This window comes from Mercenaria mercenaria, chromosome 13 (assembly GCF_021730395.1).
Source record: "Mercenaria mercenaria strain notata chromosome 13, MADL_Memer_1, whole genome shotgun sequence".
NCBI classification, from domain to species: domain Eukaryota; kingdom Metazoa; phylum Mollusca; class Bivalvia; order Venerida; family Veneridae; genus Mercenaria; species Mercenaria mercenaria.
In genome coordinates this window covers 80,832,308-80,976,486 of record NC_069373.1, presented here as the reverse complement: position 1 = coordinate 80,976,486, position 144,179 = coordinate 80,832,308, and the positions used below count along the sequence as shown (strand labels likewise).

The 144,179-nt window shown below is 34.5% G+C and overlaps 1 protein-coding gene across 2 annotated transcripts; it reads left to right on the top strand.

Moving 5' to 3' along the window:
• The first annotated feature begins 29,623 nt into the window (after positions 1-29,623).
• Positions 29,624-98,002, top strand: LOC123528572 (serine/threonine-protein kinase TBK1-like). Of its 2 annotated transcripts, none has more exons than XM_053522462.1 (19): positions 29,624-29,791; positions 76,667-76,795; positions 77,084-77,224; positions 77,541-77,670; positions 77,917-78,007; positions 80,430-80,520; positions 81,089-81,246; positions 81,631-81,741; positions 82,047-82,226; positions 83,014-83,219; positions 83,419-83,569; positions 84,966-85,200; positions 85,589-85,704; positions 87,291-87,407; positions 93,548-93,649; positions 93,816-93,912; positions 94,293-94,474; positions 94,772-94,852; positions 95,328-98,002. In XM_053522462.1, exons 1-19 carry the CDS (start codon positions 29,645-29,647, stop codon positions 95,434-95,436), a joined length of 2,574 nt encoding a protein of 857 aa, XP_053378437.1. In that variant the 5' UTR covers positions 29,624-29,644; the 3' UTR covers positions 95,437-98,002. The 2 variants fall into 2 exon arrangements, with proteins under 2 accessions (XP_053378437.1, XP_053378438.1); XM_053522463.1 differs by lacking the exon at positions 29,624-29,791 and adding an exon at positions 71,870-72,018.
• The last annotated feature ends 46,177 nt before the right edge of the window (positions 98,003-144,179 follow it).

Sequence of the window (144,179 nt, the reverse complement as noted above, 5' to 3'; positions counted from 1 at the left end):
ACAGCTATAATGCTTCTTACAAATGCACAGTCTCCTATGTTATGGAAATCAGATGACATAGACCACATTCTTGAAGTTGGTGATATGTACAGTAAAATAGTCCTAGACAAATATCTACTAATATCTGACTCGCCAAATGTATTGATAGAAAGTTGGAAACTCTATCAAAGTAGTCAATTCATTATATTATATATATGTTTAATATTTTTTAAGATGTTTGCAACACAATTTAAGAACTTTATGTGAATTTTTCACTTAGTGAAGGGCCAAAACTCTGGCCTAGCTAAGTAAAATCCCAAAGAGAACACCTGATGCAAAATTTCATAGGCTATAAAACAATCCTCTAATGTTTTATGACTCTAGGTAAAGTACATTTTGACAAACATGTAGAACAAACTTTTATTTTTTGACTTAGTCAATGACCATAATTCTGGCCAAACAAAGCGAAAAAAAAAAAAAAAAAAAACTCAGGTGCACAAATCGTGGGCTGAGCGCGAAACTATTGTATCTTGTTCTTTATTCATATACAGTTACAATAGTTTCGCGCTCAGCCCTCGAAATTCACATATCAGATAATATTCCTGCATGATTTCATGAATCTAGGAGATTTTTTTTAAGATAAAAATATACGCAACACATTTAGCACTTTATTTGTATTTTTCACCAAGTCAAGGACCATAAATCCAGTCTGGCTGAGTGAAATCCCAAACAGAACACCAGGTGCGCAACTTCAGATGCTATTTAACAATCCCCTAATGTTTTATGACTCTTAAGTCAAATACTTTTGAGATTCAAGTGACACAAACTTGTATCCCACTTATGCATATTTTTTACAATCAAGGGCCATAACACTAGTCTGACTGACAAAAATCCAGAACAAAATCCCATGTGCACAACTTCACATGCCGAACAATATTCCGATGATGTTTCATGACCCTATGATATATACATATACTTTTTTAGATATATGCAACACAACTTTGCATATCTTTTTACTAAGTCAAGGGCCATAACTGTAGTCTGACTGAGTGATATCTCTAACAAAATCCCAAATGTACAACTTCTTATGCTAATTAATATTCCTGTTATGTTTCATAATACTGTGTCAGATACTTTCTGAGATGCATGCGACACATACTTAGGCCCTTTTTATGCCTGTTTTAGACTAGAAGTCAAGGGCCATAAATCTTGTCTGTGTGAGATCCAAATTAAAACCCCTGGTGCTCTGCTTCCCCTTGCTGAATAACAATCTTGTGAGGTTTGATGACTTTGGCTGAAATACCTTTTTAGATAATTTATGAATGATACACATTGGGACGGACAGACGGAGGGACAATGGTATCTCTAAGACCAGAGCAATACCCACTTGTTATTTAAAAAGAATGTGAAATGCTTTTATGGGTTTTCATGTTTTGACTTTGAGTGCAATTAGCACTGGGAGCTTGATTTATTTTTTGCTGATATGGAATTAACTTTTTTTAATTGTTTTCATATTTAAAGGGTTTTCTTGGTTTGGGCAATCATTAGGCAAGAGTGAAAAAAAACACACTTTAATTTGCAATTTAATCACATTAGATTCACAAATATAAGAGGTTGGATTTACATGGATAAGAAAACAGAATCACTGATATTTTCAGTGAATTTGTTATTTACTTTACAAACACAGGAAATCATATACAAACAGATATAAGTATATTTAGTTCCTTTTTCAAATTGCATGTCATGGCGCTAAAATGTTTCCATGTTTCCCTAAAATCTCTTCACTCTCCTTAATCCTAGCCGAGGGAGAAGTGACTTCTCCCTAAAGTCTTAGTCTAGCTTAAGCCCTGCTAAAAACCCAATGAACATAGCTTCAGGCAGGTTGAATGCAGATCAGCCAAATATTTCTTAGCAGAAATTCCATGATTTGCTATCCCTTTGCTGGAGCGGTATTATATCAAAAGTCCATCACTTGTTTTATCTGCTTCTTCCTCATGACAAAACTGTTTAAACTGTTTCTAGAAAGTGTTTTTGATCTCTGCAATGAATGTTGCTTTTCAGTGCACTTAACATTTCAGAGGGTCTTTTCTCTTAACAGTTATTGTTACAGTTTTAAAGTTTCAAATGAAAAGGTCAATACATGATATGTGTATTAAAAGACACCCAGTTTGCTGTGTCTTAGATGTCTTTGTGGAATCTCTTTATCATGCATGATTTTACCAATTGTTGTATGAAATGCAATGTAAGTCTAAATTATGTTAAAATTGTAAGAAAATACACATTTTGCTAGTAACGTTGTACAACTTTTACTGTAACAGCTTGGTACTTAAATTTCTATTGTAAGTGGGGATATATTTGCAAGAATTTCATTTTAATGATTTCAGTTACTTGTGAAATCTTAACACTTGTGAATAACATTCTGTTATATTTATTGCTAGAATGCTCTAAGAGAAACAACTTGATCAGAAGTAAGAACTAAGCAGAATTTGTTACTAAAGTCATTTAATTATAAAGATTCTTTATTTTTTTGAAAAAATATTGGGGGTGGAGCTCCAGGTTCCATTTTTCATATGGGACTACTCATATACATCATTTTTCGTCTGCATGACTTAAGATATATTGCAGAAGTATTCAAACTGGAGTTAGAATTATTCTGCACCAAAAAATAATTTGGATTCAACATTTTTTTAATGCAAAACTATTCCAACTTGAGATAGAATAGTCTTGCATAAAAAATTAGTTTTAAGTAGTGTGTGTTTCTGGTGCAAAACTATGCTAAGTTTAAAGATGTGTATAAAATCAAAATAAATGGTTTATTGAAAACCTGAAAAGTGTTTGGTATCAATTTAGCCTTTTAAGATGTACTGATGATGAGAAACAATTTATAAGGCCAAATCCAAAACTACAACGCAATTTTTTTCACTTCCTGACTAATTTCTGAAAATCAAGTTAGAATAGTCTTGCACTGAGCCCTCGATTTGGAAAACTACCCAATAGTTATCTAGCGGCCATGTGTATGGCATCGATATGCACAATGTGAACGCACAATGTTCGTTCAAAACATTACAAATTTTGAATACTCCGACCACCGAGCTTGTAAGTCATCGATATTTCACGAATACACATACTAGAAGAATAAAATAATGACCAAAGACAGTGCCTCTTCGTAATCCATGAAAAAAAGATGAATAGTGTAATTACATCAGTTAGTTTTATATATTTTTACATATACTTTTTTATATTGAAGAATTTGTATCTTTTTTTTCAAGTACACATTAGCGATGTGAATGAAATTTAATGAAAATTAGGGCAAAATTGAAAAAGAATAATTGTACGTCTTGTTAATATTGAACATGATGATTATGGGGATGAAGCAGGTGGGGGGAAGATACAGATGAAATCCCCTCCGGACACCTTTCTCTTCAGTTATATCAACATTTTTACTTCTTTCTTTAAAATGATAATTGTTATCCTAAAAATCACTTATTAATTTCTGTGTGCTGACGAGTGTATATAAAATCCCCTTGATCAAAATCCCCTCCACTGAAAAATGACAGGGTGTTACAAAATCCCCTTCATACTTTTGCAGGGGGTATCATAATCCCCTCTGTGATTTTCATTATACATATACAGATATCAGTGCTCCAAATTATATTATGTTTGCTAAAGGCATTGTATTTACGTGCTTTATGCAATAGATTTTTAAATTGTATACAGTTGTATTTGAACTTGATAAACAATATTTTTCGATTTGGAAATTGATTTTCATATATTCATGTTATCAACATTATTTGAAATTAAAGTTATTTTGTTCCATCTATACTCAATTTTCATTTTCAGTATGGTTGCCAAAAGGGATTTTTTTCATGCTTTGCTTTGTAACTTTGAAATTCACATTCTGTTTTCAATTTAGACAAATGTTATTTACAGTATTCTGCAAGCTTTAGTTGAGTGAAAGTCAAATTTTTCAGAAATATCACAATTCTCCAGACAGAATTTGAAAAAAATAAAAACTTGCATGTTTCTTTAAGTAAGTTTCTCATTATCTCATTATTGTGAAAATAAGTTTCTGATTATTTTATTATTGTGTTTGATCAACAAAATTTAATATTTTTCTTTACATAGAAATGTCAATTTTTTTTAATAACTTTAAAAGTTATCAATTATTACAGAATTACTTTGTTTCCCCTACTCACTAATAGATACACTTGTCAGATAGACTGACTCTCCAATAAACAATGACCCTTGTTTATTGGAGCCATACTGTGATGGTCATTAGCCCCAAACTGTGCTGGTGAAGATAAAAATCCCTTGGCCCACTGCCAAAATCTAGGCCTTTAATGCAGATCCAGTCTACAAACACACCTCCAGAATACACAACTGTATTGGAGTGGTATTTTTTCTAACTCTTTCCAAACGTGTCACCCAGTGACATTGTTTTCGTAACAATTTGCATTTGCCCCTAAATGTCACTTGAAGGTGAGGAAATTAATGCAAATCCAGTCGATACAATACCCCAGAAAAAAAAATGCCAAAAATAGGTGTGAATTGTGATTTCAAGGGGCGGTGTTTTTGAAATTAGGTCGTGACAGGAAGAAATAAAACCGACATTTGCTTTAAAATTTTACTTTATTACAAAATTTCATCCACGATGATCATCACGCGTTCAAGAGCTAGGCTTCTGCAGACAAATTCGAGGTCCGTGCAGACGGTTTCTGCTGAATTTGGTGAAGGACATTTGACGTTTACAGAGAAATGTTTTCGCCTACGTGAAACTGAAAAGAAGCTGACTCGGTCCTGCAGGCAGGTCATTCTACTCAATGACGTCATACGTCATCTTACCAGACGACACAAACGGGCAATAGAAACTGGCAACCGTTCGTTCAGATATCTGACCCATCTTCGTCTAGCAGTGTTTAAGGTGTGCGGAACCACTACTACGAATATGCACGGGATCGAGCTGATGAATCAGCAGAACTTAGAAGAGAACTGTTTGATCAGGATGTGCTCATTGTTGAAGGCTTGGACACGGACGATGATGACAGCGAAGAACTAGCGTAGAACGACACACATATATTTATAAACAAACGGCCCTTTTCAGGGCCAACAATGTATTCCGAAAGGAGTACTTCTCAGGTTGTCACTGTACGATTATGAAATAATAAGATATTAAATTAATGATGTACTTCCTATTTGAACAGCATCTTTTAAAGGCTCAGAATTGCAAATTACTATATTTTCTATAGATGTCTATCAAATAACAACAGACAAAAATAAAGGTTGCGGCGAATGTTTCATTTGTAGAAACTGGAAAAATGTTTAACTTTTTCGTACAAAAAAAATTAAATCAATCCAGGCCCTAAAAGAGAGACCATGTGCAAGTTATAAAAAGATGCAAAACATCATTGAATTCAGTAGAATAAAAGGTTTTTGGTTGAAATAAAAAAAAATGAACGAAAAACTTTTTTTATGAGAGCTTCATCCATAAACATACAATTTTGAATAAAACAAAATTACACATTTTTCTTAATTCTTAATTTCGTTTTTACTTTCTTTTAAATCAGCGTACTTTAAACTGCCCAACGTTCTTATAGGTCTAAGTCACCTTTCATATATGTTCAAAAATAATTGATGGATATATAATACAATACAATACAAATCTTTATTGTGATTTAGGCCTCCGGCCCATACACCATCAATCATATACATTATATACATATATACAAACATAACATTTACATACAACAACTCTTATAAGGAATAATGAAGTAAATATTAACTATTTATATCACTCATGTCATAAAAAGCATTTGTTTTGAGAAAGAGGTTTGTACATAATTTCTAACTTTTTAAAGCTTCAATACATGCCTGTCCATGTATCTTGCCGAAACGAAATAAAGAAAAGACATGGACAGAATAGATTAATATCTGTACCTTTGTTACTATGCCCAACTATCAGCCTTGTCAAGGCAAGACCAATATCTTGGCTATAATGAAAATAAAAATGCTTTTCCATAAAATAAAACTTATACAAAATATAAATACAATAGTTAGGCCATACCAAATTGATTAATAGTTCTTCGGAAAATTTTCAAAAAAAAAATGGAGCGGGCGAGCGAAATTTTTATTATTTTTTTTTTTTTTTCTCAATTTTGATTTTTTCAGAGGCGGGTAGATTTTACATGGAGCGAGCGGGCTTTTTTTTATTTTTTTTCCCAGCTTGGACCCTTGAGGAGGCGGTTATGATTATACATGAAGTTAACATTTCTTTAGAAATAACACAGAAATCAAACATTTACAGTGTGGGTAACACAGTATATAGCTTTTCTATTATGTTTTAAAGACTATATGAATGATTTTGCAAATAAATTCTTGCCAAACCTCACTGAATCACTTTGTTTTTTTTAGTTATAATTTCTAAGGGATGAGTGTCTTATCTTTAATTTTGATTTTTCTACATTAATCTGAAGGCCTGCCTATTTAAGACAAATCAGGCACATGTGTGGAATAACATTTCTTCTGAAGCACAGTTAGATGGCTTCGGCACATGAACAACTTTGTGCCCTAGTGGAACTCCAACCCATAGAGGTGAAGGGAAGTAACAAACCACTTGACAGTGAGACCAAACAGAGTTGGTCATACAGATGCTTCGACATTGCTCGAATCCCTTTGGAATAATTTCTTAACAGATCCGGCTAGCTTATGTTTTTGTGGTGGAGATTCATTTCAGGCAAAAATGATAACAAGACTGACAAAGAATGATCCCAATATGGTCACCCTTAAAGTGTTATATGGCCACCCTTAAAGTGTTGTTTGTTTTGCTTTGACTGAACTAGAAATTTAGAGTTGGGGAGGTCTGTTTTTTCCAGTTTTTTTTTTTCGTTCTATCAATTCACAGCCAAGTAATAGACAAACAGGCAAAATTGGGGTTACAAAAAGGACATATTTTATATCTACACTACTTATTTGAAAAGCTAAACAATTTTTAAATTGACTAAATGCGTTTCGATAGAATATCTGACTGCTGTACTAAAGAAGTTACGTTCAAAAAGATTTGGCCTAGACAATGTGATAGGTCGGTCAGGATCTGTGAACAAACATTTTTTTAAGATAGTAGTCGGCCTCAGCTTTGGGCTCTAGATATAACATACTGAACTAAACAACTGATAACAAATGGTTTGAAAACTATATCTGAACAATATTTCCAAATATTTTTAACTGCATCCCCGTGCACGTCTTACAAGTCGTGATTCGTTCCTTTCACTGTATTGAACAAAAGTAGAACGTGCCTACTTCATTACCTACCGACACATCGAAGGCCATGTGTGGCACTAGCACAGACACTCCAGATTTAAAACAAATGATGAACAACAGCATAATTTCTGACTTTTTGAGTTTTGGTCATCAGTAACATGTATTACGGATGCATGAAATCCGATCAATATCACTTTGACGCATTAAAACAGCGATAAAACCTGCTTTGCCGTTATTATTCCGGACCGCGTAATCGGGAAAAAAAAATTTTTTTCGGAGATTTTTATGTACGTGCGGGCGGGTGATTTTTAATTTTTTTTTCTCGGGAATGAAATTATTGATGCGGTAGTTCCGACGAACGACATATCAATTTGGTATGGCCTTATGGCATATGTAAAACATACAACACAAAATTTAAACTATCTCTATCTCAGACAGCCGTAACTTTAAAGCATTATATATATAAACTGCAGTATTTTTAATAATATTTTCATTTTTGGAAGCCAACAAAATATTAAATTTATGAACATTTGGATTTTCATAGAATTTTTTTGGTATGTATTTTTCTCGAAGTGTTTTATACAAAGGACACACTAATATAAAATGACATTCATTTTCAACAACATTTTTGCAATAAAAACAAAATCTCCTGTCTCTGTCTATACCAAAATAACGACCTTGTTCAATCATTAGCGGATGTGAGGATATTCTCAAAGTACTGAAAGCATATCTATATTTCTTAATATCTAATATATCAAGATAAGGTTCATACATAAAGGTTGTTTTAAAGTGCCTATAAGAGATCAACTTGGCATTATTATTACATTCTTCCGACCATTCTTGTAAATATTGATCTTTTAATCGCTGCACATACTGGCATACAAATAATTCAGGGTTCTGACAATTCTGATTTTCCCAAATATACCCAAATCCATTTCTGTATAAATTTAATCTTACAAGAATACAAAAATGAACACATACGTACTTAAATACTTGTTAAGTGATTTTGTAACTCATATAAAAATAATTAATTAATGTAATAAAATTACAAAGCTTAGAATCTCCTTATTATTTTCTATTGAAAATTATAGTGAACAGGAAGCTGATTTTAATGTTAAAATGCAACAAATTGTGTGCAGTTTATAATAAAACCTTATTTAAAAATGAAAAGGAAATATAATGTAAATGAAACAAATGATTTTTTTTCGGAGTTCATGCAAATTGATCGACATAATTATGATTGGAAATTAAACAAGGATTTGCCGATCCTATCCTGTCATTCATTTCGCATGAACTCCGAAATAAATATCTTATGTCTTAAAGACGCTCGCTACAGTTTCGTAATTTTTTTCTCAATAATAGATTTTGATGAAATGTTTTGTATTAAAAGATCAAGTTATGATGTATTGAAAAATGAAATAAAAATATTAGGTCACCAGCTTTGTTTCAATTTAATTTGCCCCTAGATATGGTGCTATTTTAAATATTTTTCAAAATTTTTGTAATCCTAAAATATTTTTCAGAAAAGTACAATAATCAGCAAAAATTTTGTTTCTAAGCTTTTTATAAGGAAAACAATATATCTATTTAAAACATCTCAGAGAATCAAAAGAACATGATTTTGAAAAGAAAGGAAAATACTTGTTAAGCGGCCCCAAGGGCTATTTTTGCATATTTTTGTCGTTTTAAGTTGGACTTTGCTTTTTATCTGGTTTCACATTATAAAATTTAATAAAACTCTGACATACATTTGGTTATGTTACTAATCTAAACAAAAAGAAAATTATAGGCACCATTTAGTTTCGCTTAAATCAAATTCAACGAGGGGGGTGTGGCGGCATTTAAAAGCGGGTGGCACAAAATACTCTTTCGTGTTTGAGAAAATGACTAGAAAGTATTATTAAAATTCAAACGGGGGTTTTCTTAAAATGGGATTTTAAGGGGTGTTTCTGGGCATTTTGATGGCATAGAACGTGAAGTTTCCCCCTTTTTTTTCAACAAAACCTATGTTTACGAATGTCGGTCGGGATTAGAAACAGCTGTGTTCAAGCAGGTTGGAGCGTTGGTAAAAAAGGGAAAAAAGGTCAGAAATTAAAATCCTCTTTGTTTCTATAAAAAACGACAACTTAGGTCGTCTTTAGTATCTTTAGAAAAACATCACTTTTTCCTACCCCTATGTTTCATAAAAGTTCATCAAAAATTTAAACGAAAAAATGAAAAAAAATAGGGGGGTCAGTAGTTCCAGTAATCCCGGTCAGTTGTGGTCTGCTCCCATAAAAGGCGCATATTTGCTCCGCCCGCGCAAAAAACCCCACTTCCGGTTTTTCGATCTGCAAAACTTGCCATTGGGGTGTATGAACATGAAACCGTCTCATTTCAGCAAAATTTTTCTAGTAGTAAAAAAGGGTGATTAAAGCATCTTTCTCAAAAAATTTGCGAAAAAAAATGGGAAAATTAGGATCTATTTTTAGGGCCCAAACCCACCAGGAAAGACTTTTTGAAAATTTACTGCCCCTTATTCAAGAGCTATAAAAATTCATACTTCTTTGCCTTTTTCCCAAAAACAGACTCCAGTATATGTCGGATTGAAGAAATTGAACTAAAAGTACTTTAAATGTTTATTTTGAAAACCATGGTGATATTCCCCAAACCTTTAGTCAAAATTTATACATTTTGAAAATTTAAAATGCTGCGAAATACAATAATTGCAAATTTTTTCCCGTACGCAATCAGATAACACTTTGGGGCAGCGCAGAAGACCGCCCAACACTTTTTGGGCAAATCGAAACCAAATTGGCCGGTTTTGGGGGGTAAATATCGACCCCCCGGAAAACGTAGGAGTCCCTTTTTCCGGTTATAAACACAAAATAGCCACCATATATTTCTATATAAAAGACAAGTTTTCACAATGCGCAATACACACCTAGCCCCATTTAAATTTTTTACTTACATTTTTTTGTGGGAAAAACATTTATACTGAAAAAATACCCAAAAGAAAATGGGGGTCATTTTTGATGCAAGAAAAATATTTTGGGTCAAAGGGACACACCGAAATTTTTTCCTAAATGACAACACAATTTGGGTAGGGTGTATAATAAATTTACTGTTAAATCGTTTGGGTCTTTTTTCAACATCAAATGTACCGTATATCAAGTATAGGCGCAATATGATTTAAACCAAATATTGCAATGATTTCAAGGAAAAACCCCTTCTACGCAAAAAAAAACTGAAAACTTTTTTGAACCCGCCATTATGCGGCTCCCATTTTTCAAAGGTGCTCAGGCTATTTATGTCGTATCCCCTAAAGGAAATATGAAATTTTTTGTTCAGTTTTTTTTGTCTCTATTGAAGTTTCTCTTATTCGTTATAAAACAAGTTTCCCCAAAAAAACCAAGTTTTCCAAATCACTTTTTTTGTACAGCCTCTTTTTGTCCAAAGACTGCGGTTTAAGCGTTAATTTTGGCTGAATACATATAGTCTTTAAAACGCTTTTTTTTTTTAAAAAAAACCCGAAAGATTTACATCAAATATCCCCCCCGCAATGCGGAATAGCAACTACACTGAAAAAAACTTAAAATTAGCAACTGTGATAAAATTAAAGAAAAAAATTAGTGTTTATGAATTTTTTTTGGGTTAAAAAAAAGCTTATTTTTCAGTAAAAAATGGGAAAATTGTCTTTCTTTTCATAAATGCAAAAATTACTGCATATTTTTTGCATTCATAGCAAAAGTCATATCTCGGCCATGGATTCAAGTTTCTAAAAATTCTGTCAAAAATGTAACAAAAAGGGTGTTGATACTGCACCCGGTCTCTGCTCAAAATGTGAAATTTCCTCAGGTTCAGTCCCGTCAGACACAGGAACCTCCTGAAATTTTAGTTAAGTTTCTGATGCCTTGTTCTAACACATATAATTTAGAAAAAAAAATGGGAAAAAAAAGGGTTTTAGTGAAAAATCTTTTTTTAAGAAAAAACCCCTTTAAAGTGGATCCACGGAAATTTTTCCCCGAAAAAAGTCAAAAACAGATTTGTGGTTTAAAAAAGGGGGTAAATCATAAAGGTAAAACTAAATTTTTTTACTTAGTGAAAAGTTTTTCTGCAAAAAATATGTTAGCTTCAAAAGGACTTTTGAGTCAAGGGTTTAGTAAAAAGGTTTATTTCCTAAAATGAGTAAAAGGCTCGAAAAGGGTGTTTCACCCTGCGATCCTAAAAATGTTAAAGGGCGGAGGTACAGTACCAGGAAAAAATGGGCTCACCCCGTCTTTAATACAAACGTCGTCCTAAGCTGCTTCCGGGGAAAGTTTAAACCGAAAAAAAAAGGCATTTCACTGGGAAAACTTTGATGGCATCTGAATTTTGTGCGAAACTTTTGTAATGGGGGTTAGTTGGGAAGGCGGCTTAAAAGCCAAAAAAAGTAGTAATTAAATTTTATAAGCTTTTTTGATGAGGTTGAAAAAAAAGGAAAGGGAGAAAAGCCAAAATCAATGTTGGTTCCGTTGGGGTTTAAAGCAACCCCAATAGGTAATACGTGCAGCTGATTCTGGCCCCCGCTGAGTAAATTTCCCCCCTGGTTTCTGGTTGCAAAGATTGTCAAAAAAAGTTTGGGGAAAAAATTGAAACCTTAAACAGATATCATGAAGAAAGACAGTCACTTAAAAAGGAAATGAAAATTGGAAAATTTAAAAAGTCAAGTCTTAAACCCAAAGGGGGGTCCGCTCAATAAAACCCTTGTTTTAAATCCGAAAGTACGCCCCTTTTTAAACTGGCACCATTGTCGCTATTTGTGAAAATAAACCATGAAGTCAATTATTGTGATTTGTTTGGTTTAAAGCTGTACCCCAAGCTGCTTTTCTAAATTAAGAAATCAAGGGTATAAAAAGGGAAAGTGCCCCAATCATCCCCCCACGTACAGCAAAATTTAATGGGCCCAAAACCCTTGGTGTGAAACCAAAAGGGAAAGAAAAGGTTCTAAGGGTATTCTAAAGTCTTCAGATTCACACCCCACAGGGGATGGGGATTTAAAGGTCTTTGGGGTGACAAAAACAAGGAAATAAAACGTTCACTTGAAGATGGAGGGACCCAGCAAATTCCTAAAAAAGGGAATTTTAACGGGCCCATTTAGTGACAAATGTTCCGTGGTAAAAAAAGTCTAATCTAAAAAAAAAATTTGCCTACTATTTTAAAACTGGTGTGTTTCAGAGCTATCAAGTGCACTAAGAAGTACAAAAGCAATTTTAAAATAATAAACAAAAAAGCCTAATAATTTCCGCAATAGTACTTTTTTTTCAAAGGTTCTGTGGTCCTCATGTTTAAATACAGCTTTGGGTTTTTTCTGGGAAATACAGAAAGCAAAAACTATAGCCAACAATGTCGGCTTAAAAAGACTGTGATGATGAACTTTACTCAGGAAATGTATTGAATTTTCCTTGGTCCAGAAAGGGAAGAAAAACAAAAATTTTTAAAATCTACACAGAAATTGAAGCAGTGAACAAACCATAATGCATGCTTGCCCAAAAGTTACTTTTCCGCATGCCATGGCCATCATGGCAGTTCTAAAATAAATATGGGGGTTTCTGACACTTTATCCCAAAGCGGTAAAGGGTAAAACTGTACATGCCTTCTGTTATCAGACACCTTTTAAGAACAGAGTCTACGACAAGTTTCGTAAAACTACTAGGAATATCGCGGCAAGACGCAGTCGTTTTGATCCCCCTATAGGTACAAAAATTTCATACAGATTTTCACTATTCAAAGGGGGTTTTTCTGACCCAAGCCTGACTTTTTCTAGCACCCCCCACCTAAAAGTCATGCTTTTGCATGGTGTGATTTTGGGGAATAAAGATGGTTATAAGTAAAAATTTTTGTGCGCCTTGTGGGCCCGCTGGCCCCGGGACGACAAAAAACAATTTATTACCGCACAAATGTAAATAAGCCCTTTTATGTTGTTTTAAGTTTGCTAAGATTTTATTTAAAAAATATTATACAAAAAAGAAAAAACTGTAACCATAGAATACAGCCTGAAAAAAAACTCCCCAAATTATGGCCAGCATGGTCCCCAATTTTTTTTCCTTTCTTATTTAGAACTGGGGGTTTAATGTAAATGTTCCCGGGGGGACACAAAAGGGAAAAATGCATATATGCGACACGTGAGGCCTTTTGGGAATTTTTTAAATATTTCTGTGGCCCGACACAAAATCTGTGACATAAAATGTTTTTTGAATTTCTCCAGGCATTTTGTGGTTTTTTTTTCCATACAGGTTTTTTTTTTCACTGTCGACAACAAAGCCATTTCCCCACACCCCTTTTTCCCCCCCCGGTATAGAATTTCATTTATTTTTGCTTAATTCTTTCAAAAATCAATTGTCGGGGTTGATGTGCCATGTTTACAAATTTTTTTTATTTGCAGACGACAGAAAATTTTAGTAATTCTCCCGGGTGACAATTCTTATAGGTTATAACACACAAAAATAGCCACCACTAATATTTCTATATAAAATGACAAGTTTTCACAATGCTGCAATACACACCTAGACCCATTTTAAATTTCTTTAACTTACATTTTCTGTAGAATAACATTTATACTGTAAAAATATCCAAAGAAAAGTAGGGGTCATGTTTGATGCAAGAAAAATATTTCTGGTCAAACGGACACACCGTAATTTTTACACTGAAATGATAATCACAATTTAGGCATACAGACACTAAATAGCCTGAGCACCTATGAAAAAATGGTAGTCGCATAATGGCGGATTCAAATAGTTCTCAGTTTTTTTTTGCTGTAAGAAGGATTTTTCCTTGAAATCATTGCTATATATTGGTTGAAATCATATTGCATGCCTATACTTGATATACTGGTAGCATTTGCATGTTGAAAAAAGACTCCAAACTGATTTAACATGTGAAATTTATTCATACACCCCTACCCTAAAATGTGATTGTCATTTCAGTGTAAAATTACGGTGTGGTCCGTTTGACCAGAAATATTTTTCTTGCATCAAACATGACCCCTACTTTTCTTTAGATATTTTTATAGTATAAATGTTGCTCTACAAGAAAATGTAAGTTAAAGAAATTTAAAATGGGTCTAGGTGTTGTATTGCAGCATTGTGAAAACTTGTCATTTTTATATAGAATATATAGTGGTGCCTATTTAGTGTGTTATAACCTATAAGAATTGTAACCCGGTAGAATTACTAAAATTTTCTGTCGTCTGCAAATAAATTTTTTTTGTAAACATGGCACATCAACCAAGACAATTGATTTTTGAAAGAATTAAGCAAAAAATACATGATAATTCTATACTGGTGGGGGAAAAGGGGTGTCTAAAATGGCTCGGTTGTACGACAGTAAATAAAAATCCTACCTATGGAAAAATAACCACAAAACTGCCTGGAGAAACTGTCAGAAAACAATAATTATGTGCACAGACTTATGTGTCAGGCCACTAGAAATATTTTAAAAATACCCGAAGGCCTACACGTGTCGCATATATGCCACTTTTCTCTGTGTGTGAACCCGGAACATTTGAGCATTGAACCCCAGTTCATAAATAATGAAAGGCAAAAATGTGGGGACCAATGCTCAGGCCATAAGTTAAGGGAGTTTTCTTTCAAGGACTGTATTCTATGGTATACAGTAGTTTATTTATTTTTGTATAATATTTTGGATAGATATAGCACTATTAAATAATACAACTTATACAAGGCTTTATTTACATTTGTGCGGTTAATAAAAACTTGTTATATGTGTGCAGTGCCGGCTCAGCTGGCCACAAGGCAGCACAATAATTTTACTTATAACCATCTTTATTTCATCCTAATATCACACTCTATGATAAGCATGATCTTTAGGTGTGGGGTGCTAGAAAAAGTCAGGCTTGGGGTCAGTGAGACCCTTTGAATAGTGTAAATCTGTATGTAATTTACCTATACTGGCGTGATGAAAAACGACTGCGTCTTGCTCGCGATATGTACCTAGTAGTTTTACGCAACTTGTCGTAGTACTCTGTTCTTAAAAGGTGTCTGATAACGGAAGAGCCATGTGACAGTTTTACCATTTACCCTAGCTTTAAGGATAACAGTGTCAGCAAACCCATGATTTAGTCTTAGAATCTGGCCATGGATACGGCTATGGCAGTTGCGGAGAAATGTAACATTTTTGGGCAAGAAATGCATTATAGGATCTGTTCACTGCTTCACATTTCTGTGTAGATGTTAAAAGTTTAGTTTTTTCTATGCTTTCTGGCCCAAGGAGAATTTCAATACATTTCCTGAGTAAAGTCTCATCATCATCAGTCTTTTTAAGCCTGACATTGTCTGGCATATAGTTTTTTGCTTTTCTGTAGTTGCCAGAACAAACCAAGCTGTATTTAGGACATGAGGTACCACAGTAACCTTTGAAACATAGTATTATTGCTGAAATTATATTAGGCATTTTGTGTTTTATTACTTTCAAATTGCTTTTGTACTTCTTATGTGCACTTGATAGCTCTGAAACACACCTAGATTTAATAGATAGAGCAAATCTGTTTTTTAGATTAGACTTCTGTTTACCACGGAACATTTTGTCACTAAATGGTGCCCGGTTAATTTGCATTTTTAGAGAATTTGCTAGGTGCCTCACATCTTTCAAGTGCACAGTTTTAGTTCCTTGACCTTTGTCTACACCAGAATGACCTTTAGAACCTCCATCACCTGTGTGGTGTGAAATCTGAAGATCTTTAGTAATATCCTTAGATACCATTTCATTCCATTTGAGCAGAGACCAGGTGTGCAGTATCAACACCTTTTTAGTTACATTTTGACATGAATTGTTGGAGAGAACTTGAATACCATGGCCAGGAATATGACATTAGCTATAGAAAGCAAAATATGCAGTATTGTTGCATTTGAGATGAAAAAAAAAAGACAATTTTCCCATTTTTTACTGAAAAATAAGCTTTTTTTTAACAAAAAAAAATTCACTAAACACTAATTTTGTTCTATATTTTATCACAGTTGCATAATTATGTTTTTTTCAGTGTGGTTGTCTATTCCGCACTTGCTGGTGGTATATTTAATGTAATATCTTACGGTTTTTTTGAAAAAGCAGCATTTAATGACTATATGTGATTCAGCCAAATTTAACGGCTTAAACCGCAGTCTTTGGACAAAATGATGGCTGTACAAAAATAGTGATTTTGAGAAAACTACTGGTTTGTTTGGGCTGAAACTTGTTTTATAAGCTGAATATAGATGAAACTTCACATAGAGAGCAAAAAAGCTGAAAAAGAAAATTCATATTTCCTTATAGGCATACAGACACTAAATAGCCTGAGCACCTATGAAAAAATGGTAGTCGCATAATGGCGGATTCAAATAGTTCTCAGTTTTTTTGCTGTAAGAAGGATTTTTCCTTGAAATCATTGCTATATATTGGTTGAAATCATACTGGTAGCATTTGCATGTTGAAAAAAGACTCCAAACTGATTTAACATGTGGAATTTATTCATACACCCCTACCCTAAATTGTGATTGTCATTTCAGTGTAAAAATTACGGTGTGTCCGTTTGACCAGAAATATTTTTTCTTGCATCAAACATGACCCCTACTTTTCTTTAGATATTTTTATAGTATAAATGTTGCTCTACAAGAAAATGTAAGTTAAAGAAATTTAAAATGGGTCTAGGTGTGTATTGCAGCATTGTGAAAACTTGTCATTTTATATAGAATATATAGTGGTGGCTATTTAGTGTGTTATAACCTTAAAAGAAAACGGCATATCCATGTTGTTAGTTTTTGCATGTCTTATATCGAAGAATTTATATTTATTTCAAGTACACAATCAGCAATTTTTAACGAAATGAATTGACTATTAAGGTATAATTAAATAGTAATCCCTACAGAAATGAAAATCCGTATTGCATCGATTCCGTATTTCGTATGAGGCGTGACTGCTACTGTTAGTTCTTCGTTTCAGAGGTTAAGTATGCTTGCGTAATCGAGTCGCCGAATACAGCAATCTATATCGAGTCATGGTAAACTCTGAACCGAATATAGCAAAAAAGATAAAAGGTAAGGGTAGATTTCCCGGAAGCCATATCGAGTCATGATATACCGAGCCGAACACAGCAAGTCATATCGAATCCTTGTGAACTCTGAACCGAATACAGCAAGCCATATCAAACGTTATTGACGTAACGAAGTTATAATTTATCAATGAACATGTAAGTATGTTTATATCGATAAAAATACGAAGCGTATGCCAGCGCTGACTAAATATAAACAATTAGTGTTATACAAAATATATATAAACATAAAATAGATGTTTCTTTGATGACTGAGCCTCGACTGTCTTGGTAGAAACGGCGTATAAAACGTAAGAAATAGAGAGAACAAATGGCTTGACGTTCGTATTTTACGACGTGTATGATATTACACTTCAACTGAAGGAGTTAAATCATTTTATTCCATGAGCAAAGATGAATATTTACACATGAAGTTCATAAACGTTGCTATCTGCTAAAATGATAGTTATACACACATTTCAAAAGCAAAGATAAGATTTTTTCTAGACTGAAAACAATATACATGCAGCACAATTTCGCATTTCGAAGACAGAGTAACTGAAGATTTTCAAAAACATGCGAAAAACTCTCATTTGATTCGAGCATGCCCATCCAATTTATAAAATGAATCCACCCGTTTTTCTCTATTATGGTTTTGCATAGCGCCCGATGAAAAGAATATGTCCGGACTGGTTTTCTATCATCATGAAGAGAAACGGGCGATCACAAATGAACTGTATTTCTCCCATCGGGATCGCCACATGCGAGAATCATCGCCGTGGGGCCCCCGCCAGCAGACAGAGTATCGTCGGGCGACGGGGCTTGTTGGGAAAAAAAAACAAAGTGGCCCTGGCGGTTGGAAAAGGGTAGATGGCCCAGTGGTTGTCTGACGTTTCTGGGTTTCTGTTCCCGGGGAGGATTTGGATGGGCGCCCCAAAAAGGCTGGTTTTAAAAGGGCCATGTAGGAGGGGGATCCCCCGGTTTGGGCCCCGCCACTTTTCTCCCCCCGGCCAAGACCTGGGCATAAAGCAAAGAGCTGCTGGGGGGGCTTGGGGTTACTTCCCGTAGTCCCCCCTTTTCCAGTGTGGGACCCGGGGGGCCCAAAGGGGGGGGTCTCCTAGTTCTTTGGGAAAAGGGGTTTGGGAGTAGTGGACCCAAACCCGCCCCCCGGAAAATTTTTTTCTCCATTCAAGGGGGAGGAGAGGGATAAAGTATGGTTCGGGTTGCGGGGAAGTGCGGGGAGTGGGGGATTATAAAAAGGTTTTTGCTGCAATTTTGGGCCTTTTTGAATTTTGTGCCAGGGCGGGGTTTTTCAGAACGAGAGTCCCCAAAAAAGGCAAAGGATATGAAAAAAGCAAGCTAGAAGACCCCCCGGGCGGGAAAAAATTCATATGAGGTTGGGCCGAGTTTTTCGGTTTAGTGGAGGCCACAGGTACTCTTTGTGGTCGCCCAACGGGGAAAGAGGGGAAAAGGCGGAGCGAACCCCCAAAAACGGTTTCCGGGCCCCCTTGTAAGGGTGTGGGGGGCCCCAAAACAGAAAGCAACAGCGTGCTAAGGGGGCTCCCAAGAAACTTCTTGTAGCCAGGATAAGAAAAATTTCAAAAAAAGGCCCCAAAAATTTCAAGAAGGGTCCTGTCCCCGGGGGTGAAAGTCTAATTTCTCCCAAAAGAAGGGCCCACCCCTTTGGATTCACTCCCCACAGGGTTAGCAAAGGAGGAAGTCAGGACACCAAAAGGGAAAATGCGTGTAAAAGGCGTTAAGATATGGTTTGGGAATTAGTTGGCCAACGGCGGATGTGGGATCTATTTCGGGTCTTGAAAAAAATCCGGTCATCTGAGGGGACGGGAGAACAACGAGTTCGCCCGTTGGACCACCCGTGTGGGGCCCGGGCGTTGCAGTTGCGTTGGGTTGCCTATTCCGGGAACCCCAGGGACATGCCCCCCACTCAATTCTCCCGGGTTGTGTTTTTCACTACGGGGGAGTTGCAAGTGGTCCTTGTTGGGGGAGGGGGGGACATTATAAATTCATGGTCGCTTTGGTTTCCCGGGAGAAGCGTGAAGAGCTGGAAGCCAGGTGTCCAAGGGGCCCCAGGGGAGTGAGGAGTTAGAAATTGAGTGCCCCAAAAACCTTTTCTACAAGGGGGTTTGCCCCGTGAGGAAAATTTTTGGGGGGAGCGAGATGTTTTAGGGTGGGAAAAGAGGTGTTTTCCCAGAGTTTAGCTGGGGGAGAGTCCTGCCCGTTACTTTTGCAGTGGTGGGAAAACCCGTACCAGCAGTACTTCTGTTGTTGCTCTTCCGGAGGGTTTTGATCGACGTGGCCCGAGGGGGACCTCATCACTAGCCAGGAGGTACACAGCCCGAGTGATTCTTCAGTTTCAATATCTCCCAGAAAATCTGGCGACCCGCACCTAGTCCTGAGCTCCAGTTAAGTTTTTATGGAGGTAGTAGATGAGGGGGGAGAAGAGAGGTGGTGGAGGTGGGATGAGGCCATAGGGTGCGGGAAAACGGAAGGAAGGGCCCGGGCTTGGGTGTGTAGACTTCACTTCCATTTTGGACAGGCTCGCCAGAAGATTTAGGTTACACCGTGGAGTTACCAGAAAGGCCTTGCGATGGTGGAAAACCTTTTTAGGTCAAGCCAAAAAGGGCGAAAATGGAAAGGAGCGGTTGCTGTTGGTGTGATCCGGGAAAAACCTATCCTACCAGGCAGCAAGCCAGGACGGGGGCAGGACAGTAGCAGCTCGTACTTCGAGTTGTTCTACCGTTGTAAGGCAGCCCTTCGACCAGAGCAGAAGTCCACCTGCTTTGTTTCAATGGCACCATGGAAGATGTTGATTTGTGGTTGGGGTACTTCCCTAACACACATTTTGGTTATAGCCTGATGGTGCAGAGGGCTGATTCAAGGCGGATAGCCGCTCAACTTTACAGCGGATAGATTCTTCCCGTCTCCTTCTGGAAAGTGATGCGCCATATTTCAAGTACGACAATCAGCAGGAATGGTCATCACCATCATTTATTGGTTTAACAGCACAGGAGGTGGCTCGGGTGAGAGGATGTACCAGGGATGAGCTGCTAAAGATTACAGCACAGAATGCCCAGCAACTTTATTGGTGGTAGTGGCCATCCTTGGGAGTGTAATTTTGAGACAGAGAGGTCGGCGTTACATGTATTGCACGTACTTCGTGTAATACATGACGTAAGATATGTGGAAAAATACGTATTTCGTGTAGTGTGGATATGTAACCCTAATAATATGTGTAATGTGAAAATCCAAGGATAAAATAAAATGTGGTGGAAATGCACGTATTTCGTGTAAATCCAGTGTGGAAAGACAACCATAAAAAGGAAATAAAAACGTGAAGTGGGAGAATAGCACGTACTTCGTGTGTCAAGGACATTATTGACTATAATTTGTATACACACCAGTAGTCAGAAAAGTCAGCGAAATGAGGCAGTGAGAAACTCTGACTGAGTCAAAATGTCAAAAGGTTATTAGGTGTGTATTTTATGTACATAGTTTTAGTTGATACTTGTATATTGGTGGGTGGGATGAAAATCACACCATTCTTTTTTAATGTCCATGGGGTCCCAATTCTAAAATTTGAGTGGGAGGTCACAAATTCAAAATTTGGGGTGGTCACCCACCTAACAAGATAAGGTTGGGGGGAGTGTTGCATTCGCAATTTAGTTGACCTTTTCGGTATTTTCCGCCCTTTGATTTTTTAGTGACCTGTTTCTTCCGGCGCGCATGCGTAGTGTAGTTAGCTGAGGTAAGCCATGGCGGTAGATTCAGATATCGAACCTTAGACCATTTTTCCCTGTATTGTCCACTGCTCAAGGCCCTTTACAGTGGTAAGATTGTGACCATTATACAAAACAATAATATACACGAACACAACAGTATAATAATAATGTAAACAAACACCCAACCCATAAAAAGCATAGAAATTCCTTATTTTTTACATTTTTATTTATTCATCAATTTGAAATGGGCCTTTTAGATTATTATTTCTTAAGGCTCACTGCATGTATACACAGTAATTAAGTTGAGCTTATGATTCTGCCGATAAGCTGTGCTCGGCCTAAATATAGCATTATAATTTATAGGGAATCGGATCGGCTTATAAATAGAAAAAAATAGAGATTTTAAACAGGCTGGTAACATTGCCCGATCGGGCTTTGGACATAAAAACTAACATTTTTTTAAAAATAGTAAAGATATTTCTTTCAAACTTGGTTCATCTGTTCATATGACACAAATTAAAATAAAAATAACTTGGTTGCCTTCAGTTTTGGTAGAATTATTTCCCCTTTTCAGATTTTTATGACGCATAATTTTTGAAGTCCAAAAAATTATGTGTTAATGCATTACATTATGCTGTTGGTGTTTGTTTCGTATATTCCACACTCATTTGACACCGTGCAAATTGTCAACAGTCGAGGTAGCGTTGATAAGCGCAACTTGGCGCAGACATGCAATTCGGCTCGATCTTTCTTTGGATATATGTAATACTGTTTACATGTCGTACTGACACAACCACATTTTAAAATAAATTCGTATTGATACATCCACATTTTAAAATAAAGTCATATCTGATCTCTAACAAGTTCGTAATTACAAAAATACAGCCCTTATCTGGAGTTCTGAAGCATGCTCGATTAGTTGGTCAGAATTATGAAGGAATTGAATTCAAACTGTTCCATAAATGCAAGAGTTTAAGAGTTAGTCAGAACCATAATCATGCAGAAGATGTTATTACTTTCACAAATCACAGGGCTCAAATTTTGGACTCACTAAATGCAAGTCAATTTCATGGAATGCAAGTTAAGATAAAATTTCACACAATTTATTTGTAAATACAAATAATAGTCAAAATTGTTGCGGTTTTTGTTATGTTTGTAGATTCGCTTTCATTTGAGGATAACAGAAAACACAACATCTTTTTTGGTTAGCCATTTTTTGTTGAATGGATTACTGATTATAAAGAAATGTAGAGGTCTATCTTATAATTAAATCTAGAACGCAGGCTATCTTACTAATTCGTACATGTATACAGTTGAATCGGTATTTATAATATTAAGTACGAAAATTTGCCTTGCCGTAGTTTCAGCCAGCAGTTAAGTTACGCCATCAATGATGCGTTCCGAATTACTTTGAAGGTCATTTTGAGTTATAACGCATAAAATTGTACACCAAGGAAAACCGTGCAAACAATATTGATGTTCTAGCATGATTTTTTAGGATATTCTAACATTCTTAATTGAAAAACTAAATTTGCAAGTAGATTTCAGATTAAGCAACAAGAAAACAAGCTACATGCTAAAATTTGCAGTACGTTGGTCAAAAAAGTTAAATTTGAGCTCTGCAAATGCAAACTGAAGCCGCTCACATTACTTTTTGGTCCGATGCATTCAGTTCCTGTTCTCCTAGGGAATCCCCAGTCGAGCATGTCCCAAACAATATGATGAAGTATTTTTGAGGGTATGAGCTAGACCAGTTGTTTTATGGTTCAAAATTCAGCTTTTAGTTCGGGCATGTGAAATTGGTGTCAGGCTTGGAAAATTTTCTATCTGGTTGCCAGCATGGTTAGTTGAAATCTGAATTTTGTACACTGCACACATACTCAAATACATTTAAAGTTATACGTTTATGAATCATGACCGTCAGATACCAATAAACAATTGTAGCATTTTGTCGGCTCCTGTGTTCATACTAAACTGAGGAAGGCAGAACAGATTCTTCTAGCTGCTTTACCAGTCTGTTTTTGCCTTTTCATGATACAGAGCAAAGTGAAGGTCATAGACCACCAAGTCAAAAAGGTACCTGGAATTCACTGGGTTAAAGTAATGTTCATACCTGTCAAGACACACGCATTGCGTGTGTGCCACACGCATTTCAGCCTTAGATCACGCTCACACGCCTACTATTCAAGGTCACACGCATGTTAAAGAAATAAAGCAATCAGTTGTTTTTTTCGTAGAAAATTATTGAATCAAACATGCAAGGTGACGTTGACACAGTGTTTTTATACCGTATAATACAGCTTTTACATTCACCGGTGCAACCTGTTATTTCTACCGCATGAATAAACATCACAAAAAGTAAACATGGAGGGAGACTATTCAAAACCAGATCTATTGTGTGTTAAAAGTCTAAATTTTCTATGTGAGGGCGTTTCCGGCATTTAAGGATCATCGCCCTCCAGACCCTCACGAGGGAAACCTTCCCTTCGAACTCCGATCACACTCGTGGCCTTTGTGGAGCCTTGACAGCTATGAATGTTTGGCTGTTCTGGCTGGTCAGTCGTGTAAACAAACCTACTCATACAGTGACTTTTCTTTTTTCAAAACTGAAATTTTTAACCGCATTTACTTCGTTTCATTATACATTTTGACAAAATTTGCTACTGTTTTATTTTCATTAAAAAAAGTTTTATTTAACAAATTTATCCCGCCATGCCAATGATATAATTGGGGTCATCTTATTGGCATGAAAATTGATAAACTGCAAAAAGGATGTTAGCTCTTAGACCTTTGAAATTTCAAAACAGCTGGTTGTCCATGTTTTCTTAATTTGCTCACCTTTCACTATTTTCAGGCATCTTGGTCTATTATACAGAGTATTGTTGTACTGCTCCAAAGTGCTTGTTGACAGACTGAAACCACTTGCTTGCGGCTCATAAGGTTATTTCTATCTTTCTGTTTCTTTATTATATAGTTGCAGCTGTGCACCATGGGAAGCAGTTTCAATCATTCAAAGGCATGATATACTGTATACAATTAGTATTTGTGTGAACAGATTTTTGCGATTTGAGTTGGTGCATAGAAATCAAATACCAAGGAACATTAGGCGTAAAAAAATTGTCTGTTTCCTGTATCCTGACCTACCATAAATTTTTGGCCCGACCCTAAATGGATGGTCCGTCCGCCTTTGTCTTTGAGAACATTTTTTCAACTTTTTGCAAAAGTTGCAAAACTGCACTTTTTATGCTTTTAAACTTTGGACAGTGATGTTATAAATCAACTTTCTGATGCTCTAGAGGCAAACCCCCTATTTGTATTCATTTTTTGACACAAAAATAATTTCCAAAAAGTCTCCCTAAAAATAATTTTAAAAATTCCAAGGAAAAAGTTTTTCTGACCTACCTACCCTAATTTTTTTTAGCATGTTACCGGAAACAAATTTTTTTTTAGTCCTTAGTAAAGACTCCATTTCATTTTCTTGATGATAAAGCATTTCTGGACAAAACCATAAAATTTAATACATGTATGCAAATTTAAACAATTATTAGCTCGATCACCTGTCACAGGGTGACAAACATGGTTGATGTCGTCATGTGCCAACAATTTGTAAAAAATCTTCTTCAGAACCACTGGGCAGATGTTACACCAAACTTCACAGAATGATCATGGGGTGGTCCTCTTTCAAAATTACCCAAAGAATTTAATTCCATATAGAACTCCGAAAAGAAAAACTTTGAAAATGGTTTGTCAGAAATTGTTAGCGGCAGGGCTTTTCACCATTATATGGACAGAGGCCTATATTCGGCCACTTCCCAATCCAAAATATTGCATTTTTTCCCCAACATCCCAAAATGCAAGGTAACATTTCCCAAAAATCACATCAACAAATGGTTTAATTTTATTTACATTTTAGTGTTATCGCAGGAAGCGGTTCTCAGATATTGATTTTTTAGCTCACCTGTCACAAAGTGACAAGGTGAGCTTTTGTGATAGCGCGGCATCCGTCGTCCGTCCGTGCGTCGGTAAACTTTTGCTTGTGACCACTCTATAGGTCACATTTTTCATGGGATCTTTATGAAAGTTGGTTGGGGTCTCTTTTTATCAATTTACAATATTTGATTTCTGTTTTACAGGTTCACTTCTTGAGAGCAGGCAGCTACAAAATGGAAGGTCAACAAATCCAGTATACTTGAAAAGCAAGAAAGAAACACCAGAAAATATAAAAAGACAGAAGAACAAGGGAACTTTAATAAAAAAAAAACTTTTAAGGATAGGAATTCAGGATTTATTTAGAAACTAAATATATTTTGAGAACAGCAGTGTTTGACTAAGCTCTGTTACTTTAAGAGATAATGTGATTATCACATTGGTTTTGTTATTGTCGAGCCTGCTTGCGGAAGCGAAGACATAGTTGTTTAAATGTCTATTCGGTGTATGTGTGTGCGTGCGTCCGTCCGGATTTGTTTGTCCGGACCATAATTTGGACATGCATGGAGCAATCTTGTTTATATATGGTATGAATGTTAACCTCAGTGAGACGGAGTGTCATGCGCAAGCCCCAGGTTCCTATTTCAAAGGTCAAGATCACACTTACAGGTCAAAGGTCAAATTCAAAAATGACTTTGTCCGGAGCATTTCTTCTTCATGCATGGAGGGATTTTGATGTAACTTGGCACAATTGTTCACCATCATGAGATGGAGTGTCCTGCGCAAGAACCAGGTCCCTAGGTCAAGGTCATACTTAGAGGTCAAAGGATACAAGAATGACAACTTTGTCTGGAGCATTTATTCTTCACGCATGGAGGGACTTTGATGTAACTTAGCACAAATGTTCACCACCATGAGACGGAGTGTCATGCGGAAGAACCAGGTCTAAGGTCAATGTCAAAAGTCAGATACAAGAATGACTTTGTCTGGAGCATTTCTTTTTGATGCATAGAGGGATTTTGATGTAACTTGGCACAATTGTTCATCATCATGCGACGGAGTGTTATACATAAGATCCTAGAATTACTTCCCTTTGTTGTTACTATAAATAGCTTACATTTGTAACTTAATTATTACTGGTCGTAGGGAAAAATCAAGACCACTTTTCTGTAGTACAACATGCATGTTACATCCAATTTTTAGGTGTATTTTGTGTGAATTTTTTTTTAAATATCTTTTTAAATTTTTTTTTTAATTTTTTTTCTTTTTAATTTTACGTTCCTTTGTTGTTACTGTAATTAACTAATATTGTAACTTTTTGCAATCTCTTTTATTTGGCATAAATGTTTGCCTCAATGAGACAAGGAGTGTCATGCACAACTCCCAGTCCTTTTGACAGCTGGCGGGCTTGACATATTGCCCGTGGGCATCTAGTTCTCATATTTTTCATGAGATTTTAAAGAGGATGTTCTGTTATACCCCCATGTAGTAAGCTTGTCTGTCTTTCAGTCAGTAGGTTTTCATGGCTTCCAGATGATAACTCATGAAAAGCTTGACCGATTTAAATATTTTTTGGTACATAGTTACAGGTCAAGTTCGACTTTGGGGTCAGTAGGTCAAAGGTCAGATAACTTGCAAACGCTTTGGCCTGGGATCATAGCTTTTGTAACACAGGTTGTGTAACATGATAAAAATACAGGTTGTTTGAATTTGAGGTCAATAGATCAAAGGTCAAGGTCCAGTGATTTTGAACAGTTGAACCATTTCCGAATGATAACTTGAGACCTTGAGCTAGGATGATAAAGTTTGGTACACAGGTGTCACATCATGAAATACAGGTCAAGTTTTACTTTGAGGTCCGTAGGTCAAGGTCACAATAAGGCAAAACAATGAAATGTTTTTCAGATTATAACTTGAGAATGCTTGAGCCTAGGATCATGAAAATTGTTAGGGAGGTTGATTATGACCAGCAGGTGACCCCTAATGATGTTTAGGTCACAGGTCAAGGTCACACTGACCCGGTTCTTTAAAATGATGCACGGAGGGGCACCTGGGGTATTCCTCCACATTAAAACTGGAAGTCGCCATATGACCTATCCTGTGTCGGTGTGATGTTAACTTCAAACAAAATAAATAACAGTTCTTTTAAAACGATTTTTGGACAATAACTTCAGGATGCTTGGGATGAGAAACACAAAATTTAGTACAAGGTTGGTCTTGACCAGCAGATTACCTGTATTGATTTAGAGTTCCAAAGGTCAGGATGATCCGGAACATTTAAACCTTTTCCATACAACAACTTGAGAACACTTGGGCCGAGGATCATGAAACTATGGAGATTGAATTTGAGGTCATTAGGTAATAGCTCAAGAAAATGCTGCTTTATTATTGGCTTAGTTCTTTGATAAGGCCATATTGTGGGGGTATAATTCGTCACTCCTGTGACAACTCTAGCATTTAGCTCACTGAGCACAAAGTGCTCAAGGTGAGCTTTTGAGATCGCCCTGTGTCCGTCCGTCGTCAACAATTTGACTGTTAACACTCTAGAGGTCACAATTTTGACTTAATCTTTATGAAACTTGGTCAGAATGTTACCCTCAATAACATCTTGGACACATTTGATGTTGGGTCATCTTGAAACTAGGTCACGAAGTCAATCAAAGGAAAAAGCTTGTTAACACTGTAGAGGTCACATTTAAGACTATATCTTCATGAAACTTGGTCAGAATGTTAATATTAATGATCCATAGATCAGATTCAAATCTGGGTCAAGTGGGGTCAAAAACTAGGTCACCAGGTCAAATCAAGGGAAAAGCTTGTTAACACTCAAGAGGTCACAATTTTGGCCCAGTCTTAATGAAAACTTGGTCAAAATGTTACCTCAATAAAATATTGGACAAGTTTGATATGGGTCGTCTAGGGTCAAAAAACTAGGTACATGTAACCAGGTCAAATCAAAGGAAAAGCTTGTTAACACTGTAGTGGCCACATTTATGACCATATCTTAATGAAACTTTGTCAGAATTTTACTCTTGATGATCTATAGGCCAAGTTAAATCTAGGTCAGGTGGGATTTAAAGACTAGGTCGCTAGGTCAAATCAAAAGGAACAGCTTGTTAACACTCCAGAGGCCACATTTATGACTGCATCTTCTTGAAACTTAATCAGAATGTTAATCTTGATGATCTTTCAGTCAAGTTTGAATCTGGGTCATGTGGGGTCAAAACTAGGTCACCAAGTCAAATCAAAGGAAAAGCTAGTTAACTCTTTAGAGGCTACATTTATGATCATATCTTAATGTAACTTGGTCAGAATGTTGATCTTGATGATCTTTATGTCAATATGCCAGGTGAGCGATTACAGGGCCATCATGGTCCTCTTGTTTATTTGTTCTTGTTGTAAGAGAAATTGTACATTTTAGAATACAGATACAGCAAGTCACATTTTCTTTATTTTGACAATACTTATTTCAAAGCCTGACAAAAGCATCCAGTACTGTTATTAAAAGTTGTTATTCACAGTTCAGCTATATTTCATGTATGGATAAAACAATTATGTGATCTGTGATCATTTATAAATGTGTATACAGATAAAACTTAAACATGTGAAACAGTTTATTCAATAAATAAAGTGTAATGCAAGTCTTTGTGATGTGTATATAAAAGCAAAATTAGGATTTGTTTTACGAGTAATTTCAGAATTACAATTAACACAAATAGAAAAACCAAGCCTGCACAAGAAAGCTAATATGTTCTCCCTACACTGAGCTCTTAACCTGCCGTGGTGCAAATAGATTGTTTATGTGTGTCTGTTAAGTCTTGTTAACAGTGAGTTGCAATCTAGTAACTTTTAAGTTTGTATGATTTTTAGCTCACCTGAGCACAGTGTGAGCTGTTGTGATCACCTTAAGTCTGTCATTGTGCTTCTCAACAATTTGCCTGTTATTAAACACCCTAGTAGACAGTTTTTTTTAAATGTTAAAGGGATGAGTTGAAGTCTGATCGATTCCCGATTGAGGCAGTGCCTTATTTCATATTATATCTAGGTCAAAGTAGAAACTAGGTCATCTGGGGTCATAAACTAGTTCACCGGATCAAATCATGGAAAATCCTTGGCCATCCTTTCTAGTATATGTATATTAAACCTGGTCAGAATATTTGTCTTTATGAATTCTATGCCTGATGTTATAGCAGAAAACAAACATGCGTTAACGCTGTTCTTGCATAAGACATTTAAACAAACGTTCATTTCCTTGCGATATAGGGCCATTACACCTTTACGTGTCACCGTGGAACACGCATATATAAAAAAGGCATATCAACGACATTTGACTTAATAAACAGCACACTGAAAATTTTCAGGCCAATATTTCCTAAACATTTACATGTGCATGAACATTTTGTTTACCTTTGCAATTCAACAACATTATTGTACTTCAGAGAAATGTTGGTGCTGGATATTATTAAAACAATGTTATACTTTTCGATTGGAACTGAATTGTCATTTTTTGTATAACAATGTCCTTGCGCTTATAATTTTCCTGTTGAAATAAATGTGAAAATTCACCCCTTTAAATTACGAGATATTGTAAGTTGTTACCAAGAGAAAACGGAATTTTGTCAGTATTCTGCTTGAACAGACAAATAAAGAGAGCCTCATGCGTTGTCCTGGTTATTCTATTTTTAATGCTGTTCACTCAGGAATGAAAATGAAAGTATATCGTTGTCTGGGCCAAGCCTATGTCATATTGTGTTTACTTCTGCGTTGCGAAAATATTAACCTTATCAAAGGGAAACAGATAGCCTTTAAACAATTTTGTGGATTTAAAAATCAAACGCGAAAACGCCAGGTTTGTAGACATGAAATTCCTTATATTTTCTTACACTTTTTGAGATTTTTTTTTCGTCTGAAGATAACATCACAGATCAGTCTGAAATGCTTTTGTTCTTCCTTTTGATTATTAACTATTATATTGACTGATGTAAGTTCAATAGGAGAATTTAACATCGTCAATAGTTTGACTATTTCATACTATGAGTTAGCAAGATGGGGTTTTTACATAACATAACAGAAGTTTTATTCGTCTTAAGCATGAAAAGCTCATCGACACAACAAAAACGTATAAACATAATATATGGCATGCGTAAAATACATGATTATTGATATAGTCAATGTAATATTAATAATTAATAAATGAATAAATAGAAACAAATAAGCTTGTTCATTTAAAGATGCGAGAAATTCAAAAGAAACATACGCATAACACAATGTCTGAATGTTAAAATGCGGGAGTATATTCAAAACACGAATGTACATAAATAGACTAATATCTAAGTGACATCTGGTCTAACATTAGACTGTCTAAACTTAAAGGCCTTAGTGAAGTATAATGCAAGTTTCGTTAGTGTATTCTTATTTGTAGACTTTAATAATTCTATGAATTTAAAAACACTTAGATTTTCATAGAAACATTTACTGATATATTTTTTTACGTAATTCAGCATAGTAGCTACACTTTAGAATGAAGTGGAACTCGTCTTCCAAATCATTTAGATCACAAAAAAACAACATTTTTCCCTGTCTCGGTAATGGGTTTGCAGAATGTCCAGCTTTCTCAATCAGTAAGTCATGAGAACTCAGTCTATTTTAATCCATACGTCACCAATTCCTATTTCGTTCAACAAATTTCCCACTATCAATATCTCGTACAATAGTTCCCATTTTCAGTTTGGAAATCAAATCATTCATTAGAAATAGAACATATACCTGATATAGACAACTGATAGAATAAGCTATATATATAACTTTTTGAATAAGAGAGAAAAATTATTTGGGTCCAACTCACAATAAATCATGTTCATTTTTAAATATCAAGACAGTTCTTATATTCGTTTTCGTTAAGATCCGTCTGGGCTACTATTATTACGTTTTATCTAGAAGCTTACGTTTACAAATTATTAGTAATTCATGCTGAAGATATACTTCTAAAAACTACTACTTGTCAAGGTAATATCAACATTGAATGTCCATTCTCCTGTTGTCATTGTTACAATGTGAATATTCTGTAACTGTTTGTCATGTTCATTGTATATGTTTATATGTAATTGCCTCATGGACCATATGGTCCATTGGTTCTTTCTGAAATAAAATTTCAAAAATTTCAATATGACCTGTTAATTAAATTTAAATTCAAAGACAAGGCAATTATAGGAGAGATCGCGTGACGTCACGCATTTACACCTGTTTATCTGGTGGTGGGCAAAACAAATGTTTTTACATCGTTTATGTATGGGATCGAAATTTTTATTTTTTAATAACTTTTTCGCTCATTTATGGATTTTAAAAATTCAAAAAAATTTGAAATGCTTACGATTTTCATGAAGCTTTATAATTTTCTGAAGAATATAAAGATAGCAGACCAGATACGTTTTCTAATGTTGTGAGATAACAAAAGAATTGAAAACTGGTATTAAATATTTAGGTAGAATGTTCATAATTTCTCATAATTTCAAGTTGGTTTTAGATGCTTTATGCATTATTTAACATTAATACATATGTTACTATATATAGTAACAAAAATGAATGTGTTTTAAGCAGGTTATTGCTTTCACGCACTGATTATCACTTACCTCGGGCCATTATTCATTTTCCGGGTCGATTATCACCTCCCGGCCCGGCTCTGTCGTGTATTAACCTCTAACTCTTTGGGAACGTTAATGGCATACACTTTTCTTTTTTTCTTTTTCAGATTATTTAAAAAAAAAAACATTATTCATTGAATGTATATGCAGCATGCGTATACAGACATGCCGATAAAGCCACTAAGTGTAAAAATGTTCCAATTTCCGGGTCTAATATGTTATAACATTATCGGGTTATTTTACAGTGAAATCTTTAAAAAGAAGTAATCATTATAAGCACTCTTTTAACCTTTAAGACGGACTAAATTTATTCTGTTTATTAATTCTTTAAATTTTGATACATTGATTTCTCAATAACAAATTAATAATACAATAGATTGTTGGTAAACCTTTATCCATTTAAAACTGATTGGTGAAACAAATCAAACAAGCGACTATCAACATCCTATTGGTATTGCGGGAAACCACTTGGTTTATATATTATTCATTTTTTCATTGGGTAAGACTCATATTCCCTCTCTTTACTTGTATATATATTTTTGTATGTCAAATATTTAACATATATAATATTGACAGTGCGAAATGACCAACAAGGTTTGAAAAATTACTTTACGGTTCTTCTTTGTCTTCTATTTTTCAATATTATTAAAAATTTATATTTATTTATTGATATATAATTTACATAATGTTCATTTATAATTTTGATGTATAGTACAAACAACAGCAATGGGAACACAGTATCAGTTTAAAAGGGAAAAACATTTTAAACCTTTTTTTGTTAAAAAATAAATGCAAGAAAAATATCATCATGTACAAAGTATTTAGCAATTTAGTTGTATATAATTTTATTTCTTAACAGACCATGTGAAATATCTTGATATTAATTGAACTTCAACGTTTTATGTTTTATATTTAAATCCAAATACATGATGCTGAGTGACTTACTCACCGCTGTAACTGTTGAAGAACTCTTTTTGTGAGGAAGCCATCCAACTGACTTAAAGAAAGTTAGTGTTTTTACCCTGGTGCCCACCCATGAAAAAGTAATGTCCGGAGGGCACCTGTGATTTTCCTTCACCATCAAAAGTTGGAAAGTCGCCATTTCACCGATTTTTTCGGTATAATGTTAAACCCATGTAAAGTAGCTTTCGTAAGTTACAAAGAATGTACATTTATGTAAACACTTCGAAATAATAAACAACCTGGTTATTTGTCTGACTTTTCCGATCGTTTTTGTAATATCAGTCGTGCTGAGGATCAGCTAAATTTAGATTGTTTTGTCATGTCCATCAGTTCTTCCATTCGTCTGTGTTTTCGCCAAATTTGCCGATCAAAAATAAAATCTATATCATACAGTTTTATATCAAGAGTGAAAAATAAACTTCTGTTTCAGAAATGTTTGAAAGTGCCTATTATTAGTAAGAACTATTGTAGATGGCTACTTTTTTTAATCAGTAGGTCAATGGTTAAGGTCACAATGACCTTGACATTAGAAAAACGGTTTCCGCTCAAGATGTAAAGAATACATTTAGTATTTTTGTACCCGAAAAAGGGAATAAATATCCAACCGAACTAGAACACACATACTGCGCCATCATATAAATAGCGAAGGTTTTATTACAAACCATCTTCACAGTCATGAAGGATGTTCGATTAAAAGTAAGAAGCAAATTGTATTCAGTTAAGGTTGTGCATCCAAGCAACTTTGAATCCACTCCTTCAAAAAGTTATGAGGAGTTGAACATACCAAATTTCTTCCCTGTTTTCCATTTTGTAAAGTTCAGAAAGGGCCATAATTCTAGAAAAAAATAGGAATAGCAAAAAGTCCATTATTTATATAGAGGATATTACATGAGTGTCTTTTCATATTGAATTTATTAAACGAGTTGAATAAAATGATAAAATGCGAGGCTCTGTCGAGCATTTTATTAATTTTATTCAACGAGTTTAATAAATTCAATATGGAAAGTCACAAATGTAATATTCTTTTTATCACATGTTAGTCTTTCCTGTCGAAACATCGAACAATCTACTTTCTTTTCCTATATAAACAAGTCAATTTGACCAACGTTACCAATACAATAAACGACGCCGACGTCAAAGCCTTATTACAGTAGTGTATTATCGTTTTTATTTAATGACTTTATTACACTCCCGCGACGTCAAACATGTGATAAATAGAGAATATTAGGTTACTGTCTGATAAATTTAAATTTATTAGGCGAGTTGAAGAAAATATATTAGGCGAGGCTGTGCCGAGCCTTATATGTTTTCGTAGACGAGCCTAATAAATTTAAATTTTTCAGACAGTAATCTAATATTCTATTTATCCTACCTGTTCAGAAAATAGTGAAAAAGTCGTTGGAAAGAGCAACAGCGTGTAGACTTGAGGTCATATACGACGTTTGCAAGTGCAATTCTATTTGTGGATAAAATTGAAAAATTGCAATAACTTTTTTGTTTCTCGATAAAAACTTTTGATATTACCACTTATTTTCTTAGTTAGAACATTTCCAATACAATGATAACGGTTTCTATGAAAAAATCGGAAAAAAGGTGTTTTAAAAATTTCCGGCTGAAGTGCTGTAAAAGTGAAAAATAGCAATAAAATTTTTGTTTCTGGATAAAAACCTATAATTTGACCACTCATTTTCTAAGTTCAAGCATTTTCAATACAGTGGTGACGGTTTCAATGCAAAATTTTGATAAAATATGTGATTTCAAAAATTCCCGTAAAAGTGATATCGTGACACTGACTAGATAAAGCAAAGTTTATTAGGCAGGCCGATTTTATGCTATATCTTATATGAGGGTAGGGTAAAGTCATTTATCAAATGTAATAAAAAGAATGTTATATTTGTGTCTTTCAGCATTGAATTTATTAAACTCGTTGAATAAAATTGATTAAATGCTCGACAGAGCCTCGCATATTACAAATGTATTATTTTATTCAACTCGTTTAATAAATTAAGTATGAAAAGACACTCATGTAATATCCTCTATTTTCACATCAAGGGCCATCATCTGTAAAACTTTCAAGCATATCCTTTCAATAGTGTTTGAGGAGTTAGACACACAAGATTTTACTCTATATTCTAAATAGTAAAACTAACTAAAGGTCATAACTGCGGTAAAAATAGTCACAGCAAAAGTTCCTTTATGGTCATCTGCACATCACGCTTGTTCATCTGTCAACGCTATATGCCCCCCCCCCCATATTAATGTGAAGGCATAAAAACCAACGTTCCAGGACCGTAGCCTCCTCAAAAAGCACGGGGTGCATTTTCAGTTTTTGTTCTCACAACGATGAAACATGAAGTACACCCCAGTAAAATTTGCATAGGCAGACGTGATTTACAGCTACTAGGCGCAAAAAAATACACCCTATCCAAAACGGCAAAACTTATAAAAATGTGCTTAATGAACGTTTGCAGATCTAACTGCTTCTTAAATTAATTATTTCATATCTTTTCAATAATGGTCTTTATAATTTCATTTCGTTTTCGTGTATGGTTAATGTATTGTCAGATATGTGTACAATATACTATACTGAACAGCAAAAGAAACTATCCAGTTTTATAACTGGGGTATTTTTTATTAAAAAACTTTTATTTATAAATCACTTGTTTTTTTCATATAAAGAAGAACTTCGCGTGTATTTTTTTTTTAATCAATCAACCTTGAAGTCAGTAGTCCCACAATAGCCGTTTTGCACGAAATTCATGTGCGCCTGTGATTAACAATTGTCTTTGTGAAATTTTATTGCCATTGGAAATACTGATAATTGACTAACTCGAAAAACATCAAAAAGTTTTAAAAATATTGTCGGTTGCACAGCACGTCTGAATCAAATTCAGCGCGAGCTCCCATTGGGGTGTTACAATGCAACTGACGCGCAGAAGATATAGAACAGAACAGAACAGAAATTTTATTTTTGACTTAAGCATACAGCTCATCGTCATATAGCATAACATTACATGGCAGTCACAGTTTTACAATACATCTGTTACACATCATATATACATATAGCATTCACATACATTTGGTAAAGATTTGAGAGTGATCACCTTTTACAGTCGTTACATATGTAGAAAAACATACACATAGAATGAAATATAATGTACAATACAATGATTAGTTATTTAAATATTCATTTCTTATTCTGAAACACTTTAGGCAAAAAACGGCTAATTTATGCAGAACAGACTTCTTATCTGAATTAAGCAATGCACAGAATTTATACATACTTGGACGAATTCTAAAATATCTTGGAATATACATATTTCTATATTGATTGTAAAATGGACAGACTAAAACAAAATGAAATTCGTCTTCTATATCATTTGTGTTACATAAGGTACAAAAACGACGATTCCTTTCAATGTTTCTATGTCTACCAGTTTCAATGTTTAAGTTGTGCGAGTTTAACCTTAATTTAGCAATAACATTTCTATATTTCGGAATATCACAAATGGTAAGGTATTCTGCACGACTAAAGCAAGTTTTTATTTGTCTGTATAGGGACAAAGATGTACAAGATAACATACTAGTGCGCCATTCTGTCATATATATATCCCTTAAACGAGTATTAAACAATGGTATGAACAAGTCAATATTTACAGATTCGGGAAATTCCCACACATTAGCAAAACCTGCATTCTGCAATATACCTCGTACTTTTGACGACCAATTAACTGTTCTATTATTATAAACTATCTCTAATCTTTGTGCCTTTACAATAGTACTTATAATACAATTATCCGATTTACAATCATACAATTTCAACCAGTATTTAACAATACGTACATATCTGTTTATATACAAAGGAAATCTGCCAAGCTCTGAATATAGAGATAGACTATTAGTTGATCTTTTAACATTTAACATCCATTTACAAAACTTTCTATGTACACGTTCTACATTATCTGCTTTTACGAATCCCCAAACTTCACAGCTATAGTTTAATACTGACAAAACATATGCGTCAAATAAATTAAACATCATATTTATTGGGACATTCATTCCCCTTGTTACATTGAATAGTGCATTCATTGCTTTAATACCTTTCCCAGCTAATGTCTTAGTTGCATGGCTAAAAGAACCTCCGCTCGAAAATACAACACCTAAATAATTAAATGTATTGACAATTTCTATTTCTTTTCCTTCAAAAGTCCACTTATATGTACCATCTAATCTTCCCCCTTTTCTAAAAACAACAATCTTTGTTTTCTCAACATTAACAGTAAGATTCCATCTTTTACAATATGACTCTAAATTATGCAATGATTCTTGTAAACCTTCTTTTGATTGAGCAAACAATACAGCATCATCTGCAAACAATAACAGATATATTGACAATTGGTCAAGTGTAATACCAGCATTTATGTTCTGTTGCAAATGCATCTCAATGCCATTCAAAAACAACGAAAACAGTATCGGGGAGGTTATCTCCCCTTGCAACAACCCTAAATTGCAGTCAAAAAAATCTGATAAAGTATTCATATGTCTCACACATAATTTAATATTTTCATACATCGATTGTAGAACAGCAAACAGCTTGCCGTCTATCCCTGATTTTATTATTTTATACCATAAGCAACTTCTGTCAATTAGATCATATGCCTTTTTGTAGTCTATAAAACAACATATTAAAGATGACTTATTCTTCAGTTGTTTCTCAACCAGAGAGTTTAGAATAAATATAGCGTCTGCTGTGCTAAAATTTGGTCTAAATCCGAATTGAGCATCGGTCATGATATCGTTTTGCTCTACCCACTTTTTAAGTCTATTATTCAAAATAACAGTGAACAGTTTTGCAAAGCAACTTATGAGGGTTATACCTCTCTAATTATCTGGGTCACTCGAATCACCTTTTTTATATAACGGGATAATCACACCCCTTGACCAGCTAGGCGGAAACCTTCCCTGCTCTAATATATAATTGAATAATAGCTGAATAGGTCGCACTGTTACATCAATACTAGCTTTAAAATACTCATATAGAATATTGTCTATTGAACATGCTTTATTTGAAGCCAGCGATTTTGTAGCAGATAAAATTTCCGTCGTAGTTATTGGTGAATCAAGTTCAGGAAAAGTACTTTCGGCATTATTATCAGAAAAATGCGATAAAAACTCCAAACATTCTTTGTTTTCATTTGGTACAGAGGTCTGTGCTAAGTTCTGAAAGTGATTGAAAAATTCTTCTATATTAATACCTTCTCCGGATGGATTACTATTTTTCTTTTAAACATTTTCCAAAATGTACGTGGATTACTACGTCTCATGTCATTCATTTTCTTGCTCAATTTTTTGTTATATTCATTTTTACATTTTCTGCAAAAGTATTTATATTCTCTTTTCTTGTTTAACAATGATTGTCTTGTTTCAAATGTTTTATTGACATTGTAATCAAAGATTGCCTTTTTATATATTTGACATTTATTTTTACATTCATCATTATACCATTTCTGCTTATTTTTATCTACAGATGTAAAGTATACATTTTTAACAGAAACATTTTTCTCAAAATATTTACAACCTTTGCTGTTAAAAAAGTTTGTAAACAACGCTACTAAATCGTCTATATCACAGTTATTTTCAATTCTTTCGTTCAAAGACTGTTGCAATTGCTCAACATCACTTTTAAGTTCATTTAAGAAGGATTCCCTGTATTCTGGGTTCCATTTATAAAATGTTCTCTTTTGGCTTTGATTATCAATTTTATGTGATCTGGTTTTAACCAAAAAGATATTGGTGCGTGATTCGAGAACTCATTAAAATCGTCAACTGCAAAATGTGCTAGTTTGTCAAAATTAGCCGATGATGTTAATAAATAGTCCACAATGCTTTCGCCGTTATGGGTCATGCACGTAAAATTTCCGCATAATTTGTCATTGTACAGTCTACCATTAACAACTCGAATATTTGTTGCTTTACATAAGTCTAACAGATAATCTCCAAAGCGATTTGTTGTAAAATCCCGTGTTGATCGAGGTAACGGTAAATCGATGTCTTGGTTTACGTCACCTTGAATGTTATAGTCATGATCTATGTAATCTGTTTTACGGCCTATTCTCGCATTAAAATCTCCAGCGACGAACACGTTTCCCCTCTCTTGAAATATATTTATATCAGTTTCTAATATCTGAAACAGATCCATATCGTAAACATTGTGAAATGGTGAATTTTCTGGTGGGATATAAGTCACGGCTAGATATATATCTTTTATTATACAAAAGAAATTCTTATCAGGCTTCAGCCAAACAATGCAGTCTATATTATTTTTTATTAGTTTAACACCATTTCTTACACTATCTTTGATGTAAATGATTAACCCCCCACTGTTACGTTTCGCTCGTCTATGATGAAATTGTCTATATGAATGGATAGGATTACTAAATCCCTTAAGTTCAATGTCCGACTTTTTGCTTGTCCAAGATTCGGTGATACAAATTAAGTCATATTCACTTATGAGATTTACGAACTCATCGCATGATCGTTTTGCTAATGATAAACCTTCAATGTTCCATGAACAACATTTCAGAACACTCTCGGGGTTATCCTACACACTTTCCTTATATAACTGCTTATTTATGTATAATTTGTCAACACTAAGGTAAGCTTCTTTGCCCTCTGATCGTGCTTTCTTCATAACAGGAATCAGTTTCCTCCGCCTATCAACCACTTCAGCCGGAAATTGCTCTCCTATGCCATACCGTGCACCTTTAAGGAGCTTCGCAGATGTGCGCACTTTCTCTCGGTCCGGAAAATTGCTGAACTTAGCGACGATGGGTCGAATCTTTGATTCCTTAAATACGCCAACCCTGTGCGTTCTTTGTAGTCTGATATTGGTTTTGGCATCATCAATCTGCAACTTAGATTCTATTAAATCTAGCACTTTTCTCTCGCAGTTTTCATCCTTTTCTTCGGGAATGTTAAAAAACAATAAATTGTCCCTCATACTCCTGCATTTTAGGTCGGTAATTTCTCGTTGGAGTTCTTCTTCTCGTGAACGCTGTTCCGCCTCAATATTTCGTAATTTGATAAGCGATGAGTCGATTTCATTCTGTTTTCTGTTTAGTTGCTCCAATGTATCGCTTTCAAACTGGTGGCTAGTCTCAATGTCCTTGATTTTGGCCTCTAAATTGGTGACCTTCTGATCAATAGTGTCAATACGGACCGTTATACTTTTCACACTGGATTGTATGGAGTCTAATTGGTTTAGCCTTTTATCCATCGAGTCTAGACGTTGCATAATCATAGAAAACATGTCCGCCTGCTGAGTGCTATTAACTGGTGTTGAAGGCGTATTATTTGGTGAAAAAATTGGCGATGCTGAGTTCATTTGCATAAATTGACCATTTGTATTACTGTAATACATAGGATTCGGCAAGATAAAATTCTGACCTGACTGTAATTGACTAAACTGTCCAATATGATTTTCATTTTGAATAGAGTTCGCGCCTTTCTCAGCCATTGTTGTATTTCTCTTCTGAGGGTTTTCTTGTGTTTCTGGTGACTGTTTTGACTTTTTCCGTTTTCTACGCATTGATTCAGTCTTTTCCTATGATATATCCAAATGCATGCACATTACACCATCATAATACACTTAAAATCCATTTAAAATCGAGATTTTTTCTCCTGCAAAAATTTTGTGACCACCATTTTTCACGCATGCGCACGATATAGCCTTTCAAAAGGCTATTGTGGGACTACTGACTTCATGGTTGACTTACTATCACGCGAAGTTCTTCAAGTGTAATTTTGGTATGAAGAAACGATTCAAATTTGAATAATTAATTTTTTATATCAAAATATACCAGTTATACATCTGGATAGTTTCTTTTGCTGTTCGGTATAGTATATCTTGGACAGTATATATAGAAGTGGCCAAAGTATCGTAAGTAGTCAAAGACTATTTGTCAGTAAAATGAAAGGAATTTAATTCCACATTTTTTCTTCCGTCTCATGACAGAATGAGACAGTTTGTCAGTAATAAAAATAGCTTTTTGCGTTTGATATGGTAGTATCTGTAAGACATCAATTCACTCATGAAACTGAGAGATATTCTAACGCAATATTTATTTGTGTACTTATTCCTGTTTTAACATTTTTTCCCCACAGTTTGGCTCACAAAATATCCCTTTACTGATCCTTAGTACCTTTTAGATAAAAAGTTCTCTTTATTTTTTCCAAACTGTTTATATTCGAAATTCTTTTCAAAAAGTTTTAGCTATTTTCAGAACTTTTCTCAAACATTCCATGTGTTTTACCATGCCGTGTAATTCCGTCTGATTACTTCACATTTAAAACGGGAATAATTTTCAAAAGTTTGAATGTCAATAAAGTTACTCCAATGAATATTTTTAAAATTTACATTTTAGGTCGTAGTTTTTTGTTTTTTTTTAATTAACGATTGGCAACAACATCTTGGTTTTATCACTGTAATATTTATATTATGTGAGTGATAGACATAGTGTAGTATGCAATAACAAAAGTCTCTTATAAATTGAATTGAATTTGTTAATTATTTTATGTACCTGTATTGTATGTACACAGATGAGCCTATAATAAAGACTAAATACTAAGACAGGTTCTCCGGAACCTTGAGCAAAAATATTTTTTCGAAACACATTTTCACAGTATTTGAAATAGATTAAAGGACAATTTAGTTTTCTGTAATTGTTCATTATTTTTCGGCTTGAGACACGATATAAAGAAGTCGGGCAGTATTATAGAAGGAATAACCTATGGTCAAATATAAAATGAATTACATGTCAAGCCCGAATGTTTTAAAAAATATATGTTTATTAGAACGCAAATACAAAGATATTAGGTGGTATCTAAGAACCAGTATAGAGTCTTCAGCTAAAATATATTAAACTTATTTTTTGAAAGTAAATTAACTTTTTTACAGACACAGTAAGTCTTTAAAAGTGGCCGTAATGAAGACATCATATATTTGCATTATAAAAGATGACATTCTAGTTTTGTCAACTTCGATTCGGTCAACAAACATGTGCGATTTACACCCCCTTCCCTGTTAGGCGAAATGATAAAATATTTCAAAGAATTAGAGACTTCCTTTCGTAGTAAAACGTGAACTATAACTTCCGCCGTTTGCTGTAATCAAATAAAAACGGATAATTTTATATCTTCACCTACGAATTATATTTGATTTTTGGTTGCGGGTTTATCCCGTAACCAAAGTTAAGTGTATTTCTGACAATCATGTAGCATCTTTATTTGATTCCAAATCACATCCAAAGGATATGTTCATGTGCTACACAAAGTAGTTCCATTCATGAACAATGCGGATGAATTATCAATGATCAAGTAGTTCTTATTCATTCTCTATATCCATTCACACTGGCCATTTAGATTAAATAAGACCTGTCAATGATTAGGTATTCCAGCCTATGGTTACATCACTGACTTCCAGCTGTTCATGTAAGGTCAGGCAGAGTTTATCTTAGATGTGAGGCACATTAGTATTTGTTTCTTATACATGTATATTTAAAGATTGGCATTTAAAATGAAAATAAATCTAGCAAAACCCGCAACCACCAGACATCTCAAGGCTTTGATTTAAAGTGTTTTTATCAATCAGTTTATGACTTACGTTCAAAGAATTATTTTAACTACACTTTCTTTTCGCGTATATATAAATACATGAAACACGTTTCTGAGTTACATTTTTTCTGGAAAATATCAGAAAGTAGTAATGATTGTAATGATATATTTACTAATTATCACGCCAAAACATTAAAAGCTTCTTTCGTAATTAAAAATAGATAACAATACCTTGTTGGGAAAGTCATCTAAAGTCCTCGTGAATTAAACTGATAGGATAAAAATACTACCGGTTTTTGATATGCAGGAAACCAGGAGATGAAGTTACTGATTAATACACTAGGATATAATAACACCATATTTTTACACTCATCGCGTTTACAATTACAAGGAATTTATCGTTTTACTTCTAATTGGTTAGGACGGACATCCCCCTCCCCAATCATGTACAAGCACATATTTTCCACAAAAATCGAACATATGTTTAAACATTTTAAACTGACAGTACAAATCACCGGCAAGGTTTGACATTTCCTCATAAATATAAACTAGTATTCATTTTTTATTTTTCTAAATTTTAGATGTTAAAACATAATTTATTTATATCTGTTTACATATAATAAAAATATTCAATTTCCATTGAATAAATTTACGGAAAAAATGTATAATGAGGCATACATTTACACAAGCTTATAATACAAAAACGTAGAATCATCATTATAACAAAGAAAACATTATTTGAAAAGATGCTGGCTACTTGGTTATTGCACTCAAATGTAAATATTTAGCAAATAATCAAGGCTTTCGAGTTGTTTATCGTCTGATTTACCACGGTTCAGAGTTCAGATGCGTAGGAATTGAACCACGAGGGCGTTAGCCCGAGTGGTTAAATACTGAAGCATCTGAACGATGAACCGTGGTAAATTAGACGATAAATAACAAGAAAACCTTGATTGTTTTCATTCTGACATGCTCATTGATATATTTTAATAGATAGTATACTGGACTTCCTTTACGCGAGGAGTAATGTATCGAACGTCATGCGGCAATATGACGTCAATTATGACGTCATAATGCTCTCTTACCGGTCCGCGCGTCAACCGTTGTTTATCGCAGAATATATCGAGCTTGGTTTTCTTCTTTGTTTAACTGGAAATCAAATCGAGCCATGTTAGAATATGGTTTAAAATGTTGCGAAGAAGATGTATACTGTATTTAGGAAGGCCATTTCAAACACTGAACCAACATGTAGACCAATATGTAGAACTGAAAAATTAACCATTTGGTTTGGGTAGATAGAATTGATTTAAGGGGGACGTTTTAGAATAAAAAACAGAAACATGTAAATGAATGGAGCTCTGTCATACATTGCTATGTACATGAGAAGTCTTTTTTATTTAATGCGTTCAGGAAAGGTCACCAAATGTAGTTCTAAAAACAATGTAACAGATGCAGTTTCAAAATCTGTATCAAAAACAGCAGCTGTCTTTCGAAAACGAATTTATTTATCTTCTAAGGCAACTCCACAATTTACCCAAATTATACAACTGTGGTCAAAGTGGTAAAATGTAAACATTATACAAACGTTTTAAAAAGAGAAAGCGTTTAAAAGTACAAAATGGAATTGCATTCTTACAAGTAAGCGTGCTGTCAGCAAAATACTTTTCGTAAACTTCTCGCCAGTAAAATAAACAGCAATAGGGTCTGATGGCCCTTTCACGCTTCCTTAGAATCAACATTTGGATATATGCATATGGGTTAGGCAACAGTGATAGACATTTAAGTTACTAACATTGATAATATTATTGTTCAGTGACATGGCGACGGAAAATATATCTGCAATTGTGATTGCTGTAAATAAGGGGTTAATTAGAAACAATATAGCTTGTCTTTTCCACACCTGTAACGTTATAAAACGTATTAGCGTCTGATGGCCCTTTCACGCTTCCGTAGAATCAACATTTATTACACGAAATTCATTTTGAAAATATTTCTGAAATGTCTGCAGCTCTCAAATACGGAAATATCTTACATCCGAGGCATATATTGACACTTTCAGACAACATCAAAAAGGACCTTTTGAGCGATTTGACGAAGTTCCAAAAATCTCTATATATCCTTGCTCCGTTACGGACCCCTGTGGAATTGCCTCCCTGGGACGAGGTAAAATGAGTAAATAAGGTGTTCCTCCTCCCAAGAAAATGAGCAGAAATGAGTGAATGAGGGGTTCCTCCTCATTGGGAGGAGGTAAAATGAGGGAATGAGGGATTCCTCCTCCCTAGAAAATGAGTAAAAATGAGTGAATTAGGGGGTTCCTCCTCTTTGAAAATTGAGTTAGAAGTATTTATCCTCCATACAAATGAGTTAAAACCGGTACAAGAGTGGTTTCCCTTCTTATGAAACGGAATAGAGTTAAATCGAATTTGAATAAAAATCCTCCAAAATAAGTCAATCTTATGAACGTAAGTTGGCAATGTGAAATACAAACAGACTGATGGGAAATACAAACACATTGATCATAGGGTTTACAAATCAAATAACCTTCAGAGGAACTCTGTATTCGTAAATTAGTAAAGAATGGGAATAACAGTAGTATGTTGAAATATTATGACTAGCATAGTGGCTAAGACTTTAAACAAATATTATAGTCCATTGTTACGACTAAAGGTAGCGTATAAAATCATTGGACTTAATGATGGCGAAATATAATATAATTAAATTGAATGAATGGTCATGGCCCTAAGACAACCTGTATCATGCCTTATATTACACATTACAGGAGTACACTTTACAAAACTAACATGTTTAATTATACCAGACGTATTTCAATTAGAGTTCACAGTTTATTAAAGTTTCATCCATTTGTACATACAGGTAAAATACATATGCAACAAAATAATAATAGGCCAATCTCAAAGATTTATAAGAATCTAATTATAAATAAAATTCCAATTTAATGAGACATTATTTTTATTCCCTAGATAAAGATGGTACAGTGATATTGTTTTAAGAGATACTGTTTATTTTAATTGATAGCAAAACATTGTTTATGATTTAGCTATGAGTGATACCTGACTTTTGTGGGGAACAAATCTTTCACACACCTTGGTTGTTGAAAGATTTTATTTCCAGTTAAGCTAAGTTTCTGGATAACAATGCTGCAGCAGTGTCTGGACATACTCAATAGTACAGCCTTGTTGACAGATGTATTACAATCCTAAATTGTATCCAAAGAAATAAACAATTAGTATCTAAGTCTATTAAGTTTGTTTCTTTATTAACCATTTAGCTTCATTTTTGTTTCAAGTAGACGATTTCATTCTTTATAATATTTGTAAAACTTTAATTCCTTTTAGATTTCATATAAATTTAAAGCCTTCAAATTTATTCTCGATGTAATACATAAACACGATTTGTCTATGACCAAGCCAGCCTCTAGCACTCATTGGCTATTAAAAATAAGCGTGTACTGAACGTGTTTCAAACCGCAGTTACAAAATTGTAAATGTGTTTAGAAATATACCTATTGAATATAAGAACAAAGTCATATTGTTTGTTATTACCATAAATGTGACGAATAAATATTGTTTAATGTTTTAATAGAATGTGGTACTTAAGATTTGGAGAGTAAAGATGTTTGAACACCAAGATTTAAAAATGATTATATTTCATATTATGTAATCCAAGGCATCATTTGAATGTACATGCTGTGCACATAGAAACTTCAAGAAACAAAGGAATAGGTTTGAAAACATTTATTTTCTGTATAACATACATTTACTACAGGTGTGACAGTGTTTGCATATGTGCTACAAATACAGTGCGAGTAAGCAAGGTAGCGCACTAAACATAATAATATTATTTTAACCTTGAAACATCCATAGCATGAACTGTTTGCAAAGTAATATGTTTATGTTCTATTAATCAGTAATATGACAGTTATCAGTCTAGTCAGTAATTATTGTATGTATAAATGTTATCCACGTTTTCCTCTGAGCTGTTTGTACTCTCTTCTTCTTCACTAGTTTCATCCATATCCTCAAGCTCAGGCAATGGGTATTGATCCATAACACTCTCCATTAGATATTTCCTCTTTAATACAGCATACTGTATCGCTTCATCTTTTGAGAATTCGTCTTCGCTTCGCACTTCTCATAATTTTTTGATGTACCGGATTTTTACGAAGTGCATTCATTTTTCGGATGAAGTCAATATAATTTTGTCTGAACTTATATACAATGATTTCAGCTCATTAAATGTTAAGTCTTGAATTTCTACCGGTGTGCTCTCGGGGTATTTTTTATGATTCTTCTTGGCCTTTTCATTTAGCATGTCATCACCTGCATCGTAGGCAAGATCTAGGAAGTATTTCCATATATCAATATGTTTCCTGTGTTTATAATTGCTAGAATAGTCTTTCTGATGTTTCGTATCAGTATCTGTATCATAGCCAGAATCTTCATCATCATCATCATCATCATCATCATCAGCAGCAGCAGCAGCATTTAAGCTTTGCCTGTATCTGTCGAAAATAGTTTCGGACTTACTATAGTCTGTTTCCTTATCTGAAGAGTTTCCATTATTTGAAAGATTTTCAGACATATTGCCGTTATGAGTGTGTTGTAAGTGTCTTTTTAGATTATCTTTTCTCCCAAACTTTCTGTTGCAATAAGTGCATGTGTAAACCATGGTGTCAAGTTTTAAAATGACAAAGAAAGTAGGTTTTAGCCAATTTTATACACTTCCTCCTCCTCCTCCTCCTCTACTACTACAACAACGAGTTGCAAAGAATCCAAATCAGTATGAAGTAATCATAACAGAATGTTCATTGTCAATTATATTTCGTTTCATAAGAAGGGAAACCACTCTTGTACCGGTTTTAACTCATTTCTATGGAGGATAAATACTTCTAACTCAATTTTCAAAGAGGAGGAACCCCCTTATTCATTCATTTTTACTCATTTTAGAGGGAGGAGGAATCCCTCATTCCCTCATTTTACCTCCTCCCAATGAGGAGGAACCCCTCATTCACTCATTTCTGCTCATTTTCTAGGGAGGAGGAACACCTTATTTACTCATTTTACCTGGTCCCAGGGAGGAGGAACCCCTCATTCATTCATTTCTTCTCATTTTCTAGGGAGGAGGAACCCCTTATTTACTCATTTTACCTCCTCCCAGGGAGGAGGAGGAGGAGGAGTCCCTCATTCACTCATTTTTAATCATTTTCTAGGGAGGAGGAATCCCTCATTCCCTCATTTTACCTCCTCCCAGTGAGGAGGAACCCCTCATTCACTCACTTTTACTTATTTTCAAGGGAGGAGGAATCTCTGATTCAGTTACTTTAAACTAGTTTTGACCACATTGGTTATTATTTCAGAAGACTGGATGTAAAAATGTAAGAAGGAAATGCAGTTAATCCACTATACAAACAAAAACACGCGCTTAAAAATCTTCAACAGGGCTATCATTCAATACTGTTAAACCGCGACTTTGGTTTTATATAGGAATTATGGACTGGACAAAGTGTTTAGGTTTCCATTCATAAAACTTACAATTTTTGTTTTGACCATTTTTCTTTTTGACTAAACAAATGCTCACTTTCCTATTCGTAAACTTAACATGTCCTAATTTCTATTCATAAAGTTAACATGTCCTCATTTCTATTCATAAAGTTAACATGTCCTCATTTCTATTCATAAACTCGACATATTACGTCATCACTATGTAAACAAATTGCCTCTGGATCCCCCCCCCCCCCCCCCCCTCTTTCATCATCACCCAGGATGTAGACAGGGGGTCATCTCATTCACACGAAAATTACTTAAATAAAGTAACACTATTCATATGTTTTTGTCCGATATTTTGGTGGAACTAAGATAGTTCTTGAATACAATGTGATTGGATATACATGTTTCGATTTATGGAAGGCCGTACACGCCATAAAGTTATAATGGACGCCTATGGGAAAACAATTGGTGTTCTCTAACCTTAAGTAGTGGTCGGATTTTAAAGTGATTTTTGGATGACCGTTTGTATAAATGACTGACGGGCGGGGCTAGTTTTCCCTACATAGCTGGTTGGAAACTTTAATCATCTTCTCGTCTGAATCTTTGGCCCAGTTCTTAGTGTCATTTAGCATGACTGTCTCTTGAATGACACTATAATGCCGAAATTTTACCTATTTGTGATGATGATTTAGGATATTATGACTCTTTTGTGTATCTTTTCTTCCTATTATTTTAAGACATACTAACTATTTAGGAAAATGTGACGGTTTAGCACATAAATATAAACAAGATATTGATAAAAATGTCCATGATTCCTCCAATGATCTGTGAGTACGTATAATGCTAATATTTTCTTAATAAGTAATTGGTTCAATGTTTTCCTGAATGATTCGTACAGAACAGAACAGAACATACCAACTCATTACAGTTATACGAGCATAATTTATGTGATAATAAATATAAATAATAAATGATAAATATATAATATATGTGATAAATTTGTAGAAATTCACATGACAAGGTGATTTTAGCGTTAAATAAATGAGTAAATATTCACACACACACGCGCGCATGGACGCACGCATTGTCGTTCATGTAAGTGTATATAGTAATCTAAAAAAAGCAGTTACTAAAATATAACAAAATACAATTGGCTATTCCTTTCTTTAAACAGATATAGATATATAATGGATAAAAATAAGTGGACATTGCACAACCGTATATGCCGACTGCACACGGGTGTTTCTTTTAACAGAAACTTGCTCAAAATTAATAAAATCATTAAACAATTAGATAATATTTTCATTTGTGGAACAGATTTCATATAAACAACTGGAATACCGCATACACAGGTATCTAATAACACAGGTATCTAATATCTAATAACATGGGTAGAACGTTTTAAGTAAGTAAAAATGCCAAATCAGCATACAATTTTATCTGTGTATGTAATTTGTGTTACATCAGTAAATGTGGTTCATATACGTGCTTCATTTTGTCAGAAACGTTATAGATATCTGTAAACCTGAACAACTGGTCTGAGAAATCGATCGAATGCCATTTTAAATATATCAACATTTGTAGGGTTGAATTTAAATGTAAATAGAATCAATATAGGTTAGATTATTACGTTTAGTTAGAAGTTTATTTTGAGACTTAAGAGAAATTAGGACTATCTGTTATAAATAATTTTCATGATATAATTAGTGCATACTTTACTTCAATAGAATTTTAATTTTGATTTTGAATGAAAATCCTCATCTAATTATTTAACTTGGCTTATTATAAAAATAAAATAAATGTCTCGAGTTCGAGTCCCCAACCCCTCCCCACGCTTCTTCAACTAAAATACTAACATTGGGATCAGATGTATGGTGTATGGGTGTTCTACACCTGACACGCTAATGAAGCAGGGAAGCGGCTGGAATTTGGCGTCTTCTTTATCTTGCACTATCATGCTATTAACATTACTAATAGTCTTCTGGAGGAGTCGCCCGTATGATTTACCTGTGGCGACTATAATAAATAAGCTCTCTCTCACACACACACACGCACGCACACACACACACATGCAATGCCGTAATAAATAGTTTATTCTCTTGACCGGCAAGTGATTTTATAAGTATTTAATAGGTAGAGACCGTCAAATAAGTCAGTAAGTATTTAGCATATGGATTCAGAGGATAATTTTTCAAGGCAGTTGTATTATTATTTAGATCACACTATATGGTACCGCCGACAGATCAGTAACTGTTTCATGGACCAGTTTAATCGGCTGTTTAAATAACTGTGGAATAAATTTATATGTTATAATAGATTTTCTTCATAATAAGCCTGAAGTCACATTGACCAGCTTTTTTAAGTGCCTATTTAAAGTAACTGCGATATTAAAAATCTTTTCATAGGGTTTCTAATACCGAAAGCACACGTCAGTACAATGTTGTATTACGTGGCTTCTGACCAATTAGATTTCAGTTATTTACAGTTCATAAGCTTAGCGATCTTTCTGCTGATAAGCCAAGTTAGATGGAACAAACATAATGTATCTATTTTAGAACATAAATAGCGAATTTTAGAAAATAAATATCAATGTTCGAATAATCTGTAAATATTATTTCATTTGTATGAACATTGAACTTCATTTCAATTTCTAGACTCTGGTCACTGACCTAAAGACAAGCCACTGGCACCAGACCAGAAAGAAAATGCCTCTGTACATGTTATACCAACCCCTTAGGTATTCTATAAGAACCATGGTCATGAAGGGGAAAATATACTAACCCGTTTCAATCGCGCATTTCATACCTAAAACACGCAGTTCGGTAAATGTGTACTATAGATATCAAACAAGTGGTAATTTATCTTCCACTGTGTACCGGTCACATTTCTTCTATACATCTTATCTTAGAAAAACAACGCGTAGTTTATAGTTATTTCAACGTTACACACAAAAACCTGCTTGAAACTTCCCTGGTGAAGTTCCGTTCTAGATTACAAAACCATTCTGATTGGCTAATGTGAAAATGTATATCAATCGTCATTTTACTACACGTGTTCGCTAAAATGTGAAAATGCAGCACAAATGTGCAAAATGAATAAAATAAACAGAACAGATGCAGACCAATGTACGATTTCAAATAAAAGGTCATATACAAGATGAATTTCATTCATCATTTCGAGTTTTATCGTAAAAATGTGATTTTTAAATTATGTTTTTGTTTGTTCACATTTCGCCAAACATGTGCACACTGCCGTGACCTCTAGACCGGTTGTTCATTAGGGAAGGTCAAGCAAGTTTTTTCTGTAACGTTGACGAAAGCATTAAATATGTTGATAATCTCTGCAATATGGAATATTGAGACAATGTGACTGGTGCACGATGGAAGATAAATTATCGCTTGTTCAATATACTAGGTACCCATTCACCGAACTGAGAAATTTACGATTGAAACGGGTTAGTATAATTTCCCGTTCATGACCATGGTTCTTATAGAATACCTAGGGGTAGGATATAACATGTACAGAGGCATTTTCTTTCTGGTCTGGCGCCAGTGAGACAAGCGCGGGCGTTCCGCTTGAATAAGATAACGGGGAGTGGTCAATCATTTTCTGTAAATCTGAAAAGAAACAAGAAAAATCCAGAGTCATTTTACTTTTGTTTAGTTGTGTTCACATTAGTTTAACATGCAGGTACTTGCGATAACCCATTCTTGGACTTAGAACGGTTAATGTAAGTTTGTACATACACTTTCGTTACTTGATATTATACTTTTTTATTTGATAAACTGACGAAAACCTGTTAGTACATGCAAAAATAGGAGGGCAAATATTATTATAAAGTCATCTCAGTTCAAAACAAATTCGAAACAAAATAAAGTATATTTCTAAAGACGTTATTTGCAGTGATAGCTGAAATATACACCGACAAAGTCTTCCTTATTCTCTTAAACCCCTAATTACCTCAAATCAGACTGTGATTATATATGAGTTGGCCTTTAGGTTAACAGCCATTTCTTGGCGTTTTCTACGATGTTCCGTTTGGACAATCTTGACTTTTTATTTGATACTAAACCGCGATGCACGACGGTACGATGACGAAAACGCGATGGCGCGATTGCACGATGATGAAACAACGATGGTACGATGGTGAAAACGCGATGGCACAATGATGAAATCGCGATAGTGCGATGGTACGATGGTGAAATGTCGATGTAATAACGCGTTTTCATCATCGTACCATCGCGTTTTCACCATCGTATCATCGTACCATCGCGTTTTCATCATCGTGTCATCGCGTTTTCATCATCGTACCATCGCATTTTCACCATCGTACCATCGCGTTATCACCATCGTACCATCGCGTTTTCACCATCGTACCATCGCCTTCCGGTGGTCATGCGCAGTGTTACAGTATATGTGTCAGTAAAATACAGGCTTGATACAATCTCATTTTCACATTGCACTATGTACCTTCTACATCCTAACAAGAATAAGCTGAGTTTGAATAATACCATATGACTATTGCACCAAGCTTTTTATTTACTTTCATGCATACATAAAATACAAAGAACGTTGCCTTGAAGATTTTACAGTTTTAATGAACTGTGCACTGAACATTTTGTAAAACATTTTGCAAAACAGCAGAATCTAAATGGTAAATTTCTTCTCACAAAAAACATTGAGATACATTCATCTATTGTTGACAAAAATACATACAAGTGTACGGGACTACGCATTTCTAACCGGAAGGCGATGGTACGATGGTGAAAACGCGATGGTACGATGGTGAAACCACGATGGTACGATGATGATAACGCGATGGCACGATGGTGAAAACGCGATGGTACGATGGTGAAACCACGATGGTACGATGATGATAACGCGATGGCACGATGGTGAAAACGCGATGGTACGATGGTGAAACCACGATGGTACGATGATGATAACGCGATGGCACGATGATGAAAACGCGGTGGTACGATGGTGAAAACGCGATCGTACGATGGTGAAACCACGATGGTACGATGATGATAACGCGATGGCACGATGGTGAAAACGCGATGGTACAGCAGCTGTCTTTCGAAAACGAATTCATTTGTCTTCTAAGGCAACTCAACAATTTATCCAAATTATTCAAAATGGTAAACTGTATTTATTATACATTTTTTTAAAAGAAAGCATTTGAAAAAAAAATGGAATTTCATTTTTTTTTCAGAACAAAATCAATATGAATATTCTATGTAAGCTTACAACACAGTCAATAAATGATTTTCGTAAATTTTTCGCCTGTAAAATATACAGCAGTTAAGGATTCTGCAATGCGATTTATTTGTGCTTTTTGGATATACGAATATTGATTTGGCAACATTGATAGATATTTTAAGTTATCAACATTGATATTATCATCGTTCAGTGACACGGCGACAGTATCATCAACAACAACAACAACAACATTACCTTTATCAAACTCAAATCACAAAGTGACACAAGAGTATACAGTAAGATATTACATATATCTGAAAAATGTATCCAGTAGATAGAAAAATCTGCAGTTGTATTTGCTGTAAATAAGGTTAAATTAAGTGTAAAAGTTTATCATTGCATTGTTCTCTGTCTAGATATCAAGTTCATGAAAAAACACGATCAGTAAGTCAGATTAAAGAAAACACTAATGATAAGATTTATACCTAAACAGTGGTCATAGACATAGAAGATCGCATGAACTTTTAAAAATCTAGTCAGAAATTGCTCTCTCGGATTAAAAATAAACATGTTTCGTGGATGATCTTTTACTAAGTGTGCACGTATTATTTCCATTTGTCAAACTCGTAGCTTATAGAACAACATTTTATCCTAAACTGTTTGCTCCGATTCAAAATAATTTCCCACAAATGTTTCTTGAACAACTTTCGTTCCAGATTATTCAAATTATTCCAATGATATTATTTATCAACAAAAAAGAAAGCAACCGGTGAACATGGTTACCTGACCCTCTATGCATTTATTGGAAACTATAAAACATGTCTGAAACTACTGATGATCATCATTGACATTAGGCCCTCCAAGCTGAATGTAGAAAATCGTCAAATTTTTTAAACCATTGGTACATTCCTGACATTAATAAAACAAACATGTTCCTTTGATCGATTTTAGGATGACCGTGTGTATAAATGACTGGTGGACGGGGATAATTTAACTTTATGGAAACTTTAAACATCCTCTCGTCTGAATCATAGGACCAGTACTTAGTCATTTGAAAGAAGTGTCTCTTGGATGACACTAGTGTCAAAAGTTTTACCTATTTGAGATGGCGATGAACAATCATTATGACTCTCTTGTGTACCTATTTTTTCCTCTATGCAGTAGACATACTAACATACTAAGTGTGTGTGTGCTTTTCCTTTTATTTGCGTGGTGACCTAGTTTTAGACTCCACATGACCCAATTTCGAATTTGGCCTAGGAATCATCAAGAGTCTGACCAAGTTTCACGAAGATAGGGTCATATATGCCATCTAGAGTGTTAACAAGCTTATCCTTTTATTTGACCGGGTGACCTAGTTTTTGACTCCACATAACCTAGTCTTGAACTTGGCCTAGAGATCATCAAGATAAATATTCTATGCAAGTTTGGATCAAAGCATAAATGAAACCTCTATATGGCTGAAAGGGCCAAAATAGAAACTTTTACCACTTTTAGGGGCAGTAAGTCTAGAACCCTTGATGAAATCTAGCCAGTTTTCGAAAAGAACCGAGATCTTTTTGTGACTAAAGTTGCTTGTAAGTGTGGTTAAGATCAAATGTAAAATGTCACTTCTATCATGTTCACAAGGCAAAAATTAACAAATTCTGGCTCTTTCATGGGTCAATCAGGGGCCATAACTCCAGAACCTATGATTAAATAGATCTGACGAATTCATCATGGAATCCATGATCTATTTTTGTTAAAGATAGTTTGCAAGTTTGTATCAACTCAAACTATAAACCGTTTTCGAAAGGAACCGACATATTCTGCCAGTACAAGTTTTATGCAAGTTTAAAATCAATTGCAAAATGTGTTCTCACGACGGACGGACCACAAAAGCTCACTTTGTCACTACGGTGAGCTACAAATAAATGTGTATGCAGAGCTTAAGTTGAGGTTATTTTTATAAATAGTTTTGACTCTTGACTGGCAAGCAATTTAATTAGTATTTAATAGATGGAGACCGTCAAGCAAGTCAATAAGTATTTATCATATGAATTCAGAGGATACTTTTTTCAAGGCAGTGGTAATATCATTTTTAGAGTGTGTAGTAAAATATTATTAAAAGTTTTTTCTTCATTTGAAGTCCAGCGTCATCTGTGAAGTCACATTCGCCAGTTTTAAGTGTCTTTTTAAAGTAACTGTACGATATCAAAAATCTATTTAAAGGGTTTTTGTTACAAAAGCACACGTCAGTACCTAGTTTTATTACTTACAATGCGGACCAACAAGGTTTCAGTTATTTATAATTCTTAAGTTTTTTATTTCTATTTTAGCAGTATCTCTGCTGATAAGCCGAGTTAGATGGAACAAACATAATGAATGTATCTTTATTACACCAATAGCGAATACTGTTAGAAAAATAAATATAAATGTAATGTTTTCTTTGAAATCTTGTATTTATCTCATGTTTTGTATGTATACAAACTGAGAGCTTATTGAATAAACTTGTAAACTTTCAAATAATCTGTACATATTCTATCTGTATCAAATTTGAACTTCATTTTAATTACTAAAGAAATAGTTAAAGACAAGCGTGGACGTTCCGCTTGAATAAGATAACGGGGAGTGGTCAATCATTTTCTGTAAATATGAAAAGAAACAAGAAAAATCCAGAGTTATTTTACTTTTGTTTTAGATATTTGCCATAACCCAGTATTGGACTTAGAACTGTGTTCAAAAAGTTTGATGTAAGTTTGTACATACACATAATACTTTTTTTATTTAATAAACATCAGTATGGCAGGTTTCGTGAAAACAAAGACAATACAGTTATGCGTTTTATGTGTACTTTCACTCGATCGTATTAGTAGTGTAAATGTGAAAACGGATCCCTCTCTGTTCGCGCACAGGACACTCTGTGCTAAACAATGAACTCCAACGTAAGTCCGCTCGGAAAATCAAATATTTTGTCCCAAACACAATTTTGTGCATAAACACATATGGCCCACGGAATGACGTAGCTATATACCATTGCTTTTTATCGTTACATTTGTTTTATCAGTTCACACAAGTCCAAACGAAGATGTAATGTAGACGGAGGATACTGGCTTGGATGAACATCGTGCGATGTTTATGAAACTTAAAAACGACTTTCTTAAATATAGCAAATATCTGGTACCTTAGATGTGAAGTCATTATTCCCATCTTACTTGTAAACACACTTTATGTGGATATTTTCATCATGTTTCCTTACAAACGCCCTACTGTGCCGATAGAAAAATAATTGTGTCCGAGAGGGTTCCCGTGCCGTGCATGTGTTGAGAGTCAAGAGGGATCCTGTGAGGCAAAATTGAGCCGACTGAGAGGGATCCCGTGCATTAACGAAATCGAAAGTAGAGCGTTTTTAAGGAAATGTGATGAAAATATCCACATATTGTGTATTTCCAAATAAGATAGAATCAACGGCTTCACATCTAAGGTGCTAGATATTTGCTATATTCAAGGTAAGTTGTACATAAGTTTCATAAACATCGCACGAGGTTCATCCAAGCCAGTACCTCCGGCTATATTCCATCTTCGTTTGGACTTGTGTCAACTAATAAAACAAAGGTAACAATAAAAAAGCAATGGTATATAGCTACGCCATTCCGTGGGCCATATGTTTTCATGCACAAAAATGTGTTTAGGACGAAATATTTGATTTTCCGAGCTGATTGACGTTGGAGTTCATTGTTTAGCACAGAGAGTGACCTGTGCGCGAACAGAGAGGGATCCGTTTTCTCATTTTCTACAGAGAGGGATCCGATATGGGTATACACCGTGTATTTGGAGTAGATAACTTTCAGTGCAACAGTTTTACTAGTAACGGATTGATACTCGTTTCTCAACGATCTATGTTTTAATATTTGTGTTTTTCTTTATTGCATGCTTGCTTACAATGGCACACAGCAAAACAGTGGAAAATTCCCTATATTTTTTCTTTGAAATTAAACCCTTTAGACAAAAGGTAAGAGATCTCGTTTAAAACGATTAGAAAAAAGGGGGCAATTTAAAATGCTAAATTACATAGTTTGTATGTGGGTTCACTTATAAACGAAAGTGAAAGTAGAAAAGTATGTCAGTTCAGATGCATGTTGTAACTATTCGAAAGTTTGGGGGACAGTATCGTCAAAACTATATTGTTTTTGGTTAGTTTCTTTAACGAGCGCGAAACTATTGTATCTTGTTCTTTAATTATATACAGTAATAATAGTTCTGTGCTAAGCTCTCGATGCCACAGACACTTGGGCTTTGACAAACTTATATTAGTATTGGTCAGCGGTTTTCTGCATATTTCCATCACACAGACATATCTGACGAACATGAACAAGTTTCATAAGTATCTGGTGACATTTGAAAAATACAGAAATATACTATCAGACCTAAATCATTCCAAACTTCTCCTCATTGTCTTGTTCTGTACTTTTTTGTACACAGTGACTCTACAGTGAACCAACTGGTCTATCTTCATAACGATATCTGCAATGCTCTCGATAACGGCAAAGAAGTTCGAGCAGTGTTTTGTGACGTTTCGAAGGCCTTCGATAGCGTGTGACATCGCGGACTTCTTCATAAGCTATCTTCTCTCGGTATTAAGGGCTTACTGCTGAATTGGCTATCCTGGTACCTTTCCTCGCGTAATCAGCGAGTTGTGTACGCAAATCTTCCTCTTGGTCGACCATTAACCCTGGTGTCCCGCAAGGATCTATTCTAGGACCTTTGATATTCTTTACTCACTTAAACGACATTGTTTCAAATATCGGTTCTAAAATCCGCCTTTTTGCAGATGAAACCAGTCTTTATATCACCATAGATGATCCAGCTTTAGCTAGTTCCATTCTGAACTCTGATCTTGAAACTATCCACTCTTGGTCCAAAGCATGGCTTGTTACATTCAACCAATTAGAAACAGAATCCATGCTCTTTTCAAGAAAACTCTCCAAACCGAATCATTCCCAAATATGTATGAAGAATATACCAATCACTGAAGTGACTGAACACAAACATCTTGGTCTCACCTTCTCCTCGGATCTAAAATGGTCCTCACATATATCTATCACTTTGAAAAATGCTTGGCAACGAATTGGAATTATGAGATCCCTTCAATTTCTACTGAATCAACATAGTCTCGAACGAATGTACTTTTATTTATTCGTCCAATCTTGGAATATTCTGATGTTTGGGACAACTGTACAGAAGCCCTAAAGAATGAAATCGAGGCTGTCCAGAACGAGGCTGCTCGTATAGTAACCGGTGCCACAAAACTCTGTAACATCCAGAAACTCTTACTCGATCTTGGTTGGGAACCTCTGACGGCACGACGAAAATTCTAATTCCTGAAAACCAACACAATATCAATACTAGATATAACCAAAGAAATATCAGAAATATCTTTTGCCAATCACATTTATACAGCTCTTCCTTTCTTCCAAACACAATACACGACTGGAACTTACTTCCTCAACATTTCAAATTACCAAAATCAAATCCATTATTTAAAATCGTATCCAGAAAAGGCCAAATTCTTCATGCTCGGCTACGTCTGGGATGTAGCTCCCTTAACCATGACCTCAACAGCCGAGGACTCGCAAACACTGCTAGATGTGATTGTGGTGAGATAGAAACGGTCGACCATTATCTGCTACATTGTCGAAAATACCAAAATCTTCGAACCGACATATTTTCCAATATCCAATGCCCTCCAACTCTTAACAATCTACTGTATGGCGATGAATATCTATCATATCAACATAATATGTCCCTATTTGCTGAAGTACAACGATTCATCATTTCATCAAATAGATTCAATGCATGAGCTGCGCAATCCATATCCCTCCATCTCTCTTCCCCCCCCCCCCCCCCACACACACACCTTCCCTCTCCCACCCCCAAACGACAACGAGAGACAAACATGCTCGTTAATTCTTTCATTCCTCATTCTAAGAAAAAACTTCGTATTATACATATATTTTTTACATTCATATTTCGATTCATACAACACGACACACATACTTACACAGTCTAGTTATCATTCTTCATTTAACCTCTGTTTTATTATGGAGCGGAATTCATATAAATTTTAAGTAACTTGTTTTCCAATCCATTCGATTAATATTTTCTTTGTTTGTTTGTACTATTTTGATTGATGTATGTTTTTTATCAAACTTTGTTAACTTAAATGCACTACTCGTGTTTACAAATATAATTATAATTGTGGAAATGAATACAGTTTAAACCAGTTCCGACACATATACTATTGGTGGCATCCATATACATATTATTACCTGTTACATTTTCATCTCATCCCAGTTACTGGTTTTGGGAAGATATCATTTACCACTTTATTCTGTGATAAGTACGCAATAATCATAAATGTAATGAATATATTATTATAAACATTTAGAAATGTAATTACTGCTACGGTAACTTTCCTGTTTAAAAACAGCACCCTGCCCCTTTTTGGCAACACCCTGTCCCTTTTAGGCAGCACCCTGCACTTTTTGAGCTCTAGAAATAACACTATATCATTTTATAATAGGCATAGCCCGGAAGTCAAAATGGCAGCCTACTGAAAAGAATTGAGTGAATCGGTTCGGAATTTGCAAATATATCGTTGTTTAGGTTTAATGTACTTATGTAGTCAAAATGTACCGTGTTTAGGACTTTAAAGAATTGCCGTCAAGTCATAACATCAAATTATTGTGTTTTGTTTAAACCATCTAATCATCGGGTAGTAACCGTTCCCATTGATCTTTGAATGCACTGTATCTCCTGTTGTTGACTGAAATCTTTTTTAAGTGTCAAGGTTACCACGTTGACCTCCTGAACCCCCAAAAGATAAGAGGTCTTTAATTAGCAGCATCGAAGTTTGACGACTTCTCCGGTTATTGATCAGAAAAATATGCAGAGTGAATCGGGTCGATAGGGCATAGGTTGATGTCACAAACTGAGCTATTATATGAAATAAGGTCCATAGCATAATTTCATAACAACTTAAGATATTGACTTGAAACTTGGAATTCAAATAGTTGATGATGCAACGATGTGCCGGATACAGCAATCAACATTACTCCCACCAAATTACCACCACATTAACCCCCATCCCACACAGCTACAGAAGTTCTTTTCTCGTTTTTAGTTTCTTTTGCCTTAGTATCCAATTACCGCCGCCGCACAAGTCCTTCCCGTCCCCAAACTGAACCCATAGCTACATTGACCTCCTACACACATCAATTTTCTTTTTAAAGTTACTTCCTTGTGCACATATGACACTGAATACAAGATGTGCTGGCTGGTAATTAGGTGAGGTAAAATGCACTGGGAATACTAATTTGATGAGTGGTATTATTTGCCAAATAAAATATTAACTTATCTTGGATAAATGGCACCACCTTCGTCGTGGCGCAGTACCTCCTTTGATCTAAAAGGCTCAAATTGTCCCGCTTTGCGGAGCTCTTGTACAAACCTTTAGGTTACTGTTACATTTGACCTTCAGCCTACTTACCCCCGAAACTTTAGAGCACATTATAGCCTATGGCGTTTGGCAGTCCCATTCTAAAGGATAGTCCAGTTATTGTTGGGAAGCTGTTTTTTCTGCCAAAAGCTCTACCTCTTCCGCCGACGGACAGAGTAAAAATAGTATACCGTCGTCATGGTTGGACCTATATTTTGATTTTGCATCATAAAAATCAAACAAATAATCTTTTAAATTATTCTAATCAAACTAGCAACTAGCGAAATAAAATTATTTATCTTTTATTGCCATGAAATTACCATACATTTCCGTGTTAAGTTTTTCAATAATTCACTGATACTGATAAAGTAATTTAATATACGCAATCTTGTATAATCGCCGGTTCATATTTCATGCTATTGACCGATTTATTGCTACACACTTAATTTGGTTGGGCTAGGCAATACTTTGTGAAAAAAAAATGAAAATTTATTTCTGATGTCATGTATCGAAACTAGTTTTGACTTGACCGGCAAGCCACTCAATAAATTCATAATTTGTACTTGAGAATAAATTTCACGGCTTGCAGATACTAGTTTGCTTTATAACTTCCAGGAACCACAGATCGTATATTCTCTCGGTTTCCCACCTAAATGTTTACCGGCGCGGAATGCGGATGTACTTATTTCATTTCCTGTTTCTTGTTGTGATTCGTGCGCATTTCGTGGAACGACACACCCCGTTTCTGTTGAAAAATAAATTTTATGAAGATATTTAACAGTACTTATCAGCCATGACATTGTGTATTCATACGGTCACCCAAGTGCTATATTTACAAATTACAAATTGAATTTGAAATGCAAGTTGTGTTGTGTTTTAATTTGATAAAGTTAGATGAAGAAGTTAAATTAAGGGAAATATTTGGACTGTAACACATCAATGCAATGTTTAGTCTTAAACTTGACCGCTTCAAGTATTGTCAAGTACTGTGATGAATATTTTTATTACATGACACCTTATACAAATCGCCGGTCCATAGTCTGTGCTACTGACCGGTCTATAGTTCAACACTTTACTTTGCTGGGCTAAAGTTAAAACTTTATGAAAAAAATAGTATATTTCTGATAACATGTTAAAAACAATAGTTGTGTAGCCATATTTACCCCGACTGAGATGTGGCCTTTAATATTCAATAGTAAAAGAAATTTCGAAGAGGGCCTTTTTTCATTTGGGAATGAAAAAAGGTCCTCTTTTAAACCACGGTTCCACCATAATCAAACTTTAACAGCCTTCCAGCTGCTGTAAAAAGTTTGATGGATCCGTGATTACTTAGATTCATTTGAAATAAATAAATAACCGAAACAAACACATGTCGTCATAAGTTATAGTGAAATAGACAGAATGAAACCGAGTTCGCTCACAAATTTAAGTTTGTTCGCATTCACAAAGTTGAGCGGAACGGACTGCATGCTCCCTTGGTTCTCACAGCTGTATTATGAGCCTTCTATAACGTTTCAGTGTTTATGGAGACCGAAAACTAACATAGATTTTACAGTGTTGTGAGTAAGATAACCTTTTCATCAGATAAAAAGGAAAATGTGAAACTGGGCCAGTTTTAACAACCAGATTAAACAATCAGTAAGAAAAGGAAATATTTTTGTATTGTTTTCTATTTTCATATATAAGAAACATGACCGTTTTCCCGAAAACAAAAATTGCGTGACCTGATGAACTAATTTTGTCCGCTCCAGAATTTGGTCCAAACAAATATATGAGAAACTGAAAGTACAAAAAGTATAGTAATCACTCTTTGTACCATTTTCTTTATAGTTCACAGAACAATGATATTTGAGCAATTTTTATTCTTCTATTTTTCAGTAAAATATTTCAGCTTCAAAGGTTTTTATGAAAATTGGCAACATATGTTACGGAAACATACAACAGTGTACGTATAATAAAAAAATACATTACATTTTACAAAAACGAAAATGTAAGTTTTGTATAGCATTTGATTTCAAGGATAATTTATAATGTTCCCAGATAGCTTTCATTTATAGACTGCTCCTTGAATATCTGGCTGTACTTACATTCGGCAGCAGAAGTTAACCGTATTGTAACTATGAAGGGAAGTAATTTAACATAAAATATAAGAGGAGACCATGACTGGCAAATGTAAGGACTGTGACCAGTCTAGAACAAATACTGATACCGAGATTTATTATGCTGGACAACAAAAAGATTCATTTATATTTGTAACATGTTACAGAAGTATACGTCCATGTCATAGATCTGCAGAAAACATTACAAATTAGTTTCTACATTACGAGAACGCATTCAAAAATATGTAAAACATTTTCTAAATTTATCAGCTATATATGGCCCATAAGCTCAACAAGAAAAATTAAAAATTCACATTTGTATTAATTGATTGTCATAAAAATATGTAATTAAAGTATTTCAAAATAAACCAAATAGGCTTTATTCTAAATGTTAAAATTAATCAAAATGAATTGATATACACCTTATAACTACAGTATAAGATACAGTTAATAATCTGAACGTAACCGTGTAGTTAATTCCCCCAAATCTGGTCATTTACATTTTTATTTTTGTTTACGTTATGATTATTAGGAAGAGGTCACATGACAGGAAATTTTTAACTACTTCCTGTTTCCTAAAATTGCTCTATTTATAACTGTCATTCGCAGAACTCGTTAAATGTTGTTTTTTGTGTGTGTGTTTTTTTTTTTTTTTTTTGGTAAGACATATATAGAAATCTTCCGCAAATACGGATGGGCCTATTGAACAAAAGAAAATAACAGACACACACCCTGTACAGTCTCTAGTGTATTTATAATGTACTAGGTGAAATTTCTCGTTGTAACTGTTTTAAAGAAAAAAGGAAGCGCATACATAAAGTGCATGTAAATATACGTTTTAAACTACAATTTAGCTTTAAATTAACGTAACGTAGTTACAGGATATGTGTACTTTATCTTCTTAACGTTGTGCATATTTGACCGTTTAAAAACACTCTAACAAACAGACATTCTAAAATCACTTGAAATATAATAGTTAAAATGGAAAATTATGTAAAAATTCTTGTGGATTACCGGTGAAAGTGGTGTTACCTTGTTAATGGTCCGAAATAAAAATGACTTATTTACGAAATGGACTAACAACCCGCTGTACTTTTCAGCCAACATTAAATGATTGATTGCGTGTTTAAAAGTATACCACTTTGACCGATAATATTATCAGTTAGTACGAAAAGTAATCTTATTGGGCCACATTTAGAAAACCCTTTTGTAACATTTGAAATAAACACGTTACTATTATGGGTCATCTTTCGAATACCACAATACACGAAACGACAAGACTTCATTCATTATATCAGAAAATACTGAAATTCGTGTATTTTTTTTTTTTTTTTTTTTTAAGAAAATATGCTTAAGTAAGTATATAAAGTGTTTTTTTTTTATTGTTTCAAATGCAGTTGAGGTATCAATTATGATCAAACAGGTTTGAAAGAAATTCTTTCATTTCTATCAGTAGTAGTAAAATGTCAGTAAGATTATAGTTCTTACTATTATATACATAATGCATTCAAAATCTAGTTGCAAAGATGCACGAATACTCATTTTAGATGCTTGTAGACTTATCAAAAATCAATTTTACAGATTTTACAGTCTCTAAATTGAAATATTGTCAATATTGTAGACGTATAACAAAAAGAACTCGGTCGTTTTTGTTAAATGCGACTAGAATTTATAATTAAAGTTTAATAATTGAAAACATAACCGCGCATTTAATCTTAAATTTAAAAATTGTACATGCTCTTTCTATGTCTACCTAAAGTAGTTGTTCAACATAATGTTGGGAGTTGTTTCAATGTTATTAGCCTCGCAGTACCAGATAAAAAAAACAACAACAAAAAACATGAAATCAGAGCCGTTCAGGTTGTTTTTGTTTTTTTGTGATTTGGTTTGAAGTTCGTAACACGAATCTTCTCTTTTGCAAACATTTTTGTTTCTCAGATTGCATAGCCAGTGATTTAAATTTTGTGTTGAAACTTGTTTAGATTGAGATAGTTTTGTGTAGCGTTTAGGCTGATTAAATAAGATTAAGGACAATAATTATGCCGAAATTCTATATTTGAAAATACGAACAATTACTACAGTCCATAAAACAAACAAACGTGTTTGTAAACATGGACGGATCCAAACGGAAGGGGAAGAAGTATTTTATAGAAATATTTGATGGCAAAATACAATACATATCGTAGCCCTGACCAACCTATAAATTTATAAATACAACAACACGGTTGACCCATTTAAACGAGTTGTACACAGGCGATTGAAATGTCCGTCTGTCCGTACGAGCCAGATTTTACCTTTTCGCCTACAGCCAGCATTAATGACCGATTTAGTTCATACCTACAAACTTATCTTATATAGATGACTTCGACCTTCATATGATGTTCACCTTTTAATTTAAAACTTAAAAAAAAAACCCCAGCATACTTGCACATACACCAGGAGCATGATTTTGCGTTTTGAAAACGCAGCTCCTTGTTAAAAATCTAACAATGCTACTAAGGTATTTTATCAAATATACAAAACAAAACAAATACAAAATATAAACGATCTGGCCTAATTTTACGTCGAATGCAGTTATTGTTTACATTGGCCAAGGGAAACAATCCTAGGAGGCGTTGCATATGCTTAAGAAACACATTACCTTTCTTTGTCGACCTACTTATTCGCACATTATTGATTAAGCGCTGTTTGTCCGTCCTTCTGTTACATAAATAGATATGCTGTACGAATAATAAAGTACCGGGGTAAAATTGTTTCATCTTCAAATATTTTATTAGTCAAATTGTATGAATGTTTTCTTGTTAGGTTCTAAATATTAGTGATCCTGAAACAATGCTCAAAATTGACAGGGCACATCGTATTGGAGTGTATGATTCAAAGAAAACCCGCCCAATTGTGATCAAATTTGACTCTCAGTCCAAACTGAAAATTAAAAACTCTTTGAAAAATGTCAACCTATATCATACACCCTATAACGTGAGTGACCAGTTCCCACCGGAAGTCCAAGAGCGCAGGCGCGAACTGGTACCGAAGATGTTGCAGGCCCGACGAGAAGGTACTAATCCCCAATGATAACGTGATTCCCGCCGAAACGCGAGGACGAGTCTAATTCATGATAACTGATGAAATAACCATTCATAATGCTTGCACATTACTTGACAAGCAAATATTAGTATTTGTTTCATTTCAAATATCCAGTAAAAGTATATGGCAACATAGCTCAGTGGGATAAAATGCAGACAATGATTGGGTGTAAGCGGATCGTTTTGTGGGTTCGAATCCTCACGAGGGTTTGTTTTGTTGTTTTTTTTTTCAGATTTTTGTTTTTGTTTTTCCTATTCGTTTTCATTTTTGCTTCCGTATTTTTGTTTCTTTCTTTGATGGTTTATTGTCGATCACGCTTGCGGTGAGCTCGATATAGTCGCCACTTTCTGTGTATGTGCGTGCGTGCGTCTGTCCGATTTTGTCCGGACCATAACTTTGACATGCATGGACCAATCTTGTTTAGAGTTCGCAATAATATTTAACTCAATGAGAAGGCGTGTCATGCGCAAACTCCATGTTCCTATCTCAAAGGTCAAATTGAAGTTTGTCCGGAGCATTTCTCCTTCAGGCATGGTAGGATTTTGATGAAACTTGGCATGAATGTTCACCATTATAAGACGGAGTGTCATGCGTAAGAAGCAGGTCCTTAGGTCAAAGGTCCAGGTCGCACTTAGAGGTCAAATGTGCTGGTGGGCTCGACATTCTGCCCGTGGGCATATTTGTATTTGTATATATGTCTTTATATAACACACTAGTATGTTCATTATTTGCATGGCTACGTGCATGCATTTAATCAATATCATCTTTGTTGTGTAATAAACTCAAAAACTATTCTCATCTGCAATATCGCCTTTCGATACCTCTCTGTCGTGTTGTCACAGAGCTCATGAAGGAATCTTAATTTTTATGCAAAAGTGAAATAAAATTTAAAAAGAAATAAATGTTGATGCTGAGTTTCGAACCCACACGCAAAAGATCTGTTGAATATGGACTGTATGCTTTACCACTGAGCTAATTCGTAACTGGTACAAAACCTGGAAATATTTAGATTGTAACATTTTAGATAAATGTTGAATTCCCTATGTTCCATTTTAATCTATTTATAGTCATGTTTGTAAATATCAAGTTATCGTTGGGGCATAGTAAGAGGGCAGTACTGGTCAGAGATAAACTGTATATTAATAACGCATTGTACAAGTCTGACTCCACCATGCCTGATGGCAGATAGGATGTTTCAGAAAAGTGTGAAATTGGCATATTATCGTGGAACATTGAAGGTCTTTCGACTTGCTTTGATGATGAGGACTTTTTGAATTTTGTATATGATTTTGATATTATCTTTTTAAGTGAAACCTGGGAACGTAATAAGGATAGTTTTGTTTTAGACGGGTATGAGTGTGTTTCAGCACCTAGAACCGAATCTTTATCCATTAAAAACAAAAGAGGCCATGGTGGAGTGTGCCTATTCTATAAAACTGAGTTAAAGCATGGTATTAAGATCATTGAAACAGACAATAACGGTCTAATTTGGATTAAATTGTGCAAAGATTATTTCCAAAATGAACATGATATTTTTGCTTGTTTTGTTTATATACCCCCGAGCAATTCAATTTACTATAATATGAATGAAATAGGTTTCTTTGAGACATTAGAAAGAGGTGTGCGAGATTATTCGCAGTATGGTAAAGTGTCGATATTTGGCGACCTTAATGCAAGATGCGGCAAGAAGTGTGACATTTAAGAAAAACCAGAGTGTTTTGAACGGTACATTTCATCTATTGAGCAAGATGAAACCGTTATTGATCATGTTGATTTACCTGATCGAAAATCAATGGATAATACTGTTAATTCCTCGGGCAACAGATTGATAGATTTATGTCTCAGCACTAATTTAAAAATCGTAAATGGCCGGCTAGGAAATGACGCCGGTATTGGTGATTTTACCTTTTTATCAAATACAGGTAATAGTCTGATCGACTATGTGCTATTATCACATGAGTGGTTTCCCTTTGTACGTAGTTTCATTATACATGATCTGTATACCTTTTCGCATCATAAGCCGATTGAGTTAAATTTATATATGAAGTGTGTGCCAGTATCATATAAAGATGAAAGCATTCATGTTGATGTATTAAAATGGGATGATGATAAAGTAAACATATACAAAGAAATTATGTCAGGTGAAATTTGTAACATTGAAAGCATAGTTAACAGCATAATTATGGCTGAGACAGAGTTAGATTCTGGAATACAAGAAATATCCGACATTTTGTATAGTAAAACGTTTAATATTTTTGGGGAAACTAAAGTAATAAATAGTTCTAAGGGTTATTGTAGCAGAAAGTTTAAAAGTACATGGTTTAATGAAGAGTGTGAAAATGCAAGGCGCGATTTAAAATAAGCTAATAAAATATATTCTAAATGCAATTCACAGCAAAATAGGGAAATACTAGTTACCAAAAGGCGTCTCTACAGAATAGCTAAAAGACGGGCTCGCACCAAATTTCATATTAATCAGAAAAAGAAAATGCATTTGTTAGCTAGTGAAAATCCGCAGAAATTTTGGAAAGAAATTAAGAAACTGAGAAAACAAAATGTTAAAAACGAATTATCACTAGACCAATTTTATAATCATTTTAAAGATATTTATTCAAAAGATGATGTATTCACAAATATAAATGTTGAAGAGAATTTGAGTAGTGATGAGATAAATGTTATAAATGTAGAACAGTTAGATTGTGATTTTTGTGTTGATGATGTTATAAAGGCCATTTCTTCCTTAAAGAGAGGGAAAAGTGCTGGTGTTGACAAGCTCATCCCTGAAATATTCATAGAAAACAAGACTGTCATAGCGCCTGTTTTGTGTAAGTTGTTCAATCATATATTTAATACATGCACCTATCCTGAATCTTGGTGTAAAGGTATTGTAGTGCCAGTACCTAAAAAGGGCAATTTAAACGATGTAAATAATTATAGGGGCATTACTCTAACAAGTATATTTTCTAAGAGTTTTTCTATAATGTTAGATATGCGACTGCGCAAATGGGCTGAAGACAATGAATTACTGAACGAATTTCAATACGGCTTTAGAAAAGATAGAAGTACTGTAGACTGTATTTTTGCTCTTTGTTCTATTATTGATAAAATAATTAAACATGAAAAGAAAAAGGTTTATGCATCGTTCATAGATTTCCAAATATGTTTTGATATGATATACAGGAATGGTATTTGGTTTAAATTGCTAAAAGATGGCGTGTCTTCCAAAGTGGTATCTATGTTGCGAAGTATGTACAATTGTGTTAAATCCTGTGTGAAAGCAAATGGGTCTCTTTCTGATTATTTTGACAGTTATATGGGCGTAAAACAAGGGGAACCACTCTCACGTCTTTTGTTTATTTTTTTCGTAAATGACATGTATGAAAATTTGCAAAATGATAATAATGAGGTCTTCACCTTGGATGAATTACAAATATACCTCTTATTGTTTGCAGACGATACTGCTTTATTTTCATATTCTAAGGAAGGCCTACAATTGTTACTTAACCAACTGCATACTTATTGTAACAAATGGGGCATAACTGTAAATGTTGATAAAACAGTCGTTATGGTGTTTAAGTCTGGTAACAGATTAGAGAATGTAGAATTGTATTATAATAATGAACAATTGAAAGTTGTTAAGATATTTACATATTTAGGTGTTACGTTGTCGTCGAATGGAAACTATTTTCAAGCTCAAAAATCATTGTCTAACCAAGCATTGAAGGCGTTATATTCTTTGAATACACTGTTTGATAAAGTTTCTTTGAATGTTGAAGAAAAGGTAAAACTTTTTGATTGCATGATTTTACCAATTCTGTCTTACGGATCAGAGATTTGGGGATTTCATAAAGCACCTGATATAGAAAAAATTCATCTCAAATTTTTGAAACAGATTCTCGGTGTACGACAACAGACAACGACTTCAGCAGTTTTTGGTGAATTTGGCAGATTTCCTTTGTCAGTCCTGCGTAAAGTTAGAATTATTAAGTATTGGTACAGGATTACGAAATCTCCAAACTCTTTATTACATAAATTGATGTTTTTAACCGATGCTAATGGAATATTAGTGAATAGTTGGTCAAAAAATGTGAAAAGTTTGCTGTCTGATCTAGGATTTTCCTACTTATGGAATAATAATAATATTAGTATTGTTCAAATAAATGCAGTAATACAAAGAATATTTGATCATTATTTACAGCAGTGGCATTCAGAACTTAGTACATTTTCAAAATTAGAAAGTTATAATGTCTTTAAAAATGATTTTTGTCAAGAAAAATACTTATCATATATTGATAACATAAAATATAGAACAGCTTTATCTAGATTCAGATGCTCTGCGCATAAGTTGGCAATTGAAGAAGGAAGATTCAGAAATATTGAGAGGAGTCAGCGATTATGTACAAAATGTAATATGCAGCAAATTGAAAATGAATATCATTTCTTATTGGTTTGTCCTTTTTATTATGATTTAAGGAAACAGTATTTGCCAAAATATTACTGTGTATGGCCTAGTGTTCATAAATTCAAATCTATTATGAGCTTAACTCAAAGAAGTAAGCTTCTAAATTTAGGAAAATACATTTACTTCGCAACGCTTAAAAGAAATGAAGCAGTTGGGTAGCTACTTTTATGCTAATAGTATTGTAATGAATGAAATGTTCTTGCTTGTTTGTATATTTATTCATAATGCTTAATATGTTTATAATTGATTGTACATTCCACTCATACCATATATGACTCATACTTTTCTGTAATATGTGTATGTACCGCCACATTGTAACTGGCGATGAACATGTATATGTTTTTGCCGAATAAACTTTGACTTGACTTGAGTAAAACTAACAGAAATAATTGGGCTTTCCAAGTGAAATGTCTTTTAGACAATTTTGGCTTTTCCTATGTATGGAATAATCCAACGTTGGTAGACTTAGATAAATTCCACCTAAAGAACGTGTATTAGATACTTTTAAGCAGAATTGATGCCAACGTATGAACGATTGTGGACCATTAGATATGTACAAATAATTTTAAAACTAGTTTTCTATTTGAAAAATATTTAGATTTATTACTGTTTAAATACAGGAGTGCTTTAGCTAGGTTAAGACTATCCTCGCATACATTAGCAACTGAAACATGTCGTTACTCTAGAGATAGAACAGATAGAAATCTGCGATACTGCATATTTCGTCAGAACAGAGATATAGAAGACGAATACCATTTTATCATAGTGTGCCCATTGTATGAGAATATAAGAAAAACATATTTAAAATCATATTATTACAGAAGGCCAAATGTAGTGAAATTTATTGAACTTCTCAATAGTGATAAACAAGTTATTATTAAAAATTTGTCTAAATTAATTTATCATGCATTTATACTGAGAACATCTTTATTGTAAATAGTGGTAAACTTTTAGCTCTACGTATCCAGATGATACTTCCATGTATAGTTGTTAAATGTATAAGACTCATCCTCCATAACAATCTATGTTACATGTAAATTCAATTATTTCATTCAAAAATGCTTACGCTTTTTGTTATTTGTATAAAATCACATGACAATATTTTGATGTATGTGTACATATTATATTTATGACAAAAAAAACTGTACAGTTTACGTCAGTAAAATACTCTGTCTGTCTGTCTGTCTGTCTGTTACAAGGTTTGTCTCGGCATTTGCCCCGGTTTGCTCTAGCATTTTCCGGTTTGATAATTTTCAGCGGTGTCATGACCTTTGATTTGTCTCTCTTTTTTTATCTGTACTTCTCAGATACCACATTTCCAGGAGTTACCACTGCCAAGCCTAGTTGTATAATGTATAGTTGGAATGCTACGATTCAGTAGTGTCATGGCCCTTAATTTGTGGCATTTTACTATTTCTGCGTGGTAAGATATGGAAGACATACGTTTTTTCGTGAAAATAATCTCTAGTATCAAAACGTATTCGTACAGACTTATAGGATTATAACGCGTTGTTACAGAAATCTCAAAAATGACACGGGGTCCATCCCTCACCAAACACAAAACCCAAGCTCTTGAGTTCCATATCAGTGAAAATATATGAATTTCGTTAAAAACATTTCAATAACCCGTTGAAACCCGTTGAAAGATGCAATAGATGGAGGATATATTTGTTTGTCTAAATTAAATGTCCTTCACACCAAGTAAACATCAGACGTAAAATTTTCCGTGATATGTTTTCACGAATTATAGACATGTAAAACAAACCAATATTATGAAATACACAGAATTAAAAATATGAAAAGTATCCTTAACGCAAAACATAGATCCAATTTGGTACGGCCTGACAAATAATTAGACCGTTACACTCATGACTTTGTGTAGCGTTATAAATAGATAGCATATCACGTGATCTACTTCATTTATTATTCGGCATATATACAATGTTTCTTCACAATAACAATTTTAGTGTAATGTGTGATAAATGTGTATGAAACACATCATTGTAATAGTTGGATTACCTTACTATAGGTATGGAACGTTACATACATTTATACTGTTTCTTATACTATTACAAATGATAAAATTATCGGAGTACAATATAAATAAAACCGAAAGTAAATACGTGTAGAAAAGCATGGTATAGCTCAAGCGGCCATCAATGTGAAATGGGGTAATGGATGAGTTTCAATAAAAGGATACGTAATTACTAGATTGATTGTCTAAATCTACTACATCGTATTAATTACTATTCTAATATTAATAAACAAGTTCAGTCATGATACACGCGTACAGTAGGTCAGTGTCTGTTATATCATCCACATAGGCGTAGGAGCAGGGGGGGGGGGGGGCCAGCGGGGGCCAGGCCCCCCCCCCCCAAAGCTAGGAGAGGGGGGGCCAAAGTATAGTTTGGCCCCCCGAATATTTTGGACAAGAGATATAAATTGCAGTCTAATATAACTTTTACTTAGCATCATATAATTCTTTTCAACCTGATTTCTGATTTGCATTTGGCCTTCCCTTGTATTCTGACTAAAAATGTCTCTTTCCGTAGTGTGAGTACTGAATATGTACACGCCACCCAAGAATGTTTACATTTATAAGAATATATATCATTGAGCGCAATCACTACAGTCTCCGGTTTTTGAGCGTCTGCAAAATCAGTGTAGCCTTACTTAACCTGTTTACGCATGTAACGTTATGTATTTTTTTGTTTTTTCATGTCCATTCAAGGGAAATGATAATTTCCACAACTTTATACACAATTAGACAAATACTATGATGTATGTCCAGGGCTTCAACAGAGAATGTAAAAAATGGCACACTTAATTAGAACAATCATATATGACTGATTAGAGTTTCTTGCTATCGTATGTATCATCAGAATAACTCAATGATTGCTAAAACATAAAGTTTAGGCTAGGCCACAAGTATTATGATTAATCCATGAAAAGCTGAGTCTTGCACGAATAATCACGAGGATACTTTGCCCTACCCTCCCCCCCCCCTCCCTCCCCCCCACCCCCAACAACCGCCGATCGAAAATGTTTGCCCCCCAGTTAAATCGTCCTCCATGATAAAGTTGCATTTCAAGCTTGAAGTTAATGGAAGACAATTTTATTTAAGAATTAGTGACGTTCCGTTCTTCAGACAAATATAAGATCTATTGACATTTTTTTCTATATATTTATGATAGTGGTTTTGAACCCTGTACTGTGTACAAGCTAATGCCAACGATACGCAGTTGATATTTTTTTGCGTTTTTAGCTCACCTGTCACATAGTGACAAGGTGAGCTTTTGTGATCACCCTTCGTCCGTCGTCCGTCGTGTGTGCGTCCGTCCGTGCGTCCGTCAACAATTTCTTGTCTGCACGATAGTGGTTTCATTTATGATATTATTTTAACCAAACTTACACACAACTTGTATCACCATAAGATCTCGGTTCCTTTCTTGAACTGGCCAGATCCCATTATGGGTTCCAGAGTTATGGCCCCTGAAAGGGCCAGAATCAGCTATTTTGACCTTGTCTGCAAAATAGCAGCTTTATTTATGATTTGATTTTTACCAAACTGGCACACAACTTGTATCACCATAAGATCTTGGTTCCTTTCTTGAACTGGCCAGATTCCGTTATGGGTTCCAGAGTTATGGCCCCTGAAAGGACCAGAATTAGCTATTTTGCCCTTGTCTGCACAATAGCAGCTTCATTTATGATTTCAGTTTAATCAAACTTGCACAAAACTTGTGTTGCCATAAGATCTCAGTTCCTTTATTGAACCGGCCAGATCCCCTAATGGGTTCCAGAGTTATGGGCCCTGAAGGGGCCAAAATTAGCTATTTTGACCTTGTCTGCACAATAGCAACTTCATTTATGATTTGATTTTAACCAAACTTGCACACAACTTGTATCACCACAAGATCTTGGTTCCTTTCTTAAACTGGACAGATTCCATCATGGATTCCAGAGTTATGGTCCCTTAAATGTCCAAAATTGGCTATTTTGGCTTTTGCAGCCAAAAAGAGACTTCATTTATGGTTTTATTTGATACAAACTTCCAAAATATCTTCAACAACAATAAATCTTGGATTCCATGACAAATCAGATCCATTCGTAGTTTCCAGAGTTATTTTATATCTGATTACCTCCCCTGATTGTAGTCAAAATGGATTTATATCAGTAAGTACTTACAGGACTTATTTGAAATTTCATTATTGTCATTAGTTGGACCGAGGCAATCAGGGTATATAACTATGGACTGATTTTATGTCAAATTACCTCCCTTTATTTTTGAATTTAAAATGGGTATATCTCCGTAACTAATGAAGATACTGATCTGAAATTTCATTTATGTTAACAGATTTATTTGGCAGATCCTTCTTTTGTTATCTTACAATAATTTTCTTTTGAATTACTTCCCTTTTACGTTACTATAAATAGCCTATTTTAGTAACTTTTTTATTATTGGCCGTAGGGAAAAACTGAGACCACTTTTCTGTGGTACAACATGGATGGTACCTCCAATTTTTAGGTGTATTTTGACATATCTGTACCTTGTAAGAATTTTGTTTTTCTTTTTGGTTAAATTTCTTTCCTTTGTTGTTCCTGTCCTTTGGACTTAGATATTTTTTCTGAGGACCTTCTTGTCCTCAAGTGCAATGATAACAGGTGAGCGATATAGGGCCATCATGGCCCTCTTGTTCAGAAATATTAACATATACGCAGTTGCTCTAGATCTTTTTGCGTTCTAGAAATATTAACATAAGGCAACTATAATTAGATATTAGATCAACTATGATTAGAGTGTACAGATTCTTTGAGGGTATGGCAACGCATTTCGTCCGTCCGTACGTAATCAGAGGGACAGTCTAGATGATACATGACAGTTAAGAGATACTGATAGACTGAAGAACTATGTCTGCGTCTTGTATACAGTATTGTTATTGTCTCTCTCATTTTGTACCTTTTTATGGAAAGTACTATTAAGATTACTCAATTGAAGACATTCAAAGTACTGAAAGAGCATATTTTATTTAAAAACTGTTGATGTATCTGTCGCCCAGTTTATTTCAGACAACAGCTTTGTAACTATTAGTATAACTTTTACAGGAACTTGACATAACTATAGTTGGCAGGGGCGCGGGGAGGCGTGGGGTGGGGGAATAATTATATCTGTCCTGAATAATTGTTTATTTATATCTACATTGAGAGCTATTTATGTATATCCATTTTGTAGTTAATTTTACATTTTTTAATAATCTGTGATCCAGGTATTGATGGATAAGGTTGAAAAGAAGTGCAGAGCGCAGAAACCTGTCTACAATGTCTACAATGGCAATCATACATAAAGTTTTCAAAGTCACATGATTATGATAAGCAGTTTGAACCACGTGTTAATGACATCTCAAAATAAATAACAACCTCTCTACAACGCCAACCTCTCTACAATGACCACCTCACTACAATGAAAATGATACGCATTCCAAAGTCATAATTTTACGGCACCAAGTATGAACCTGTTGTTACGGACTTCTCAAAATAAACGACAGCCTGTCTAAAGTGACAGTCACATATACTTGCCAGTCATATAAAGTCATATATATGTGATAAGCAGTATAAATCTCTTATTAATGGCATCTCGAAATAAATAGCAACCTCTCTACAACGAAAACATCTCTGCAATGACAATTATACACTTTCTTAAAATCCACCAGTTCGACAATCACATAACCTCTCCATAACAACAGCCAGTATACAAGAAACACTTTTACTTGTATAATGTCTCATTAGCTGAGTAGCTGCAAGATTAAAAAAAATGTCTGAACGATCCCATTACACCTGTACAGTAGCTTCAGGCATGGTATACTGGTCACAGACCTTACATTTGTTAACCATAGTATCTTCCTGTATTTTATGTTAAATTACTTCCGTTCGTAGTTATAACATGGTTAACTTCTCCTGCTGTCGAATCTTCCGGGCAATTTAGGTTACTTAAACTGGAAAATAGTATATTTTGTAGGTTTTGTACATTTATCATTTTCTTTCTATATTCCTTTGACAGGAGCAAGTTACATAAAGTTATATAGGATCTAAAATTGTCTCGAAAGACTTTCTTTCCGAGGTTTGAATGTGTTGAAAACATGCTTTAAGTAGACCATGAGGCCAAACTTGAAAAACTTGAACATCTTTACATTCATTTCCCTACATTCACTTCCCTAGTAAGAAGTTTGTTTGCTTTGTACAGTTAGACTTAAGATAGTGGATTCATAATCACACTCGGCAATTTCCGGATGATTACGTATTCTTATTTCTAGGCAGTTCAGCTTTCTTCAGACGTGAACACGTGACCGTCCGTAAAAATCGGAGAATGTCGGACGAATACGTAATTTGCCGCCTATCATTTCGGGTCCGTTACCTTAAATATGCTTTTGGTACTGCACTAAATTTTAGCCGTGTGATAGCGTATATTATATGTAGCCTTTTACGATGCGCCAGTTGGACTTCGAAAGACAGCTTGATTCAGACTTAAATAGTTCGTAAATACTTGAGAACACGTTTGCAGGGTTTGTTTGGACCCTTGTCTTATAAATTGTTGCCATCAACTAGCATCTAATGAAAGACGCCGTCTTTGTATCTTTGAAATTTACTTTACTTGCTTAAAACATACTCTCTGTTTCCAGATGCCCTTTAACAGCCCTGGTAGGGGTGACAAGGCAGGACCTTTACGTTATACAGACAATTACGTTTACAATATTGCTGATTGTCTGGGTAAAGGAGCCACTGCTTCTGTATACCTTGGGAGAGAACGGGTAAGTAACTTCGGCTGATGTTGAAGTGTTCATTCAATTTTAATAAATTTCTCAGACTTTTCTTAGAAAAAATGTTGAGCAACTACTTTTCTGTTTCAAAAATTTCAGTAAATATATTGTTTTGATTTTTATGCACATTGATATTACAATTCTAACTGCTGAAAGCATTATAGTTGAGGACAACACCTAATTTTTGCTGCATCTATTTAAATGTGTTTTAAAAGAATATACACTTTTCACAGCCTAACTTATGATGTTTGAAATATCAATATATCTTTCCTTATTCAGAATAATGGAAAACAAGTGGCGATCAAAGTTTTCTCGGAGCTGGAATCCCGGCAGATCACTCAGGCGAGAATTCGCGAGACCGATCTCCTGAAAACAGTCGACCATAAAAATGTGATGCGACAACTGGCATATGAAAGAGAGGTAATGTCTTGAAAAGGATAAGGCTTATAGAAATTGAAAACTAAATTTGGGGGAGAACACAAAAATTCAGTCAAAATAACGATTGCCGTCTTGAAGTGGCGAAATTGTAATGTTTCTCTATAAGATGTGTATTTTTATGTCCTCACGGGCAGTTTGTACTATTCGGTTGTGTTCTTACCAAAGATACATTTATTTTAAGTGGGTATTGGTTAAGATAAATTTGATCTAATTAACGTTAAAGAATTGCCAGAATAGACATACAATTTTAAGTAACACAATGATGATAAATTCACAAATTGAAACATGTATTTTTCAGACGGAATCGAGTCAGTGGGTGATCGTCATGCCATACTGTCAGTGTGGGAGTGTATATAACCTATTAGAGCAACCACAAAATGGATTTGGTTTCCAGGAGACAGAGTTCCTGATATTTCTTAAGGACATAAGTATGTTTGTTGTTTAGTTTGCTACGTTTTTGTTTTGAGAACATATTTTATTAAGCCTTTATTTTTTTTAAAAATATTTGCCGGTCCTAAACTGTCTGACCTTGGCAATACTGATCATGTTTGTGGTAAAACACAAAATCAAGGAGCGGGCCAGTTTTAAGGTCGTTCAAGTGCACATACAAATATTTGTTAGAAATTGCTGATGGACAAAATATATTATGCTCTATTTTTCATCTTTATTTACAGCAAGCGGTTTGAAATACCTTAATCAAAGAGGAATAATTCACAGAGATATCAAACCTGGAAATATTATGAAGATGGTTGATGAAGATGGAAGGTCAGTATCTCTGAAAATGATGAGACATGGGAATAATTGTGTGTTTTATATGACATTTTTCAAGTCATTTAAGTTATATTTGAAAGTAAGCTAGCGTACAATGTTTCCCTATTGTCTCTTCCAGTCTTCCTTACTTGTCCTTCTTCAGTAACGGACAAGTTCCCAACGTCAGTGAGTGTCTAATTTTTACGGAATTTAAATTTACAGGCTCCAAATTCGGCTAAAATAACCTTTCTTTAGATCAGGGACTGGTATCTTTGGGCCATTCCTGCAGATCTAAATTGGTACCCTTTCAAAACTGGGCGATAATATTCCTTTACAAACTTTTACCCTTTAGTCATGAATGGTTCAGTATTTAGAAATGACAAGAAAGGGGGATATTGAAGAACATTAAGAAAAATGCACCGTCCTGAATCTTTAAAGTGTACTATTTAAAAAATAGGACAGTTACACCCACACTTTTATTTGTAATAATGAGAATTTTGCAATATTGCTTTTTTTCAAAATGTTTACCAGTTGATCTATTTTATAACCTGACCTAGATTTCAGTCATTCGTAAAAATAGGTCGCCTCTTGTATACCGCTTATAAAACAATTCGATTTAAAATCTGGTATATTTTGACTTAAACTTTTATAACCAACACTATTTCTTTCATCAAAACAACAACTTTACAAACACACAAGTAGATACAATTTTATTCAGTATTAAACCGTAGAAGTGAGTTGATACTATATAACACAAAGTGTATAAAACCTGCATTCAATAGTATGATTATGATATTTGTTGTAGTAACATGAAACATATAAATATTCATTTATTTGTTCATTTATAACTATTAACAACTAACTGATTATATCTGCATTTTATATTACCTAGTAATAAATACAAACAACCAAATGTTGTATGCATTTTTCTCGTGATTCACACTGTGTATACGCCTAGATGAATAATTTAACAGGGGCGTAGGAGCTCTTCTAAAGGGAAAGGGGGCGGATAAGAGAAGTGTAATTGTCAATAATTTGTTCAAACAATCCCACACAAATATAAAGGAAACAAAGATTTACCTTTCATTAAAGTACTGTTTACAAGGTTTTCGTTTTAAACTGGGCTAGCGTATACCTTTTAACCTTTTTAAATCACTGCTTTTCTTTTAAAACCGAGTTTAGGAAGAAACGTTGTTGTTTCTCTTTTGTGTGGGTGGGGAATATTTTATAAACCCAAGCCCATAAATGATTAGTTTTAGTAAAAATCGCTAATAAGACAGCTATTTGTACTATCTTGAACCCAAGTATACATTTTTTGAAACCATAACAGATTAAATCATTTCCATGTGAAAAAAGAACCTATTATAGTACATATTTCATGTAATTTCCGGCCTAGAGAAAGAGAAACCGCTAAGAAATAGTATAGGTTGAGATATAGTGCTTTGCTAAAAGAGATTAGTTCCCATGGTTGTCGGAGTGCATGTTTTCTTTGTTTCAAGTAATACCAGTTTTAGTGCGTTTCTTTGTTCATTCATAGTAAAGAATAGAAACCATGTTACCCAAGTGTCATTTACAAAACTGCACTTAAAAAGAACAAAATAGTCTAAAATTGAATGTTCATTGTTTTGTTACTAACAATAAATGAAGTCAAAATTCATTCCATGTTACAATCACTAAGAACATCATGTTTATTCCTATTCATAACCTGCCAAGAATACCACACTTGTGTTTTCCCTTCTTTGTCATAACTTAGTAAAAATAAAAATATATTTAGCTTGAATAGGAATAATAGTTTGATTGTTCTCTTACTAAAACATTGTTGCTAAAACGTACCATAATAAAAACTAAAACAAAAGATTTTGAAACAGTCGATGAACCATCTTTGTTTTGCACATGACTGATGTGAAATAATTCACTGAAATGGTTTTAAATTGTTAGAATCTAACAGTTCTTACCATATGTATCATTATTTAGTCCGCCATGATATCCGTATACAACTGTATAGTCCGTTTAAACCGAAAGATAGGACTATATCATCATTTTTAAAATTAGCTTGTCTGGTTTCCTCGAAGGACTGATGGGAAACAGGAGTGGTTTCTTTTCGTCCATGCGCGGATCCGGAGGGGGAGGGGGAGGGGGTGGTGGTGGTGGGGTGGGGGCGGGGTCAGTGTCCGCGCATGTCTGTGATAATTAGAGATGAATTTAATATTTCTGCTGGATCTATATTACATGTATGGTCGAAATGGGTCCCATTTTAAATTCCGAAAAATGGTTTCATTTCATATTTAGCTCAGCTAACCGATGAGCTGTTGTGATCACGTCATGTCCGTCCGTCCGTCCGTCAATGATTTCTTTAAATAACCTCTACTCCAATTACATATTTGAGATTATAATGAAAAGTTTCAATCAATAATTGTATATGTTTTCCCTTTTTTAGTCCGGTTTACATATTGACAGATTTTGGAGCCGCAAGAGAGTTAGGCGATGAAGAAACTTTTATGTCCATATATGGGACAGAGGAATATATTGTAAGTACTTGTTCACGATAAACTGACTTTAGCAGGAGTCCACCTGACGAACATTTATACGTCCGTCTTCCATACGCACAATTTGCCGATTCGGACTGGTTCTAAATACATTCACATTTTTTATAAATACATGATAGATCTATATGTTAATCATGAAAGAAATTTTATGAAAGTTGATTGCAGTGATTAACATATTCTTTGATTTACAAGCCGGTATTTATCTTGAGGCTGATAAATATATCTTTAGACTCAAGTCTCTGTATTTTCTATCGTTTTCATACAAGAGGGTTTTTTTGTATTTCGAGTATGGACTGTCTGTGTGTATGCTTTGATGTGAAACGTTGTACTTTTAAAATGTATTACACTTAAAAATGACTGAAATAAATAGAGAAATTAACCAGACATTTGATATGTTACTCTTTATGAATAAGTCTTTTTATATTTTTATATATATATACATTTTTGAAGATGCTGATCTATATATACATCACACGTAAGTGACTTTTAACACTACTTAGTGTGTATGTTGATATATGCATCATCACTGAAGACTTAATGATTTTTTTAGCATCCAGACATGTTTCAAAGAGCAGTATTACGTCAACCAGGTCAAAGTCAGTTTACATCATCAGTTGACCTTTGGAGCCTCGCTGTGACAATTTATCATGTTGCAACAGGAAAACTCCCGTTCCAAGCGTTCGGAGGCAGAAACGATTCCCATATGATGTAAGAAACAAGTTATATTGAAGTTCTTTTATACAGAAAGATATAAGACAGAAGATACATGTGAAGTAGAATAACAGAAAATAAACATTATGGCTATTCTGTTTCAAGATCTTTAAAGAGCGTAGGCTAGCTTTTCTGTTCTTGATTTTTTAAACATTTTTTATAAAGTCTTGATTTGAAGTGAACTAAAAAAACTAAATTCATCGAAACCTTCAAAAGTGACGATTTTATCCGTTTTTGTTAAGGTACATTTATGATATTTCATGTGTTTATTTTGATAAGGTGTGAATTCGAATTCCTTAAATGTTTCGATATTTATTAAATATCGTTATGTTTTTAAGGTATTTTGATATATCAATATTACTTTGAAAGTTAATCTTTAAGGTTTCAAATAATGTCTGGAAGAAGATCAGGAGATATATCCGGTATACAGAGAGAACCTGGGGGACCGGTTGATAGATCGAAACATTTACCGGAAACGTGCTACTTATCTAGGTAAGTACTGCCTATGTACTGGTCTATGAAGATTGAAGAAGATCTCACTGAAGACAACTTTTACTTGTTTAGAAAAATAAGTTTAAGAACGAACAATGGCACTATGAACGAAGGTCCGATTACGCCAACTCATTGAAAATTACATATTCTACGCTACGTTTATCTTATAATTAAAGTAATGATTTTCTTGATTGAATTATTTTCTATGAAAATATATCATTCTCTTTTTCATTGCATGTGCATGAATTCTTGATTTTTTGAAACTGAATTTCCAATGTTTAAAAATACAAATTTTATTGTTTCAGGGGTTTAAGACGGTTGATAGAACCTATTTTATCTGGTTTATTCGAGATTGATCCAACTCGTGCGACAACGTTCGATCAGTACTTTCACGCCGTGAGTGACGTCATAGAAATGAAAACGCTTAAAGTTTTCTTTGCTCAGACTGCCACACAGATAGTCCTTTACCTTCATAAAACGGACTGGTAACACATTTTATTTCTTCTAGGACTGGTATAAATCGCTTATCCTTAGTTTGTGCTACGTAACTGGTCTATATTAAACACATGTTAACTGGTCTGACAGTTGAATTCTTCATGTGAGGAAGCCATCCAGCTGGCTTACGGAAGGTCGGTGTTTCTGCCCAGGTTCCCGCTGGTGATGAAATAATGCACGAAGGGGCACCTGGGGTCTTGCTCCACCATTAAAGCTGGAAAGTTGCCATATGTGTCGATGCGACGTTAAATCCAACAAAAATAAAACAAAAACTGGTCTAACAAGTCAAAAACATATAAATGAAACCGGGAAAATAGATTTCTTATGTCATGTAATGTAACACTGATGGCATCGGGCAATAGTTTTGACTGTTGACAAGCAAAGCGTTCAATAGGTGTATAATATAAACATGTTGGATTATTTTCTGTAGATCTAGGATTGATTAAGTTCGAATTACAAAATGTATTGACATTATCATTGAATGTTTTTACTTCTTATACTCTGGTCTGAAACTTCTGCTTTATTGATACCTGAATTTTTCATTTGAAAATACTACAATGTAGAATCTATATGTGTTATGTTTACCTTTCAATTCGAACAAATGCAAGTAATTACAAAGTATTCGATCCAATAGGTTTATGAACAGACATAGATCAGATAAAAAAGTGCATGTTGTGTTGAAATGATATTATGATATACCATCTTACGGGTCTTTCATGCTTTCCTTTCAGTTTGTTTACCTCATATATCTGATGCATTTTCCCTCAATTATTTCAGTTACCGTCATATTCAAGAGAAGATCGCGGCTGTAACAGAAATCCCCGCTGAACGACAGTTAATTCTGTTAGCTCACACAGAGCTTAAAGACATTGTAGAAATGCACGAACAAATACAAACATTTCCAAAATCCGTCCAAAATGCTCAATTATTCTTGTTTGAAAGAGATAACTATGATTCTCAACGTATATCTGTTTCAAACCTCCGTAAGTTTGTTATTTTATTTATATGAAATATTACTGACATTTAAAAAAAATAATAAGGTAGATATATTTAACAAAAATTGAATTAGACACTTCTTTCCTGCATTTAAAAGAAACAACGGTTTGATTTCAACTCTTCCGTAGATGTTAAACTGCTTACATTTTTCAAATGCATGTAAAGAAAGTTTTGTTTTCTTTTCAGCTCCATTTCCGTCCTTTTCTGTCAATTCGTCGCTTAGCAACGATTCTTCTGTTGCTAAGAAATGCGCCGCTATTGCATGTTTTATTGAATGGAAGACCAAAGAGGTCAAAACCTTGCAGAATTATCTTCTAGATGCAAAACTTTATCTTAGGTGAGTAAGTTAACTTTGCCGGAAAATATATAAAATATATATAAAAATACAAGAACAATAATGACACAGTGAATATACTGTGTAGGAAACATTGAACAGAACAGAGATGTAGGTACTTGAACTGACCATTGACAAGTTACAGTTTAGATAAAGAAGGTCCAAATGCAAGCATCACAATCTTACAGAAACACGTGTATACCATTGTGACACTTGTAATAAGTAGTATTCACTGTATTTGAACGACAGTTACAGAGGAATGATACCAGCAGATTTATGACAAGCCAACATCACACTTGACATACATTCAGATCAGTTTAGGCTCTTTCCATTAGGGTTGTAGTTATTGTATATACGAACTATAAGTATATATATATGGAGTTAACAGATTGAAGGCTTAAAAAGACTTTAGTATATATCTAACAGTAGTAAAATGATAAAATGGTTGTTTGGTGGTTATTGTGTCAGATTTTGGAGTATTTGTTCGAACGACTGACGGGTAGAATTAAGCTGACCATACTCGAGGCCTTGCGCATTATAGAAAATATTGCTTTATGCTGTGGGATACAGGAAGTGTAATGTGATTGCCTTTTACCTAGTGGATACCTCTCGAGACAAGTTCATGTATATTTGCTTACACTTTATTCACTATTGGGATGTTAAGTGCGTGATCAATCATTTGTACACAATTCAATACAGTGACCAAAAAATACTTCCGTAACGGGTCATTCGGTTTGTTTAAAACTAAATCGGTCAGTACTTTTGTTTGTAAACATTGTGGGAAAGCAATAAATGACGTACTGTTATGGTTAAGGCTATCAAGTTGTTTGTTTGTTTTGAGAAATACTAAAGTGCAAATTCTGTACATAGAAGTTCAAAATATCCGGATCCAGGTGCAAACGGACGTGTTAAGCGTAGCGCCCATAGAAAATAGTTCTTTGACCTTGACTTTAGTTTTTGTCTTACTTCTTAGGGATGATACAACATTAAAATTGCCCCGAATAAACAAATTTCTCTTTCATTGAGCTTACACTTTACTGTATCGTCCATAAGAATATAATGACAGGCACACATGTACCGAATTTCTGACGACCTTTTTTCCAGCAGACTTTCAGTATGGCATCATTTAAAGTGTCAGTAATTGGTTTTAAAATATATAAAGCCCCTATCTCATAAAAGAAAGTTTGATTTATGGAAGTTTTTTTTCTATTTAAATTCAAGCTTAAACTTTTAATTAAAGGATATGTATTTTTGTAGATCTGTTGTAAGAAGATCCTGCGCAAAAAAGTTTTAATTGTTCTTTCTGATTAATTGCTTTAGAATCCCCAAATATAGTTTTAGTATGAAACATTCTATATAAACCAGTTTTTAAAACGTCAGAATACGATTTCGTTTTCAGGTTGTATGTGCAACAGACATTAAGTCCTATTGAGAAAGTAGTACCGGAGTTAGATAAAGAACTTGGCATTACAAAAAAGAGATCCGACTGTATTTGTATATCACAGACAAATGTAGACAATTTTCTAAAACTTCTAGAAGTGTTGAAACCAGACAGTGACAGTATTAAACAACTGCAGAAGGTTGTGAAATCGTTTTGTTCAGGAGATAGTTATATAATTGAAATTACGACAAAGGTAAATGGTACTGTATTTAAATCATTCATTAATGAAATACAAACTATTATGAGATGTATGTACCTACAGTTAAATATAGAAATAACTAAAGCCTTAAAAAGTGATTAATAGAATATATTGACTTTTACATTTTAGTTGTCTTAGATATTGTAATAATTTGAGGTAGGTAAGAAGAAAACAAATACAGTAGTATTGATCAGTTAAAATAGATTAGTAAAGTCAACAAATGCATATATCTCTGACAAAACCGCCCTTCTAGAAGCTTTTACAAACTTGACTCTCCCGTGTTCCTAACTAGAATGATGGCCCTTTAAACGGTGTAGTTTATTACATCCCCCACCCCACTGAATAAAAACAATCCAAAATATTTCATTTGGTTGTTTTCTAGACAAACACACGTTGTGAGGAAATTAAGTTGTATTTGAGTGTGCTAGGACAGAGAATGCAAGAGGGATCAACACCAAGTCCAACAGATCACATGGGTTGCCATGAGGAAGACCACTGGTAGGTATAACAGGGACCATTATGTGTTCAAAATACGCCTTTTTGCGATTTCCTATCTCAAGATAAAAGATAAAAAATGAAAAAGATAACAGTATCCACAATGTGAAAGTCTAAGATATAACTTAGAAACAATGTTATGACTCAGTTATTATATATATATATTGATGATTTTTTTGTGAAAACCGCGTAAAACCTTGATTTACTAAACATGTATTCTATTATGTTAACTTCCTGGTTAATTCGTAGGTCTTTCGTGAAAAAGAACACCCTGGTTTACCCACGTTTACAACAAGCAGCAAATCTGCAAAATGCGCGTTCCACAGTAGCAAGTACATTTTATACGAGTACAAAGTTTAAATAACCAACTTCAGTAAAGTAAGAAGGAGAAAATATTAGATGCTTTAATTGATTCCCTTTACTGATCATAGAAATGCTAATACTGTATATCCCCCAAACTTGACGTTACTAATATAAACGTTATGGCATAAAAAATTAAAATGACATTAAACTATTATTGTCTTTTTTAATGTCGGCTTATGGTTAATATTTTAAGTAAAGTGAAATACAATGATTGGGAGAATGGGGGAAGTTCTCAAGATAGTTTTTTTCACATTTAGTAGCCTATCCCTAAGCAAACACAGATGAGCTTAACTAAAAGACTGAAAAAAAGAATTATAATTCTCTCACTTCCCTGTTGATAATAGAACGTTTCTAATTGGGTATATAGATATAGTTAATACTTATTGTATACTTTATCGGATTAATTTAAAGGACAGTTCCGCATACTTTATTGTTGTCGTCTTGTTTATTGGTGACTTTTTTTAGTGCCACGTTTGCTGACCGTGAATGATAATTCTTTCTATGATGATGAAATATCACCTGATTAACTTGTTGTTTGTGCCTTAACAATTTCTTCATTATGTGTTTATTTGAAATGCAATTGTTGCCTTTAAGAACGCATTATGACGACCTAGATTTGTTTAGGTATCTTGTTTTCCCTGATTTTAAATATAACTATGGTCTCATTTAGTTATCATGTGCTCAAAATCCGGATTTTGCTTGTTTTTATGTTTACCAAAATTTACAAAAAAGAAAAATAACATGAACATCGGAGATTGACCGAATTATGGAAAAGCCGGACTTCACCGCGTTAAAACGTAAATAAAATTTAATGCTTCAGTATTATTTTAAGTAAGTACGTGTTGACTTAAGTATCACACAGATGTAGCGCAGTAAACAGATAATTGTACAGACCTTAATATATACTGCCGTTCATGTATTATTATAGAATAATGAAGGAATACTCATAATTACATGACTGTTTATTAAGGACCGGTCCATAGGTTTTTGCTGTTAACCTGTCTGTAGTTCACCACGGGTTCTCCGGGTTAAATTTTAAAAAATGAGTAAAAAAACAACATTGAATTTCCTGTTAGTCATCAGTCATTTGATAAGTGTATTATAAAATGGCTCTACTCAAATTACTTATTTTTAAATAAAATTAGTTTTTGAAGAAAATAAATACATTGAATACAAAATCTGTTTACAACCATTTTCAAGACTTTTAGATATTTTTTATTTTTCAGTTTATCTAGGGTTGAACATATTCGACAGGGCATTCAGACTGTGTCGAGTACATTTTCAAAACACAAGAAATATGGAGAACTACACCCACATGAAAAGTTTATACACAAAGTGGAAAGGTAATATCTACATATAAAATATATCCCGTAACCTTTACCCTGCTTAGTTTCTAAAATGGACTGGTCCATCATTCAATTTGGGCAGTACCACTTATTAATCAAAGGGGTGTTCACTAAAAATTTACCGACTGAATAGCGAACAGTGCAGACCATGATCAGCGTGCACGGAGGTGCAGGCTGATTTTGGTCTGTACTGGTCGCAAAGGCAGACTCACTTGCCGCTAACAGGCTAAAGGTTTAATTGACAATATTTTATCCCAGATAATAAGACCTAAATATATTTTTGATGGGACATGGAAATTTTTTCACAAAACAGTAATATGAATTTGTTTACAGTAAAACTTAACAATTTTTTTTAATGGTTGACTGTTTACGAACACACATATACCAGTATATGTTTATTGATCGTTATGACATAAAAGTCAGGAAATCAACTGTGATTAAGACCGTTAAACATTGTATCCCAGTTTATTTGTTTTTAATTATAAAAACACATTGCTTAGTTACAAAATGATTGTCAAAGAATATGTATTCTGCATTGTTTAATGTTAGATGATTTGGTAGTATGTGTCATGAATGAAATATATATTTTTAAATTATCTAATTCAATACAAAAAATCGATCTGTATTTGTAACGATGTGACGTTCTACCTAAAAAAGCAAAACAAAACCTTTCAAACAACTAATTAAAAAGAACTTTGTAATGATTGAGATTGAAGTGTTGGGGATTTCTTAATGTATTCGTCAAGAATTTCAAAATCTGAAATATCACGGGAATTGGTTCGTGCAGAGGTTTTATATTGACTCAGCGTTGCTTGTGTTGTTTGTTAAAAAAAGTTGATCATATTTTCAAATATCTTCGTTGTTTCTATCGCCGCCGACGTTTCCATTGGCCTATATGTATAACTACCGCGTTCATTCATAAAACGTAAACAATCGTGACGGTTTTATCTTCGGGTCATAATCAGGTCACACAACATTATACTACCTCCATTCATACATTCATACAAGTTGTATGAATGGTGAAATTGTGAAATACGTCAGAGCAGCTGTGGATGACGTATATTTTATTTGTTTTGCTGTTAGTGATTCATACAGAATAGCAAATATGTTTGTCATTATTGTCAATAGTTCGTAGCAAAAATTAAAACCCTGTTTACACTTAATTTGTCAATTCCTGTGATACAGCATAATCATGCTGGACTTCATAGCTTAACACGTATTGTATGTGCCATATTTATCGTAATGAATCTGTGTCTTTTGAACAAGGCGGACGTAATAAATCTTTACTTTTTTAATGTTTCCTGTTTTTCACCGACTTTTCACAGTTTAGATCTATCAATATCACGGTGGGGAAACCAAGAATGCAACGTCATCAAAACCCAGCGCAAATGAGCTGACCACACACAAATTTACGTCGATTCAGGTCAGAAAAGTCTTGTAACTTTTTTATTACTGCAGCTTTCGACTCGAGATAAAGAGCACCGTACCCGGCCTGGAGTATACTATTCTGCGGTAGTGTTCCATATTGTACGTATAGCTTGGTTTTTGCTCGAAAACGCGAACAGTTGGCAAAGAAGGTATGAGCTGTACCACACTTTTGTCTAAGAAAGTGAGTTTTGACCGCATTTTCGTGAAATGAGGACAGATTTGAAGCTCATTTAATATCAGTGACTAGCATAATAGTCAACCAGTGCTTTATTTTGCTCTTTTTAAGGATATCTGACGATATTTTATTCAAAACAAACACCGTTATTAAAATGAGAACATCCACACTGACGACTTTGTTGGAGAACATCCACACTCTTAATTACCATTATTGCAGTAATGCTTCCTAAAAGCTGTGTCTTAGGCAGTCAAGCTACGTTGTTCAACAACAAATGTCGTCTATACATACAATCAGCAGTTCATACCATTTACCGCACGTCTGTAGACCAGTTAAAATAGATCTGCCAAATTATATAGCAATGGCTGAGCACGTGTTAGGCTAACATTAATATTGTTGTCATGGGATTGCCGTTCAATAAATGAATTTCGGTTCCGTATGCAGAACCCAGGCTTTAGTCTACGTAATGATAATACATTGTATGCCTTTCTACCGGTTTTTATGTATAAGGTTGGATTGTATTTGATATTTGAAAGAGACTTCCATTTGCTTAAATAAGATTTAAAATATCTAACAGTTATAATATTTAGTTAAAGTACTAACTATCCGTGTTTTATGCACTTTGGGATGGATATAGTTCTAAACAAAATAACAATACAATAACTATTCCAATCCTCTATTTGCTTTTAAACTTTGTGTGCAGGACTTTTATGCGACTTTGTCTTGTTATCTTAAAATAATGTTTTTCCTAAGATGCAATCAATCTGAACACCGTGTCCTTATGCCACACTTTACACAGAGATTATATTTCTAAAGATAAAACATGATATTAGAATTGTTTGAACATTAAATAGTTCTAAATAGTGTCTTTAAATCAGCTTGATCTCTTAAAATAAAGGCAAGGTCTATAGCCAAGTGTTAGGGCGTCCGCTTTGAGTGCGTGAGGTCGTGGATTCGATTCCCGGCCGCGTCATACCAAAGACGTGAAAAATGGTACCAGTAGCTCCCTTGCTTGGCGTTCAGCATTAAAGGGAAACTGGCCTCTTCTCTCATACCCTCGTGGCGATAGATCCCATCAGGAATGAGGGGTCGAGAGTGATTAATATAAGTTATAAGAACTTCCTTCAAAATCGACCTAAAATGAATTCTGTATAAACTAAAATAAAGGCAAACATAAAAACACGGTTTTATACATTTGATTTAATCACATGTAAGACCGTAGCTTATATTTTTGACTGAGAAGATTCATTAAAAGCTTCATTGGGGACAATTTACTTTTGAAAAGATGATTTCCTATAGGCACATATTACAAAAAGTTACTTAAGATCAAAACATTTTGTTCAGCAGAAAAAGCACATGACACTATCAATTTACATTTGCCAAAAGTTGCAAGTTTATTCTATAATTTGGAAAAATCGGGAGTTTAATCAAATTTCAAATCAGTGAAGAAAACAAAAATGGATCCGAACTACCTTAAGCATCGTACGGGAAAGATTTTCATGTAACCCCTTAAACTTTCGTCAGTATTTATACACCTTTCCATACTCTCTCCGCTGTGACTGTCTTAAGTGTTCCCGCAGAGCAGGTTTTCCGGCTGAAGCTTAGCCCCTAATATCGCACTTCAATCAAATGCTGATTTATTAAAATGAATTGCCCATAATTTGAAATGTTCTGCAATACCATTGGACAAAATAATTTCAATCACTAAATACTGTTACAACTGTATTAATAATTTACTAGTTGCGGACACCTATTCAGATTAGCAGATCTTAATAATTTCAAACTGTTTTATAGAGCTTGAGCCGTATTGTTCGTTAATAATAGTTCAGCCAGGAAAATTGTAAGGGTGTTTAAGTATAGGTTTGTGGTTTGGTAAAAGAAATTTACATAGACTTTGTTATCTCGCATATGTAATTGGTGCTAAAATAATTTAAATGGGATGAGAAGTTTTATTTTTCTAATTATTGGCTAACCTGTTTAGTGTTTAAAATTATTTTTTGTTTACAAATTTAAGCTCTGCGTACAGTATATGTGACTTACCGGGTTAATAAACGAATGAAAGTAAATCTTGATTTACCAAAATTAATTTCCCCATAATTCCAAAAATACTGCAATGACATTGGAGAAAAGTAATTTCAAACACTAAAAAGGTGGAAAAAAGATTTATGTTTCTTTTCCATTTTTGAGTCGGCTAAACGATGAAATCGTTTTGACGAGTCCTTGCTATCCAGCGATTCTCTAAGTCTAAATGGACCAAATAACACAGTGAAGGGATGTAGTTCCATTAGATTTCTCAAACTTCAAACAGTTCACTGCATGAATGAAGTTAAGTTGTGTGAATTCCCTTTGCTATGACCAATATACGATGTAATCTGTCATATTTATGACTTGTAATTGTGCAATACTCGAATGTAACTCATTAAGCATAAATGTGCATTTTATGAATTGCGCAGGCTTACAAAGCTTGCGTAACATCCAGCGAAAGACAAAAAATAGTTCCACAGGGCTCCAGATAAGATGCGTATAAGCGTAAATTACGTATAGAAATAATGCAATTACGCATGTCTAATAATTTCTAAGCGTATAAAAACGTATATAAAATTACAGAAATGCACACAATGCTTTCTTAAAAACAAAATCTGAATCGTCTGGATGCGTTAGGTAACATAGCCGATCCCGATCAGCCTTAATTCTCCCACATTGAACGTATACACGCATCGTATGATTTCTATAAACTTTGCGTGGGTTTCTACACACACACATGAATTTTGCAGTCAGTAAACGGACAAATTATCGGAAGAAGAAGCTCTTACTGGTTTGTTTAGTTACTACAGATATTAAAAATGATTTTAATTCTTATTTTTCGAGAAATAAACAAATCGGCGAAACATTAAATTGTATTTTCTTGTAGTTTTTGAAATCGAAAGTAGATCGTCTATGTTTGGCGAAACGAAACAACTTTTTTATGAAAAGATTTAATAAGAGGTAATTTAACCGTAAACTTCAATGTCAAATACTGCCAACTGCTGCTAAATGTCTTCGTATCATCACAATTTGTAAAATATATTGTTCAAACTGGAGAAAAGTGTAATTGTATCCGGATATAATATTTTGGGTAAATATCGAGCTGTGTTATGAAATTTTAAGAAAAAAACTAAAAACAATCTGAAACTGGTAGACTATACTGTCAGTACATCAATCATTAGCCGACTCAGGCCATTCAGGCCTTTGATTATATTTTATATTATAATTATTATATATAACACGATCTTATTCATGTAGAATCTACTCTACTAAATATTTATATAGATCAAATGCCCTACGGATTGCAACAATATTTTCAAATTGACATTATTAAATTTGCAGTATGTCATAAAAAGAAACAAATACTGCCATCTGAAACAAAATAACGAATGACGCGCAGATTGAATGCAGTGAAACTTATCACTTTTACTTTACTTTTTCACATGTCAGATTTTAAAACAAAAACGGTTTTGTCTTGATTTTTCTAAATAGTGCATGATATTAGTGTGGATGTTCTCCAACAAAGTCGTCAGTGTGGATGTTCTCATTTTAATAACGTTGTTTGTTTTGAATAAAATATCGTCAAATATCCTTGAAAATAGCAAAATAAAACAATGATTGACTATTATGCTAGTCACTGATATTAAATGAGCTTCAAATTTGTCCTCATTTCACGAAAATGCGGTCAAAACTCACTTTCTTAGACAAAAGTGTGGTACAGCTCATACCTTCTTTGCCAACTGTTCGCGTTTTCGAGCAAAAACCAAGCTATACGTACAATATGGAACACTACCGCAGAATAGTATACTCCAGGCCGGGTACGGTGCTCTTTATCTCGAGTCGAAAGCTGCAGTAATAAAAAAGTTACAAGACTTTTCTGACCTGAATCAACGTAAATTTGTGTGTGGTCAGCTCATTTGCGCTGGGTTTTGATGACGTTGCATTCTTGGTTTCCCCACCGTGAATATGATCTTTACTCTCTTTAAATTAAGTTATAGTTGAAAAGTATTATTAGCTTGTGTGTATAAGTTTATAGCTCTTTCCTCTTATCATTTTCTGAACTTTTCTCAGTTTGAAACGAGTAACAAGTTTTGAACTTCTTATGTTCCCATTGTTCAATCTCTCACGTAACACTTGTAGATTACTAGATATATTAGATACAGAGTAATGTACAAAGTTCCGACGCACACCTACATAAGGCTCTACAATGTCATTCTCTATCCTATATATAACATGATTGTAGTATACATCAACCTGAGATCAAACGGCAGTGTTTCATTTTGTTATTCCGAAAATTCAAATCATGATGCTTGACAACAGAGCTTCGTATACACTGCTCTCAGCTGTGTAAATCATTCCCCCAATCAAAATTTAATTTAGAGATGCCAATAAACGATTAATTTTAAATGCCTGTTTAAAACCCATTTCTTGTTACTAAGATTCAGATTTGTGTCAGCTGATGACAGCTCTCGATTTCATAACTTATTTAATCCCTTTTGAATGTTTTCAGAGAGAAGCTTGAAGACCTCTGTGTGAAGATTGTGTCTCTGTTTCAAGGTCACTGTCTTGACAACTTAAAACGTGTCCACAATGCTGTTAACAAGCAGTTAAGGTAAAACTTTTATATCGTACTAAAGAAAACAGTGTTCAAATTATATTATTACAGAAAGTTAACACACTTGCTTGTTCGTTTCCACGTTTTTACAACAATTTACGAGTATATAAACGGTATCTTTCAGTTTTTACACACACTGAAACGCACCTTTATTTCTTTTCAGTGTTTTGCTTAAGCATCTGACGCGAGCTGGAAAAGTTGAAACAAACATCAAATGTGTGGTTGAGTGTCAGACCCAGATCAATGAAAAACTTGACAAAGTAAGTGGTAGTTATGTACATTATTGTTCGGCAACATAATAGCAGCATCGTTTTCAATGAGAGGAATGAATTGTGCAACACCCCTCACGCCCCATAGCACCGGCCTCAACGGAATTCTATTATTGCAAAAAGTGTTTCTCCATGATCCTAAAGGACCAGAAAATATAACAACAATACGTCCAAATACTGGGAGACTTTTACAGTTTCCACATATCACTCAAAACTTGTGAATATCATTATATTAAGCAGTATATTGCTTCTTTACAATGTCTATAAAACTTAGAGAAAGATTTTTTATTATTTGAATTGAAAGCAATTAAGTGTCACAAGAGACATGTTTGTGACTTATGAAAAGATATTTACCTATAATATTTGAATAGATGGACGAACGTTATAATTCTGTGTCGGAGTTATTGAAGACCAATGCCAAGGACATTTTGGAAAACCCCAGTGTTGTTTCTAAGATGGCACGACGGGAACCGAGTGAGTTCACAGAGACTTCATGTGCTTCTACATCAGAACAAGGAGAAAAGGCAGCGCTAATGAGATGTCTTTTATCAGAGTAAGTTTTTTTGAAGATCAAGATAGGGATTTAAAATTCGCGTGTAATATGTTCCAAATAAATGTTTTGTATTACATTACTTTCCACCTCTTGTGACTATTTTATTTGCATTTGTGTAGACATTTTAGTTTTTTACAGATGTTCTGTTACGATTACATGAAACTGTTTTTAAGTCAAGATTGATTTGTAATGCGGTTTTCGGACAAAGGATGATGAACGAAAACTGTTACAGTTGCCAAAGAAGACTGGTTCTGATTATATCTATGTTTCAGAATAATATTTGTTTGTATTTTTCAGGGTTACAAAACTAGGAACAGAAAGGAATGAACTGGACTCCTTAATGGATACAAACACACAGTCACTTCTTGAAATAAAGAAGTAAGAAAATGTTTTGTTTTTATTTATATATTTATTTGTTTGTTGGGTTTAACGTCGCACTGACACAATTATAGGTCAAATGGCGTGTTTCTGGCTTTGATGGTGGAGGAAGACCCAAGGTGTCCCTCCGTGCGTTATTTCATCATGAGCGGGCACCTGGGTAGAACCGCCGACCTTCCGTAAGCCAGCTGGATGGCTTCCTCACATGAAGAATTTAACGCCCCGAGAGGCTTGAACCCACATCGGTGAGGGGCAAGTCAAACCACTCGGCCACGAAGTCCCCTTGTTTTTTTTTATTATTTTTAGTGAAAAGAAGAAAATACAGAAAACACAAAAAAAGAGAGTAAACTGGAGATATTGTTGCATCTTTTTATAATATGATATAGAATAAACATGGATTATCAAATATATATGGAAGAATTTATTTTGAATTCACTGGCTTGACATTAAGAACATTTATTTCATTTCTTTACAGAATGCTGCAAGAAACAAGTCGTTTAAGCTTAACTTCTTTCCAAAATGACAAGAAGTCTGTTGATTGCACAGAACTGTCCGATTCAAATGGAGCCTGCGGATTTTCTTAACCGAGGTTCGAGACAAACACATACATTACAAGACGCAAACGTCAGTGACATATGGAAAGTTAGGATTGTGTATAGACAGAGTGGAAATAAAAGCGTGTGCATCATATCATTTATGACGGAATTGTTTGTCTTTTGGTCTATTCTTATCTATTCTTTCTTCTTGTCTGAATTTCATTGTCTTATATCTCGCTAACAACAGGAACACGTCTGCCGACTTCTAGTGAGATAAATCTTATATCTCGCTATTCTAGTGAGATAAATCTTATATCTCGCTAACAACAGGAACACGTCTGCCGGCTACTAGTGAGATAAATTTTATATCTCGCTAACAACAGGAACACGTCTGCCGACTTCTAGTGAGATAAATTTTATATCTCGCTAACAACGGGAACACGTCTGCCGACTACTAATGAGATAAAATGATTACATTTGTCATGCGGAATGCTCCTGGAGTAGAAGGAAAATATACGTTTCATACTAAATATGACATGTTCTCAAGATTGAAGGATGAAAACATGAGCTGTTACTGTTATGACGTCACCGGTGTGCAGAATTTAATAACAGCATGAACAACTAAGTTGGAGTGAATTGTAGTTTTAATTGTAATTTGGGATTTTGTTACATGAGTGGGGTTGAAAATATGGAAAAGGTATCTTCATCAGGCGAAATTTGATATGACTTCTTGTATTTTCAGTAAGGAACAACAATGTGCCATGTTGTCAAATTCAGGAACTTGTTATTATGAATAATTATTGTTATAAAGATATTTTGTTTAGATGAAACTAGGTAGTATCACTTTCAAGTAATCTCACTGATGATTATTAAGATAGAAAAAATGTATACTAGATAGTAGAATATCATACTTTTATCGCACTTACCAAAGTGGACTCGTGATGACATCCGGCAATTCCCGTTTGATTACGTATTCTGTTACTTGTTTCAGTATTCTTATGTAGTTCATACGCGCAACCAGTCGGAGAATAGAATATTACGTAATCCAACGGAAATGGCCGAGTGTCATTTCGGACCCACTTGTGACATCACTTAAAGGGTTAAGAATCAGAACAGTTATTGTAATCAATAAATACCCGTTTAAGAAACATACTACGTGACTCGACAACACGCCTTTACAGTAATTTGTATAAATCCTTATGAACAGACTGTAAAATATAGAATGAAACGGCTATGTTATAAATGTACGATTGTAAAATGGAACAATAATAGAAGAGCCCCGAAAAACTATACAAACTGAGGAGTATATTACGTTTGTACGTGTCATGACGAAATAACTGTAGCCTGGGAGGACTACCTGTTGTGTTGTTTTATTAACTAATATTTCATTTCTCTTTTTTAGTAGTAGATTCTAGATTATAGTTTTCTCACACTTTTCTTGTCATGTACTGTATGCCATAGAAAATGTAAAACTCAGCACAGTAGACGTTGAAAAATTCTTAGTTCTGTTTAATTCACAAAATAAGAACTAGTTTTGCATTTCTAGGGCAGATAGAACAATTCTTTAGAGACTTAAACAGAGGTTAAAACAGGGTCTCCATGGTGATGACAGTAGAATATTATTGTTTATTTTTTATTCATATGGTCACACATTTAACTCTCACTATGGTATGGATTTGTCACAGAGCCTGACAAAACACTTACTCGTTTATTTTAAAAGATGGTTTTAGTTAGTATCATTTATCTGATCTTATTTATCTAACTTAGAACTACAAATGTAAATTGCGACCATGCATACTCGAAAACCTTGCCCAACTGTCCCAACTCGGGCGGCACCATGCAACATGAATTATCAGACCACTGTTAGGAAGGCTTCACTGAGTGTTGATTGATCCCGTTGCCGCCTTACATCCTAAGTTCTTAACATTCTCCATTAAAAAATCTCTTAATGTTAAAAGGGGTGCTTACCAAAACGATACTGACAGAGCAGTGCAGATCATTATCAGACTGCACGGCTTATCATGATCTACACTGGTCGCAAAGGTAGAATCAATCGTGTCCAGCATGATAAGGGTTAAAGTAACATTAAAAAGGCCTGGTCAGTTGATTAAATCGGAAGGTATAGTCAGAATATTTTGTCTCTTTCTCCTGCTCTCTTCTTACTAATCCTGTCTTTGACTTGAACATTTTAAGATTTTTTATGAAAAAAAGGAAAACAGTTTTGTTTATTTTAGTTATGTTTGTGTGGTAACAACGTGCAGTTGTGTATGTGTTTGTCTCAACCTTAATAATACTATAGGATTTTCAAATTAACAATATACCCGTCTGATTTAAGCTTTGGATTGTGTTATATCGTTTGTATTTGTCTAACTATTAAGCAGCACAGAAACCGAGAATCTGTATTTGTCACTATATGTCATTCATTTTGAAATTTCATAAGTGAACGTGCAAAAAGTGCTTAAATTCAAAATTAGTTGTAAGATTAAGATTTATTTAAGTATGTTTAAACAGACACTTGTAAACGGAAAGGCATGAATCCAGTTAGAATGAAACTATAGATATATATGTGTTATTATTGTGACTTACATTTTGAAATAAAAGATATTAGTTTGAATATTTCATTTTTAGTTTTTCAAACCACAGGGATCTCAAACAAGTAAGAGGACGAGTGAACAGTCACATGTACCTGAGGTACATTTACTATTAAAATTTACTAGTCCTATATATTACACCATGCGATAACTTTATAAATGAAAGATATTCAATATCAATATAAATGTGTACTTGCATGACACAGAATCGTGATCGTACGATAATTGAAAAAAAAACATATTTTATGACAATGTTACTGTTGGGACCTTAATATAATCAAACAAAGTACATAGTCATATGAAGGTTCTAGTTTTTAAAGTCGAAACGGGTACACTTCGAATTTTTGTTATAATTAGAACTTCGTGATTTTGGATGTCTGAAAATTAAGGTGAGTGATAATGATTGTTAATTCTTTAGAAAATTTATACAGCCGACACATTCTGATGTCAGTTGTAAAACTATCTGCTGGTAGCTTTGTATGAATCAATGAGGCACCTTTCGCGGAAAATTCAAATCACGGAAGGGTTCTGTGCTTGTTGATTGACACTCGGGAACGTTTTCGCTATTTTGTGAAAAAAAAACGAGCTGGATGGGCTGGCTCCCACTCCGTTTATATCCTGAAGTTCAGTAAGGACTATTAAATTTAGAAATGCAATAAAATTGGGCATTGTTCTTGCAGCGGGATCATTGTAGGCTGTTCAAAAAGTGCAAAATTGATGATTTTGGCATGCTATTTTTCATGGATGGTGTAAAACTTCCGCTTTGATAACTTTCTTTATTCTTGTATGAGAATCCTGATCTTGCCATTAATTAAAAGCACGAAACATGCACGCAATTTATAAAATGGCCACCCTGATGCTGCTCATAAGGAAGCCCGCCCGCTTAGCTCAGTAGGTAGAGCGTTGGTCTACGGATCGCGGGGTCGTGAGTTCGATCCTCGGGCGGGGCGTGTGTTCTTCGTGACTATTTGATAAACAACATTGTGTCTGAAATCATTAGTCCTACACCTCTGATTCATGTGTGGAAGTTGGCAGTTACTTGCGAAGAACAGGTTTGTACTGGTACAGAATCCAGGAACACTGGTTAGGTTAACTGCCCGCCGTTATATGACTGAAATACTGTTAAAAAACGGCGTTAAACTCAAAACAAACAAAACAAATCTGCTCATAAGGGAAGTGCAATATTGCGACTCGCTACATGTAAGACTGTCTGTATGCGAGTTCGGAATTCTTCGGTTTTTACGGAGAGCCACGAGCGCGTTGAGCAATATGTATATCCGGGGAGTGCCGATAAGCCTAACGATAATATGTAATTAGACGGAAATTGTCGAATGCCATTACGGATCCACAAATGAGCAAAGGAAATGCACTGTGTAACTTTGAATGAAAGATGCAGTTTCATTTAATGCATGTGTATGAAAAATAATATTCTCAGCTTCTTGGTAAAGTTTCTTTAAATATGAAACGGGTAAAGATGTTAAACAGGACAGAAAAACATGTCTAGAAGAATAAGAGATATTTTCAACAGTTTCTCTCTCTGAGACTGATTTTGTAAGACGCGGCTCAACCTGGACGTGCAAGCGCCTGATGTAATCCGGTCTGGTTAAATGTTCCAGAGCCGGAGGTTCTTTAACTAATGCCGTTATATATATTAAACAGTTATCATTTTCTCATTATTTTCTGATACTGCCTTTTTATCAACCACAGCATACATACAGACACATTTTCTAAGAAACAATCATTTTAAATTTTAGTTAATGTTCTTTTTGCGTAGAAGTTTTTAAAATCATCGTAACTTACACTAAAATCTCAACGAGTGTTTTATTTAGACGTACGGATCAATTATCATAAGACCTTGTATTTGACTGAAGTAGTTAACGTTACAATGAAAACGTAGAGTGCGGTTGTAAACTTAACTTTTATGAATGGACAACACGCCACTATCTATCTATGTTTCATTCGTATACAGGTTATATATACGTAAAATCATACGATGTCTTTTAAATGAGACTGTGGACAATTAATACAGAAAAGTTACTAAAAACAAAACAAAAAAAGACATGCTGTTTATAATATTTAACATGTCGTGCTCGGGCATAAATCACGACTCGATGACACGTGGATTTTTCGACAATCAAATTATACTGATACCTGACATTTGTAATACATTTGTTGTTGTACGTCAACTGATAAACTGTTCAGTTACCAAAGAAAATTTTGCTTTGGAGACTGGAAATTTCCAAATTAATCGCATTACATATTTTACACAAAGCAAAAAGCAAATCAGATTCAATAATTCCGTTCATACAAATATCAGATAAATCAATGATATGAGCCGTGCCATGAGAAAACCAACATAGTGCGTTTGCGACCAGCTTTGATCCAGACCAGCATGCGCATCCGCGCAGTCTGGTCAGGATCCATGCTGTTCGCTTTCAAAGCATATTGCAATTAGAGAAACCGTAAGCGAACAGCATGGATCCTGACCAGACTGCGCGTTCTGTGTATATACTTTTCATGTACACATTTATATGCACATCACTGCAGGGATACGACTTTAAGTCTTTCTTCTTTTTTTGGACACCGCTCACGACATAATAATAATTGTGCAGTTATTTGATTACACACAAAAAAAACTATTTAAAACCTTTATTTCATAATCTTTATCACCAAACAAAGTATTATAAAAGCGAGTTTTCATCTGATTGTAAGATGGTAGAAATTAAATTATTTTTGCAAAGTGATATAATAATGGGCTATTGGTACTTTGCGAAACGAAACGAAACGAAACGAAACGGAACGAGGGGCACTATATGGGGGGAATTAAAAAATCAAATTTAAATAATAAAAATCAATATATAATATTTAATTACATGAACCTTGTATAAACATCAGTTTTGGAATGATGTATAATATCAAATGAAACTCCTGATACGCAAAACATTAAGTATTAAACAGGTTTTGTCTTGTTTCGTTCCGTTACGCAAAATACCATTACCCACACAGGTATTGGTACTTTGCGAAACGGAACGAAACGAGAAAATTTTAATCTACTTGCATGAAATATTTCAGGAATTCATATCTAATAATCGTTTATTTGTGTATGTATGTATAAATGTCGATCCTGTTATCCTTTTATGTATGAAGATTACAGGAGAATTTGTATGTTCGAGAAGGGAATATTTTTTGCATATTGTCTTGCAAGTAACTGCTTGTAATGAAATTTGGTTCCCATTAGCGACAACTTAACAAAGCAATAATCGGAAATTACTGCATCACACTGTAACTATGTACATACCTGCACACACATATATATATGAACTTTCGTGAAGTACATAGGCATGCAATATAGCCGGACATACCGAATAATCATTTATGTTTGTATGTTTATATAATTGCCGAGTCTGGATCTGCAAGTCGCCTTTTTATGTATTGAGATTGTACGAGTATTTGTTTGTTTGTGAAGGAAATACGTTTTGCATATTGTCTTGCATGTAACTGCGTGTAATAAAATTTGATTCTCCTTTTATCTTTTAGTTGTAGTTGTCAACATCTTTATAAAATAAAATTATATAAGTTATAACAAACTTTATCTTTTTATTTGTTACAGTAGTTGTTAGCATCTTTAATTACATAAATTATACATGTCTATAACAAACTTAGCCTTTCCTCTCTCGTTTCGTTCCGTTTCGCAAAGTACCAATACCCACACAGGTATTGGTACTTTGCGAAACGAAACGAAACAAGAAAAAATTAATTCATTTACATAAAGTATTTCAGAAATATCGGTAGACTCTTCCAAGGATAATCATTTATGTGTGTATGTATGCTGAACTGTCGAGCCTTGATTTGCAAATTAGCCTTTTACTTGTGAAAAAATACAGGATTTGTTTGTTTGTGAAGGGAATACCTTTTGCATATTCGATCCATGCATGTAACTGCTTGTAATGAAATTTGGTTCTCCTATTTATTTTTTCAATTCTTACTTGTCCGCATCTTGAATTACATAATGCATATATAACCAAATTAACTTTTCCGATCTCGTTTCGTTCCGTTTCGCAAAATACCAATACCCACACAGGTATTGGTACTTTGCGAAACGAAACGGAACGAGAAATTTTTGATATATTTACATGAAATATTTCAGGAATTCATATCTATTTATCGTTTATTGCTTGCATGTACAATAATGGTTGAGCCTGGATTTGTAGGTCGTTGTTTTTCAAATAATTGGTGACGACTTAACAAAGCTATAATCTGAAATTACTGGTTTCATGCAACACACTGTAACTATGTACATACCTACACATATACCTTCATAAAATACATGGACATGCAATATAGCCGGACATACCGAATAATTATTCATATTTGTATGTATGTATAATTGCCGAGTCTGGATCTGCAAGTCGCCTTTTTATGTTTTGAGATTATACGAGAATTCTTATGTTTGTGAAGGAAATATTTTTTGCATATTGTCTTGCATGTAGCTGCCTGTAATAAAATTGGATTTTCTTTTTATCTTTTTATTTGTTACAGTAGTTGTCAGCATCTTTAATTACATAGATTATACATGTCTATAACAAACTTAGCCTTTCCTCTCTCGTTTCGTTCCGTTTCGCAAAGTACCAATTCCCACACAGGTATTGGTACTTTGCGAAACGGAACGAAACGAGAAAATTTTAATTCATTTACATGAAGTATTTCAGAAATATCGGTAGACTCTTCCACGCGTTAGATACTACATATTAACGACTGGTATTCGATAAGACAGATCAGTGAAACAGACTAGAAATATCGGATAATCATTTATGTGTGTATGTATGTTTAACTTTCAAGCCTTGATCTGCAAATTATCCTTTTACTTGTGAAAATTACAGAATTTGTTCGTGAAGGGAATACCTTTTGCACATTTCCTTGCATGTAACTGCTTGTAATGAAATTTGGTTCTCCTTCTATTTATTGTTCCTTCTCAATAGAAGGAACACTTATGGTGAACATGTCACACTTGACTGAGCAGGTAATGGATACAAGGGTATCATCAAGGCATGAAGGGGGCAATTAGCCGGATATGCCTCCGTGGTCCACTCGAATGTAGTCCATATCAATATATAGTGCAATTTTCCCGCCTAGTAAAGGCCATTTTCATGCCAGATATACGCTTTATTGATGCTTGATTGTAAAAAGGAATGTCCGCAGATGATTTTAAGCTATGTTATATGCTTCAAATGTTGATTGGAAGCTGCCTTGTAAAATGAAAGTGAAAGTAGGTATTTCCTGATGTCTACCTACGCAATATTAACGTTTTCATCACGTGTCTCAGTCACGTGACCATGGTTTCATTGCATTATGGTCAACCCCATATTTTTTGGGTATATTTTGATTGCCTAAAGACAGACCTTCAAGACAAGGGTAGTCTCGCAGGAAGTGAAAGGCTAGAAATCTTGATAAAAATATGTAGTAAGTTGTTAATTTTATATAGAAAATAGTAGCGGAGGCATTTAATACCATAATACCTAAAAGGCATCCGATTTCCAGTTGGACGCCGCCATCTTGGACTCATGCATATTCATTATAAATAGCCTCTTTGTCAGTATGTGTTTACGCATCTTTAAGTCAATCTTTAGACTAAAGTTAAGTGAAATACAACTACTTAATAACAGACCTTCAAGAAACAATAACATAGTTTAAATGATATAATTCCTAAATCTAACTTGTCATAATGAAGAATCGAGATTATTTAAATGAATATGCATCATCTTAAAATAGACTCCCGCCCAAATATATCGTCTGCTATTATTCTGCTTGGTTTCATTCTTTTGTAGCTTAACTTTTACGGACCCAGGCGGTCATATTTCGTTTTGGAGCTGGAAGTATCCATCATGCGATGCAGTTAAAGGCGTTTGACAGCACTTTTCTGTCCATGTATTGCTATGTGAAACTTTAAATTTACAAAGAGGCTAACATTATGGCCAAATTCCGATCTGTGCCTCTAGTGAAGGTTCAACAGAGGATTTCCGAAATTTTGATAGAATGATGATCTTTATTATTTATTATCCGCTGACAGAGCTATAATATTTAGGTAGAAGGTGTTTGGTTATTATTATAAGTTAAATTAATGTTGCGTGAAATAACTTAAATGTTTTAAATAGATAAGATCCTTTAAAAAGAATATCTAATATGCGCTAGAAGGAACCTTTTGGTAAGCTAAATCTTGTTTTTTAATTCTTAATTGTCAGCATCTTGAATTACATAATGCATATATAACCAAATTAGCTTTTCCGATCTCGTTTCGTTCCGTTTCGCAAAATACCAATACCCACACAGGTATTGGTACTTTGCGAAACGAAACGGAACGAGAAATTTTTGATATATTTACATGAAATATTTCAGGAATTCATATCTATTTATCGTTTATTGCTTGCATGTACAATAATGGTTGAGCCTGGATTTGTAGGTCGTTGTTTTTCAAATAATTGGCGACGACTTAACAAAGCTATAATCTGAAATTACTGGTTTCATGCAACACACTGTAACTATGTACATACCTACACATATACCTTCATAAAATACATGGACATGCAATATAGCCGGACATACCGAATAATTATTAATATTTGTATGTATGTATAATTGCCGAGTCTGGATCTGCAAGTCGCCTTTTTATGTTTTTAGATTTGATATACGAGAATTTGTATGTTTGTGAAGGAAATACTTTTTGCATATTGTCTTGCATGTAACTGCGTGTAATAAAATTTGTTTCTCCTTTTATCGTTTTAGTTTTTACAGTAGTTGTAAGCATCTTTCATATCATAAATTATACATGTCTATAACAAACTTAGCCTTTCCTCTCTCGTTTCGTTCCGTTTCGCAAAGTACCAATACCCACACGGGTATTGGTACTTTGCGAAACGGAACGAAACGAATATTTCAGAACTTTCGGATAATCATTTATGTGTGTATGTATGTTTAACTGTCGAGCCTTGATCTGCAAATTATCCTTTTACTTGTGAAAATTACAGAATTTGTTTGTTCGTGAAGGGAATACCTTTTGCATATTTCCTTGCATGTAACTGCTTGTAATGAAATTTGCTTCTCCTATTTTATTTTCTTAATTCTTACTTGTCCGCATCTTAAATTACATAATGCGTATAAAACCAAATTAGCTTTTCGATCGCGTTTCGTTCCGTTTCGCAAAATACCAATACCCACACAGGTATTGGTACTTTGCGAAACGAAACGGAACGAGAAATTTTTAATATATTTACATGAAATATTTTAGGAGTTCATATCTATTTATCGTTGATTGTTTGAATGTACAATAATGGTTGAGTCTGGATTTATAAGTCGTTGTTATTCAATTAATTGGAGACAACAAAACTTTAATCGGAAATTACTGGTTTTATGTATCACACTGTAACTATGTACATACCTACATATGAACCTTCTTAAAATGCCTGGACATGCAATATAGCTGAACTCACCAAATAATCATTTATGTTTGAATAATTTCCGAGTCTGGATCGCCAAAAAACAAGGAAGAATATCCAACAGCGAAAGCTACGTTCCAAAAACGGAGCCTACTCCCCAAAGGCACACACGATCAACACACAACAACAACAACAAAACAAACATACAAGGACAAAACAAACAAAAACAGGAACACAGTGGGGCACCGCCTTGGAACGGTCAAGTCGCCTTTTTATGTTTTGAGATTATACGCGAATTTGTATGTTTGTGAAGGAAATACTTTTTGCATATTGTCTTGCATGTAACTGCGTGTAATAAAATTTGATTCTCCTTTTATCTTTTTATTGGTAGTTGTCAGCATCAATAATTACATAATACATGTATATAACACACTTAGCCTTTCCTTTCTCGTTTCGTTCCGTTTCGCGAAGTACCAATACCTGTGTGGGTATTGGTACTTTGCGAAACGGAACGAAACGAAAGAGAAAATTATAATTAAAATAAATAAGTTTTATTACACGCTGTTACATGCAAGGAAATATGCAAAAAAATATTCCCAAATATTCCTATAATCTCAAAACATAAAAAGGCGACTTGCTGATCCAGGCTCGTCAATTATACATACATACAACCATAAATGATTATTCGATATGTCCGGCTCTATTGTTTGTAGAGGTATCTTATAAAGGTACATGTATCTATAAAGGTACGTAGGTTTGTGCATAGGTATAGTGTGTTTTATAGACCAGAATTTTCTGTATGGTGTTGTTAAGCTGTCGCCAATTCCTGAAAAATAATGACTTGCAGATCCAAGCTCGACCATTATTGTACATGCAAGCATAAACGATTATTAGATATGAATTTCTGAAATATTTCATGAAAATATATTAAAATTTCTCTTTCGGTTAAAATTTAATTATGACCTAAAATTGTGTCGGTGCGACGTTAAACCCAACAAACAAACAAACAAATAAAATTTAATTAATTTTTAATGATCTTTTTCTCTCTCGTTCCGTTCCGTTTCGCAAAGTACCAATACCTGTGTGGGTATTGGTACTTTGCGAAACGGAACGAAACGAAAGAGAAAATTATAATTAAAATTATTAAATCTTATTACACGCAGTTACATGCAAGGAAATATGAAAAAAAATAATTCCAAATTCTCCTATAATTGATAAATTATACGATGTTTGCTGAAGTATAATTTCAATTTCATGAAATCACACTTAAGCACATAGGTGTCACATGTGAGATGGCTAGGTAGTGATAAAAGCTCAGGCTTCAACGCATATTGCTGGATGTCACAAAATGTTTGTAGTCGAATTCTAGCATGTTGCTTATTTAATACGGGGTTTGGGATGGGTGGGTATGTGACACCTATGTGCTTAAGTGTGATTTCATGAAATTGAAATCATACTTCATCAAGCATCGTATAATTTATCAATTTCATTTCTTCCCACTTAATCACATAGCGCCACATGTGAGACTTTTAGAGGACATCCAGCTAAAAAATATAATAAAATAATGATGTGACTAAACTACTTTTATTTCTAAATACAAAGTGTTGACTATGATTACTACATGAGTATATTTCATGAAGTATTATTATGACGGTAACTGCTTATAATATGAAACAGATCTTAAAATTCGCTGTTCACAGACATAAAATAAATTGCTTGAACCTTTAAATATGACACATTAGCCCTTATGGCCTCATTTCATTTAATATTACGGACTTCATAATATAAGAAATTCTTTATTCAGTACAGCGTCTGTAAAAGACATATCATTTGTGATAGGCTTTTTATAATACTTCCTAAATGTTAATTATTTTGACCATCCTGCTGTTCTCATTATAGTACTATGGGAACATTTATTCGTGAAGCATGAGATCTGCAGATCTCATGCAGTGAGATTTAAACAGATTAGTGTCAATTCCTGCACTATCTAGTATCTGATCCATCTTGCGATCGTATCTTTTGACACAGCTTTAAACGGTTTACTATACTGACAAACAACGATATGAATTCCTGAAATATTTCATGTAAATAAATTAAAATTCTCTCGTTTCGTTCCGTTTCGCAAAGTACCAATACCTGTGTGGGTATTGGTACTTTGCGAAACGGAACGAAACGAGAGAGGAAAGGCCAATTTGGTTATATATATATATGTGTGTTATTAAAGATGCTGACAACTATATATATATATTATACAAATTAAAAATATAGTTAGAAGGAGAATCAAATTTTATAACACGCAGTTATATGCAAGAAACTATGCAAAAAGCATCCCCTTCACAAACATACAAATTCTCCTATCATCTCTAAACATAAAAAGGAGACTTGCAGATTCAGGCTCGGCAATTATACATACATACAACTATAAATGATTATTTGATATGTGCGGCTCTATTGCAGGTCGAGGTATCTTATGAGGATAGGCCTACATGTATCTATGAAGGTACATAGGTATGTACATAGTTATAGTGTGCTGTATGGTACAAGTAATTTCCGGATATGGTTTTGTTAAGCTGTCGCCAATTACTTGAAAAGCAATGACTTGCAGATCTAGACTCGACCATTATTGTACATGCAAGCATAAACGATTATTAGATATGTATTCCTGAAATATTTCATGTAAATATATTAAAATTTTCTCGTTTCGTTCCGTTTCGCAAAGTACCAATACGTGTGGGTATTGGTACTTTGCGAAACGGAACGAAACGAGATAGAACTAGAAATGTGTCCATGGGACACAGATGCCCCCACTACATGACATTAAAATGACAATTTTTTCCCAGGTCAGGGGCCAAAAATGACATTTTTTCCCAGGTCAGGGGCCAGAACTCCTACAATACTGAATGAATCCGGATGCGAAACCCCAGGTGCACAACTGCACATGCTGACCAACATTCCTGTAAACTTTGGTGACTCTAGGTCAAATACTTTTGGAGCTACGCACGACACAACATTAAAATGACCAATTTTTTTACTAAGTCAGGGCCGTAACTCTACATGACTGGATGAATCCGGACGCAAAAGCCCAGGTGCACAACTGCACATGCTGACCAACATTCCTGTAAAGTTTTGTGACTCTAGGTCATATACTTTTGGAGCTAGGCGCGACACAACATTAAAAATGACCAATTTTTATAAAGTCAGGGCCATAACTTCTACATGACTGAATGAATCCGGACGCGAAACCCCAGGTGCACAATTACACATGCTGACCAACATTCCTGTAAAGTTTTGTGACTCTACGTCATATACTTTCAGAGCTACGCGCGACACAACATTAAAATGACCAATTTTTACAAAGTCAGGGGCCATAATTTCTACATGACTGAATGAATCCGGACGCGAAACCCCAGGTGCACAACTACACATGCTGTCCAACAATTCCTGTAAAGTTTTGTGACTCTACGTCAAATACTTTCAGAGCTACGCGCGACACAACATTTTCGGAAGGACGGACGGACGGACAGACGGACGGAAGGACGGACGGACAAGAGCAAATCTATATGCTCCCCCCCCCCCCCCCAAACTGGTGGGGGCATAAAAAGCTAATTTGGTTATATATGCATCATTTAATTCAAGATTCTGACAAGTAAGAACTTAAGAATAAATAGAAGGAGCATATATCAAATTTTATTACATGCAAGGACGCAAGGAAATGTGCGAAAAGTATTCCCTTCACGAACATACAAATTCTCCTGTAATCTTCACAGTGTGTAAAATGATAACTTGCAGATTCAAGCTCGACGGTTACACTATAAACTTAATATACACATAAATGATTATCCGATATTCCTGAACATCTCATGTAAACAAATTAAAATTTTCTCGTTTCGTTCCGTTTTGCAAAGTACCAATACCCGTGTGGGTATTGGTACTTTGCGAAACGGAACGAAACGAGACAGAAAAAGCTAATTTGGTTAGATACGATTATGTAATTCAAGATGCTGACAACTAAGAATTAAAAATAAATAGTTAGAAGGAGAATCAAATTTCATTACACGCAGTAGATGCAAGGAAATATGCGAAAAGTATTCCCTTCACCAACATACAAATTCTCCTGTAATCTTCACACATAAAAAGATGCTGACAACTAAGAACTAAAAAATAAAGGATGCAAGGAAATATATGAAAAGTATTCCCTTCACGAACATACAAGTCTGTAATTTCCACACATAAAAAGATAACTTGCAGATAACTTGCAGATCCACGCTCGACAGTTATACAAACTTACACACGTAAATGATTATCCGATATTGCTGAAATATATCATGTAAATAAATAAAAAATGTCTTGTTTCGTTCCGTTTCGCAAAGTACCAATACCTGTGTGGGTATTGGTACTTTGCGAAACGGAACGAAACGAGATAGAAAAAGCTAATTTGGTTAGATACGATTATGTATTTCAAGATGCTGACAACTAAGAATTAAAAAATAAATAGTTAGAAGGAGAATCAAATTTCATTACACGCTGTTACATGCAAGGAAATATACGAAAAGTATTCCTTTCAGGAACATGAAAATTCTCCTGTAATATTCACACATAACAAGAGTGCCAGAATGTCACAATATACGCCCGTCACAGCAAATTTCTTTACTCTAGCTGCTGTATTGCAAATGAATTTTAATTTTGTGGTTGTTTAGTAATCATTGTAAGTCTTTTGTTTTCCTAAGTCCACAAAAAAAATTCCTTACCAGGTAGAGAGACCTTAAAATACACCTAAAATTTGAAAGTAACATCGATGTTGTACCACAGAAAAGTGGTCTTGGTTTTTCCCTATGGTCAATTATAAAAAAGTTACAATATAAGTTATTTATAGTAACAACTAAGGGAAGTTAATCTTAAAAAAAAAAAAAAAAAAAAAAAAAAAAAAAAAATCCAAAAAAAAATGTAAGTCCACACAAAAGTCTTCACCAGGTAGAGATTGGTCAAAATACACCTCAAAATTGGATGTAGCATGCATGTTGTACTACAGAAAAGTGGTCTCGATTTTTCCCTACGACTAGTAATGAAGAAGTTACAATATAAGCTATTTATAGTAACAACAAAGGGAAGTAATTCTAAAGAAAGGAACTGTGCATGACACTTTCTCTCATGATGGTGTATAATTGTGCCAAGTTACATCAAAATCCCTCTATGCATGAAGAAGAAATGCTTCGGACAAAGTCATTCTTGTATCTGACATTTGGCCTCTAAGTGTGACCTTGACCTTTGACCTAGGGACCTGGTTCTTGCGCATGACACTCCGCCTCGTGGTGGTGAACATTGTGCAAAGTTATATCAAAATCCCTCTATGCATGAAGAAGAAATTCTCCGGACAAGGTTTTCATTCTTGTATCCTTTGACCTCTAAGTGTGACCTTGACCTTAGACCTAGGGACCTGGTTCTTGCGCATGACACTCCGCCTCGTGGTGGTGAACATTTGTGCCAAGTTATATCAAAATCCCTCCAAGCATGAAGAAGATATGCTCCGGACAAAGTTTTCTTTCTTGTATCCTTTGACCTCTAAGTGTGACCTTGACCTTAGACCTAGGGACCTGGTTCTTGCGCATGACACTCCGTCTCATGATGATGAACAATTGTGCCAACTTTCATCAAAATCCCTCCATGCATGAAGAAGATATGCTCCGGACAAAGTCACTCTTGAATTTGACCTTTGACCTCTAAGTGTGACCTTGACCTTAGACCTAGGGACCTGGTTTTTGCGCATGACACTCCGTCTCATGATGGTGAACAACTATGCCAAGTTTCATCAAAATCCCTTCATGCATGTAGAAGATATGCTCCGGACAAAGTCTGTGGACGCCGCCCGCCCGCCCGCCATCCCGCCCGCCAGGGGCGTTCCCATAATACGTCCCGTTTTTCAAACGGGCGTATAAAAAAATAACTTGCAGATCCAAGTTCGACAGTTATACAAACGTACAAATGTAAATAAATTATCCAATATTCCTGAAATATTTCGTGTAAATAAATTTCTCTCGTTTCGTTCCGTTTCGCAAAGTACCAATACCTGTGTGGGTATTGGTACTTTGCGAAACGGAACGAAACGAGAGAGGAAAGGCTAATTTGGTTATATATATATTTATTATGTAATTAAAGATGCTGACAACTACAAATTAAAAAAAAATAGTTAGAAGGAGAATCAGATTTTATAACACGCAGTTACATGTAAAACGTATTCCCTTCACAAACATACAAATTCTCCTATCATCTCTAAACATAAAAAGGCGACTTGCAGATCCAGGCTCGGCAATTATACATACAAACAACCATAAGTGATTATTTGATATGTCCGGCTCTATTGCATGTCAAGGTATCTTTTAATGGTACATGTATCTATGAAGTTACATAGGTATGTACATAGTTATAGTGCGTTGCATGGTATCAGTGATTTCCGGATATGGCTTTGTTAAGCTGTCGCCAATTACTTGAAAAATAATGACTTGCAGATCCAGGCTCGACCATTATTGTACATGTAAACATAAACGATTACTAGTATTAGATATGAATTCCTGAGATATTTCATGTAAACAAATTGAACTTTTCTTGTTTCGTTCCGTTTCGCAAAGTACCAATACCTGTGTGGGTATTGGTACTTTGCGAAACGGAACGAAACGAGAGAGGAAATGCTTATTTGGTTATATATATGTATTATGTAATTAAAGATGCTGACAACTACAAATCAAAAAAAAAGTTTGAAGGAGAATCAGATTTTATAACACGCAGTTACGTGCAAGGAAATATGCAAAAAGTATTTCCTTTACAAACACACAAACTGTCCTATTATCTCTAAACATAAAAAGGCGACTTGCAGATCCAGGCTCGGCAATTATACATGCATACAGCCATAAGTGAGTATTTCATATGTCCGGCTCTATTGCATGTCAATGTATCTTTTAATGGTACATGTATCTATGAAGGTACATAGGTTATGTACATAGTTATAGTTTGTTGCATGGTACCAGTGATTTCCGGATATGGCTTTGTTAAGCAGTCGCCAATTACTTGAAAATAATGACTTGCAGATCCAGGCTTGACCATTATTGTACACGCAAACATAAACGGTTATTAGACATGAATTCCTGAAATATTTCATGTAAATAAATTAAAATTTTCCCGTTTCGTTCCGTTTCGCAAAGTACCAATACCTGTGTGGGTATTGGTACTTTGCGAAACGGAACGAAACAAGACAAAATCTATTTCATTTCTTTATGTTTTGCGTATCATGAGTTTCATCGGACATTATACATCATTCGACAGTTTATGTTTACAAGACTTTATATATATCCGGGACATCATATAGGGTTCCTCTAGTTCAAATACTATTGCGCTTGTTAACAGATGTATGCATTTATAATCATTCAGTGTTATGCTTTTAACTACTATGAATGTATATCAAAGAAAAGATAGGGTTTTATTCCTTTTCACCGATATATCTAACCCCTTTTAATTTTTGTTTCGTTCCATTTCGCAAAATACCAATACCTGTGTGGGTAATGGTACCTTGCGTAACGGAACGAAACAAGACAAAACATGTTTCATACTTGATGTTTTGCATATCATTAGTTTCATCGGACATTATACATCATTCAACAACTGATGTTTATACAGGGTTCATGTAATTTACTATAATATTTTGATTTTTAATTTAAAAATTTAAATTTGATTTTTTATTTCCCCCCATATGGTGCCCCTCGTTCCGTTTCGTTTCGTTTCGTTCCGTTTCGCAAAGTACCAATAGCCTAATAATGTGATTGTTGAAACTACCGTTACATAGGTATTCTGATTAATCCTCTATATACCATTTAGGTTCCGATTGGTTTTAATGTAGGGATAATACACGTTTTTCTGTGTATTAACGTCTGCAGAAGCCCGCGGGATAGTTTGTGACCGAGACCGAAGGTCGAGGTCACAAACATATTTCAAGGGCTTCTGTAGACGTTAATACACAAAGAAAACGTGTATTGTCGCTATTCTTGCATAAAAAACATTACACGACGACTTTATGTATTGTTTTCATATGTGATGACTTGACGATTCCGGTACATTTTTTAATTACCATTCTAATATGCTTGTCCCTGTTGCGCTCTCGTGCAATTATTACGCCCGACGTATAACCGCCCCTCTGCATAAATAGTGTGAAAGCACTCTTTTGCTATAAATTATTTCTTAATTCTCTGTTGTTCTTGGAAACGGTAAACATGTTTTAAATATCCGTATCCAGGGCCCAGAAATAAACAACACTATCAAAAGCACATCCTGAAGGTTTTTTTAACGATTTTTTATCTCTTGTTATTTCAAACATAAAATTACCAATAATTGTTCATATCACTTCACAATTTCGTGCACTCGAGCACAATTTCAAGAATAATAACTTTACATTCGAGTTATATTGAGTACGGACACAGTTGGAGTACGGATGAGTACGAACGTAGTGTCAAGCTTCCAAGCTGTTTATATAAATTCCTCGAGAAATTAGATAAAAACATACCGACTGATACTTACCAAAATTGTAAATATAATTCCTAAAAGGTTACACGCGATTCTTTAACATTCACGGTTGTCTACAAAATCTGAATTGACGCCGAGTTCGAAAAGGGGAGTAAACAAGGGAAGAAACGAGTACGAACATTGTGTGGGGCAGCGCATCTGGCGTTAAATACCGATACAGCAGATCATTCTATGATTTAGATTGCATCCTTTATGCTTTAAGAAGAGGTTTTCATGAAAGAAACAAGACGCAGATACCAGATGTCAATCTGCGCAGAAATACATTTACGTCCCTGGGAAACCATTTCAAAAATAAAAATCGGGTATTAACAGCACGTGAATTGCCTTGTTTGCACACGATTTTTCTCCAGTTAATACATGGGCGGATCCAGTGAAAAAAAGTAGTTTTTATGCAAGAATATATTTACTATCACTGTAAATTAGACTTGACAATATTCCTTAAATTCATATGATCAAAAGTATTAACTTAACGGTACATTGGCGAAGAAGGGATTACTTAACTTGAAGTCCAACCCATTTGCTATTTTCATAATTCTGTATTAGATATGTGTATATTATGTATATAATGAAAATATGCAATAAAATATGATTGAACTAAAGGGATTACTTGTTAGACATCGGCCTAAAATACGAAGTATACCGAAAACTAGCGAACAGTCTCGACAGCAGAATTACCTGATCGGCTTTTGTGGTGATTTTCACGATGGGTCTAATTTTCCCATATGGTGCTGACTTCTGGGAACATGGTCATTAAGTCCTACTCGATGATTTAAGAAAACTGCATTGTTAGATCCATCCTGGCTATTCTTTCTGATGCTTTCGCCTTGTTATAAATTATGTTCGAAGGTAGCGCTGATTACAAAGAGAAGTAGATCTATACACATGTATATTATTTTATTTCCATTAGTAAGGATCATCAGTTTGAGTGGATAAGACATTTACGATTGAAGGTCTGTATGTATTATTTCTTTTGTTAATAAATCGTTTTTATCCTACCTTCCTGCAACATAAAGGACAACATCTAGCCTAGAGGTATAATAAATTTGGGACAACGAAGCCAAGGTGGTTTTGAGAACAACTACTAAGGACGTATTTCATACAACAACTGAGCCTGTACGACTTTTATATAGCGTATATATAGGTACGTGAGACCAGCAAGAACAATGTATATTAGCTGTTACCAGAACGACTTTTTATAACAGAATAACTGTGCCAACGAAAAGGCTCTATCGTGTTACTAATTACCATCATAATGCTTTATCGCCTACTAGGCTTGTTTCCTCGGTCCCTATCTTATTCTTGAGAAGTATGAAACAGAAACGATTAAGTTAAAAGCAAATTTGATGATTGACATTGCTGCAAATTATCTATGAAACTGGTTATACTATTGTATTTTAATGTTAAACCTTCATTTATGGCGACTTTGAGTGTAGGGGCATTGACTATCTTAATATTAATAAGGTACATTTGTATTGTATGTATATTAGACTGAAACAGAAGAAAACAACCCGAGGCAACAAATTATGTAACGACATCAGTAGGCTTCGCTAACTTTTCTTACGGGTATACAATTTATTGTTTAATTTTTTTTTGATATTTCGAAATATAAGGCCATTCCTCATTGACATCGAAAGATTTCTGCAAATTATATGGGAATATTTCTGTTTCAGCCGTATAATAATATAGTAACATGATTCATTAAAGTATACAAAGTTATTAATAGAATTTACTATATTTACATACGTATATGATATATGCAACTGACACAAATAAAACGGGTAATACCCAGCTTGCTATAAATAGATATGTTTTGCAGTAAAATGATTATTTCAAAATGTTCAGTTCACAACAAAATTATGTAATTTTCCGACGTGAACATTATTCAAACTATTGCCAAATATAAAAAAATGTGTTATCGCATAAGTGTATCCAGTACAAATGGGCACGTCCTTTAATGTTGTAACATTTGGTCATGCAGACTTGTACATGTGGAAATTTATTTGTCGTAAGACCTGTTATATAGAAACATGTGACAAGGAAACATAACACATATCCTTTGAAGCATTGAAGAGTAGTTACTGCCACGAGTCCCAAATTGTTAACAATTTACAGTAAATGGTATTTTGTTATTATTTTAAAATTCTGTCCTCTGACCTTTTTACTATTGAAAATAATGCATTATTTTCAGTAGTAAAAAGGTCTGAGGACAGATTTTTTCTCATAGCTATTTCTGATCTTCTCCGGAATAGAATTTTAAATTCCAATTTAAAAATTTTGCAGAGTATGATGTTCACCACTATTTTGCTATATCTTGTATTATGTAAATTGTATGTCACCATGGGTTTTGTAGCCTATATGAAAGTAATAAAGTTATCTTATCTTTTCTTTTCTGTTTACCCCGGACTGTACAGAAGTACAATATACTCAGAATAAGTGTCTTCGTCCCTGTAAAGGGTTAGGCAGTAAAAAAATGGGACAGAAAGAAAGACACATCCGTAACTGATAAAAGTTTTCGAAGAAGTTCGATTTCCTGATAATCAAAATGGTCAGTAATGTAAACAATTTGGAAATGTATGTTTGTGTACTTGCGTGCGCGTTTAATCTTAAAAAGATCAGTGCATACATAATAATAATAGTCAGGCATAGATTAAACATCAGCTTGCCTGTGTTGGTTGCGTATTCGTTATGCTCATTATATAAAAGAAAAGAAAAAAAAAACACTGCTGCAGAGATTTGCTTTAATGAAACTGCGCGGTTGCAATTTCAGTTGTATTTTCATCAATAAAAGTAAAAACATGAGAAATGATATTAACTCGCATAGTAAGAAAGACATATATCTGGTAGAAGAGTTCGCGATCTGTTTTCTGTAACATACAAAAAGGAAAAACGAATCTTGCTAAAATCTCTAATCAGCGCAATAGAATATTTTATAATTTTACCCCTGATCTAGAACAAAATATCTTCGTACAAAATAAAGGCCCGTGTTACCTATTGATCATTCATTTTAAAAGTCTTAGAAGAGTAGAAGTTGCCCTTCCAGATCAGCCTCTAAAACGTTTTAAAAAAATGTTTTGAGTTCATTTAATCCTTAGCCGGTGCTAGGGGGCCTGAGGGTTGTTGCACTTTATATTCCATTTCATCAAAAGCACTGATAAAAACAGATTTTGTATTGCTTTGCTCTTTTGCGTTCCCAAATGCATCCTTTATGTGCCGTGTGGCGGACGTAAAATGTAAAAAAGATCTACTTCGATTCAAACATTTTTTGATGATAGGGCTTATTCAATGTTAACTTATAATATCATAATGCTTAAGCTACGGTGTTCCGTTAGGACCATCGACTTCTCCCTGTGAACGCGAAGCGCGAAGGTACGACAGTACGATGGCGAAGCGCGACAGTACGATGGCGAAACGCGACAGTACGATGGTGACAACACGACAGTACGATGGCGAATCGCGATAGTACGATGGCGAAGGTACGATGGTGACAACACGACGGTACGATGGCGGAGCGCGACAGTACGATGATGACAACACGACAGTACGATGGCGAAGCGCGACAGTACGAAGGCGAAGTGCGACAGTACGATGTTGACAACACGACAGTATGATGGCGAAGCGCGACAGTACGATGGTGACAGTCCGGCGCTGGCCCTAACGGAACGCCGTTTTAAATCATAAACAAAAACATATTTAAAAAAAATAAAATAAAGGGATTACTATGAGAGTTAGACTGGTGATAACCGATCTTGTGAATTGTTACAATGCAATTCTAGTGCAAGATAATAGTGCGATCTTGTTCCAATAAAAAACAGTGTAAATAAAGAATCGTGATTGTAATATGCCTATAAATAAACTTATACATGATAAACCAGTAAAAGGGAACTCACAAAGGCAGTGTATTACTATCATATTTTACCTATTATAGCAAAACAAATAGCATGACTAATAGATCACATGCAAGATGATTAGTTAAACATATGGCACTATAAACCACGTGAGGGTTGCGTTCTAACACTATCGACATTTATGATGCTTAAGCTTTAATGCTTTCTTTCTATGATTTGATGACGTTTTAACTTTTTTCTCTGAAACATGGACCTATACCTTAATAACATTTTACACATAAGTGACTGCTCAAGGTTGTAAACAATTCAAGTTAACTTTGGTTAACCGGTACATCATATCTGGGGCAAAACTAATAGTATATTGTCATGCATGCATTTGTAAACAGATTGTTGATAGTTCTGCGATGATATGATCATGCGTAGATTATTCGTTTTAGTGTTTCATAATGAGGCGCGATTGGAATTCTAAATCATAATAATAATGGACTTTAGAGTAACCCAATAACTTGTTTACAATCTAACAATGTGACAATAAAATTTCAAGGTATTTGCCTATTTGGAGGGTTTAAATGGTTTAATTAACACGACCTAAAACCAACATCACTTATTTTCTGCACGTAAGGAATGGTTTAAATGAGGCATGTACCACTTAACATTAATACCGTGTTCAGACTACGTTAATCCTACATTAACTCGGGTTTATTTTTTAAACTCGTTTGCATCCACACTGTATGTGGTGTAAAACGTGAATTATGTAAAGTCAAATGGTTTCTGTAATATAGCATTAAAACTACCTCGGGAGGTGGTTTTAATACTATATTAAAAAGTAATACTACATTATTTTACAAATGTGAACGCAAATGTGAGTTATAACTGGTTTTACAGATCTTACCTTTTGGCAGAAGAATACCGTGTGTTTCTCTTTTGTATCAAACAATTGATGCTGTGGCTGGCAAAAGCAATTGGAGTGTTGATGAAACAAAAACATTAAATTGCGATATGGAGTCATGCTGACGCTCAAAACGGACAATAGATGGAATGAACAGAAATTCTTAGATGAACACAGAAGTTTAAACATTGAAGACCCCTTCTTGTTTCTGTTAGCCTCCTTCTTTTTAACCTTTCTTGCTTGTTGCAAGATATTTGTTAACTTCCAACATTGCATGTATATATTTAAACCAAATTTCTTTTGCTAGTGTGGACGCAAACTAGATTATATTTTTGATGGGTTTTAAATGTCAAATACCAATTATAGCCAATTAGTGCCTGATAAAAATAAAACTGATCTGCTAGTGTGAACACGGTATTAGTCTTGTTGATTCGGATTAAGTTACAAAAGGGGAAATATGATACTGTGTATTTGTGAGACAACTGAAGTATAAATAAGACCAGGACTGATATAGAAAACATGTTTATAAGTAAATTAAATTAGTCAGAAAAATAATATAAACTTCATTTTGGACCAGTAACAGAATATATAGAGAGATACAAATAACAATCTTTCAACAATCACAATATTGAAGCTTATTTCACAATTCATACCATACTGGTAATTATTTGTATGACTTATAAGACAAATGCATATTGGTAAAGCATACGCGGATATTTACAAAACAGTTCTCATGTATTCTTGGTGTATTTAGAAGCCAAACGGCCGAGTTAAAATTTGTTCCCACAATCACCAAAGGACTAGGATTGTATTATGAGATATTATGTGTCCGTTATCTGTCCATCATGTCTTTATCTATCCCATCCCGTCCGTTATCTGTCCATCCCATCTGTTTGACCCTTGAGGAAGTTTTAGTACTGTTCTTATTCCACCAAAATTGTACAACTGAAGCGGGGACAAGAGGTCTTAATAAGGATTTTGATTTAAATACCTTGTTAAACACTTTTGTAAAAATTCAACTAGATTTGGTTTGTTGCATCTGCACAACAGTATATAAATGTTTGCTCTTATCTGCTAGTGATTAGCAGATGCGTCCCCTTAGATGTCGCAAGGGCTGTTTAAAGTAAGTACGAGGATAAGTGTTGCAATTTTTGCTACGAAATCCACAATTTCAATGCTTTTCCCGTGAAAATTATTTAATATTGTGGTTCAATTCTTTAACTACACACTTTGAAATATGTCCTGTGTTTTTTATTTTACAGTCATCGTACTCACTGTGTATGTCATGGTAAAAGCAATTATTAAAGGAATAAGAAGGTATATAAAAACCCGTACGTGCCAAAGAAATATTTGTATGGACCTAGCCTTTTCAACAGCCAAGAGATGGTTTAAGCGCTTTTAAAGTGGGATTGAGTCAGTTGAAAGTGCACCAACCTGTGCAATTGTCCCTCAAATAATCAAAAATGTAGAAACTCTTCTGAAAAAGGATGCCCGTTTGACTACGCGTCAGATAGCTAAGGATGTCGGCATTTCGACAGGATCAGCTTTATGATCCTGAAGCGCGATTTGAAAGTATGTCGTGTTGCTGCCAGATGAATACCCCATTTGCTTACCTAGGACCAAAAGAAACAGCGTGTTTCGGCCGCCCGAAAATTGTTGAAACTGTATCCTTAATTCAATCAGCGAACATTTTCTTACCTTGTGACTGGTAACGAGACATGGGTGCATTATTTCCAGCCAACCAGAAAGTGCAGTAACAAAATATGTGCCACCAAACAGGCAAGGAGACCTTCTGTAGCTAAAAGAATTATAAGTATTAGGAAGGTCACGTACGCTGTTTTCTTCAATAGTCGTGGAGAAACTGTTCAGGTAGCGATTCCGCGTGTTAGAACAGTTACTGGCAAACTATATTTTGAAGTCGTACTGAAAATGAAAAAGCTTGAGAAAAAAGTTGAAAAAGAGATACCCAGTGCTTGATTTATCAGTTGCAGATAACAAGGGTCAGTCCTGATGCCAAAGAACTACACAATGTACACAAAACCAGTCGAAGCTATCTGCAGAAAGCACGGACTGAACAATCATTTCTATGCGGACGATTCACAGTTATATCAATCCTTCAAACCGATAGACAGAATGTCTATTAGGTGGGCCGATGGTCTAGTGGTAACACGCTTGACTGTCAATCCAGAGGCCCGGGGTTCGAAACCCGGTCCAGGCACTGGAAATTTCTGAGATGCTCTTGAGTGTCTCCCACCTAACTAAGAGGCCTGTACTGGTTCTTCCCAGGAAAGACGTCTTCGCGTGTATCGATGCTATGCGCCGGGCACGTTAAAGAACCGGACTGTCTATTCGCAAAGAGCTAGGCTAAGTTAGCCGGACAAGCCTGTATCTATAAGGATTTCTCTCTATCTGTTCTGGGGGCTTTATCTCACTCTTTCCCTCTGGTCAGATCGCTCTGTAGGACCACATTCGTAACAGATTGCATTTGTAACAGATTTCGTACGTATGCGATCGCATTCGTAACAGGTAAAATGTGTTACGAATGGGTATGTCCAACATGGGGGTTGACATGAGAAGCGCATATGTATCATGTTGAGTTTTATTCTGAAAATGTTCAATGAGTTGGTTGTCATTGCAACATCATTAAATGACTGCCATAACGTCAGAGACCACCAATTCAAAAAAGTACAGGGAACTTATTGGGAATGAGGTAAGTGTATACCTGGGAATAAAGTAACGTCTGTGCGTTCTGATTGGTCAGTCATGTAAACAAACCCAGGAAGTGAATATTTTTTTCAAAATTGATATTTTTTTCACTGCATTTACAGTATTTTATTATACATTTTGACAAAATTTGCTACATTTTATGCGTATTGAAAAACAGTTTTAACAAACGAATTTCCCCCGCCATGTCAATGATGTAAACAGGGGGTCATCTCATTCACACGGAAATTACTTAAATAAAGTATCACTATTCACATGTTTTTCGTCCGATATTTTGGTAGAACTAAGATAGCTCTTGAAAAACATGTAATTAGATATACATGCTTCGATGTATGGAAGGCCGTACACGCCATAATGTTACAATGTAAGTCTATGGGAAAACAATTGGTGGTCTCTAACCATAAGCACCATCAAAAGTTACCGTTGTCGTCGTCGAGGTCAATGACGTCATAAAATTATTTGAGCCGCATCATGAGAGAATGGGCCTTCGGGAATCTTCGAGGCTTTGCAACCAGTGTGCGCGCAGTCTGATCATGGCCCACACCGTTCGCTGTTATTTCAAAGAAGGCTTATTCTACCTGAATATGAAATTTTCTGACCCTAATTCAGATACATAAATGCACAGGTCAGCCTAAAGATAGACTCTCCGGAAATTCACGAAAATGTCAGAATGCCAATTTTCCCGTGACGTGGCTCAATTTCTGTTATCATTTCTGCATCCACTGCCACTACCACTATAATATGACTTCAGCTATTTCTACTGTTACCTCGACTTGCTGAAATGTAGACCTACATGCTCAGGTTACTAGTTCGAACCCGGTGGCGACATACATTTGTAGCTGTCTTTCGTCATCGAGAGCTGTTTCAAGTTGGTTGACGAACATGAAGTTGCTATGTCATGGGACAAATTATGTACTCGTTAGCCTTAAGTCTAGGAGGGCCCGACCTTGTGTTGCGGACTAATGTCTATGAGATTCTAAGAAAATACACCTTATTTTCTAATTACCCTCACCCCACTGAGCCCGCCTGTGAGGTAATAGGCCTTCTTTTATTATAATCCCGCCGTGAAATAGCGGAGTCTGTGTGTTCGTGCAGTTATATATACATGGGTTCTTGTCCTTGGCATAACTTGCCCATGCATAGTCAGATTTTCAAATTATTTGGTACAAATGATCAGCATGGATAGAAGGCGTGTTGCTATCTCCAAGATCAAGGTCACAGCTTTGAACTTAGATTTGTTTTGTTATTTTGTTGTAATATATATGTTTGTGCACGAATCATAACTCGCTTTAGTCAGATTTCCAAATACTTTGGTACAAATAACCAGCATTTTATTGACAATCTGTAGTGATCATATTACACCTATTACTGCAAACGTCTCAAATTTTGGCACTCTGTAGAATGGTCCAAGATGATGATGATGATTATTATTATTATTATGATGATGATGATGATAATGATGATAAAAATGTCAATGATATTAAAATCAGTACAACAGTATCTTTATGTTATTAACCGACAACTTCCCAGTTTGAAATAGCACCGAGTGGAGAAAATCTCAACAGATACGAGTAGTTTTCACCCGGTCTCAAACGTGTGTCCAACGACCCTCTAGTCGATGGTTAATTCTTCCGATTAATTTTAATTGAAATTTTACCCTGGCTCATATACGAGTTTACACTCATACGTTCGTTTACGGGTCTGGTAAAACGCACCGATATGGAGAAACGTAAGGTCTTAACTAGGTGGATGAGATAAACAATATCTCTGGAAATTCCGGCTTTGACTAGGAATTCAACCCGCACCGCCGGTTTCGTAATCTGCAAAACTATCCACTGCACCACCCTCACCTGTGGAGTTATTCGTGCCGCTCCTATAGAGATACAAAATAAGAATGTTTCCATACGAATGCAGACACCAGGACTGGCAACTAAACTCTCTTAGAAAATAGTCTCCAATAAAGTTCACGTCAGGGTTTTAAATGGGACATATTTCATTTGATGTATCCTTTGTCGTCAGTATAAGTTTTCTTTGATGTTTAAAGCAATACGAATTGACAAAGATAAACAAAACGAAAACGAAAACCCTATCTTGCAATGAACCCGCGGACGCCGACGACGTCAGGATCAATAGCCATAAGCAGTCTTCGAATAGTCAAGCTAGTCACTATTTTTAAGTATACATAAATGTATTTATCTTTCCCTTTAATCATACATATGCATATACATGTATTCATGCATTTAGTAAAAATGAAATCTTACAAACCAAACCCGATATGGATAATTTATAAGTGACATATACATGTAGTACCATGCTACTTTGAACAGACCTGTCATGATAACGGTATTCTTGCCAAGTTTAATTGCCAGGTAACAAACCAGTACCAAGATATTAACCTAAACGGAAATATCTCTCTAATCAACAAGAGGGTCGTCATTGCCCACCATCGCTCACATGAGTAATACTACATTATACATATTATTAAATATGCGATTTTTGCCATTTTAGGGGCCATAACTCTAAGACAAATAGCGTGATATGGCTACTCTTCGAGGAGAAAAAGCAAGGTCTTATGATACATAATTTCAATGCAAGTTTGGTCAAAATCAAATAAAAATTGTGATCTCTGTCATGTTTACAATGCTAAAATCAGCAAATTTTGTCAACTTAAGGGCCATAACTCCAACACAAATGTTGCTGTATAGCTGGTTTTCGTAAGGAACCGAGATGTTATAGATATATAACTTATATACAAGTTTGGTTAAAATGAAATAGTAAAATCAATAATTATTGCCATTTCTTAGGCCATAACTCCAAGATGAATAAGATGATATGGCTGGTTTTCGAAAGGAACCGAGATACCATAGATATATATAAGTTCTGTGCAAGGTTTGTCAAAATCAAATAATAATTGTTGTCTCTGTCGTATTCACAAGAAAAATGTGAACGAACGGACGGTCGGACGACGGACGACGTACAAACTTTTTAAGGATGATCACAATAGCTTACTTTGTCACTTCGTACAAGTGAGCTAAAACATGTTACAAATGTGTTTCAGATGTAAAAATGCACTTTTTTGTTCATTTTTCCGATTGAAAATGACATGTGACAAATGTGATCAGATGTCACATCAAAAATCGGTATCGATCACATTCGTCTCAAAAATTGTTAAATATGTGTTTGATTTCTGTTACATATGCGATCTCATTTGTAACACCTGTTACATATGCGATCGCATTTGTAACACCTGTTACAAATGCGATCTGTTACGAATGTGGTCCTACATCGCTCTGTGTCTGTACCAGTAGAGGATGAATTTGGCGCCCTGAGTGTGGCTGCATTTGCTATACGTAAAGCGCCTTTGAACGTGGTTATCATGAAAAGGGCGCTATATAAATCTGGTATGATAATAATAAATAATAATAATAACAAATAATAATATTGAAGAGACCATCCATCGCGTTGAAAGTTGTCTAAAGGCTATAGTAAGTTGGATGAATACAAACATATTGAAGCTCAATGCTGAAAAAAAAAAACAACAGAATTAATCATATTTTCATCTGAACACAAAGCACAATCTGTTTCAAACATTTCTGTGACAGTGGACGGCTCTGAAATCAAACAATCAGGCAGTGTCAGGAACCTTGGTGCTTTTCTGGACTCGAACATGAGGATGGAGCAACATGTGAATAGTGTGTATAGGAATTCCTATGCACAGTTGCGGCAAAGTAGTCACATCAGACAATATATAACCACAAACGCAACCAAATCTCTAATTAACTCTCTTGTTACATCACATTTGGATTATTGTAACTCTCTTCTATATGGGATTCCAAAACCTACAATATGTCCAAAATACGGTAGTTAGAATCGTAACCAGAACATCCAGATACGACCATATACGACTGTATTGCGTGAACTCCATTGGCTTCCTGTGCAGTACAGGGTAGAATACAAAATTCTAACACAAACATATAAGGCACTCGGGGATCAATCACCAGCTTATGTCGGAGATCCCAAAATAATGCATTAAGACTAGTTATGCCCAAATGTAGGACAGTGCGATTTAATGACAGGAACTTTTAGACAGCATCTGCGAGGTTATGGAATGCCCTCCCATCTGGCATAAGAGACTGCAAGACCTTGTAAAGTTTCAAAAAAGCGCTAAAGACGCATTATTTCTTTCGGAAGTAATCTCACTAACTACCTGGTAGAACAATGTAGGTGCTTGGCCGGCCAATCAAGAACACTGTTAATTTTTCTGTTGGATGTATCAAAAATGTTCTCCGGACCGTTTAGGTGTGTACTGAACCAATCATCCTGGATGGTTTGCACGATGTTATGCATTTCACAGGCATCATACTGGTTAATTCTGTCTTTTCAGATTGTAGGATATCTTCTGTTCTACTCTGTTCTAACCTGTAACTTTGATAGATCAGTTAATTTTTTACGCTATTGTATTTTGTTTCATGTTTTGATCTGGTTACTTTTAATTTAAAACGCTATATATCTTATTACCGTAATGTAATTTTAAATTCATTCCATAATAGTTAAATTACCATTTTTTTATTGAGCATTATATAGATGCTTTTATGTAAAGCACTTTTGAACGTATTTTATATGAAAAGGGTGCTATATAAATGTGATATATAATAATAATAATCACAACAGAAATGCTAAAGAGTCAGCCATTTTCCGGTATCTCGAGACTATACCAAAATGACCATGAAGGTGCTTTTCAGAATTGGATCAAAAGGTTAAAACTTTGCATAAAGGTAAAATAAAACAAAAATACTTCGAAGGTACGAAATAACAAAAAATCCTATGCTTGTGTTATTTTGTGTTTTACAGGCAAAGTTGCAATACTTATTGAACGCCTCTCGTACATCTATTAGGTTGGTAGAAATGAATCTATTGTTTCCATTTTACTGGTAAAATTTATGTGGTTTTGATATTTTGATTTTGTGACTATCACCAGTGTAAAGGATTCATCTGGCGGGAATAAACTTTAAAGTTTAAAGAGTCAACAATAAAAAAACACAGTTTTAAGATGATATACGGAATAAACGGACTGTGGGGGCTTTACAGACGTGTTTGTGGGTGGGTGCGGGGGGGGGGGGGGGGGGGTACATCAGTTAGAATAAATTTGTAACACCGTCGAAAATCCATAAGTGTTTAATGATAAATGTTTATTTAATAATCTCTATCAAGAAAGGGATGACAATTATCATACAAGGTAGAATTATACAAATGTGGCGTCCTTACATATCGATCACTGCTTTACTAAAATGGTAATGAAAATACGTCACTTGCTGTGAGAGCAGTCTCGTACGATGTCTGTAATGGATGTAAAATGGTGACTTATTAAGTAAAACAATGTTCTGTTATCATATTTTAGGTACTCTAGCACATGCGCGTGAAATAGCCATGACACATTTATCATATGGGAAACGAATGACTCAAAATGAGAACTATGTCGACATTTATGACATATGCCTATGAATAGTTTGAAATAGTATGGTATTTTGAACCTCACGTTGGCAACATATAAATTTGAAAGATGCCTTTTTGTCGTCGGGGACGAGGATATCAACAAAACTATCCCTGAGTGTAGTCACAGTTGTCAAAACATGTCTAACAACTAGTGCATTGAGTTTTAGCTTCTGCATGTCGCGAAATCAGAAACAGTGCCGACTGCTGTATTTTTTTCAAACTTAAACATGAAATTATGCCATTGTATATTTCAAGTCATGCGACCAATGATATTTGATTCAACAAAATAACTGAATCTGAATACATGGCAATAAAATGGAATTATAGAACATACTTTTATTTTAACAGTGCAAAACTGTTAAAGCATTTCTAGGTTGCTTCTTATTTGTACTTCGACACTTACAAATCCTCTATAATTCCGTCCAGTAATATTGAATTGATGAAAAGTACTGATTCAGTATACTGCCAATTTCAGAAAAGCTCGCCGAATGGGCGTTTACATCAAACGCACGTAGTAAATGACGTAGCTGTCACTCTAGTTATCAGTGAGAGGATCACGCGTGTAGTTTGCTCCGCCCAAAAGTGTATTTCTATCGATCGCAGTGGTTTAAAATGTACAAAAAACGATGTAAAGGGTTAGGTACAAAAGTAAAATATTGCGGGAATTTATTTCAAGATAATCCTGCATAATGGGTACATACTTGTGCATGACACGTCCGCAGCATATACACATAAAATTATTTAGATTAAAGATTTGAACTGTCTGAGGATTGACACTGATGTACTCTAAACGAAATACAACAAAACTTATTATTTCTTAGTTCGATTCTTTCAAACCAAATCATTCGGAGAAGTAACAACAAACACTGTGATGTATTGAGTAGGTACAGTCTCGTATTGTGTATTATACTTTAACAATATTTCTTTACAATTATACCTGTAGCAGTGTCACTATATCGTTAAAAAACAAAGTTTTGTGTAAAAAGTTTTCAGTCTGTTAAAAACTAGATCTATGTGTCTTTCAATCTAATCATGTGTCAACATTTTCAATGTTCATTCCAAATGTATTACATAATGATAAGCACAGTTCAAGTATCGAAATTGTAGAATGACAACTCTCCTTATATAGTCCAACATAAACAATTCATCATTTGTTTTCCTAGTTCTTGTAAACGATCACTTCAATCATTTGTAAATTTAATGACTATTAATAAACTTTGATAATGTATCAGTTGACATCTTTACAATCGACACCATTTACTTTCAAATACAGGTTGCAATATAGCCCCAAGGTAATTTTATGACGGATATCTTTCAACACCCCTGGGCTTATCAAGGATACATACAATACTCCAACACCACTCATTGAGTACACTCAAATAAATTGCCTAACGGTCACGTCTTTACTCAGGAAAGATTCCATTTGTATTCATAAAGGTGAGTGACAGTCGAGCCAACTCTCAAGAGTGAGTGACTGTTGAGGGAGGTCCTGTGGACCCTTGAGTGTTTCTCAAGGTCTCATAATGTTAGTTTAGATGATAAATTTTCAATATCTAATTAATTTGAACGTAAGATAACAGTGTCATGTTGCGGAAGTTCATATTTGTGCAATGTATTTTGGAAAAATATAATATGTTCTTTTTTAATACATGCTGTTGAGAACGATGAAAACACAAAAAGGCCCAGCAAATCAAAAGACTGTTTGAATATACAATTACGAAACCTAGCCTAACGGGGCTCATCAGTCACTCCCAGAAACACACGACGTAGTAATAAATATTTACATTTCACAAGCTTAGATATCCGTTAATTTATATTGAAATATATACAATCCGTCAAATTAAATGTCATGAAGAACCTATCATTATTAAATCTCATTGTTTAAATGACAACGGAAACATTTACTTATACAAAAAAAATATGAGCCGCGACATGAGAAAACCAACATAGTGCGTCTGTAGTCTGGTCAGGATCTATGCTGTTCGACTTCAACGCCAATTGCAATTAGAGTAACTATTAGCGAACAGTAAGAATCATGAGCAGAGTGCACCGATGCGCAGGTTGATCTGGATTCATGCTGGTCGCAAACGCACTATTTTGGTTTTCTCATGGTGCGGCTCAATTATGTTTTAACTAATACGTATTTCCTTTCCTACATGGTAAAAAGCTACATATGATGAGATGTAATCCGATTGTCGGTAAAATACAATGTGATGAGGTCACTACTAGTATAATTATGCGTCTATCTCGGTCTGGTGTCTAAATGCTACATGTATTTCGATTTTTCAAAGTTCGACGCCCAGAATTGTCGAAGTTGGACAAGATATGATAGGAAAACTATAGTTATGATTTTAAACTTTCAAAAGCACATGTGGCTATATTGTCAAATGGTACGGTCGTTAAATTCTAGTATTTGTGACAGGCAATTTAGCGGTGAATAAAGTCTATGCAAGATCGCCTTTTACAATTCAAATTCTACTATCACAGTTTTAAATGAAATTAAAGATAAAATACTTCTACCGATATTTTCTCTCAAACGAGTCCACTTTTGAGACACGTAAGTTCTGTATATATACGCGTGATGTGTAAAATATTAAAACAAAGGATTGTCATCGATTGAAATTTCGTTGGAAAAGTCTTCCATATCCAAAATTATAAATTTTTCATAGAAATCCGTCAAATTATTACTGCATACAGAAACCATGTAGTATGTGATGTCATGAACATTTTAGTCAAACGGAAAAAATAGATGTAAAAATAAGCTGTTAGTCTAACTCGTCGCCCTAAGTCAATGCTGACTTCTGCTTTATTGCAATAATGTGCACGTGTGATTTCTAAACTAGGAATTGTAGTATCCATCCATCATGTGACTATCCCCGTAGTCAAGTGGTTAGTCGCTAACTTGAAATCACTGTAATCTCTGATTTAGTCAATTGGGTGGGTGGCGAGGGCACGGGTTCGAGCCTTGCTACCGATCACATCTCTTTATCTGAGAAATTTGGACGTTTCTTGCAGGGGTTCTTCCCATGTACCACGGCTATATTTCAGTTAATTCGAGCCAATATTTGGTAGAATCTCAAACTCACAGAACTGTTTATTGCCTTTATAGCTTGAGTAACGTATTTAAACAGGGAGTTTATGTTTAAATTAAATATTTTACATTTTTGACATGAAAAGTGATGCCAATCGGGCTATGATTTACTATTGTAAACTTAGATCTCTGACCAAGTGGTAAAAACACATGTGTAATTTTACATGTATAAACTTTATGCGCTGACTTAATTTGCATTTTGTAGTGAGGCTATAATGGATTAATGATTTTTATCATCGCTGACAGAAAAATTAAGTACTTTTAGATAATGCGACACTAATCGGGACAGTTTTACGTAATTGTAATCAGTCACAGATTGTAAAAAATGTTTGATTTGAAAACTGATTCTGAGAAACGACTTAAACTGTAATATCATCAAGTTTTAAAACCATAAATACATTGTATGACTGGCAATTTATGTGTTGTTAAGACAAATTAATGGGAAAAACCCACATAACTTGACTCGCGACTTGGGCGGAGTTAATGTAAATGACGGTTACAAAATTAGCCACTCACGATAAGAAAATCGATATCAGTCAGTGACTACAAGTGTATGATGCAAACACTGAAACGGCGAGCTATTCTGAAATTGGCAGTAAGCATGTTTTAATCACATATTGCCATCTGGCATTGATAGATACATGTACATCTGTACAAAATTGTCTTTTATTCTGAGTTTTCCTATAAGTATTCTGTGAAGAAAACAGCTTGTATTTCGTAAACTCATACAAAATGACAGAAATCTAACCCGAAAACTGTGTCATGCCTGGGTCTTGTGTAGTTTATTTAAAGATACCATTTAGCAATTGTCATTTTTATATTGAATAACTACTATCATAATTAGCAAATTCCAAAACAAAAATGTGCATAACACAGTCTCTCTGAAAACTGGATTCCTTCTTTCTTAGAACAAGTTATTCTTGATATAAACTAAACATCTCAGGAATTCGGATACAGGTCAACTTTTAACATAAACTCGAGAGAAATAAACCATCACTCAAGTCCACTTTTAGAAATAAATATTTTACTTAAAATACATCAAAAGGATATTCTGATTATCATGAACAAAATTCTATCGGTTTATGGAGTTTTTAATGTTGTAATGTACATTATAACCATCTCGAGAAGTACGAACGTTATCAGCCATGCAATGTATTTTATCAAATCGTCACGGAGAACATACGCCCCGCCCGGGGTTCGAACTCGCAACCCCGCGATCCGTAGACCAACGCTCTCCCTACTGAGCTTTTATAGTTTAAAAAATAAACTGTATCATAAAATAAAATCCTTAACAAAGTTTATGTTTTGAAGAGACTCATGTACCCGGTATCCTTACTTCTTAATGAAACATACTTTACCAAAAAGGGGAAAATATAATGCTAGACCCATTTTCAAATTTAGCACGTTTGTAGCAAGTACATTAATTTTCAAAATTTTAAGACTTTAATAAATCTTTTTTCCTAATTTCAAAATAATGTCAGCAGTCTAAGTATTTTTAACCACGCCTTAACACAATAGTTATACATTTGTTATATATTGGTAGTAAAACCATGGACGTATTGTACTATGAAATCAAATATTAAAAAGAGCTTTAGCTTGAGTCGCATGATCGGAAAAACGTGAGTCATGAAGAGAAATATCACGGAAATAAGTCAGTGTTAAAGATACGTTAACTTACGATGTTATAGGGCCACATATCAACAACGTTAAAAGAACTGCTGACATTGACACCATTGCATGTGACTATTATGATACAAATTTTGTAAAAATAATGTCGAAATGTTACACGATTACTTAAGCTTGTATTGTCTATTTACGAGTAGAACGACAACATTTTTTAATATTGAGTAAAAGACAAATAAAAATATAAAAATGAATTAAAAATAAAGCACCGCAACATCTGATATTATTAAAGTTTTATTGAAATTGATCAAACAGATTCGCAAATTCATCAACATAACTTTGTTCGGTTCATTAACATTTTCCATATATACACGTTTTTTTTCTGTTTGTATTGTTCTTAAACTTTATGATGTGAAACATTAGAAATTGCATAGTTTTATGAAAAATACAATCTGTTCTGTTCTGTTCTGTTCTGATAAAGTGAGGGGAATGCATTTGAGGGTATAAACACGCTTATAGTGTCCTTACAACACTGTCCTCTCATCCGTCTTGTTTTTTCATTATGTTTAAGCTGATGTAGTAGGGTATAGTATAAAGGTGCACTTATACCTCCTTGCTATTTAGCTAGCTTTTATAGCGGCGTGGTAGAGTGCCTGCCTTAGGTGTGAGAGGTCCCAGGTTCGATTCCCGGTCAGGCATGAATATTTTCAGTCTGTTACATTTGGCGTCCAGCGTAATTACCTCACGAGTAGATATGAATGGACACCTTGAAATGTCCCACAGAGGTTCAAACTCCTGGAATTCGAGGACGAATTCTAAAATGGAGGGGGTGTTTGTAGTATGTTGGAGTATAAGTGTGCACTTATACTTCCTTGCTATTGAGCTAGCTTTAATAGCAACGTGGTACAGTGTACACCTTAGGTGTGAGAGATCCAGAGTTCGATTCCCGGTCAGGCCTGAAGTATTTTCAGCCTGTTACACTGACTCTAAGTTTTATTTTCGTCATAAGAATGTAATATCTACACCGGTAATTTACTTTGGTTGGATCTTGTTATTTTGGGTGTATTATATTTATCCTTGTGTAAAACAAGAGCATTAGTAGAAGTTTATCTTAACATAACAAGACATGTATGGTTTAATGTTGAGGTTAAAGCCGAGGTCATATGGCGACGTACCTTTTCATTTACATGTACGCACTTTAGAACAGACTATTTAAAAGGACACCGGGTAGCTTAGAAAATAAAATCAAAAAGAAAATAATAATAACAAAGACTAGAAATTGTGTTTTGAGATGACAAAGTTCCGATTTATGGTTATTTTGAAGTCTGTAATTATTTTTTTTCATTGTTTTGTTTAGTGTTTTGATTATTTTTAATTTTTAGAGAATTGCTCACTATTAAAAAGGGAATATTTAAGTTAATTACTCAAAAGCCGTGTTTGCCATTGCCATTAAGTCTATAAGGTTATTGAAAGCTAGGGCACATGTAATATAATCGTTGAGATTGACCGAGATTTTATTGGGAATACCCAGTTAGCTTTAAATACATAATAAATTATGTTTACAGTTTAAATGGGTAGTAAATAAATGTGCATAACAATTTGTGTTCATATCATGTTCACGTACGTATTTTACATGATTTTCTAGCTTTATATAATTAATAAGAAACATTTACAAAGAAGATATTTACTTTATTTCTCAGGAAATATTCCATTTCAAGAATGTGATGACTGCCCTGTTTGACATGAATACCAAAATAGTTTTGACCCCGGAATAGGGTTCATTTTGATACCTGGTGTAGTTGATTCTTTGATGTTATATATCTTTTTCATATGTAAAATATTGATACTTATTTGTTGTCGGTTAGCTCATTAAAAGAAACGTTTTCTGCCGAGATGATAGTACAGAAACCTCAATGTTGGAGATACAATTTTTGGCATGGCTTTAACAATAGTAGAAAAAGAGATAAAATATGTTAAACAATTCTCACTGTTTCCTCCTTTAAAACTAAGATTTTTTTCTCATGATATTAAATTGTAAATGAAATTAATCCATAAACACATATAAATGGAAAACGAATGATTTTAACTTAATGAACTGGACCCAGTCGCGTGATCTTATTGGATTAGTAGCCATTCAGTGTTGGTAAAAATATCGGATAACATCGAAATCGTGATCTGTTAAGACGTATAGGGTAACATTTACCTTACAGTCAAATAATTTCTTTCTTTAAACCTGATCATGCTTTCTCTATCAATATAGTTAACGCATTACTCATTTCGGTGAAAATAATCATGACATTTTGGATCACGGATTTTACAAAATTAGCATTTATTTTTTTTTTTGCATCGGGCTTATGACGATTGAACATTTTATATTTGATTTAAATAATGAAAATTACAAAGGCTTTCCGGTACTTCGGGAGATCGCTTTACCCTTGCTTTCTGTGCAATAAGCAACAGACAAGCCGAGAACCAGTTAACCTATCACAAATTAGCCCAAAAAGCTATTCCTTCCTATTTCCATGTCATGCCACGGTATATGTACTTCGATATAGGTCAAAGTAACAAGTCATTGAAATGCTGGACACGATTGATTCTTCCTTTGCGACCAGTGCAGATAATGATCAGCCTGCACATCCGTGCAGTCTAATTATGACCTGCACTGTTCGCCATTCAGTCAATATCTTTTTGGTATGCACTGTCACACCCTATATAGCTCCTTTCGGATATAGCTCCCCGGGGAGCTGTATTCGGAACACGTTTTCGTACGTAGCTCCTTGGGACAGAGGAGCTGTATACGCACAAGCATGTACAAACCCGAATATGACTCCATATACATGGAAAAAATAAAATACTTAAACTGTACTGTTCGATTAATACAATGATTATTTGGCAGAGTGTCATTTGGATATAATAATTATACATGTTCTCACACCACTTGGAAGACAGGTTGGCATTTATAAATTTGATTTCTCGAGCCATTCCTACGTATGAGCTAGAGAGCGAGAGTGCGTATGTACATAGACCCAAAAACGGATGCAATTAGACCAAGAATCACCAAACCGTACAAAAATAATAACTGGCAATTGAAGTTAGGAACATGGGTTTACAGTTTTGTATCTGGTCTAGCAGTTATGACCCTCGAGTCCAAATACATATGTACATACCTGATCATACTGTGACAGGCACTCATATTCTGTACTGTGTGACATTATCAAATTTGAAACAAACGTTAATTAAGTGTACCTGAATATTCTAGTGTTTTGTCGGACTTGACGAAATAAGGTAGTTGCCCCAAAGTCCCAAAACTGTCCAGAAATGTTGACTTGCAAAAAGTGGTTTAGTACTAGTTATGACCCTTGCATTAGAGTGTGAAATATTTTGACACTATCTGGTCAGTAAAAACGCGACATAACAAAATGTCCTAAATAAACCACGTTGTCCATGTTGCATAAAAAACACCGAGGAGCTATATACGGAATAAAGCTACAGGTGTTCCGTTTATAGCTCCAGTTTATGCAAGGGAGCTATATACGCAAAATATAGCTCCACAGGAGCTATATACGAAAAGGTGCCGCGAATATAGCTTCCCGAGGAGCTATAACCGAAGGGAGCTATATAGAGTGTGGCAATGCATCCCTATCAACACTGAGTTAATGGTACTGCTCCAATTGAAAGATGTACAAGTTCATTATAGTAATTTAGTAGGGTAAAGGTTAAATTTAAGTCTAAATAAGTTGTTACAAAATACTGGAAAGACACCTCTGGAAGAACTTTTCTGGCCAATACCATGATTCAAGTGGGTATAATTGTTATTGTTTTTAATATTTTGATCTAGTAAATTATTTTTGATGACCGTCTACATGTGCCATTTTGCTTGACTTTGAAGTGAATGCGGATACTGTTTAAAATGATGTCATATCCACAGCCTTGGTACTTTCGGTTTGGCCACATTCACATAGAGGACTGGTGATTATGTTTTTTGAAAATAGATGTTCGTTTAAGGTGCTGCAATGAGTTCTGAGACGAGTGTGTAGAATTTGGTGCTTACGGTTGCCAATGTAGTAATGAGAGGGAACCTTGGGTTTGCTGGCACTGAGTTTGCTTTTGAAAGAATTGAGTGTAGTGCAATTGCGCTGATCAAGAGGAAGCTGATTCCAGGCATGTACAACTGATGGCAGGAATGAATTTACATAGAGTTGTGTATGACAAGGGATGTCCCTTGTGTTGTTGGCGTTCCGTAGGTTGTATGTAGTCGTATCGCCCACGTTATCAGGTACGAGAGAATTGAGATATGGAGGAGATAGGTTGTTTGTCATTTTATAAAAGAGTGTGAGTTTGTGTTTTTCTCTTCTTTATTTGAGAGTTTCAAAGCAGGTTTCCCTATGAAGATTATCGATAGAAACTAGTTTGGTTAGCCCACAGATAATTCTACACCCCTCATGTTGTATTTTCTCTAACTCGTATTGATCATGGAGTGAAAGATTGTCCCAAACGAAGTCAGAATACTCTAGGAGAGGTCGAATGAAAGATGTATAGATAGATTGCTTTTGTTTTGATTGTCTCGATGTGCTCATGCCAAGTTCCATCGTGAGAAAATTTGACTCCTAGATGCTTGTGAGAGTTTACTTCTGCTATAACTGTGCCATTCATTGAGAGAGGAGGGTGATATGGTTTGTTGTGTTTTCGTTAAATGAGAAAAGAAGTTGTTTTATTTGGATTGAAATCAATTAGCCATTTTTCGGCCCAGTTTGTGATAGTATTGAGGTCTGTGTTGAGAGTAACTGCTGATTGAATAGGAGCATCAACAGTTATGTAGAGGCTTGTGTCATCAGCAAAGAGACGAATGGTAGAACCGATGTCCGTAACGATGTCGTTGATATAGAGAATAAAAAGAAGAGGACCAAGGATGGAACCTTGTGGAACACCAGCAGATATAAGTACAGCCTCAGAAGAAGAACCACAAAGAACGACCCTTTGCCTTCTACCAGATAGATAGTCCTTGAACCACAGAAGAAGCTGACCTGAAATTCCTTTTGATTCCAGTTTATGAAGGAGACCACGATGCCAAGCTCGGTCGAATGCTTTCGAAATGTCACAGAATACAACCCTGACCTCTTTGCGCTCGTCTAGGGCTTGACAGAAAGAGTTGTAGATAGAAACAAGTTGATTGGAAGTTGAGTCGTTGGGAACAAAGCCTGACTGAAGTGAAGAGATAATATTGTTGGACATGAAGAAGTTGTATGTGTGCTTATGAATGATTTTTTCAAGAGTTTTACTGATAGTGCTTAGTAGTGATATAGGTCTGTAATTTGAGACTGTATGTGGATCGTTTTTCTTATGAATAGCGCAGACATTTGCCAATTTCCAAAGAGATGGTACCTTGCCTATATGAACAGATATGTTGAAAAGAGAACATAGAGGACTTGCTAGTATTTCGTGTGAGAGTTCTTTGAGTATTCTACTGTTTAAGTTGTCTGAACCTGATGCTTTGCCTGTATTAAGTGATTTAGGTGTAATCTCTACTTTGTCTTCTGTGATTTGAATGTTAGTGAGGACATTTGCATCTGGATTTACTTGTAGTGGTGGAAGTGTTTTATTCTGATCGTTGATTTGTGTTTGGTTTGAAAGAAATTGTTCAGAAGGTTGGCTTTGTCTGTGTTGTCTGTGACTATGTTTCCATTATCATGTAATTATCGATGCTTGATTTGTTAGTGGGTGCTATGAATTGTTTGAGTATTCCAATAGTCTGTTGTTTTAAGATCTGGCTGTTTTAGTTTATCTGAAATCTTTAGAGATAAGTGGTGTTTGGCTTGTCTGAACATGTCAGTTGTTTTGTTTCTAAGCTGTTTGTAAGCTTGCCAGTGTCGAGGGTTTTGTGATATTTTGGCTTTGTCATATGCACGTTTTCTTTTTCTGATATATTTGCGTATGTCGTTGTGGATCCAGGGTGGTTCTGATTGTCGTATTGTAACAATTTTGTTTGGAATGTATTTGTTAGACATAGACAGTATAATGGATATTTAAAGCAATCTGTCAGCTAAATCTTTCCACAGTGTCTTTTTTGTGGTTGGCTTATTTAACAAAATGTGGCTCGCTCTGGCTGTGTTTGCTGTGCTTAATGTTTCCAGGGAGACTACTCTTACCTTTTAATTTTTAATCTATATTCAAAAACTTCATTGAGTCCTCTTAGAATGGATCCAACAAACCTTTTCATTGCCGTCGTCTGGTGTAACGTGGTGTTTGATTACGACCAATAGATCTATGTGACCCAGATTTGAACTTTGGTTACAGTTGCTTAACGAATGTATTTGAACTTCAAATAGATTTTCAAAAGGCATGTTAGAACCCATAATCCTTTTTGTTATTCAGTTATAGCAAGTTCGTGGTGTTTAGGCTCTTTTTGTTGAGGAAACTATCATTTAAAAGTGATGATGAAATAATGTGTGTTGAAGGACAGCTGCAGCTTTGATATGAAAAGAAAATCGATCGTTACAGCTGTAATATGACTCCATATAAAATACAAAATAGCTTTGTTAACTCCATTATTTTTAAATCGTTTTTGATTTCTTAACTTATAATAAACGGTAATAAAACCTAACAACGGATCTACTTTTAAGTGAAACTGAATCATATTCCTTTGGATTTTGTGTATTCGATCACCATATAAAGGGTATTCAAAATACAATCAGTGGATATCAGTCACATACAAACTGAGTAGAAGTTTACGCTATAACGTTAATAACAAATAAAAATGCCACAAATGCCAACAAAATGATCATTTTATCATTTTATGTATCTAACGATCTCAACTTGATGAAATGAAATGATATCTTTCACCTTTCACTATTCGATTTTGTTGAAATTTTTGTATGTTAGTCTAAATATCTTAGAAATTTTATAAATCTACTTTTAAGATATTTGCCAAAAATATCGAGGGGAGTAGGAATTGGAGGGCGATAGAAGTTTCGATTTGTGTATAATCAAGATTTCGAATCACTTGCTTCCCAACTTTTATTTGTTCGAAGACCAGCATGAAATGTACAATTACGTCATGTGACAAACCATCCACCATGAGTGCGGCAGATGAGTGGTTTCGCCAAGGCACCCAACAAAGTGATTTTTACATTTATAACGGTACATAGCAAAGTGGGGAATGTTTGATAAAATTGCCATAATTGATAAAAGGATAATTGATATCAAGTTTGATTCCTTATTCGTTCGCATTATTTGATTAATTTCGGGTGTGAAGCGCTTTTATAAGATATTTAGTTGCATACTTCCCACAGTTCTTTTATGGTAAACAAATGTTTATTGTCTAGTAATGTAGACAAACTGTGTTTATTAAGAAACTATACTCGTTTCGAATACTCAAATATTTGTTACTAGGCTAAGCCCTTGATTGATTTCAAGCTTTTGTGGATTTTTCATTAAAATATTTTTCAAACTATGCACATGAATGACAAAGATAACATCACAAAAGACAAACCCTTCTGCAGTTAATCCATTGGCCTCCTGCATGGAATTCAATAAATATTTCAAGGACATGTATTATCATCATTACATCACACACTTTAAGCCCTTCCTTACATGTTATATGTTTTAATATTTTATCGATTATCATTATCAACTGATATTCGCATTTCTTCATGATCACGTTTCGGTAAAAGGAACTATGAACACAAACAGTAAAACAAGAAATATACATCAAACAACTAATCGAAGAAAGACAACATATGCAATTTTTTGCAAACATTTAGGTTAACAGAAATGACAAAGTATAAGTAGAACAATAAGTAAGCACTGAACAATTGTGCTGTACTTTCCACTGGCAATATAGGCTCTAGAATACAACTATATTTTGTTCCACTGAGGGGATTAACATGAAATAAACGTATGTAAACACTTTGGAGCTCACCTGAGCATAAAATGCTTGGGATGAGCTATTGTGGTCACTCACCGTCCGTCCACATTTTTCTTTTAACGACATCTCGTTTGAAACCGTGTGGTGGAAGTTGAGACTTTGCTTGGATGTTTGATATGGTCTTCTTCCAAAATTGTTCAAACCGTTCCGCTTGATTGCACATAGGGATGACCAGAGCTAAAAGAAGAAAAAATCTACAAAGACATCTCCTGAACCGCAAGTCCGATTTTGAATTAATTTCACACAAATGGTCCTTGTGAGACCCTTTAACAAGATTGTTCAAATTATTCCGATTTATCAAACATGGCCGCCAGGGGCCTGTATGTATATAGTGGAAAATTAAAAAATCTTCTTGTATGGAACTACTGGTCGGGTTTTAAAAACAATTTACCCAAATGGTCCTTATGTGACTCTCTATTAAGATTGTTCAAATTATTCCGATTCATCAAAAAACATGGAAACCAGTTTCCCTATATGTCTATAGTGGAAAATGTTCCTTTGGTGACCCTTTATAGAGATTGTTTGAATTATTTTGAATTGTCAAAACAACATGGCCGCCAGGGGGTGTGGTCACTTTTTCCTATATGTATGCACTGGAAACTTTAAAAATCACATTGTCAGAAACTGCTAGCCTAATTTCTAAATAATTGTAGCTGCCATATTTATTTAGTAAAATGTTTTAAACCATTCTTGTCAGAAAACACTGACACTATTTCTAATGATTTCACAGACATTTTCCTTGCATAACCATCTACTTAAACTATAAGCGATGTAAATCGGGTGAGCACTCATGACCCTCTTGTTTACATATATGTAAACAAGAGGGTCATTATGTGCCTTCCAAGGCGGATTGTTACTTGTAGACACGGCCGATCAATTTAGTCGAAAAGTTAAAATATTTGTAAAATTGAGGACTAGTATCTACTGACTGAAAAGCTAAATGACTGTGAAAGAAACACATATTTGCGACGGCCATGTTCACGAGTTTACACTGGATCACATTGGGACACAATTATTGTTCAACAAAAGCTAGTATTAATTTTTCAAATGAGGTTAATTCATATGCCTTATTTTCTTAGCTATGTAATTTTATTTTCTTATCAATTTAATTGCATTTTTCTGCGCTACAATAATAAAGCATCATGTATATATTTTATTTAGATTAAATACGCTAAACTTAATAGACTATATCTTATGTAATAATGTAAGCACCTTAATACTGTACAATACTGAGAACATATGATGTAATTAAAGGGTTGTTTGGTGCAGAATATATTGATATGAAAACGACTATATAGATTGTTTAAAAGATCTTTGATAGGACTGGTTAAGAATTTTGAGATAAGAAAGCTAGTATAGATATTACGCAACATAACATTGCAATAACAGGTAGAAGATAGGAAGAATAGTTATGTAATAGAAAATGACTTTGTACTAATTATGCTATGTTTAAATACAGAAAGTACCAGTATATTCTATACACATGGTATAGATAGTATTGAAATGTTTCTCAAAACGCCTTTGATTAATATATATATATATATAAACCTAATCAGATAATGAAATTATGAATCATGTTTCTACCACAATGTACATGTAGGCAATCACATATGATAATAGATATGATAAATCAGTGGGTACAATGGCCCATATAGGGTGATGATTACTATCAGATTCATTATCAGTTATTCTGTTACAGTCAAGACTCTTAACGAGAACAAACGTAATAATATACTGATAACCTTGTTCTGAAGAAAAACGGAATCTATGATTTCAACAAGCTCTGATGAGATGTAAAATCATTTTGAAACACAGAACTGCAATGTTAAACTAATCAGTTTAAAATCTGGTTGTTAATTTCATAAACAAGAACAATATAATCTACAGTACTAATGAAATATTATTATTATTATTATACCAGATTTATATAGCGCCCTTTTCATGATCAATTTCACGTTCAAAGGCGCTTTACATAGTTCAAATGCAGCCACACAGGGCGCATAATTCATCCTCTGCTAGTACAGACACAGAGCGATCTGACCAGAGGGACAGAGTGAGACAAAGCCCCCACGACAGAGAGATCAGAAAGGTTTAGGGTTAGGAGAAATGGAAGGCAACAACGAGAAATGTTCTACGAACGATATGTATTGTTCTCAAAATAACTATGCCACAATTGTAAGATAACAAAGTAACAAAGAGATCGTATCAGCGGTGAAAGCACGTCTCTATATCAAAATGTAACATCAATAACCTGAAAACAAAACCGGGCCCCGCACACATTGACAGACTAGTTTATACATCAGTTCTATTCCAAATTCAATTTATCTCATATAATCCAGTTCATCTTTGACTTGAAGGTTTGTTTTGACATCTCAGAAGACTTTGCCTTTTCAGCTTGGAAAATATTTGGTGTCCGACGTCTTGTCCCGTGTTCCTAAAATACTGTTTTTGTACATTTGTCTTACTTTCTTTTAAGTCCTGATTATATGATTATATGGTAAACTTAAGTAAGATATATATAAACATTTCAACATTATCATATAATTGAAAATATTAATGATATTCACAAATGAATTTTTATATTTCTCACTATCCGCTGTCTGATGGGTCTTGCTTTTAAGGTGTTATGTCCTCTTGTATGATTTTGCAACAGAAAATATGCCGTCACTCACAATCTACTCGAACCACAAATAGTTCCACTTCCAAGTTTCTGCTATTCACGTATAACTACCTATCAACAGGGCATTCCCTCGGTCATTATGCAATGAGAATTCCTTGAACTGCACATTCATAATATGTTGGCTGATTTCTGCCAACACGCCAGAACCATTGGCGTTGGCTCAACCTATCCATATTTTCATTTTGGAGATTACACCTACTGTCAAGCTTTATGGATTATATTTTTAAGTTTCAGTCATTTGTATACAATAATTGGGTTGGCCGAAGCTAAATAATTATTGCTGAAGAAAGCATTACGCTTTACATATTTGGGCATTTTAAAAGAAATACGGATCAATCGGACAGCTCCAATTTCAGTTTCCTACTACTTTTATTTAATGTTACATTAGACATACGTTCATCAGTAATACGTTGATTAGAAAAAAGAACTTAAGTTAGGTCTTGAAAAATAACCGTTTTGCAATAAGGTTACTTGGTGCAAATAATTAGTCCTATATTTGCTAAAAAAAATATTAGTCCAATTTTAATTGCTATTGTTAGAAAATTGTATTTCAGGACAAGATTATAATGAGATCTGCAATGAGAATAATCAAAAGTAGGACACGTGACAAATCTAGTACAGGTTTGACACAATACGACCTTACACGTAATGAAAAGAAATGCTAATGAGGTTATGTATAAAAACGCGAGGAGACCAAACAGGTTAACTCTTCTGAATTTCCCTATAGTACATATCCATTTGGAAGTAGATTCCTAATGGGTGTCTAAGATATGTCATAGCTAACCATCGTAATAGTTTGAGCGATATTCAGATGGCATAGCGTATTACATTCTGTATCTTATGTTCTATAATGCAAAATTGTGTCGGACAATATATTATCCATATACAAAGATTAATATACAATTAATAATCATAATGAAGCCAGAATTCATTCTGCAGATGTACCTCGCCATATATTTAAACAATTTAAAGCAGCCTTTCATCAATTTTCTAAATTTTAACTTTTTTTTCGATTTTCAAGACAATGAAAACAATTGCATTTAACGGTTGAAAGTATTCGTTAATCTGCTACACAAATCTGTATTATTTTGGTTGTTTGACGAGGACTCAAATCTTAAATTTTAACGCATTTTGAGAAAACCTCCCCATAATATCATTAAAATCTACGTTACTAGCTGTGACCCATTATCTATATTTTTGATAAGTTACCATCGGTATTTTCAGTCTGTTCTTATTACTACATGCTTACTTGCTTTTCTTTGTACTGGCTTTCTTACGACGAATATAGAATTAGTCTGGAAGTGTCTGGTGTTGCATTGCCGGTATTTGTGTACGTTTTCTGTATTCATTGATCCTTCACAACTGATAACTTGTATTTTATTAACTTGTTATTTTTCTCTTGTTTATACACACAAAAAAGATTTGTTATTTTTCTCTTGTTTATACACACAAAAAAGAATAATTATTATTCAGGTTTTAAACAATCCTAAAACATATACGAGTTCTATCAAGGTTGAATATTCTAAAAGGCTTCTAAACAAAAGATAGTCAATGTTTGGATATCTTTTTAAAATTATTTTTATAAGAAATGTTAGAATGTTTTTAATTTCAGGATCTACCGATGTTTAAAACTCGACAAGAAACAGTGGAAGATTTAGTGTTGTTATACTTTTAGGTCCTTTGAGATCATGTAGTACATGTATATTCAATTTTACTGCAATAGAAGCCGGTGCTAGGGGGCGTAAAGGGTATTGTACTTTTCTTACAGAAATATCATCTAAACCCTTACCCTGCTAAATTTCTATAATGAACTTGTCCGTCTTTCAATTTGGACAGTACCATTAACTGTTAAAAGGGGTGCATACCATCAGACTGCAGGGATGTGCAGGCTGATCATGATCTGTACTGGTCGCAAAGGCAGAATCAGTCGTGTCCA

Bases quoted from the DNA above. Each gene is read 5' to 3' on its own strand.
- LOC123528572 (XM_053522462.1), top strand. From the start codon at position 29,645: ATGAAAATGAAAGTATATCGTTGTCTGGGCCAAGCCTATGTCATATTG. The intron at 76,796-77,083 runs GTAAGTAACTTC...TTCCTTATTCAG, and splicing joins TATACCTTGGGAGAGAACGG to AATAATGGAAAACAAGTGGC. The intron at 93,650-93,815 runs GTAAAACTTTTA...ATTTCTTTTCAG, and splicing joins GCTGTTAACAAGCAGTTAAG to TGTTTTGCTTAAGCATCTGA.